The sequence below is a fragment of the Lichenostomus cassidix genome, chromosome Z (genome assembly GCF_008360975.1).
Source record: "Lichenostomus cassidix isolate B80296 chromosome Z, HeHo_3.0, whole genome shotgun sequence".
Taxonomy (NCBI): domain Eukaryota; kingdom Metazoa; phylum Chordata; class Aves; order Passeriformes; family Meliphagidae; genus Lichenostomus; species Lichenostomus cassidix.
The window spans coordinates 30703855-30828434 of record NC_139511.1 but is presented as its reverse complement, the minus strand read 5'-3'; the positions used below and the strand labels follow the sequence as shown (position 1 = coordinate 30828434).

General features: G+C 42.0%; 3 protein-coding genes and 1 long non-coding RNA gene across 11 annotated transcripts; 2 read left to right on the top strand and 2 right to left on the bottom strand.

Moving 5' to 3' along the window:
• Positions 1-44454: 44454 nt before the first annotated feature.
• POFUT3 (protein O-fucosyltransferase 3) lies at positions 44455-57957 on the bottom strand. 6 transcript variants are annotated; one of them, XM_085041822.1, is made up of 6 exons: positions 57094-57957; positions 56637-56815; positions 54945-55151; positions 53950-54235; positions 47830-48665; positions 44455-46526 (listed from the first exon to the last, which is right to left on the bottom strand). In XM_085041822.1, the coding sequence occupies exons 3-6, from the start codon at positions 55023-55025 to the stop codon at positions 46302-46304; spliced, it is 1428 nt and encodes a 475-aa protein (XP_084897948.1). In that variant the 5' UTR covers positions 55026-55151; positions 56637-56815; positions 57094-57957; the 3' UTR covers positions 44455-46301. The 6 variants fall into 6 exon arrangements, with proteins under 6 accessions (XP_084897948.1, XP_084897947.1, XP_084897946.1 ...); XM_085041821.1 differs by having other exon boundaries at positions 54945-55148; XM_085041820.1 differs by having other exon boundaries at positions 56657-56815.
• Positions 57958-60938: 2981 nt separating this feature from the next.
• On the top strand, positions 60939-69955 carry FNTA (farnesyltransferase, CAAX box, subunit alpha). The gene is made up of 9 exons (XM_085042011.1): positions 60939-61111; positions 61822-61907; positions 62468-62582; positions 63422-63526; positions 64241-64367; positions 64780-64928; positions 66582-66644; positions 67145-67316; positions 68810-69955. The coding sequence occupies exons 1-9, from the start codon at positions 60969-60971 to the stop codon at positions 68939-68941; spliced, it is 1092 nt and encodes a 363-aa protein (XP_084898137.1). The 5' UTR covers positions 60939-60968; the 3' UTR covers positions 68942-69955.
• A 2083-nt stretch (positions 69956-72038) lies between these two features.
• LOC146424646 (uncharacterized) lies at positions 72039-81346 on the bottom strand. Of its 3 annotated transcripts, XR_014847018.1 has the most exons (5): positions 81210-81346; positions 79419-79621; positions 73574-73766; positions 73240-73483; positions 72039-72205 (listed from the first exon to the last, which is right to left on the bottom strand). It is a non-coding gene; the product is annotated as an uncharacterized LOC146424646 (long non-coding RNA). The 3 variants fall into 3 exon arrangements; XR_014847017.1 differs by having other exon boundaries at positions 72039-73483; XR_014847019.1 differs by having other exon boundaries at positions 72039-73483; positions 73574-73947; positions 79432-79621.
• LOC146424645 (E3 ubiquitin-protein ligase KCMF1) lies at positions 81154-120562 on the top strand. Its single transcript, XM_085043299.1, has 7 exons — positions 81154-81724; positions 103174-103341; positions 106289-106428; positions 112790-112891; positions 116689-116863; positions 118725-119007; positions 119930-120562. The coding sequence occupies exons 1-7, from the start codon at positions 81169-81171 to the stop codon at positions 120189-120191; spliced, it is 1686 nt and encodes a 561-aa protein (XP_084899425.1). The 5' UTR covers positions 81154-81168; the 3' UTR covers positions 120192-120562.
• Positions 120563-124580: the final 4018 nt, after the last annotated feature.

Sequence of the window (124580 nt, the reverse complement as noted above, 5' to 3'; positions counted from 1 at the left end):
CTGCAGTGGTGGTGGATTCTCCCCACAGTGACCGCAGCCTGTCTCCCCTCTGATGCTGAGAGTACAAGAGAGAGCTGGGGCCTGGGCCCAGCCCCTTCCCCCAGCCCAAATCCCTCGGTATCTCTGCTTCTCCAAGAGAAAACCCCCAGAGAAGGGAGTAGCCAGCTGCACCCTTCCCCCAGAGTTTAACTACTTCTTTTGTCTTTTCTTAAGTACCATTCATTATTATCTTTTAGCTACAAATGGGACAAAATTCCCTAAGAGGAAAAAAGAACAAAAGGGAAAATCCTAACCTCCAACAAATATCATCTGACATCTGTGAAATCTGTGTACCATGAGCTGGAGAGGAAGGTGCAGAGGGTGCAGTGATAAATGAGCCTCCAATGTATCTTATGCCACTGGAAGGGAATGATACATATTTTGTCCCTGTCTGGCTTTATCTGTACTCCTTTTGCTGCTGTTTCCTTTCCATTTGTTTTCACAGGATGAAGTAACTCCAGTGTGAAAAAATGCTGAAATGGTAGGTGCAGATCAGAGCCCTGACCTCACATGCTCTGTCTCCAAAATCAGGGCTCAGAAATAAGTTGCTGTGGTCCACTTTGTCCAGCTCCTCCTTACACAGAGAGCATCCTCTCCACCTTCCCCAGGCTGGGCAACTCTGCTCTGCACTCTGAGCCATGGCACGTGCAGAATACCATTCAGAATACGTTTTCTGAAGTCACTGCTGCTAAATGGGAATTTAGCAAGGCAGGGTGTTATCATGGTCCACTGAGCAGCCACATGGAGCCACATCAGACACAAGCTGGAGGGCAAAACCAGGGGACACCTTGTTCATGCACCTGGAATTCCATCCCCTGTCAAAAAAACTTCCTCAGAATTTCAGAAATCTTACCAGTGTTTCTAATAAAACTGTCACCTATGACTTCAGTAAGTTTGCTTACTGCTTTCATCCAAACATGAAAACAATTGTTTTTATGGCAGCTGTAAAGCACCATAAGCAGCAGATATGTGAGGGCAGAACTTTTGCTGTAGCAAAGTGTGCCATGGGAGCAGGCACATATTAGGGAGTGGGACTCCTCACAAAGTCAGGGAACAAGGAAACCAGAGGTGCCATACAAGTATGAACTTGAAGAGAAGTAGTAATTCAACACAAATTGGGGACAGTCAGTGGAAAATTGAAAAATGTGCACTCAATTGCAGCATTGGCTAGCTGCTGTGGAGACAGCTTTTTAATTTGCAAGTCTCTTCCCTTCAATTCCAGCAGCTACATTTCTAATGGAAGCTAGGAGATATTTTTTTCAGTATTAATCAATACATGCCATAATTTCCCAGCCATGTTGCCTTTTCAGGTTCACATGTAACAAGTTCCACTGCTATGCAGTCATTTTAAAAGGACTTACAACAGTGGCTACTGGGAAATATATTGAAGAATGTCTAGTAGCAACTTAATTGAATTATTGACAGCCTTCCTCTTCATCTCATAAATTTGTCATCGGAGTAATCCAGCATTCCCACAATCTTCATGAAGGATGTTATGCAAATCATAATCCTGATCATAAATTTGCAGAGAACATGACTGCATACCATATGGACCTAAGATCAAGAGGAAGACACAGTTTGATGAAAGCAGCTCAAAATCATACCTTTCTCAGGTCTGTATGCAAGTAGTGTATTAATTCTCACAAGTATCTGCAGTCTGATATCTAAAAGTATCAGAGATGCACTAATTTGGCTAAAGCCAACATAAGGTAATTGTAATACTGAAGAGAACTTAGGGAAAAAAGCAGAATAATTTATGTCCAGTTCAATTCCACATGGTATGGATTCACTCACTGGTGTTTGATTTAGAGTCTGTTGAGTTGCCCATTGAGAAAACTAACCTTTAACTCCTTCTGTAATAGCTATTCTGGGGTCTTATGTTCCCAGCAGCAAAATTTATTTCCCACTCTCATGCCAAAGAAAATCATTCCAAAGAATGTAGCTGAGACATGCTGATGTCTGCATTCTCTGTATGTGCACACATGCGTATCTGTGCATGCATGTGTATGCATGTTCATGTTCCCTGTTAAGGATACACCTTTGGTAGCATGACAGTGATGCTATAATCTTAAATTAATGCCATCATAAACCTCAACTTATTCCCTCCTAAAAGGAGCAGAATTTCACCCACGTCCTTGACTGATTAGAAATGTCATTAATCCTGATGTCATACCTAGTCTATGTTCACAGTCCCTGAGCTATACAAATTCATCCCACATCATTTTCAGATTGAGAGTTTTTTGTTAATTTAATTAACATTAGTTTTCTTAAATTTAATGGAGAATGAGTTTTTTTGTTGGATTTTTTTAGACCTGTATGTATACCCTTAAAAATATTTAAATCAAACTGTTACTGGTAAAACTGATTTTTGTAAAACAATCTATTATATATACATATTCTACCATAAAAAATTGACTGTCAACATTTTGATTGAAACTGTTTTTAAGATATACGAGTTCTGTTCCACTACATCTGTTAAAATTCTGTCTTTTTTCTTTTTTTTAATTGCTTTTATGAATAAAGGAGCTTATTTATATGTCTAGTTATGTATACAGTATTTCCTGGTAAAATGCCCTTGCAAATGCATTGATCTAAAAAGGAATTTCTTTTCCTCCTTAGGGACTTAATTCTCCAAAGCAAAACTGCTTGCTTCAGTTACCCAAGAACAGGTCCTGTTCTTTAGATCCTCACTGTCAAGCAAAAATAAGTTTTACTTGAGTTCAGCATGAGCTTAAATAAATGAAATACAGGAAATTACTTTAGAAAAGCAGTGCAGCACCCTCTAGTGTGGACACATTTGCATTAGTAAATAACACAGCCTTATGAATACCTGATTAACTTGATGCTGACGCAGTAGTCAGGCCAGTGATTGATTCAGACTCTGTTACTAAAGTTCTGATTGGTCTTGTATTATTTGGTTCACTTTGTCTCTTTTCTTTTCACCTGTGAAAAAAACAGAGAGTAATTACCCTTTTTAAAACATCTTACACTGTTCTAATGGCAAGTTCTTCCTGTACAAAAGGTGAACTGGTATCATAATTATAGCCAAATGATGATGACTAGATTTTCCTCTCCACCTCCAGAAAATTACTGTGCAATACCAGGGCTAGGTGAGCTCTCTTGTGTGGTGATGTACATCATCTATCAGGTTTTTCACAGTATGATCTGTACCACCAAAGCCATGCTTTATGTAATGAGATCATAAATGTCAGATTTTCAGAACTCATCAATAGTGGACTTCTATCTCTTGAAATGTCTGCTGCACGTTGGTTCATGTAGACCGGGATACTGCTCTCTCACATTAATAAATTCCGTTATCTTGCGGCTTGTTTTGGGATTTAGTGAAAGGGCAGAACTTGCTTAGGGAAACTGAGTGAGAAAGAAGGACAGAGATTTTGTTCTGTGTGATCTTCTAATGAGGTAAATAGATCTTTGAAATGCCTGAGCTCTATACAGAGGCAACACTTAGCTATAAAAGAGACCATCTGAGGAGCTGGTCTTTCTACTTTGTATTGTACTTTGTCATTCTCCACCATTCCTGTTGGTGATCACTGAGCATAGTTATTGCTAAAAGCTGAAGATTGTCATACGTGCCAGAGGGGCATCTTTTCAACAGCTTTAGTACACTGAAAATGTTGGGGAGGGGTAGGAAAGAAGATTAGTGTGCAGAACTTTTTACTTAGAGTGATCTTCTGCCTGGAGTTTTTCTGAAGACTGTGCTCATCATGCACACATATGTGATAGGCTCATACATGAGTATATATTCTTTTCAAGCTGTATTGCCATTCCAGTGCATAACCAGATACATAAATCCCAGGTGGAGTTAGATAGGATATCTCCTTGTTGACCCTGCATTGAGGGGACTGTGTTGCAGGACTGGATCTGCAATGTAATGACAGTGCGTGCTGGGTACAAACCACCAAATCTTGAATGTCTCTGACTCAAGCATGAAGTGACAAAATAATAAAGGTGATTAAGGACCTGTCTAGGTTGGACAAATATGGAGCAGACAAGGAAATAAGTGCTAATGTGCTCAGATAGTTCAGATGCACTGTTGCCATCTCTGTATCTGGTTTTCCCATTGCTGAAGCACATGCAAGAATATGAGGTCCAGGCCAATTTCTTTCTGGTTAAGCAAGTATTTTATTATTTTGAGAGGTGCTATAAACCTGTCTTCCTGTATCTCAGCCAGGTTCTTCTCTCCTTGCAGACAGTGGTCATGTCAGTCACAAGGCCCTTTCCTTCTTCAGTTCTTTTTAGACCCTATGAGGAAAAAAAAATAAAAACAAACCCCAAAAAACTATCAAAACTAGACCAGGGGAGATGACAGCCTTTTTTTGTTTTCCCTCTGCAATAAGATCCATGGCATAAAGTAAGCAGAGAGAAGTCTCTTCACCTGTGAAAGACAAGAACTGGGACATACAAAATCTCCAGGTTTTTCTTAGCACTCTCTCCTTCTTTTGAGTCTGCAGTGATCATACTTCAAATCAGAAATCTGTGATTTCAAAAAGAGATGGGGAAAGATATTTTCTCTGTCTTGTAATCAGCAGTCTTCAAAGCCAAAATTCAGATTTTCAGCAGGATTAAGTTAACACATGCTGATCTCCAACAGGCAGAGAGGAGAGAAAAAAATGTGAAAAGTAGTAAGATTAGAGATGTGCTGTAAGGAGACAGAACAGTGTAGAGGAGCACAAACAATATATGACTGGATTTGATACCAGTTAAATCTTCCTTCTTTCATTTTAAATTGTGTTCTTGGAGCATCAGTTTATACTGGGATCAAATCTCTTACTGATGGGACCAGGATTTTGAACATCTCTGCACTACTGGCAGGAGGACTTACACAACTTCCTTATGCACAGTCACAAAAACCAGCAACACAAAAGTGACAACCAGAGATTAGGAACAATCTTTGACCTGGTTGTCCCATCTCTCCACTGTCTTTAAACTTTGTTTGTTCTGTTTCAAGCAGAATTGATAATTTCTGATCCTGCAAGTATGTAACATGCGAATTATCCATGGCCCTGCTTTGGACCAGTTGCAGAGTCAGGGTAGGACTGTGTGTACAGAAAAGTAGCCAAAATGGCTTATGCATGTGGCATAAGAGGATACTTTTCTGAATATACTGCAAGACTTCCCTTAATAAATTTTTAGGTGTTTAAGTGTTTTAGTTAAATTTTTAGGTATTATCAGCTCTGTCTTCCAGTATTATTCTACCAGTATAGCTGCACTTAGTCTGTGGATCAGGTCTCCTGATCGGCAGTGTGTCCTGAACAAAGCAGATGTATATACTCCCCAGCTATCATAAAGCTGAATACTATTATTTTTCTGTTTATGTCCAGCAGCTGGGATCAAGCCCTTTCTGAGCAACATAAGGCTAAGGCCACATATAGTCTAGGATTTTGCCACAGGTTTTTATCTTGTTCAAGATAATTGACGTATTTCATGATGCTAGATGAAGCAAACTACTTGGACCTGAGCTTGTGCTTATTTCAGCTTAAACATAGCACCTTGGCAAGTCCAAGTGATTCCTAGTCAGAACTGTAGGAGGCTCTTACTGATCTGAACTATGTGAACTGTGGCTTTTTAAAGCCAAGGCCAAGCATCTAATAGGATGGAAAACAGTTTTTGTTTCTAGTGTAATGGTGGGGACAATACAGCAGCAGTTAAATGCTGCTCTGTGTGTGCACTGGGGCGGGGGGTTGTGGAAAGAATATTCAGAGACTCTGAAATTAAACCAACAAAATACACATTGGGGAGTTGGTTGTTCACTTGGGTATTTTTCCTGTATGAAGCAAGTGAATTATTTCTATGCTTGCTTTGTGATATGCCTAACACAAAGGAAAATACCAGACAGGGATGTGTGTGTGTTTCTGTTCCCTTGTTGCACAGAACTGAACCACAGACAAGTCTAGGTCAATCAAGTCCAGCAAGTGTTGGTTCTTTTGCTGATGCAAGTATAATAACCTGTTGGCTTGGATGCTGCTTGCAAAAAGTTTTCTTCCAGTTTGTGCCCATCTGCTTCTCATGCAGCTGTGCCCACATCAGCCCACAGCTGTCTCCCTCTGTGGAGCCAGAGGACCTCAACCAAAACTGAGAACTGTGCAGGAGCATCCCAAAGGAGGATGGAGCATATAAACCCTGACACAATGTTGTACATCACCCCCCTGAAGGGAAAAAATACCTACTCTGATGGATGCAAGACAAGGAAATGTCAGAAATTTCATCATCTATGCTAGCAGGATTTTTGTGTCTTTGTAGCACTGAGCCACATTTTGGGGAGGTTGACCAGATAGCACTGAGGACAGGAAACGCACACAAGGCAGATGCTTTCAACAGCTCTGATCCTCGTTATGCTCTCTGAGCAGATCTCAGAATGATTTTATGTACTGCTGTTACTCAGAGCAAGGGCTGGAACAGTAATGCACCAGCTGCACCTCTTTTCTAGGTATTCTCCACATTTGGGCTCTTCCACCATCACTTCCATCTTGTATGAGCCAGATTCAGAAGGAAATTTCACAATCTTCTGATAGCTATGTGCTTACTGAACAGTACTGTGTTAGCAGTCTTAAAAAAAAAAGAAAATAAAAAGAAAAGAAAAAATAAGTGTTATTTCTGATTGTGAGAAACTGAGAAAGTTTCTCAGAAACGTCTCTTTGGAATGCTGTCAAATCATTTCTGTAGCAAGGTTTATCAAATCACCTAGACTGGCAAAACAATGTGCCTCATAGTGCTCCTTCAGTGATGGACATTTGCAGCAAGCTATCTTTCACTGCCCTCCCCAGTCAGATTAAACAGAAAATGCAGAATGATCAGATGTAAGGGCATTACTACTTTTAAAACACTTACAGTGGCAGATGAGGATGAGACCTGGTAAACACAAAATACCCACGGTGGAAACTAAATGAAATTTCAGGAACAAACTTCATTCAATGCAGTACCTCTGCAATGCCCATTATGCAGGAGTAATGTGGGAGACAAAGAAGATACCATTATTAAATCACATGTGCAAGCACTAACTCATGGTGAAACCATGAAGCTCATGGGCTCTTTCCAGTAATACAGGTGTATCAAGATATTACTGCAAAGCTTTTTCATTGTGATAAACTTATGTAGGCAAATCCTGTGTTATTTGTTTGTATATTTACATTATAGGTGAACTGGTGCAGGATTGTCTTGATTCTTTCATATGTCTAAAATTTCTTCTTCTTAAATTGAAAACAAAAATGAAAGCCAGAACAGAATAGTTATCATAAAATGATAAAATGTTCTGCTCTGTGCTCACTCTAGATTTTCTCACATACCCATTGAATTTCTTCAATGTATCTTAGTACTCTGCAGGTAGCAATTAACCTTTATTCAACAAGCTCATTTATCACATTAGGTTTCCCAGGAAAGCAGCCAAGACACAGAAGAGTCCATTCTGCTGCTCATTATTTCCTCACTGAGGCAGGACTGAGACTTTGAAAGGGTTTAAGAATTTGCTTATACTTCATTAACAGCAAGGAGAAAGTTCTGTTACACCATAAATATCTACCAGCAGCAGAAAATAATGTAACACTGACGATAAGAATTTCATAATTAATGCTTCTTTCTAGTTATAGGTGCATTTTGTCAGTTCCATCACCACGTCTATTTGTTCCCTCTCCTTCTCTGACCCCAGAACCAGGTTGTTTTGTGGGATTGGAGTCCCTGTGTCTCACTTGAAACATCTGTAGCCTTAGGTCTAACAGAGCCAGGACATCTGACGCTTGTCTACATTATGGGACACCTCCAGCTCCAATTTATCCAAAAGAAAGCTGACTAAGATGAGTGGACTGTGTTGGAGCTGTCTCCTCAACTGTGCAGGCTGTTTGGACACAGCACTCAGAGTTCAATTTATATTTTGGTTGTTATTGTGAAGAGAGAGAGCCCTATGCCTCCGTGAGGTTCCTGCTGCAGCATCTGTTTATGCAGTACACTGCAGCAATGCTGTGGGATCCCTGCTGGAACTGTGGTCCCAAAGTGGCACGCACCCTGCAGACAGACAGATCTGAACCTTTCCTAGAGAGACAGATGAAGTGATTGGACAAAACAAAAGCACATAGAGGCAAAGCAGTTCTCTGAGATCATATGGTAAGTGGCAAAGTATGGAAAAAATCAAGACACCTTTACTCCCTAGTGAATACCACCCCCATCAAATTGCACATTACTTCACATTAAACGTCTTATGTTTATCTGTCCTTTGGATCAGAAAGGTCACTCTGTCTTTCTCCAGCTGGAATGTCAACCAAGCAAAGTGAAGTCAAGTTTGACAAAATTAAATAGGGGGGAAAACACAATTCCTTCTTCTTGGGTGAAAAATAGTGTATGGACCACATTTTTGCTGAAGCTGCGGCTGATTCAGATAGGTTTCTGAAGACTGTTCAGTTAGCATGGAATTTGTTTTTCTGAACATCACAACCTTTGACTGAGTTATAGTAAAGGGAGACAGAAAAAATTATCTAGACAGTGTGCAAGAGAAGGGAGAGGGTGTATTCTCCATTAAAATATATCAGTGGAGTCCTAGCCAAGTGAATGGTTTCTTCTTCAGAGTTACTGAGAGAGAATTTCTTTGGCCAGGTCATCCTTTTTGTTTGTTCTCGTACTGGGTGTTTTCTGATGGACTTACTTTAGATTAATTCCTCAATTTCTCCCTGTTTCTCACCTTCAGAGGCATGAAGATTTTTATTTTTTAAAATGTCCCAGAAACACACTAAACTTGCTGCATGGTGTTTCCCAGTCTGCTAAGCACTGAAGACAAGCCAAAGAAAAATCGCTGTGCATTAAAATGCCAGCCTTTGTTCAACTGCATAGAGACTGGCTAATGCACTGTCAGACAAAGTCTGTATACTAATGATGTCAGCTGTGAAAATTCAGTGCCCACATGCAAAAGCACTTCCTTTCCATGGGGCTATATGAGTTCAAACCTCAGCATTTCTGCCCTGGTTTGTGACCATCTCCCTAAAAGAAGAGATGATTGCTAGGCAAAGAGCCAGACTTCCCCACACAGCAAGATATCTGTGCATGTCTTCCTACACATTCTGGAGATGGGAACTTGGGATCCTGCACCCACACAACCCATGCCTCCTGCATAATGAGGCGTCTTTGTGCTCTGCCCTCGCCTTGGTGCAGCCTAGTCTACAGAAAACTCCCTGCAGTTGGCAAAATAGTTAACACAATGGCTGTCATCCCACTTCTCCACTGCTCACATTGGGAGAGGGGAGAAAGAACAAGGCTGGGTCTCATATTCTGAGTTATTGTTTTACCACCCTTGGTTGCTATGGCATCCCAGTGACACCTGTCCATACAGCGACAACTATCTGGGGCCATTACCTCCTGGCTTAACTCAATTTTGAGCAGAAACTGATCAAGAACAAAGGAGTCTAGATGAAGTACTGTACTAAAAGAGAAAGGTATAAAGTAGGCAATGTTTGAGGTAAGAAGACTGAAATTCTGCCAGGCACCAAAGCAGAGCTGTTGCCAAGCACTCAAACCTCCCCATCACCTTACTGCTCTGTTCTTCACAGCCACAAGCCACCCACCTGTATGTGGAGGACAAGGTGCAGTCATTCACTGTTGCAGTGAAAAACTCTGTGTGTGCGGAGCTGTCTGACTGCTGGGCACTTCTGGGTACTGGTGAGCTTGGCTTTTCCCCACCTTGCCCTGGCAACCTGACTTGCTACAGTGCATGCTGAAGGAAATGCAGGCTAATACCCTGAACGGGTGCAAAATGCTGCCTCATCACAGACCTTTGATCTCAACCTGTATTTTATTCACCTCAAAGCTATTTCCAGATTAGATGTGGGCACTGAAGCCTCACTTTTTAGATTAAACATTCTTCTTTCTCTCTCTTTTTTTTTTTTTAAGGAGATAGGCATTTAATTTCTTATATTAATTTCTCCAATAAAGCACACAGTACTTGTCAGATAATTAAAGGCTGTACTGATCTTTGGCAGACAGCACTGTTCTGTAATTCCAACCTATTCACATCCCTCAGCTCTCCTCTGAAAATGCCAAGATTTGCCTCGCTTGCCAAATTATGAAAGGGATCTGCCAGCTGAGAGGGGGTTTTAAAATAATTGCAAGTACAAAAATGGCAAGTAGAAAATAGTTGTTAGGCACAAAAAAGTACTTGTGACTAGTGCAGCACCAAATATACTCCAGAGGAGCCCTTGCTGGTTTCGAGCCTGTTTTGATGGATTCACCTGGTGACTTCTAATGTTCACCTGTGAAACAATGAAATCACCACAGTGTTTCAGCTCTCAGACCTGCACAAAACAGAGCTTTTTGCAACAGAATTTGGATAAGAGAGGGGTGATGGCTTTCTGGATGATACATGCTGTATATCCATCCTGTAAAGCTCCACACTAGCGCTGCTCCTCTCAAGGGAGCTAACAGGTGGCATAGTACAGACAACAGTCATGTCAAAGTCAAGGAGTGACAGAAGTTTCCTATGGAACACAAAGTTTTGCAGTCCCTGTCTGAAGGAGGAAAAAGCGTGTCATTTGTCTTATGCTTACCTCCGTGGGCTCTGGACTAGCTTTGTCTACATATTATTAAACTTCATTGCTAGTTTGCTTCCCAAACATAGCAAGTTTTCTGATGACCTTCCTGGCTTCAGGCTTTCCTCCATAAACAGAGAAATACAGCAGAAGCCAGGTATGAAGGGCTGTCTCTTCAACAGCCCTCTCTGTGGCATGAATTGAACACAAAAGGATACATATATTGTGGACAAAATAGAAAGAGTTGCTGGGACACCTCACTCACCCTGACACAGAACACCAGGACTTTCTGCTGAAAAGCAAAGACAGTGGAAGAAGCCCACAGACCAGTGCTGTGCCAGTGGAGATAACCACCTGATTATCCAGACCTTTCTCCAAGGATCACACTGTGTGTATCCGGACATCCATGCAACATCCAGCCCAGATTCCTTTTCCTGCTCCAGCTTTCATAGGAGAGGTTGAAAATGAGAGAATCTCATCTGAGTTCCCTTGTAGTGCAGATGGTGAGGAAATGGACTTTCCCCTCCACAACACCAGTAACAGGGCACTCTGAGGAGAAAAAAGAAGTCTCCCAAAAAATCTAAAGTAGGGATCACTACATTCCACATCTCCCTGAGAGACTTGATTACTTTTGACTCTCATGGCAGGTGGCAGTGGAGACCTGACCTTACCCATAAGTAGAAACACAGCTCAGTATAAATCCTATGCTTGGTTTATCAGCATTAAAGTGCATCCAGATCATCAACCACATGACTGAGGGCAGCCTAAATAATGGCATTGACAGGGTCCAAAGCTGTCTTTTAATTTCTACAATGTAATATCTGTTTTGTGATAAAATGTTTCAATATAATCTCCCTGGTTTCACACCCTGTTATTACTCTTGTGTGTTTAAATGGTATTTAACTTCAAGGACAGTCTCAGTTATGTGATCCAAATCAGTTTACATACAAGTAAATATCAAGCAATAATGCCACTGTCAACCAAAAAACAAAGTATATCCCTGTAGTCTGACAGTTTTTATTTTCTATAGAAAAAAGAATCAGAGAAAAAGAGGAATATATTTGCAAGTTCGGGATGATAGTCCACAATGAACATCAATAATCTACCAGCAGCCATAACAAAAAGATACCAAGTGCTTTTTTCTTTATTTCCTCCTCCAGCCCACCCTCCAAAAGGCTACATTAAAATAGGCATTTTCTATCAAATGTTTGGGTTTTTCCAGCACACTGGGATCAATACTTCCTCTCCAAATACTTGGAAAATGAGTCACTGATCAAATGTCAGCCACAATTTATTCATTGTGTAATGTTCTGATCTCAGTGCAAGGCCTGCACTGTGAATATTCCTAGACTTACTAAGAGCCTATTCTGGTATTTCTCCCTCGCTAAATTGCTTTTGTTCTTGAATGTCACCAGAGCATCTTAGTGGACACATGCAGTCAAAGCAGTTTTCTTAAGACAGCCAGTTGTTTACTAAATAATTCATCAGCTACACAAAAGCCAAAAAGGAGTAGAAAAGCTCCAGAATGAAACAGCACTTTACGCAAATCTGTGTTGCTCATACCCTTCAGTTTCTGGAGGCAAGTGGTGCTTTGCACAGAGCTTGCAGAGCACAGTGAGCTCAGCAGCTTGGTCTGGGCATGCAAGGCAGGCTGGAGGGACAGATTGGTGTTTGCAGCCCAGTGAGTGACATGGCTGGTAGTGGGCAAGCTGCAGACCTCTTTGCCGTGGGATATCAGTTCCTAAATGTGGATGTGCCTTCCACATCCCTGGTGGCTCTGTACAGCATCCCTTCCCCTTGACACAGTGTGCAGAGCTCTCACCCCACTGTCTCACCCCACTGTCCCACCCCAACCTGTTGCTACCACAGCACAGCATTTTGAAGCTCTGAGGGCAAGGAATAATTTTCTCTCCTGGGGACAGTAAAATGCAAATTTTCTGCAGATGTCAAGTGCTTTGGTTCCTTGGCCTTGGCCAACCTCTTTTTTCCAGGATGGAAGAAGTGGAATGAGCTATGCCAGGAAAAGAGCTGATATCCTCCCAAGGTGGAGACTGACTGGACACCCTCACTGACTGACAGTACTTTCATGTTCTCTCATAATCTGGACAAATCTGGGAACAACTGGTTGTCTGCTTCTGGAAAACCAAGCCATTTCTTGAGCAGTGGAAAGCACATTTTCCAGTGTGTCTCCTGTGTGGGCTCAGTTACACTTAACATAAGCTCTCTCCTCAGCAGGAAAGTGAGAGGAGTCTTCTGCACCTTCCTCCTAGGACTGGGTAATGTCATTATCACTGAGATATCTCCTCCTCTGTCAAACTCAGTTGTAGCTGGCCAACATATTCAAAACATGTTGGAACTGCTGGGACACACACATTGTTACTGCATAACATTTATTTTCTGAAGAAATTGATCTGAAAATATCTCTGTGCTCCTAAGCAAGCAAAATGTGCCCATCTCTCTCCCTTCACCTTCATGGTCATATCTGGCTGTGCAATTTTTCATTCTGTTTGTTTAGTTTACTACTCTGGATTTAATTTAAAGAATTAGTGTTGCTAAAATTACACACACATTGGTATTTGCAGCTGTAATTTCATTAAAAGGAATGTGCAATTTTCTGTCACAAGAAATGAGGGTGTGGGAGTGAGAGAAAGAGCAAGGCCACTCCAAAGATTATTAGTAATAGAAGTAAACCTGGCTTTGATTTAGCCAGCATCAGCCTGATGTATTTATAGATTTTCAATTACATATATCATAGTCTGCAGTACATTCCTAATACTACTTTGGAACTTAAATCACTGCCCTATTTTTTTTTCTTATCTGTTTCAAGTCTGAGCACTTAAAAAAATAAAAGAGAGAGAAAGCCAGACTAGGTAATGGTGTGGCTAGAAGAAGGAGATATCAGTTTTCTGTGCTATTGAATTGCAGAGGTAACAAAGAACTGCCGTTCAACACATTAAGGAATTAAATTTGGACTGGCAGTTTCGAATGGATTTTTCTGCAGCACTCAGCATTTTCCTATACCAGGATTTGTTCTGGAACAGCTACCCCTGATGGTCCACTCTGTGACAACACTTGCTTCAGAGCAGATTAGATTAAATTAGTATACTTAGGCCAGCATGAGAATGGCTCATGCACAGGGAGTGAATCACAAATCACTCTTTTTTTTTATGTTAATCCCATAACATTAACCAAATTAATGTCCCTTTGCAGACAAACATTTGTTCTTTGTCGGCACAGGAACATTTGAGGAAATTAATTCAAAATAACTTTGAAAAAGGATTTGTTAAATTCCTCTAAAGCCCTATGACCTCAGTTTAGTTTAATTGGGCATTAATTCATTTAACTCAATTCTTGTCCTAAGTCAATTAAACTCACCAGAATTGTGACCGTTTCAGCTCCGGAAGAGAATGCCCACAGTGTGCACTCAGCAGTTCAATTACTGCAGTGGAAATTTACACCTTCTGTTTAATTTGGATCATTTTTCTTCAGTGTCCTGAAGTCATCTGTGATGCCCCAACAAGACCAAAGTACCCTTGATTTACAAAAACCATAAGGATTGGTTCTCAGGTCTTTGGCTCCTACCCTTGCTATTTGCTACCCACTGTTCCATCCTTCCTCTCAGTACTGTGCTTAATACCACAGTGCATTTGGCAATGGAGTCCATAGTCCTTTTTGTTTGTATGGACATTAAATCACACTGAGCCTATATAGGACTATACCAAAAAGATCAGTAGGGTTATTTTTGCCCTGTATACATGGTATTGCTGGTGTCATCAGCAGACCACTTTTCCTCAGAAAGCCCTTTTCTACTGTTGAATGGCTCATTGGGTACTTGGCACAGGAAAGGTCTTGGTGGTCTCTTTGTGCATCCTTGTTATAGTTGCATGGCTAATTTTACTAGCAAACCAGTCCTATGAAACACTGCACCGAAAGCCACGATGTTTCTGTCATCTAAAATCTGGAGATACTCTCCACATGTGGCAGGTCACACAAGCAGAATCTTGGCTTAGAGAGCCTCTATGAGATGGGGCCATAACAACACAATACGTGGGAGCCCAAGAGACAGTAGCATAAAGAATGAAAGAGAGATATTATAAAAGTGTCTCTCTCTTAGGAATGCTCAAGAGAAGATACCTTTTTTGTAAGGTGCATTTCAGCCCATTAAAATGCCTAGGAAACGTGGACTTGAGATAGAGCATTTTTACAGCTGTGCTGTACTTCGCCTTTGAGACGTTTTTGGTTTCCATAAATGCACATACTTGCCAGATAAAGCTGTACTATTGTATTGGGTTTGCACAGTAAGGTTTTGCTAGTGGAGGAGCTACAGAAGTGGCTTCTGTGAGATGATGCTAAATGCTTCCTCTTTGTTCGACAGAGCCAGTGCCAGCTGGCTCCAGGATGGAGCCACCACTGGCCAAGGCTGAGCCCATCAGCAACAGTGGTAGTGCCTCAGGGATAATGTATTTAAGAAGGAAGGGAGGTGGGGGAGTGAAACAACAGGGCAACAGCAGTTGCAGATGGAGAGAGGAGTGAGAGTATGTGAGGGAAACAGCCTTGCAGACATCAAGGCCAGTGGAGAAGCGGGAGGTGCTGCACGCACCAGAGCAGACATTCCCCTGCCGCCCAAAGTAGAGACCATGGTGAGGCAGCTGTTCCCCTGCAGCCCACGGGGGTCCACAGCGGAGTAGAGATCACCTGCAGCCTGTGGAGGACCCCATACTGGAGCAGATGGAGAAGGAAGCTGTGAGCCCCCAGGCTGTGACTCCACAGTGGAGCAACTTTGCTGGCACAATTTGTGACCCCATGGGGCATCCATGCTGGAGCAATTAATGAAGAACTGCAGGCTGAGAGAAAGGCCTACATTGAAGAAGTTTGTGGAGGACTGTCTCCCATGGGAGAGACCCTATGCTGGAGCAGGCAAGGAGTGGGAGGAGTTCTTCCTCTGAGAAGGAAAGAGCAGCAGAAACAACACGTGATGAATTGATCACAGCCACCATTCCCTGTCCCTCTGCAGCACTGGCGAGGTGTGGAAGAGATAGAGAATTTGTGAGTAAAGTTGAGCCTGGGAAAAAGGGAGGGGTGGAGGGAAGGAGTTTTGGATTCGGTTTTATTTCTCATTACCCTACTCTGATATGATTGGTAATAAATTAACCTAATTTCCTCATGTCTGTTCTGCCCATGACAGTAATTGATGAATGATCTCTCCCTGTCCTTATCTTGACCCCTAAGCTTTTCATTATATTTTCTCTCCCCTGTCCAGTTGAGGAGGGGGATAGAGCTTCTGACAGAACAGCTTTGGTGGGCACCTGGCATCCAGCCAAGATAAACTCAGCACCACCCCACTAGAAAAAGCAGTCCCACAGATGTGGAGACACACAAAGCACACAAGCTACACAGAAGAGCTGAGCCGTACAAGGAGTCAGCAGTTAGAATAACTCAAATTCTATCTGTTCCCAATACTGTTTTTCCTCCAGCACTTTGTGGAAGTTTGGCAGCTTTGCAGCAGAACTAGGAAAACTAGAAAACAAAAGGCAGCATAGACATTTTGTTAAGAGCTTCTTACAAAATTCTCATTTATCATCCAGCAATACTGCATTTTAAAGTCATCCAGCAAAATGTCTGCCTCTTTTTCTTTTTGTCTGAAGATGAGACAATATTCTTTCTTCTTTCCAGAAAGGAAATGGGAGGAGGGTCAGCATAGATGCATGCAAGAGGACAGTGGCTGGTGGAGCATGTGACAGTGTCCTTCATATGTGTAAAAAAAGGTCATTTTTCTGCTGGCTGTCAAAGAGACTAACCAGATCAGCAGTTGTATTGCTAAGCACAGATCTAAAGAGGGCAAGGTATTGCATTAACTGGTGGCACTCTGTTTTGCTTGCCTGGCAGTTTCAAGGCTTGCTTAATTAAAGGGAAAAATACTCTAATGAATATACAACAATTGTAACAACATCCTGGCTGTACAATGCACTTTCTGCGCACACAAGACAGAGTTTCGCACAACCAGTTACCTCTTCAGGCTGTCCTGTAGGAATGTCCCTGTCCCTCATGCTTGCAGCTATACACAATTACCTTTCTCCATCAGCCTGGCCTCACATTGCCTTTCAACCTCATCAGCATATACACAGCAACTATGTCTGGCTTGTTGATTTACTGCAAGGTGGAGGGTGCAACAGAATTGGATGGTTGGAAGTCAATAGAGGGTAGCACCAGAAGTCTGGGTATGAATTAGCCTGACAGCAATGGATTTTGAGTAGAAAGGATTAAAATTGGGGGCTGCACTTGGGTACTTCAGAAGAGGCAAGCTGGATCTCTGCAGTCTCTTGAAAGAGGTGAAATGTCCTAACTCAGGTTAGCTGCAATCTGCTTAGGTCTTTGGAAAACTTAGCTCTGCCTGCTTGTGATACTGCATGGTGTGAAGTGAGCAGGTAACATCTGAGGCAACAAGATGGGAGAAGCCAGTCATTGATTATACCACTACCTATCACATGTGGTTGTCCTGCTAGACTCACCTGTGTTTTTGAGACCACTTCCTCACTCCTTCCTTGCCTCTGCTGCTTCTCCAGGGTCTTGGCTGTTGTTTGCTTTCCTTCTTATAATTTGGTCTTCTCATGCAATTGCATATGGTTTTCCTTCTACCATAAAAGATGTTGCCACTTGCATCACTGAGAATGTCTGAGGAGCAGAAGGAGCCAATAAGTAGCAGAGTGCAAAGGTGCCCTTTGCTTGAACTGACAGCTCAGAAATTTGAGCTGAAGTGAGTTTCTGCCAGATGTACAAGCAGAGCAATCAGTCCAAGTACAGTAATTGTTTTAGATGTATATCCACAAAGAACAGCAATCCCAAATAAGGAATTACTCCTCTGACAGAGCATGTAAACCCAGTAGTCTATAACATCAAGCTAGTTGAGATTCAAGTTGTAGTAAGCCTAGTTTCCTCAGTTTGACTTTCTTCCAGCATTTTGCTACTGCAGATAAATTTCTTCTTCTCAATCAGTGATGACTTTCCCAAGAGCAGACTCAAAATCTCATGGAAAGCCACGAGCATACTTTGAAAATCTAGCCCTCATCAAGTTTATCCTACCAACATATGTTCACATGGTTACCTTTGGTGAAAAGTCAACCTGCTGGTGCTAACTCTGAAGATTCAGGGCATATTTTCAGCAGTACACCTCTCTGAATTCTCCATCTTCTGGCACCAGGAAGTCAAGACCACAGACAGTAGCAACTGAAGTCCTCAATGTGATTTCTGAGTTTGGTCCTTCCAACATGTGTCATTGAAGGAGTACACTTGCACATGTCTGTGTGTCTCAGGGCATATCGAAGGCTGTCTCATCTTGCAGCAAATCTTCTTGACTCTGGGTGTGTTCAAGCCCATACCAGTAAATGTACTCTTTAGTTATTAGCACATCACACAAGGAGCTGTGTTCAAATTACCTGTTTGCCTGGAGGCACCTGAATGTGCAACCTGCCCTGTCCAAGGAGCATATTTTCCCAGCAGAGAATGAGGGAGGTTGAAAAGGATCTCCCTGATCATTGAGTCCAACCTTTGACTGAATGCCTTGAGGTCAACTAAACTGTACTACTAAGTGCCACACCCAGTTGTTTCTTGAACACTTCCAGGGATGGTGACTCCTCTACTTTTTTGGGCAGTACATTCCAGTGCTTAACCACACTTCCACTGAAGAAATTCAGTGATGCTTCTGATGTCCAACCTGAGCCTCCCCTGGTGCAGCTTGAGGCCATTTCCTCTTGTCTTGTCACTAGAAGAGACTGACCTCTAGCTAGCTACAACCTCCTTTCAGGTAGTTGTAGAGAGTGATAACTCTCCCTTTTCTCCAAGCTAAACAACCCCAGCTCCCTCAGCCATTCATCAAATTACTGACATCATGGGTTAGCATGTTTCAGGACCATCTCAAGACCTTAAACCTTCTGTCTGCCTACCTTCTTGCGGTTTACATAGTGAGTGATATGAGAAGACCGTGTTCTAACCAGTGAGAAAGTGAACAGGAAATGGTACACCATGCTCAGTCTCCGTCCTTCTTACTATGCAATGTCCTCCTTTCCCCAGTTATCCCTTTTCTTCTGAAGGAAAGGGCTCACCTGATTGCAAGGCATAGCATAAGAACAACATTTATGACTCCTCAGGAGCACTGCACCTTCCCTGAAGACTTCATGGCATCTCTTACCAACTGATTTCAGCACTCTGTATGCAAGTGTGATGGATTTCATGAGTAATAATTTAACGACCTACCTATCCTTATGCATCAGAGGGAGTTTCACCATAGCATATCCAAAGGAGAGACAAATTCTCTCCATTTTCCTCTCTCTCCTGCCATTACACAGCAGCTACTGTAATGGCCATTCTTCTGCTCTGCACAAAAATGCAAATTTTCAGACTTCTGAAGTCATCAGCCCCAAGGAATTCTCCTGGCTTGCAGATTTCCTGTTCTCACCACATGTGCTTCAAAAAGAGCTGCCTTGAACTTGTTTTGAACATTCACTCAGCATATTTGCAATGGAAAGATACATTGCAGATAATATGTATAATGTAAATTATACATAATAGTTTTATCAGTTGATAGATATGCATATTAGCATTATATAGAATTATGTAGATAAATATGCATTCTTCAGTATCCTCTTGCCCTTGCACTGAAAGCTGATGGTTATTTTCTGGCAAACCACTGATTATATTTTTCTCATCTAAATTTTGCCTTCCTAGTTGAAATCTGCATCAATCTCTGAAGATTAATAAAACAAAAAGGCACTACTGGAGGCTGCTGGAGGACATTATTCTTTTAAATTCTGATAAACTTAAGTGCTGGTCATTAATTTTTGTGTCCCAGAGGAGTGCCTGGAGCCTGCAGAATAATTTCATTCCAACAACTTGCATAAAATTTTGCACTGCACTTTGTATCCAAGCCAGGCTGTCAGGATTGTTATTTATTGCAACTAGTAAAAATGATTCTCAGCTGCTGTAATTTGGAGACATTCGAATGACTTTGGTGGAGCGCTGCTCATTTGGCTTGGCAGCCCAGCAAATACCCTGTAATAAGAACTAACACTAACATATCACCTACTGTCACAGCAGTTACCAGTGGATTTTTAATTACTCAGGGGAGGAAAGGCAAAAAGAAAAGGGCAGCTTTCGTATGAAGACACTGAATTAACTGCCTGGCTAAAGGCTCCAATGTTGTGAGCCTCCATTTTCAAGCATTTTCACACTCACACACTCCCTTTTTTTTCAGTTTTTCGTGTAATCCATTAAGCAAGCCATGGCCACCAGTAGTGATTAAACCCATCTTCTTTCACTGTAGGGACCTAATGCCCTCCTTGGGTCTTGGCAAACAAGAATTAAAGCAAAGCCAAGAGACAGTTATCCAAGAGAGAAGATGCAGTCAATGAAAGGGAAAAGGATACAGTTGGTGATGCTAACAAGCCCCATCAACCACTACTGTTAAGAATGGTCAGTGGTTTGAGGCCAAGAAGAAACCTGCAGAGGCAAGCTACCATGTTCTGCTGTGCTAATGCTTCAGCCCATCTTAGAGGTGACTGTTGTCTGACATGTGAATTCATGAAAATTCAATCTCTTCAAGAAGAAGGTATCTGCTCTGCTATAAAACTGCCAAAGGGAAGCAGAAACCTCTGAAAAATGTTGAAAATGTGTCCAGGTTCTTCCTAATCCAACTGATTCTTCATCTCAGCCACTGTCTGATTATAGAAGCAGAACTTAATATTCATGCTGTGAGTGGAGAAACACGAGCTAAGGGTTGACCTAAGCTATGACCTTCATCTCTTTGCTGCATGGAGCCTTTGCTTTTAGGATGTTGGCTGGCTGGCAGACCCTGAGCCCTACCAGTCAACCTACACCTGAGCTGCACAAGCGTGAGAGATCAAACTTGTCTTCTTCCTGTGTGCACTTAACTCCTGGTTTAAGTGAAGACAAGCTGACAACTGTCTTTCTGATACAGGCTAGGTAGCTGACTCCATGATTTTTCTGTAAAGAGCTCTCCTCACATAAAACCTTTCTATCTGACATAGCTAGACAATGATGTCATTCTTCCCCTCAAATAAAGAGTTCCAAGCTCTTAAAGGCTATCTCTTCTCATATTCCCCCTGGGCTAGGTGTCTTTTCAGTCTGCATATTTGTGCCCCCTGTTATTTTTGCTCAGTTGTTTATGTGTTGAGTTTGATTTTATGTTTCCCCATTCATCCTGGCCACCCAATCAATGTGTTAAATAATCACAGAATCACAGAATCACAGAATCACAGAATCACAGAATCACAGAATCACAGAATCACAGAATCACAGAATCACAGAATATGCTGAGTTTGAAGGGACCCATAAGGATCATTGAGTCCAACTCCTGGCTCCATCTCCTAGAGTGGCACCATCTCACAGCATGTGTCTGAGAGCATTTTCCAAATGCTTCTTGAGCTCTGTCAGGCTTGGTGCTGTGACCACTTCCCTGGGAGCCTGTTCCAGTGCCAGACTGCCCTCTGGGTGAAGAATCTCTAATATCCAACCTAAACATCTCCTGACACAACTTCAGGCCATTCCCCTGGGTCTGTCACTGGTCATCAGAGAGATCAGATCCGTGTCTGCCCCTCCTCTTCCTGTCAGGAGGAAGTTGTACACTGCAGTAAGGTCTCCTCTCAGTCCCCTCCAGGCTGAACAGACCAAGTGACTTCAGCCACTCCTCCATACAGCTTTCCCTTAATGCCCTTCGCCATCGTTGTTGCCCTCCTTTGGACACTAAGATATTAATATCTTATATTGAGGAGCTCAAAACTGCACACGGTATTCAAGGTGAGGCCACACCAGTGCAGAGCTGCAGAAAACTTGAGTTGACAAACTCCAGCAGAAAGTCAGACCTCTTAATATGATAAAGTTTTTTGTGCTCTGCAGTTTCTGACACCAAGATTCTTTGCAGTGGCTGTAAGTTTTGGCAGTCTTTTGGGCCATTTATTGCTTTTGAGGTCTCTGCAGCCATTATGGATCAAAGCTTGATTGGGATAGTTCAGTGTGGCTCCATTGACTTCAGTTAAACAATACAGATTTCTGCTTACTGAAATTCTGGTCCTGCATGTTTTTCTCTTTCTCTTCTGCCATCTCCTCAGAATCTCTGTAAGGATCAAGGAGGATGAGATCTTCAAACCTGCTGAAGTGCAGGGGGTGATGACCTCTCACTGACATTAATGGAAGAAAGACAACAAAATGTCTTATTTGTGTTGCAGATTTAAACTTTAATGTTTAGTAAGTGAAATGGTTCAATTCCCCCAGTGCAGTGTCAGGGAGTGATCCAAGACAGTCTGAAGTCAAGACAGTTTTGCATTGATCAGGCAAGTTTCATGACCATCATGATGAGCTCATCCCAGCCTAATGACTTCTGCAGGTCTTTGTGCAGCACCTAAAGGACTGCCTGACTTCTCACTTACTCTCTCTTTAGTATGAATCTGACATGCTGGGTGCTATAGACCTGACTCAGCACCTATCAAGCATTTTATTCTCTTTCCTTTTTCTAATGTTAAAAAAATAAACAATTGATTGTAGCTCATGTTTCCACCTTTTATTCCCCTCCTTGAGGTCAATAGCACTCTTACTGGAAGAGCACATTGCAGAGCCTGCTATTCTCTCCTGGTGTTATTTTTATATACCACTTTTGGTCTCAGGGAATGTTTTCATCCTTGCTTCACCGATGTTTAGTAACATTTTAACTGAATGTACTTCAGTGAATATGTCACCACTCTACTCTTAAGCACATGCTGTCCTTGTGGAAAGAAGGGAGTGTAGTAAGGGTGGAGAGGCCACAGGTCATGGCAGAAATCAGGATTTGAGGTGGATCTTACATGTGCATTGGCAGAATCACAGGCAGATGAGGATAAATATAAAAAGCTGGAGCATAAAACCATCAGGCTTACAGAGCTTCAGTTGGATAGCACGGAAATGAACTCCCAAAACCCTCCTGGCTGAGGTTTACCTATGTTGGCTGAACAGGTAGAGACGGAGTGGATCCAGAGATTCCTGTGGGCTTGTGTTTGTGATCACACATGAGATTTTGAGCAAGGTGCTTTCTACATTACTACATAAGTTCAGAATTATGCAGCTTCTTTCCATACCTTTAGGATTTAAGCAGGCAAATAGTAAGAAGGGAAATAAAGTGACAGACCCAGAAAAATGTGGAAAATGGGCTCAGAAATACCTGCTGTTGCTCTTGTACATTCCTGCTAGAGAAAAATTATCCATTCCTCATCAGATTCAAGAGCACTCAGACATCTGCCGATGTCTCCTCTCTACTGGGCAATGGTGACATTAACCCTAAAGGGAAAGAAACATTCCTTCAAAGGGACATGGTCAGGTTTACTATTCATGTGAAGCAAAATAGATGACACTGCTGTTGGTCTCTGAACTCAATGCATTGCTTCCGAGGGCATCTCCAAGCTGCACAGCTGTCTGCCATGTGGGCCTGTCAAACACAGGCATAAACTGTGCCACCTTGGCTGGAACTATGGACGCGATGTGGTTGGATATGCACGGGAGAGGGACAAAGGCCCTCTCTGCTTCCACTCCAGCAGTCTCAGGGAGGGGAAGCAATTCCTCCCTTCTACCTGGTGCTGGTGGAGGGATGCGAAAGGCTGTAGCAACATGAGGCAGCTAGCTAGCTTGCTGAAGGGATGTTAATCTTGTGAAGCTTGGCTCAGCTTTGAGTAGCAAGAAGAAACAGTGTCACCATTTCCCAGAAGTTTAGCTGACAATTGCAGTGATTGCAAATGCTTAGCAAAGTGCTTTTTGTCACATTTTGCTAACAAAGCAGGGGTCAGGTCCTTTCTGCCTGTTAAGATATAAATATCTTAATTAGATCTTTGAAAAAGAAAAAGAAGAAAATCTAAAAGCCTGGAAGGTATTTTATTATATCTTTTTTATTTTTAGTATTAAAAGTATAACTCAAGTAGTGCTGGCACCAGGATGCATAATCCACTTACCAGGGCAGAGAGGGCTCTGAAGCTGCACCACAAATGCATCATTTGATAACAGTAATGAAAAAGACACCAATCTATATCTGCAAATAGCATTAGAGCTGACTTGGTTTGAAGACCAAAGGAAGCTGATGCTGAATTTATGAGGCTGACATCTCAAACATTTGAGACCAGTGCCTTCTTCCTCCTATGTTTTCTTTCATCCTCCCTTACTTTTTTATTTTTAATAACTTGACCCTCTTTTCAGGTCAGCTCTTAGCCCCATAATGAAAACAATTTAGTCAGGAAAGGTCACAGAGTGAAGTGGGCCTGCCCTGTCCCATGGGCTGAGTGGGACCAGCCAGCGCATGCTCGTGCACCCTGCCCCACAGGTCTTGTTCTGGCACTGTGTGGTGCACATGCTTTGGGATGCCCACACCACACCTATCTGTGCCTGCAGTGCCCACTGCTAAGCCAGGGCTGGAAAAGCTACAGAGCCACATGGGAGACACCCTATCCAGCTAGGTGCCAGACAGGATCTTTCCCAACACAGGTGTCTCTCTCCATCCTATCTCACACTGTCCATCACATCTCACACTGTCCATCACACAGCTCCCCAGAGAAGTCTCCTAAAGGAGGAGTGAACATGTTGGAGAAAATATGAAGGATTGGGAGTGAACAGAGATGGTTAAGAGAGCAAACAAATACTGCTGCTGCAGAGTAGTCCTCTTGGCTAGTACCATGTCTCCAGATGTGTCACTAGGAAATGCTGCATTGGCAAAAGGCACAAGCCCATTCCCTTACATGAGTTTCTCCAGTTCTTTGTGAGACAGTCTGCTGTCACAATCTCTTATGCCAGCAAGTTCCAAAAATTCCCTTCCCCTCTGTATAGAAGCAGTTTCTTTCTTTTCTGTTTCAAACCATCCTGCTTGGATCCAGTGTTGCAGGATTTGATGAGCTATGATTCCATTTTAAGCTTGTGCTCCTCTTTACTGATTTTGCATGTGCCTATCTCATACCTTTCAGTTCAGTCCCAGACTAATAGCCCCTACCTTTTAAGTGCCCTTTGAAAGTAACTTTTTCATCTCCACAGACATTTTAATTGCCCTTTTTTTTCCATTCTCTGTATTCAGCATCCTTTCTCGGAGACAAAAGAGAAGACGTGCATTCTCTGCTCAAAATGCAGATGTATTAAATTTTCCCTTTCACATCATTTTCCAGCATTTTGATGGGCATGCTGCATAAACTGGTGCCAGCACTGGTTTCTGGAAGACCTTCCACAAAGACCCTTCAGGCAAATGGGGCAGCACACAGCTTTACAAAACCTTGCCTGTTATTTCTCAATACACTGTGTTTTGCCATGTGCTCTGTGATTTTATTCTTGACCATGGACTTTTATCATCCTCTCAGGACTGTAAGACATCTGTTATTTGGTAGTTTCAGCAGCCACCTGGCACCCTTGCTGTTTGCAATAACAGTTTACACACCTCAGGCAGCAGACCGTGGGTTTACACCTGAGCTCCCACTCAGTTCTCCAGTGACTGCCATCTGGTCGTAAGAACTTGCTAGTATCTTATTAACCACAGGGCCCAACACTTCTCAGGCTTTCAGACTCCTGGCATTGATGCAGGCTGGCACATGTAAAATTTGCCCTTGCTCTGTCTCCTGGTGCACACCAAGCACCTGGAATTGAAGGTGACCTATTTTTCAGGTGATTGAGCTCGCTGTTTCTCTACCAACACTTAGACACAGCAAGGGTTAGTCAAATCCACCTTGTAGGCCATGCCAGTCTGGCCAAAGTGCTTTCCCCTAGCTCAGAGCTGACGTACTCCTCTACAACTTTTCTCATTCCATGTGCCAGCAGAAAAGTTTCATTATGATGAGGGATAGCCAATCCTTTCTGCATGGGTTCCTCTTCTCCCGAAAGGTATCCTGGATCCTTACCACTTCTTATACCATCACCTACCAAAATTTGACTGTCTGAATTTCTCCCCTGGTTCCTTAGCCTCACACAAGACAGGACTTCAGACATTGCTACAAGAGATGTCACAGCTTCCAGTCTCCAGTTTCAGCACTGAAGTAGTAAAGTTCACCTCCCAAGGCAGAAGTAGCTTAGAGAAACGATGCTTCACAAGTGAGGCCCACTGCAGTGCTGCAGAGGGGTCTACCTTATGATCAGTGGGTGTTAGTGATGGCCCAGGAGCCCAGGAACCTCCTGATTATTCTTGATGTGATCCTGACAATGGAGGTCTGTCCTCAAAGATACTTTCTTCATTCAGTACTTTGCATGTCCAAGCAGATTTTCTGGATTTCTTCAAGCATGCTGTAAGCCATGTTGTTTGATATCTTTGTGACAGCAGCTTGAAGGGCACTTTGAGCTTTTTCACACTGTGCAAAAGCTCCCAGAAAAATGACTGCTGGCCTCTTTAGCTCCATTGCTCTTAACATCATGGATCATTTTAACAGGATTTCTAGCAAACATTAGGACAACACTGTGCTCTGAATGGGGTCAGAGAGTGGAGCAGGGCCTAGTTCAATCTGTTGTTTTTTAAGAACACAGGGTGCTGGCAGGACCCTCAAGGCTCCTGAAAAGTACAGGGATTGAGCAGAGATAGTTTAAAAAAAACACACCTAAATACCAAGCCTGTCACTTGCATTTATTTCTGTGAGTTCTTCCTTATACTCTCACAATAAGCTACAGGAGGAAACTGTAACTCCAGAAAGTTGGCTGAGCTGCACATGCTGCACAGTGTAGGTAAGGAGCACCAGGGGTTACGGAGAAAAAGTCCCTTAGCAGGGTAGTGATGTAAGGACACAGGAGAGCTGGCAGAAGAAGGGGCAATCCTGGATAAACAGCGAAAAAGACTACTCCCAGGGAAGCAAGGCAACTGCATCAATATTTCTGATTTGCTGATGAAATTGATCTGCTTTATGCTTGCACTTTGTTAAGGTACTGGCACAAGAAAAGAGTAGAGACTTTTCTGCTTAACACAATCTAAAGCTGGGTTGCTTTTTCTCTATTTCTGCTGTTTTGATTTTTTCCTGTTTTTTTGCGGGAAAGCTTATGTAGTCCTTTTCTTTTACTAAATTTAAACCAGGTTTTCCTCCTAGGCAGCTGCAGGCTCTCTTATATATAGGAAGACTGCCCCTGGTTCTACATGGTCTTGCAAATGGCACAGACTGACCCAACACTGACTGTAGAGCTACAGAGCTACAAGCTAGAAGTCATCAGAGAGGGAGAGGAGAGCTGGAGCTCCTAACAGAAACAGCTAGATAAGTGTAAATCAGCTAGAGCAAGCAGCAGCATTTACTTGCAAGTCCTCAGGTATTACTGCTGAAAAATAAGTAACCTAGTAGTTTACTGGTTTTGCTACAAAATATGTGTCCGTATACCCTGGAAAAGGAATGACTGGTCTCCACAGTACCTGGTTTGCAGCAGTTTATTTGGTTCTCTAAGGTCTCAAGAGTCTCAGCTGGTGTCCATCTTTCTCTTAGGAGGAAGTCAATAATGGTGTCCACTCATGAAAATAATGGTGTACGCTCACGAAATAGGATGTAGTGACCCAGACAGAGCTCCCAAACAAACACTCAGTTGTACAGGCTTCAGGCTGTAGGGAATGCCTAAGCTCTTCACTGAATTGTAGCAGAGATAGCAGTTGTGTCAGATGTGATCAGGTGAACAACCTGCTCAGCCTGGTAGCAGAGCTGCAGGATGAAGGAGAAAGGTTAAGGAGTATTTATTGCCCAAAAAGGGCAATAAACTGATGGACCCAAGCTCTGGCCTCCACAAGACAGGAGCAGCCACGAGAAATAATGCAAGATCAAGGGAATTGCATATCCATCCTGCAACAAGAAAGTAGTAGTTGTAAAGAAAGGAGCAAATGGAAGATAGTCCATGGTTGGGGTGCAAGTAAAATCATTCTTCACCCACCTCACTCCCCCAGTGAGGTGCCTCTGCACAAAAAGTATGAGCCTTTGGCTTGGAAGACCAGCCAAAGGATGAAGAGGATGAAAGTTTGGTAACACCAGAGGTGTCACCACAATTAGAAATGTGTACTTCCCCATATTACAAAAACTTTCAAGCGGAAGAAAAGATGGGTTATGGTTGTAGGAAGTTCCCTTCTGACGGAAACAGAGGTCCCAATATGCTGACTGGGCCCAATCCCTAGGGGGTGTCTGATGACTCTCTGGGGCCTGGCTTAACAACATAAGCAAGAAACTTCTTAGCCTGGTGAGGCCCCAGACTGGAGCAGGGCATCTCATCCCCCACAAGAGCTTATCTGCTGTTTGTTTACCGGTCATGTAACTCAAACAGGGCAAGCTGTCTTGTAGTGAGTTATTTTAGTGCCATGAGGTTAACTAACACTGGTCTGGCATCTCCTAACTGCCAATAAACATCTTACTGGCAAAGTGAGATCAGGAAGATAAGCTGGATTTCTGACAGATAGACACCTCCTTTTATGACTATAAAGGCAACACCAAACTTCCATGAGGCAGAAATCTTCTATACATTTCCCTGGAAATGTGTGGAGTTTCTGCCCTGAGTAGGGATGATTACTTCAGAATTACTCCCCAGAGGTTAAGTGAAAGGAGTCTGTGTACATTATTGTCATTACAGTGGTAAGTTACATTTTACTCCTAATCAATACTATTTCTTTTGCTGGCTTTAATATAGGTACCTTGATATAGTACACTGTTTTATGTCTTGCTGTAATCCACCGGTAGTTCTTTTTAATTTTCTATTATGTAGCAAGGAACTCTGATTAAGGTCTTTCATCTGTTATCTCTTGTCTGTTTAATAAATAATTCATTTTAAAATAAACCTGATCTGCCTGCCTTAGAACTTGAGGGCCAGAGTAATTTCATATGTTTAGGGTAAGAAAATCTGAGGCAGGGCTTGTCTGAAGCTCCCACTTGTCCCGTGACAACTACCCAATACTGATCTTCCTCATTGGAAGTGATGAAGGGGCAACATATAGTTTCAGGGCAATCAAAAAGATCTTCAGGATCTTGGGACATTTAGTAAGGAAATATGGGACACAAGTTATATTCTTCTTAATACTTACAGTTGAAGGCAGCAGCATTAGGTGTGTCTATTAATACAGGGGGCGCTCTGTGGCTAATGTCACTACCAAAATTTTGGTGGTTCTGACAATCAAAGGTCTGTGCAGCACTAGGCATCCTGCCATCAGATGGGACTCACCTTTGTCAATGAAAAAGTTTGCTAGGGAACTAGTGGGGTTCATTTGTCCCTGGCAAGCTGTGGGACAAGATGCAAAGGTTAGAGGGACAGGGTGCTAGTGAGAGTGGTCTGCCAGTGACTCTGAACTGTGTAAGCCACATCAGAGCACACTTGCAGTCTTACAGAGACAAGCCAGAGACCCCTGAAGTAACAGAAGCCAACAGGGAAACACCAGAGAAGTATTTCAAAGAAATTAAGGGCTGTTCCTCTAGGAAGGCAACGTGGGTGACAGCCATGCTGAAGTGCCTCTACGCCAATGCACACAGCATGGGCAACAAACCAGAGATGGAATCCACCATGCTGCTGGAAAGTTATGACCTTATTGCCATCACTGAAATTTGGTGGCATGAATCTCATTACTGGATTGGAACTATAAATGACTACAGGCTGCTCAGAAGAGACAGGGAAGGAAGGAGAGGTGGAAGGGTTGCTCTCTACATCAAGAGCTGGAATGAGTGTGAAAAGCTGTCTCTCAAGAACAGCCATGAGTTTATTGAAAGCTGATCGGTCAGGATCAGAGACCAAGGCAACAAAGGGAGCCTCATGGAGGCAACAAAGGGAGCCTACAGGCTGCCTGATCAAAGTGGAATTTGCAGTCCTGAGAAATATGGGTAAAGTGAGGAGTAAAGTTATGCCATTGAACTTCTGGAAAGCAAACTTCCAACTCTTTGAGGATATGGGATCGCCTGGGAGACTGCCTCCCAGGAAAAAGAGAGCAAAACAGAGCTGGCAGATCTTTAAGGACAGCTTCCATAGAGTACAAGGAGGGGCAAGAAATTCAGCAAGGAAGGCAAGAGACTGGAACTGAGACAGCTGATTAAACTAAAGGGAAAGAAGGCAATCCACAGACAATAGACACAAGGACAGGTAACCTTGGAAGACTGTAGAGATGACTTTTTGTTGTGTTGGGATTAGGTGAGGAAGGCCAAGGCAAAGCTGGAACTGAGCCTGGCAAAGGATGCAAAAAATAACAGGAAGGACTTCTAAAGGTATGTTAACCAGAAAACGAAAGTCAAAGAAAGTGAACTCCCCTGATGAACGATGCTGGAAAACTGGTAATAAGGGATGAAGAGAAGGCTGAGGTACTCAATAACATTTTTGTCTCAGTCTTCAATGGCAACCGCTCTTCCCACATCTCTCAAGTGGATGAACTGCAGGAGGGGAACTGGGTAAGTAAAGCGCTTCTCACGGTAAGTAAAGACCTGGTTCATGATTCCCTGAGGAACCTGAATGTACATAAGTCTGTGGGACCCAATGAAATACATCCCAGAGTTCTGAGAGAATTGGCTGATGGAGTTGCCAAGCCACTCTCCGTGGTATTTGTAAAGTCATGGCAGTCAGGGAAAGTTCCAGGTTACTGGAAAAGGGGAAACATTGTACCCAACTGGTGAACCCTGGCAACCACCGACCTCTCCGCCTCACCTCTGTTGCCTGGGAATTTCATGGAACAGATTCTCGCAGAAGCTGTGCTAAGGCACATGGAGGACAGGGAGGTGATTCTAGACAGCCAGCACAGCTTCATCAAGGGCAAGTTGTGCCTGACCAACCCTGTGGCCTTGAATGATGGAGTGACCAGATTAGTGGATAAGGGAAGGGCTACAGATTTATCTGGACTTCTGTAAAGCCTTTGCCACACTCCCCCACAACTCTAAATAGCAGAGAGATGGATTTGATCCATCAGCGTGGACTCTTCAGTGGATGAGAAATTGGTGGGATTGTCACATCTAGAGGCTCAGTGTCCTGATGGACATCGATGATAAGTGGCCCCTCAGAGGTGTGGGGACCAGTGTTTTTTAATATCTTCATTAATTACACAGATGAAGGGTCAAGTGCACCCTAAGCAAATTTGAAGATGACACCAAAGCTGAGTGCTGTTGTTAACAAATCTGAAGGATATGGGATGCCATCCAGAGAGACCTGGATAAGATAGAAAAAGGGACCCATGGGAATCTCATGATGTTTAACACAGCCAAGTGCAAGGTGCTGCACCGGGCCTATGGCAATCCTGGTATCAGCATAGGCTCGGGATGAAAAGAGCAGAGCAGCCTTGTGAGAAGGACTTGGGGTGCTGGTGGGTGAGAGGCTGGACATGACCCAGCCATGTGCACTGCCAGCCCAGAGAGCCAAACGTGTCCTGGGCTGCATCCAGAGCAGTGTGGGCAGCAGGGAAGGGAGGGGATTCTGCCCCTCTGCTCTGCTCTGCTCTGGTGAGACCCACCTGGAACTCTGCATCAGCTCTGGGGTCCCCAGCATGGGGAAGGGAAACTGTTGGAGAGAGTTCAGAGGATGTCACAAAGATGATTAGGCAGATGGAGCACCTCTGCTGTGAGGAAAGGCTGAGAGAATTGGGATTGTTCAGCCTGGAAAAGAGAAGGCTTAAGGGTGAACTAATTGTGGCATTTCAGTAAGTCAAGGGAGCCTATAAAAAAGATGGAAAGAGACTATTTACAAAGACATGCAGTGACAGGACACGGGGGAATGGCATTAAACTGAAAGACAGTACACTTAGATTAGAAATTAGGAAGAAATTCATTACTCTAAGGGTGGTGAGGCACTGGAACAGGTTGCCCAGAAAAGTTGTGGATATCTCATCCCTGGAAGTGTCTCAAGGCCAGGCTGGATGGTGATGTCAGCAGCCTGGTCTAGTGAAAGGTGTCTGTGCCCACAGCAGAGGCGTTGGAGCTAGATGGTCTTTAAGGTCCCTTCCAAACCAAGTCATTCTCTGATTCCATGACTTTCTGTACTATCTTACTCTTTCTTCTTTTCAATAAACTCATGTTTCATAATCCACACTTTTAAAAGGGAAAAGTTAGGTCATTGAGCACCAGATAAACACTTCTTGTTCCAGTCTGACATTCTTTTAATATGACCACTAAAATTTAAAAGCAATTAGTGCTGCTACAGTGAAGTACTGGTGAAAAGCTTCCTATGTGTTATACACATGACCCTCAGCTGAAGTTAAGCTACGCATTGCTGTTAAAGGAAGCGGAGAAATTATTTTTTTTTAGCCTCAGATGCTGAAAATAACTCATTGCTTTTCTCAAAATGCAGTGCATGTGTTCTCTCTGCCTGGGAGAAGGAAAGACCATACCACAGGGGAGGTCAGGTTTCCCCTCCAACTGGATGTTCTCAAAACCTTCACTTAAAAAGAAAAATAAACAGAGGAAGACTTGGTGTTATACTTTTACCTTGTGACTCCGGGACCTGGGACACTGGCTCACATCCTGTGGGAGTACTGAGCTGGATTATGAACTCCTCATCCATCAGCCCAAAAATAGGTCCTGGTAGGCAGTCAGTACCACATCACATTTCACCTTAAGGTTTCATAATTTAATTAAGGTTTGGGCCAGGAGCATGAAGGTTTCTGCCAGAAAAGCATAGAGAGACATATTACTTGTGGCCAATACAAAAAATGCCAGGGTTTCAGAGGAACATTGCCACTGTCCTCACCATGCTGCTGCTGCTAAGTCTGCTGTGAAAATCACTTGTCCTGCAGCAGTTCTCAAGTCCAGTACATACAGTCAGAGGATTTTGATGACTTGAAGCATATCTTTTAGCTTTGCCATACATCACGATTGCTTCACCTGACGCATGTCCAGCACTGTCAAGGGTGACAACACAGAGGGGTCCTAATGGCTGGGCTGCTTCCATGCTATGTGCCACCATCACTGCCTCAGGCTGCTTCCCCTCTGCCATGGGGCAGCACCTGGGTATCACTCAGGTCTCACAAGGGCTCAAAGGAAAAACATATCTGCCTCTCTGGAAGAGATCAGTTGCAGGGAACACCGGTCCTTCCTTCTTTTTACCAAAATGTAGAAAATATATTGACTTACCTTTTTTTCATTTAGGTACATGAAAATATAAGTCATATTTTTATATCAAATTATGTGAGTCTGGTTGAAAAAAATGGTGCTGATGTTTGATGAGAAAAGACAAACCTGAGCCAGTGAAAATCTTTAACTGTGCCCTGGGGAAGATAGTGTTTTGAAAAGGTGAAGGCAGTTTGGGAGAGCAATCACTTCCAAAAGTGCAAGGAGAATATTTTCCTCATTCAGGATCATTTACTTGGCTGTTCAGAGCTATGAACTGGAAGGTAAAAGGAAGGCAAGAAAAGATTAATTTTCCTCCTCTAATCTATCAATGTAAACAAGACATAAAACAAGATTTATTACTGTTAAAATATTGAAGGTCACTCTGACCAGGAGCTAAATTCAAATAACTGGCTATGGATCATATTACTTTTGTTTAATAAATCACTTAGTTTTCAGTGTTGGACATGTTATGATAAACCTTCCCTTTTGCATTATTCACTCTATGAAAGTGTGAAAGTAAAAAGAAGAACTTAGATACCTTTCTTCACACATACAAGACCCCAGCTAAAATGCTGTTTGGAAGCTAACTGAATCCCAGTTCTCTTCAGTTTAATCTGAACTGAATCTCAGTTCTCTTCTCTTGAAGTTTAATCAAGTTCACAGGAACCACTAACTAGGAAAAGAAAATGGGTGTTCATCAGCCTCCAGAATCATAAAGTAAAAATTATTCATCTGAATGAACATGTTAAACCTTGCAAATGAGTGAAGAATAGCTGTGGGTCCTGAGTGTATCCCTAGCTCAGCCAAAAGATAAGCAAGACTTTCTCTGCAAATAATAATCAGACTTCCTTTGTGACAAAAAAAAAGAAACCTGAAAGCCCACACATAGCAAAATGTAAGCAATAATTTAAATGGAAACTCTCTGCTTTTTGATATAAATCATGATTAAACACAATGCTTTAAATCTTCATGATAAATTAATTTCCCCTGTTATCAGGACTGACACATCTAAATTCTCAGTCAGAAAGGCTCAGCTATTAGTCAACACAGGTCCCCTTGAAGAAGGGGGGCAGGGTGGAAAGTTTAATTCTGCTTCCCTATTCTTCTTTTTTCCATTTAATTCTGTTTTCCTCTATTCCTTCTCTTACTGTCATAGATTTGTAGTTTCTTTGTCGTAAGGAGTGCCACCTGCAGTTAAAATCATGGCAAGCAGAATAGATATTGCCCAGAGTATGTGGTAAAGATGTTTATTAAGCAAATGCAGATGAAGATCGTATTTTGTCTAGTTTTCTTTTAGGATCTGTGTCCATGTGAAGTTTCCTCCCACTCAGACTTGCTTTTCAGGTTGCTGTTTGGTGCTCAGACCAAACAAGACCCAGTGTATCTGTCCAGCTAGACCTGTGGCAGAAGATTCCCTGTGCAGCCTGCTTCCTTCCAGAGTGACCCAGCAGGCTCCTGGTGTAGTGGGAGAGAACAACAGCATCTCACTTCATGCTATCACTGCTTCTCACGCCCTTTGTTTCAGCAAATGCTCTGTCAGTTCCTTGTTAGCTGGGAGGAAAGCAGACTTGCTTTCTCCAACAGCCACTTCAGCAGTCAAGCTTATCTTGACCCTCTCTGTCTGATTTTGAGCACCACAACCCCTGGACACAGAGAGTCATCTTACAGCACAACACAATCTGTCCATCTGGGGACCCAGGCCCAGCTGCATGGCAGGAACAAAGCCTGCCTGTTTGTGGAAGTGGGAATGGCTGCAGAGGCACTGCCATGCCCACACACTGCCTATGTCTCTAGGCATGTTGCCAAACCTACAGAATTTTTATCTTAGTGCAATATTGCCTGGGTCCTTGAGGGACTATTGCAGGATGCCCTCTCCTCCCCAGCCCCGTTTATCTGAATACAGTGCTCTCCTGAGAAGATGTTCATTAACCCTGTAAAGTGTGCTTCAGTCATCTTAGGTAATTCTTTTGAATGATTTTATATATGCCTGTCAGAAACCAAATGAGGAGGGAAGGTGCCAATTTTTTACTAAAACACCTTTTCATTTATTAATCCCTAATGGTCCATTTGTTAGTTGTGTTTTATCATGCAGCTTCTGGCACATTCTATTATTTGTGGAATATTATACTATTATACTCTTTTAGGTAACAAGTTAAAAAAAACATATGAAGAATCCCTGATACATAGCAGGCTTCATCACATGCATGGGGACAGACACACAGTGGTGGGGCAGATGGGTGATTGCCAGTGAGAACTGCACAGGTGACAATGTCAGAAAAGCGACTCCCAGACTTGATGACTGAATTGAGTGTGGAAGCACAAAACCAAGGGTTTTGTCACCAACCAGAGCACCGTGCAGAAAGAGAACTCCCTGCAGAGGTCAGGGAAGATGGGCCAGACCTTACTGATTTAATGGCAAAATCCTATCTGCTGCTCAAGGAAGTGCTTTCACTGCAAATTAGACTTTGGAAATGCTGAATAAGGGTTAGTCACATTTCAGTTTGGTCCTGGGTGGAGTAACAATCTCGATACGAGAACACTAATAATGGCTTGTGGATTCTACTTGTGAAAAGAGAAGAAAAGTCACATAACATTACATGCTTGCAAAACAGCACTTCCCATTTTCTTAATTTGTGTAAATAAACTGTATCATTATATACAGATTGATATTAATTTAGTATTGTGTGGCTAGCACAGGTCTTTCCCACGAGAACTTCTTCTGTGTTTTATAAACAAAGATAAAGTTTGGATGTTGTTAGAACAGTGTCTCGAGATTTGGACGGTTCGGGCCTGGCCAATCAGGCCTAGGGGGAGGTTTCTGACTGACCAATCTGGGTGACCTCTGAAAAGCCTATATAGGTTGGATTCAAAATAATAAATCTCTTTTTTCTATGCTACGCTGAGAATCTGGGTTTTTCTTCTGTGCTAGTGGCTCAACAGCGACAGTATTGCAGTATTATTAATGTAAAGATACTGATGGAGTATTAATAAAATGATCAACAAACTGCAGATAACTACTGCACAGGAGTAAGCCCAGATGTTTGTCAATATTGCCTCTCACAATGGGACATGTTATAGTGTGGTATGGATTTAATGTTTTCATTTTCCTCCTTTTGGGCTTCATTGCTGTTCCTGATACTGTCATTTTGCAGCCAGCTTACTATGCTTGAATCCCAAAGTCCTGCAGTGGACTGAAAGGGAGCATTTCCATTAGCTGCTATTTCTTGGAGCATAATGCTTTTAAGGATGGTAAGGGGAGGGCCACATTCATAGGATTTTGCGTGCCACAAGTGCTGTTGAAATCAGTCCTCTGTTGTGCTAGGCAGTGCAGAGTAGGTGTACACCACAGACGGGACAGTAGACTGCCTATGGCACGTACCCTCCATGTGCCTCAAAAACACAGCCTAAATGCCATATGGGCTATTTATACAGTCACTGAGTACTGCCCTGGATCCGAGAGATCAGATCCTGATGCAGGGCAGCATCAGGTGATCACAAAAGCTGATCACACACTTCATTGTACAGAGAAGAGCAGAAAGAACATCAGCATCTCTCCACAAATCTGTCCGGAAGGCAGAACTGTCTTCTGAACCCAGTCTAAAGTTTTGTGTTAGGTCTGACTGTGTTGTGCCAGATGCATCCACATGAACGTAAGGCTCATCTTGTCATGACTATGGTCAGTTACAGGAGTGTTGTTGTGGAACAGTAATATTCTTCACATCTGTCTTTCCAATAATATTTAAATAACACCCAGTTGATTGTGAATTAGTAAAGAAAACATGAAATGGCTCATGAGCTAGCAATTCATGCTTTCTTGAATCTAATACAATGGCACTTTTTGCCTTTGTTGTTCAAAGAGGATTGTGAAGAGACAGCAGCCCATAGACGCAGCATACTAAAAACCACTCACGCATGCTCACCTTTGCCTGGGCTTGCTTCTTCTAGAAGTCTGAACACTTAACTCACCTCTTGTCCTCACAAGTATTCGGGCACATCCCATGACTACATGTCACAGGAAAATAAATAGCACTCTGAGTGCCTCCTTCAAAATATACTGGAGAACACTTGTGTTTTATGCAAGCAAACATGGAGGACTCCCCATGCTGACAGGGCAGGAACCTGTGACTATGTCAGAAGATGTTTCCCATATGAAGGACTATGTATTTTAACTTTCCTGCACTACTTCTCAGCTGAGATACCGCCCAAGCGAGGGCTGGTTCCTCTCTCGTTGCAGGTGAATAAGATGCAGAGCTCACACGTTGCTTTAAGGGATGTTCTCTCTTTTCGAGAAGGGTGCGAGCTACCAAAGCGGCCAACAGCAGCGACAGGAAGAACGGCGGAGCAGCAGCGGGACAGCAGCGGGACAGCCGCAGGACAGCAGCGGGACAGCGGTGTCTGCCCGGCGCTGTGACAGCGGTGCCCTGCGGAGGGACAGTGCCTGCCCTGCAGTGGCACCTGGTGGCCCCGCGGGACACCTGCACCCGCGCCAGCCGCACGGGTGGGTGCGCTCCTCACCCGCGGGGATTTGCCGGGATGTTTTTTTGCTGCTCAGGCAGCCGGGGGAAGGCGGGGAGGGGGCAGCGGGGGATGGGTGTTGTTAAATATTGATATTGATTCTGAGGATGTGGTTGGCTGAGGCATCATGGATGTGAATTCAGGCTAATCGACACAGGATGTATTGACCGTGAAATGCATCCGCAGGGCTGAGTCAGTCCCGTCATCTCTCAAGGTTATCTTGCCCCATCTGCTACCGCGTGTCTGGGACAACTTTACAGTCAGCCCCGCTGCTGTCTGGGACATTGGGATATTGATGCACAGTATAGCATTTTGGTTACCCACAGCTGTCCCTGGTACCTGGTACCAAATTAGGCAATCTCCATCCATCCCCCCTGGACACCCTTCATGCACTGCAGCTGCCTCAGGGCTCACTCTGAGCACAGGAGGTCTGTCATGTATCAGGGGACACATCTGCAGGTGAAATGTAATGTTTGGTCCCCTTACACAAGAAGTCAATTTCTCAAAACTGGACTTTTAAAGCAGCAGAGTATTCAGATGCTTCCATTTCAGGTGTTGAATTAATTAGGCTCTTTTGAAAAGATGTCCCTAGCAAAGGATACTCCAGCAGGACAACTGCCTGAGTCTGCAAAGAGCCTGGAAAGAAAGGCTGACAAGAAAAATGTCCTCTGGCATTTTAGCAGTACAGTTGGTCATAGGCAGACAAAAAGCCACCAAGAAGCTGACGGCCTCCATAGAAAGGAGAAACATCTTTCTGATGGCTTTTGCCCAGAGCACAGGTAGGAGTACTTTCAAATAGCAGCTTGAGAAAAGGTACAGAGCAGGCACAATACAGCCTCTGGCTGCTCTCCACTGATGTTGGAGTGGACTTCAAAGGCAAAACATGGCCTAGAAGGCTGCAGAGACAAGGGGTCACACACATACACTTTAGTGTGGCTTTAGAGGAGCTGTATCAGATTCTCCATAAGTAGAAATATTTCTATAGCCTTGCAACTTTCCATAGCATCTAAATCACTGCTGCTGCTGCTCCTATAGTGCTCACCAGCACCTCCTGAGCTGGTTTCTGGCCCAGAAAACTAATTTTTTGCTCTAGAGAAAAGCCCTGATGTCAGGTTGGAGGCATGCCTTTTGGACAGGTGGGAAAGGGGATGCTGGAACAGCTGCAGCATGGGGTCACAGATACACCCCAGTAATCCTGCCAAACAAAAGCAGTTGGCTCTGTAGTCATCACCATTCTCCCATGATGCCACCCAGCTTTTGCATTATGTACATCTTCTGTGCCCTGGTGCTCTCACCAGCTCCCACTCTGTGGGCTGGTGTTTCAGGAGATAAGCCTACTCTGGATTTACATTTATACTGTTCCAATGACGTACAGCAACTCCTCAGTAGGATTACATTACATTACACTTAGTATAAGCCCCTTTGCTATGCCCTAGCAGTTTAAAGAGGATCCACTAACTCGTTTTCTTCAGGGCTGGTTCTCTGCCACCAGGTTATTGGACAAATTTGCTGTTGGATGAAGCTTTAATCAGTTTTGGTTAGCAATCCTAGAACAGATGACACAACCTGGGTCACAACAGCAAAACTTAGTTTTGTATTTGTGTGAATAAAGTAACACTATATACAGAGGTGGGGATGGTGTGCATATCCCAATCAGTGTGGGGATGGGGTAGCAGCAATTTCAACCATATCTGGTGAGTTTTGAGAGTTCTTCCTACAGCAGCTGGAAAACTCTGATCATCTTCTTGTTAAAAGGACTCTTAAAATCCCAGTAATAATAGCAAATCATGTAGACATCATCTTCCATTATCTCTGAGTTGGGCGAGCCTCTAAAAGGTAATGTTTTGTTCTAAAGTACTTCCATTTATTTGCTTCCTTCACACCCTAAACTTAGGTTTAAGTCATCTATATCCCGGCATTTCCTATCCACCAAAAGTAGTGCCCTGTTGGACACATTGCTTTTCCACAGGAGGCTGAGGAGGGGCCACGAGTGGGGCCTACCAATTAGAATGTTCCACAGCAAGGGGGCAGAGACTCCCTTTCCTTTGGCCCTGTCCTGATTACCCCAGGTGATATTTCAAGCCTTTGCTTCCTGCTTTGAAAGAGTGGAGCCCAGTGTCCAAGAAGCACTCCTGAGTCCTGAGAATGGAGAGGAACCCTCCCTCAGTGACAATGGTCCATCTTGCACACTTGCTCCCTGTGCCTCAAGGGTATGGGACCAGATCCTCTGTGGCAGAGATTCATTTGAAACTGGAGCAAGGCTGTTCAACCAAACTAAGGTTTGGAGACACAACCTCAAGCTGCACCAGGAAAGCCTCAGGTTGGACATTAGGAGGAATTTCTTCACAGGAAGGATAAGTAGACATTGGAATGGGTTGCCCAGGATGGTGGACCCTGGAGGTTTTTAAGAAAAGACTGGATGTGGCACTTGGTGCCACATCTTATTGATAGGGTGATGTTCAGTCATAGGTCAGACTTTTTGAACTCAGGTGTCTTTTCAACCTAATTGATTCTGTGATTCTGTAAAACTGCAGTCCCTCTGTCACACAACCCTCTGAGTGACTCACAGCCAGCAGCGACAGTCAAGGTGTCCCTGTGGCCACTGCCTACTGCCTGGATTCCTGGTCACATTTTGACTGTGGGCTTTGATTTTAGTCATCAGACCAGACAGTCCAATTCTGACCCCTCATACAGGAGAAAAATTTTTCTTTCATTCTAAGATTAAGTATTTTGGGGCAATGAAGGGGTCTAGAGTCTAAATCTAATTCCATTATTACCTGGTTTTTGTGTGTACTGCTCTCATGCCCAGAATTAATCATCTTGGGTTTCTGTGGTCTTTGTACAAAATACACAGCATGGAGAGAAAGGATGTATTTTTGCTGACTCTGGGAGAATGGTTAACAACCAAATGTATCTGTCAGGAACAGAGAGTAATAGCTTCAAATACAAACAACTGTTAGCAGCACATTTTAGTGCATTAATAATTTACATTCCATGGAAAGTTTAATTTATGCAAAGTGAGAGTTTGGAGGCATAGTTACTAAAGGCACACATGATTCAGGGGATAACAAATCTATAGCGAGTCTATGACTGCCAAGACTCCTGGTTTCATCACAATTTTTGCATACAGTTTGTACAGTGTCTTTCTCAAGATACCAATGTCTCTTACTGGAATCCAGTACAAGAACATTTATTTCCTCATCCAAATACAAAAAAAAGGTCTTCTGAGGCCTACCCGGGCTAAATAAATACCCAGAACAGCAAAATGTGCACAGCAAAAAATTTAGAAAGGTTGCCAACAAAAGGGAAAAATTACTATCCAAGCCTCATGACCCTGAACCAGTAGGAACTCATGCAATGTCTCTCCAGCTGTGGCATATCAAACTGCTTTAGATCCAGCCCTGCTCCAAGGATTGCCACAGCCTTGGCAGTATACCTCTTGGTATCCACCATGGGCCTGAGGACACCCCACCATCCAGCAGACACATACTGGTGGCCCAGAAGGAGATGGCTTCTCTGCTGACAACACAGCATTGAAAATTAAACTGAAAAAGTTCCCAAGCTCTCCTGGAGTTTGCAGCAAAATCCATCAAATACACATGGCTTTCTTTAGGCTTCCCCAAACCTGCTGTATGCTGCATACCAAGCATGTTTCAGTCCTCTGAGCCTACTGCCCCACTCACTCCTCCCAGGCCAGGGAGCCATGCAACCAACATTTCTGCATGCCCAGGAGACCCAGAGCCCAGAAAGGTTGTTCTGCGTTGAAAACCATCAGAAAGGAATATGCAGCCTCTTACCACTTTATGTGGCTCTTTGTGTATACAAGACTAACAGACTGACAAGTCAAATGGCCCACAGGTTAGAGATGCCAGGTGCTTACACTGCACCCGGGCAGAAGGATAAGACTTCTGGCTAAGTCTCTTTTGATGGTGTTTTTCCCAGAGTCTCACCTCACTCCAGGTTCAGGACAGACAGCAAATGAAAGGAAGCTGAAGGAGAAGGTAACTAACTTGGCGTGTGTGGGTGGGTGTAGTTTTGGAGTAGAACTGGGAAAGCAAAATGAATCTAATATTTCAGGGGAAAAATCTTGGGTTTAAAAGGACCATTTACACAAATGTTCTTCATTTTGCTTTGCTCTGCAATCTTAAGCAATCTTCAGGTCAGTTTTTCCCCGCAGAATATATGTACATATATTAAAAAAGATTGATTACAAGACATTCGATTGATCAGATGCAAAACATCTCAACACCCTGTCTTCTTCCAAGGCCAGAGAGTAAAGAGATCAGCAAATGGCTGTAGGTTTCTAATAATTAATTCATTAACCCTGAGTTTAGAAGACTAACTAAAAACAAGGTCTGCACATGAGGATTTAGTAATAGTGGTTTAAAAACACTTAGGGGGAATGTCAGCTAGCAGGAGACAGCAGCATATGTCCATACCACCCCACACTACCCAGCCTTCCAACCCCTGTGCTCTGCAGAAAGTGCACCTGTGAAGGGTAGTTCACATACTCTCTCTTTGCTTTCATTACAGAGAGAGAGCCTGGTTTTAACGCTAGCCTAGTTTGTGAAGACTCCCCACAGAGCAGTGCAGCATGGCTCTACAGTGTCAGTCATATGAGACCTCCACACCATCACCTCATGCATACACAGCAGCGACACACTTTCCTACAGAAGCACACAGCCACCCTCATTGTATTTCATGTCAGGCTAACGCTGTGCTGCTGACAAAACAGCATCACGTGCTCTGTAAACGTGCGCTACCAGCATCAAGATCTTTGCTTTTCTTTAATGCCTGCCACAAGCAAGCATTCGGCTTTGTTTCTCTGAAAGTGCTGCATGAGGGAGGAAAGCTGGGATCTGACCTCTGAAGACCACAATGCGCTGTTGTGCGCCCACAGCATAAGATTGAGGTTTGTCTTGCATTGAAATGAACACAGTTAAAGTCCTCCTTATGTTTTTTAATCACTTCTTCAGTCTTCAGCTTGCTGTTCATTTTCTAGGGCAAATACTCCATTGTGCCTTTAATGTATTCTGAGCACAGCAATCTCATATGATCTGTTAACACCCCCACCCCACCAGGCCTTTCCAAAGTGTTAGCTAGCATCAGTGTTAAGGGGATTTTTAAAGAGCAAACAAATATGCAAAAATTAACCAATACGGGAAAAGCTGATCAAGTGACCACAGCTCAGAAGAAGAGAGAAATTTTAAACTTCAGCTCTGTGCACACTTGGGATCAAAACAATGTGGCAGGAGTGCCCCATCACTAAAGTGCTGTGGGAAGGCAAGGAGGAGGCAGAGCACTGTAGGTAGTGGACAGTCCAGCTGCACAGCACGCTGCCATGAGACATGGAATGCAGTTATGAGCTCATGGATAATGGCCAAGGGGTGGCCCAACACAAGGGGTGGCATGGGGGCATCTGCTGTGGACAACCTCACCAAAAGCTGAAGCAACTCTTAGGAAATTGGAGGAAGCTTCACAATGGCAGGACCAGCTGTTCCAAAGGACTTTCCCCACTATTGGTAGAGTCTGGAAGGGGCCCAGGGTGGGGCACAAAAAATCCACTGGGTGTGGAGCCAAATGGGCAGCATTTCCACTGGGGTGCAGGGCATGCTGCACCAACGGCAGGACAGGGTGGAGGGCACCATCAATGACAGCCCAGCAAACACTCAGCAGGTCCACGGGAACACAACAGATGAAGATTCAGAAAGAACTGGGAATAGGCACAGCATGGCACAGCTCGGACAGGAACTTGGGACCTCAAAAAGTGTGACAGGGGAGGCCCCAAGTGAGGCTTCTCCCAGCTCCTTCTCATGCTCACCTCAGCCGTTTCCCTGCAGCCTGATTCCAGATATCATTGTACCAAGCCAGAGCTTGCCTCAAGCACAGGCAGCCGTAACAAGAAGGACAAGCTGGAGGCTTAGGCCTGTGACACAGTGAAAATGAAGTGGAGAAATGTGAGCAAATGTTTTCAGTGAAAAAACTCATGTTTTGTTTCCCTATACAACCTGATGTCACAGAGGACAGGAGGTACAGGTATATCAGAGCTGGCAGAAGACACAGGCTGGATGTATAGAGGACAAGAGAGAGTACTAGGAAGGTTAAAAGCAATCTCAACTCCCATTTGTCTCTGCCCCCATCCTAATTTTCATCAGGGAGGACCATTACAAGACTGACATCCAGGGTCACCTCCTTCCTCAGACTTTCCCAGTCCCACCAGGGAGATATTTCAGATTTCTGAAACACCTCCAAGCTGAATGCAGGCATCTTCTGAAGGGGCACTCTGGTCTTGAAGTTTTGTACTTCAGATGCAAACGTCTCTGCAGGCTCAGAGGCCACAAATATTTACAACTCCACGAGTAACTGATGGGTATAAGTTCAATGGAATAAATGCAAGCCCAGTAAGAACTGTTTTTGTTTCTTATATGCCATGTTAGGGGAAATCAGGACAGCTTGTACCACTGTGTAAGAAGCTGGGAAGCATGCACTCGTTCATCCAGAATCAGCTCTTGTTGTTGGAAATACAGAGTTTTTCTCAACTGTTCTGCTATTGTTTTTCTAAGGCAAAAAGGAACCAAAAAAGAAAGGACTGTATCTGTGTCTGTCAAACAAACTGGATCCCTCTGTTGGACAGAATTACAAATCTGTACATGGCTGGAAGGCTAGCAAATCTGCTAAAAAAAATTCTGCTTATTCCATCTCACAGCAGTAGGGGGAGAGATCAACTTAGAATTCACAATGGTCAGTCTTTCTTACACTTGATGAGCCTGCACAAATTCTCGCCACAAACGTCCCAAGGTGATGTTCACAAACCCTCTATCCAGCACAGGAAAAAAGACTCTAGAAGGTCATTAAGAAATGAAGAGGCCAAACTGAGGTTGCTCTGAATTAGCTTGTGGGACCCAAGAGTGTAAAAAAGAATGCACTGTGAGAGGACTGACAATTAAACCACAGTATACCTTTAGGCAACTGCTCTGAAGACTCATCTTTCTACTGTGTATAGCAGTGGATGAACATGTTACCTCTTCTGAAACATGGGATGCTGACCACTTGAAATTTCAGAATGTGGGTCGCAAACCAGTTACTTCAGTTCTTCTTTCCCTAACACTCCACCAAAATAAAATGAAGAATAACAAAACACTAAAAACTGAGATAAATATGTCTTATATCTTTGGATAGTATCTATCTACCAGACTGGTCAGGATGCTCAGGATCTGACATATTCCACCATGAAAACAAAGAAAAAACATTCAGTTGTGCAGTTCCTGAGGTCTTTAAACAACATGGCTTGAGATTTTTGGCAAAGGAGACAGCAGAACATCACAAAACAAAAAAATAAAACAATAACAACAAAAAGCAGTCAGTCCTTCATGTTTCAAATATTCCTTGTCATCCTGGGAGGTGAAAGAGAGATTCATGGTGACAGACAGGGATTCAGCAGTGCCCTTTGCAAATGTTTTGTGGTTTATGTCTAGCTTTCAGACCTGATCTAGGGAAACCTGTAAGTCCAGTGTTAATGTCACTTTCCTGAAGAGCTTCATTCGTGGAGTCTTGTCATCATTTGCACTGCAGACCACTGGGGAAAGCATTTAAGATATGCTCAACAGAGGCTGTGTGTCACACTGGCAAAACACTAGTGGTGAGAAATTTCAGCCAGAATATTTTGCTTAATCAAAACTAAATATATTCTCATAGAAACAATGACTGATACTAATGACCAATGGTATACTGTTCATGGCCATAAAACTGATCTTTCCTTTACAGATTTAAAAGTAATAAAAAATTCACCAGCTATTCATCGAGGAAATTTCCAGCAAGGAAACTTTTCCAAGGTAAATAAATTTTGCAGCTGAATTTCTTGGTGTAAATGCTATTCACATCCTTCCCCATTGCCACTATGTGGCTACCCCTTCACAAAACAGCCAGGTGTTTGACAGAAATTTTAAAACAGCCTGGTGCAATGAACAATTGCATGGCAATTATCACACAGGTGAACATCTGGCTCTCCAGAAATGTGAAGAACTCTGTATTAGTAGTTCCATTTGTCTGTGTCATCATATGTGGCCATATGTACGACTGACTGTCCCTCATCTAAATGGCTCCATCCAGGTAGTGCCATTTTGCAGATCCTGTGGAAGTTGACTCCTTCACAGGCAGAGGCTGAAACAACTTGGGATGAAAACTACAACAGTCTGAATATTAGGCAAAGGTGTGTCCTTTGGCAAGTTATGACCAACATCACTAAGTTTTATTCTTTGTCAGATTAAGTAACTTGAGGTTTTCTGTGTTAAAATAGGAAGGCTGTTTGCCTACTTCTCCCCGGGCCTACTGAAGACTTCTCAGCACCAATGGACTCTGTATTATTCCTGCCCTTCTAACCACATAGTTTCATGTTTATACACAATATAAATACTATCATCAGAACACAAATACATCATCAGAAAGGCAAGAAGGTAAGTCACATCAAAGCCAACCCTATTTCTGAGGAGTAGAGATACTCATGTGCTCTGCTTATTTTTAGCAAAAGATGGTTGGTAAGCCTGAGCCAGTACGTTTTTCATTCAATCTGTCCCTGGACACTAACAGATGGTGCTTCCTCGTGCCAGCCACTAATGTACTTTACATTGGCACTCAGAGTCAGGACACAAAGTCCGCCAAGTCCCTGCTAAATCTGCTGATGCCAGGAAAATTGATAATAAACAGTTAGCCAGGGACACAGTCCCAAGTCTTCAGCCTACCTCCAAAGCAGCACAGAAGCTGTACCAGTGCAATGGTGTCAGCCGCTCTGCACCTTCTGGTTATCAATATAGCACAGGAGGGCCCCAGACTGGGGAAAAAGGGGTCTTGAGAACAAGCAGGTATGTGTCTAAAGATGGAGAGAGAGCCACCTGCTTCAGGGTAGTTAGCTGTGTGCTTAAATCTGGGCTTTGAGAACCCTGGCAAACAGGGCCTTCACGTTCAAACACTTGAACCAATGACAATTAATATAAATCATTCTAAATATAAATGTATACATATATATGTGCATATATTACCTGGCAGAATGATTTTATTGCTTAGCATTTCTTAGTGCCCCTTGAGCACTGAACATACTAACTTCAGTCTTACGGGTCCACTTCCCAAGGTTACTAGTCCTAAATTACAAGGTCATCTACAAAAGAAAATTCCACAGAACTCTTCTAAGGATCTCATTCTGTTTTACAGGCTGTTGTGTTTATTCTTTGAATACAAGCATCCAAAATTCTTCCGTTGTAAAATTCTTGTTCCTTTCTATCAGGTGCCTCAGTGCCCAGGCTTCTTTCTTGGATTGCTCAAAGCTTGGTATCCACATCTTTTGGAGAGAAGTCCAGCCAGGGTTTGAGGATGAGAACCGGAATGCTTCTGGTTTGGGACAGCTCAGGTGATTAACCTGAGCCTCCCACCTCTGGGGCAGCCATCCCTGGCAATGGAGACAAATAAAAGTGGTTATTCAGGGCAAACAGAGAAGAAAACAAAGAAGAGTACTATGCCATTAGTAAACTGCCAAATCACGTCAGTTACACTTTCCTTCCTGCTGCAGGCTCTACCCATGTCCCTGTGGAAGGCCTCCCCTAACTATGGGATAGGATCGGCTGACGAGAGCCACGTTGCATCTCAGATAAGGTTTGGCTGCAAATGAGCAGCACCAGCCCACACAAAATGAAATTACAAGGCAAGGAGTTATATTTTCATCATTATATTCTGTTTTCATCTTAAATATGTTTTCATCTTAAATATTCTGTTTTCATCTTAAATATGAGATTTTCTTTCTAAGGGAAAAAAGCAAGCTATTAATCTCGCCAGGAGAGCAAACTGGTCTTCATAATCTTATTGACTAGAGAGCTGCAAAAGCATGGGGAAGGAATATCTGTACCTAACCTATTCTATACCTTTCCTTGCATTCCTGACTTAAAGAGAGGACATAAGTCCAGATTTGTACCAGATTCAAACAGCAAATTCTGGTTAAGTGTAATACTTGCCAGTTTGTAATTCTCATCACTTCAGCTTACCTTAATAACTTCAAAGGTTTTCTCCATCTCCCTTCTACTGGCTGACCATTTAGTGTATTGCTCAGACTGATCAGCTAAAATACAGCCTCTCACACACAAAACCTGGCTTAAACATTGTTTCAGTGGTTACTCACCAAATCTGGTTGCAGACAACAGCATGTTGTCACTACAGGTTTGAATGTACCCACATATATACAGAAACTGACAGCACAGAGTGCTTAAGACAGATCTGAAGGCAGGGATCTCTAACCCAGTTTCCTCTTCCAAACAGGTGTAAGCATATCTAATTGCCCAGAACAAAACTGAGTTGAGTCTTAAAACACCTCCAAGGACAGAGATCCCACAATCTTTCTGGGCAAACTGTTTCCAAATGTTTCAGGTCATCTACAGAGGGTTAACAAGTTAGGCTACTTTCTGCAGCCTGAAAAAAGCCTCCTCCCTGAACAACCCAACCCAACCCTGGCTGAAAATGACCACCAGAGCAGTGGTCAACATCGTGTGCTCACACACTGCGGCACTGCAAGGAACACGTGCTCTGGTTGTGCACCACAGCTTCTGCCAAAGCCTGTTTACATGAGGATGTACAAACCAATGGCACTGGAATATGGTGGCTGTCAGTTGGCCAAAAATCTGATAACTAGAGTTCCTGGGACAAACCTGACCCTAGTGCCATTTTAAAGCCCCTCTGAGACACAAACACAAATTCACACATACCTTCTCTTTCCGTCGGATGTTTTCCCACACTCTGTTACACACCATGCACTCAAAGGTGTCAATGTAATTGTCCTGGGTGATATCTTGTACTCCCCACTTGCGTTCCTTCATTGCTGTAAGCAGTCTTGGGTTGGAAATGTCCCCTTTCAGTTTCCATTGTAGGTAGGACTCATACTCTTCATCATTTGTATCCAGTGTTTTGATATAGCGGGCCAGGTCCCGAGGGTGTGAAAAACTGGACACCAGGATTGCACTCTTGTTACTAGGAAGCCAGTCTACAATACTGGGAGACCCAAAGTACACTGGCACCACTCCCAACTTCAGTGGCCGCCAGAGTTTTTCAGTGATGTAATCTTCACAAACAGCATTTTCAAAAGCAAGAATGAACTTGTACTGTGCCAGTATTTTTAAAAAGCTCCCATCATCCATGGCAGCTGGATTTCTTAGATGCTGAGGAAGGTCTCTGTTATGCAAACATTCCCCGTAAGAGTCTACTTCAATGTGGCACATGAGCTCACGCACATAGCTGTCCCGGTCAGAAGGTGGGTTGCAGTCAGACTGCACATACACAAGTGGTGCAAGCCTTTTCCTCAGGCTGTTTTTCAACTGCAGTGGGATCATGAACCTCGATGACTTCAGCACCTCTACACCCTCAAGGTACTGAGTGGTCAGTGGCAGGTGAGAGTGGCGGCTAAATGTTGCAGTGTGGTTGAACAAGGTGATGGTGGCTTCATGGAAGAGTTTGTAGTTGTTTTTTGGCGACTCTTCATGAAAAAGGGCCCAGTCATGATAGTCTTTACGAGGAAGGGGTAAGCTGTCTATACTGAAGTCAGTACCTAGACAAAAGCAAACAGTGCTCGTTCTGCTCTTATCTGTCATGTGACACTAACTACAATGACACAGAAATCTGGTTTTAATTTAGTACCAGCCCTACAACCGTCACATTTCTGACACTATAAGGCAGTTATTTCAAAGAGTGTAATTCATGCGAAGGCACAAGAGCATAATGACAGATAAAACTGAATTTCACAGCAGAAGAACCTAGAGAAGTGAGATCAGTAGTTAATATTAGAAGTAGTTTCCTTTCATGTCATATTAGTTTAAAGGCTTCTCATTTCAAAGGATCACTAGGAATTTTATATTTTAATACACTGAAATGAGACTAGTGAGATGTTTAATAATCTCCTGGTTCTCTAAATAGGGGAACAGATGGTATTTCCTCTGTGATGTGAGGAAGATGGTTACTGCAGAACTCAATTTAGTTCTAGTAATAAAAGAACTAAAGGGATGTTGAAATACTGGACAGGATTAAGGAGAAAAAGTAGAAGAATTACTTGAAGTCTTGAAAAGACATTGTACTATGGAGACTTAGGAAGCCAAACTATTAATTTATCAAAGAGAAAATTAAGAGGTATCACAGCTGCCTACCAGATACATAAATAAGTAGCTTCTGGAAAAAGACAGCTCCTCAGAATAATGCCAGTAGTAGAAGAATAACCATGTCTAAAATCTAAAAACAATCAACTGCAGAACTTGGGAAAACTGTGGTAGAAGCCTTAGAACAAACCTAGAAGGCTTTTCTCAAAGGTTGGTCTGTGCAAAACTAAGCTGAAAATACGAGCTCATTAATCTGACCCTTGCTCTCCCTTCCATACTGCTGCACTAGTCATACAACCAGCAGATTAAATGCAAAGTTGCCCAATTTCTAAGATACTTCCTCCCTGTCTTATAATTGTATCTGTTTTCCATTTAAGCAAAGGGCTGAACATACAAAACTTTTGCCAATATTTGTCAAGCAAGAGAGGTTCAAAAACTGAAGTGCTGGTTTAGAAAAGATCAAAAATCCTTTATCTTTAGACCAGCTACCATCTGTGGCAACCTAAGCTTTGTTTGGCAAACTCCATGGCTGCTTGCATCTAGGACAATTGGGAACATACTGTCTTAAACAAACTGTTCAAACCAACTAAGGGGAATGGCCGGTAAGAAGAAGATTTGGTGGAGTTAGAGTAATGCTATCTTGGTGCCAACTTCACCTTTTCACCATAAGACCCTGATGCAAAGTCACAAGAAGCAGGGTCAAACAGTGGGCACATCTCTACAGGGGGCTATGGACCACAGACAACCCCAAAGCACCCCAACTCTTACCAGGAATTCTCCATCAGAAGACTGCACATGCCTCATACTGTTGTATCAGACACAAAGAATTCCCACCTTGGGAATGGATACAGGTGTTCCCATGCCAATTTAAATGTATATAATCCAGCACACTCTCTGTTTTTCAGGCCCTGCCCCCGACGAATCAAGACTGCAACCATCACTCCTATAATGGACATTGAAACTGCAATGATTGAGTCTCATCTCTGGATTCATCAGAGGTGGTATCTTTCCTCTCCACTGTCTACTGTTATCCCTTCCTTCTCTTTCTCTCTTTCTTTCTTTTCCTTACATATTTTCTTTGTGAGATTTTTATACTTTCATAGGAAAGAATCAAAAGAGCCACTTATCTCCTTTCCACTGCAATAAATGGTTTTAAAATAAACCTGGCTCATATATACACACACTGATCATCCAGTGCTGTTTCACTCTCATTTACCCAAGGGATCTATTAACAGGAAATTCAGTTACCCTCACTCAGAGGTGGATCATAAAACCATCTCAGTCACACTTACAACTATTCACTCTCCATTCTATTCCTGACCCCAAAACATTCATGGCAAAAAAAAAAAAAAGGGGGTAGTAGCAAAAGCCTTACACAGAATACTGATCTAAAAACTAAAATATAAAGAAGATTTAAAAAATGCCTAGTGGTCCTTGCAGCTGCACGAGCCTGCCAAGATAACTCTAAGGATCACTTTATAACACTGTTGTTGTGGACACAGAAGTTAGCTGTCAGAAATATAAAAATCTCCTATAGAGCAAGATCCTTCAGGAGCATCAGGTGGGGGTTTTTAAAGCCACTAAGCACTTGGCCTTCAGTTTTCCACTCAGGTCCTAAGTCCTCGACACTAAAAGGCTGGAGGGCTGTGGCATTCAATGAATTTCTTCTGGTTTTGATGTGTTGTCTTGTTTTTGATGTGTTATCTTGTGAGAGAAGAAGTTGATGAAAACTGGAAGTTAATCAAATTCTCACTGAGAAACTCATAAAGTCTATGTGGCTTCGAAAACACTTTGTTCTAAGTGATGCCAAGAAGAGAAGTAACAGTGAGTACCAACAATAATGAAACTGTGGATTGAAACCACAGCACTGCAGCTCAGTCTCTTCCAAGGATGCTCCCTCTTTCAGGTAGTATTGCAGGGAGAAGGGGGTGGAAACACAGGCAAGAATGAGAAAAAGACAAAAAGGCAATATGTAAAACTTGCCAAACTAGGAGACAGTTAGGTGAGGCAAAGAGAAACTTAGAGAAAAATGCACTCTAAAATCACAGAATCTCAGAATCATTTAGGTTGGAAAAGACCGCCGAGATCATCAAGTCCAACCTTTGCCCAATCACCACACTGTCAACTAGACCACGGCACTTAGTGCCATGACCAGACGTTTCTTCAACACCTCCAAGGATGGTGACTCCACTATGTCCCTAGGCAATCCATTCCAGTGGGTTTAACAACCCTTTCCATGAAAAAAATTTCTCCTGATGTCCAACCTGAACCATCCCTGGTGCAGCTTGAGGCTGTGTACTCTCATTCTGTCACTGGTTGCCTGGGAGAAGGGACTGACCCCCACCTGGCTAAAACCTCCTTTCAGGGAGTTATCAAAGTGATAAGGTCATCCCTGAGCCTCCTTTTCTCCAGGCCAAGCAACCCCAGCTGCCTCTGCTGCTCCTCATTGGACTTCTTCTCCGGATCTTTCCCCAGCTTCAATGCCCTTCTCTGGACATGCTCCAGTACCTCAATGTCTTTCATGAAATGAGGGGCCCAAAACCGGACACAGTACAAATCAGAGTGCATCAGAGTGACTGACTTTAATATAACACTTAATCCATCCCGCTCCAGCAAGAAGACAAAAAGGATTAAAGGAAAGATAACATCAGCATTCCCCCTACCCCTTGAGATTAAGGAAGCAAATGATGGAATAAAAAAAGCAGCACCAGATTAGAATTATGAGTAATTTCACCTCCTAACTATTAATCTGGAAATCTTAGATATGCAGAAGAGAAAGATATATGCTGTTAGGAGAAGTTATGCATTTTAGAAGACATCTTTCTGTCAGAAGTCATACTCCAAGGACTCAGTGCTCCAGTACAGAACAGCTGGACATCCTCCTCTCCTAGGAACAACACCCCTGGGGCTCTGACAGATCCAGCTCATGCTGACTGAGTCACACTGGCAGCTCATGCTAACCACTACAGTCTATTAATTATGTGACACTGTAAAAGTGGAGCTGGGAATCCCTCCCAAAAGCAGAGACAAAGTCTAGCAAGTGGATGCCACATCTCATTTCTAAACAGGAGAGAGCAACACTTGACAAAGTCATCACCTACACCAAGGGGCTCCCCAGGCCAGGACTGTGAGTCAGGACAAGCTGTAGAAAATTTGTGTTCCTAACAAAGCAGTTGTGCTGGAAAACATCTGCACCCCATATTCTTCCACAGTACTTTTCTTAAATCTTTGGATCCTTCTGCTCTTGACTAGCTTACTGACCAAGTACTAGGGGAAAATTAATGCATTTTCTTTGGAAGGTGAAACTGTGCTCTGATCCAGCCTTAGCATGGAAAGTCAGATATTCAAGTTTTCACTCAGCAGGCTGTTTAGAGGGAAATTCTATAAAAATAAAACATACCTTTTTGCAGACTCTTTTTGCATAGCTTAGTGCATCAACACAGGGGGGAGAGAGGGAGAGAGAGAATGAGAGGAAAACTCTCTATCTCTCTGTTTTAGCATTGGGAGATCATTTACTGTGGTTTAAAAATAAGTAACAATTTTGCATATTTTGACACCCGCCTTTACAAAGTTCATAGCCAGCATCACTAGAAAAAGAAAAAAATAAACACTACAGGGAGAGTCTTATACCCAGTATAAATAATCTTTTAAAAATATGAACGCAAACTGTGTCCACAAGCCTGCTAAAAATGAAACAGACTTTCTAGTGCTGAAACAGACAAACAAAATTACTACCAGAATCAAAATCACCACACTTTACAGCTTTCCTGTAATGCAATCCAGCTTTCTTTGTCTTTAATTGGGTCAGCTTCTCATTCCTTTGCTGTTATTCCTTTGCTTTCATGCTTAACCACTATATTACCAATTGACAAAGCCGACCTACTTGGAGATCTAAAAAGATTACTGATGAGAAGTTTTTGGTTCACTGCTAGAAGCAAGCTAAAGGCCCATCTTTCCTATATTTCCAGTTCACATGTATTCAGATTGAGTGAATGAGATTCAGATACTGGTTAATTTTATTTCCAGACAAAAGATTTGATCCCACCAGTCAGAGAAAAGCATTTTAATTTATTTTTCCACTTAAAACTCAATTTTTCATTTAAAAACAACTGTTTGGGTAAAAAGAACAAAGTTAATGAAGTAAGGTCTACTTTTAAAAGTTGCATCTTTCATGTTTTCTATGGTGTAAGTAATGGGAAGTTTCCGGCAGAGCCAGAGCAGCTCAGAAGGTTGCACTAGCTACTGCTCCCTGTGCAGAATCAATAGGTTTCTTTCACTACATTCCATTTAGAGCCTGCTAGTAATTTCTTGGCACATGAGGCAGGGGAGTTGCCGTGTTACTAGAGAGGGCATTATTTTTAGACAAAAGACATGCACAAGTGCAACAAAGGCCTTGCAGAACCTCTGCTAGGGGTGACAAGCCAGAAGACTGGAAAAAGTTGGCTTGATCTCAGACTGTCTTTAAATGCCTTGGCAATGACATGAAATTGTCTTTTCTCCCATGAACAGGGAGAACGTGTGATTGGAAAGCAGCATGAGACAAGGCATCAGTCATACCACAGACGTGCACGGTCACTTTTCAGAGTACTTTTACAGAGCACTCTGAATGGTATTCAGCACCAAAGTTTAGCCCAATGAGCTGCATAAATTTCCTGTTCTAAGTCATTGCCATCTAGAATATTTAATCTCTATAGGGAAAGAGCTAAGCAGGAGGAAAAGATACTTCTTTAAAAAGATTCTTACCATAGAACAGAAATGCTCTTGTCATCTGATTGTGCTGGTAGGTCTTGTTGATAGTAAAGAAGCAAACATCCTCTCCACACTGATTAAATCTCCCTGTCTCTCCAGTCAGGGGAGACCACCAGAGCAGGACAGGATAGAGATTTACATCAGACTCTGTCTTGAAGCTGCTGTGAAGTTCCTGCTTCTTAAACTGAAAAGCATGTCTCTCCCCAGGCTTTAATGGGCTGCTATGTAAACTGGAGATTACTGACACCTTATTCTCCGAATTGCCCAGTTCAGTGATGACCTTCAGGGAAATAAACACACATATCACAATTTGTCACTGCCATTAGCTAGGACATCTGCTTGACAAACCAGAATTTAAGCATCGAGCACTAAGTCTGTGTGTTAAGTTTCTGTCAATCAAATTGGGTGCATTTCACTGACTGCAGACATCAGGTCATCTCATGTCAGAACAGCAAAAGCTTTAATTTGAAATTGTAAGGAAGAGGCAGGAAATACATTTTTATACTGAGATATGGCCACATCATTCATGACTTAACAACACAACTTCTGCTTTCTTCCTGGAAAATGCATAGGACAGAGAACAGCCCTTCAGTAGCCAGGTTTCGTCTGAAAATTAGCTGTTAAAAAACCCATAAAGTCCTCATGTCTCTATGGGACCAGCCTTGCCTCCGTGCCTAATGAGTTCAAGCACAAGAACAGAGGAGGCAGTGCTGGATAAAGGCAATGCAACATGGCACGGTATGTTGCAACATTCCTGAGAAACTCCTCCAGGGGCCAAGGAGGTATACAAGACAGGTATTCTCTGTGTTATGTCACTTGCAGAGTCAGCTATCACCACAAGGCCAACGCTGCTAACAGTTTCTGTAAACACTCCTGGTAAAGCACAGACTAGTATGGAAAATATACTTTCAATGTTCTCTCTCATCTGACAGAATTGTATCCTGCTTTGACAGCACTATCATGCATACCCCACCGCCTTGCCCCTGTACCTGGAGTGTCACCACAAGGAAAAAGACAGCTGCAAAGCAGAAGCAAGATGCCCACAGTATCTTCCTCCTCATCCTAATCATGCTGCACTACCAGGCCGGACAGAGCAGTCACATCTAGGCATTGGGAAGGTCAGCTTGTCTAAAGTCTTCACCCTTTGCTGCTGGGCTTTCCCACTTTATCCGTATTGCTCTGCATGGTGATTGCTGCTGAAAAAGAGTAGAACGTCAATGCAGACTGCTCCTTCAAAGCTCAGTGGTTAGCTCCACTTCTGTAGGTGCCAGAGCTACATTTTGAGGCAGGTATCCAGAAACCAGCCTGCACAAAACAGCACTCTCCCTCACAAAGCCCCATGCACCTACTCTCCTGTGGTCATCCCGGACATTCTCTCACCCTTACAGTCAGTGAAAGGAATGCTGATAGCCCTGGCTCAGTACTGTGTGGGGATGGCAGCCGTTTTCATGAGTTGTGGATGTCAGGCTGTGCTGCTTTTCAGCAGACTCACAAACAGGGGAGCAATGAAAGATTTTCCTGCCCTGGGCAATTTCTGAAAATGCTCCTGGAGAAGGCACACAACTACCTGGCCTTGGGACTTACTACCCTTCAGTATTCTGGGACTTCTCTTCATGAGCATAAAGAATGCTCATGGAATGTGCTCTGTGTCTAGTGCATAGAGAAAGTAACCATACAACACACACACAAACTCTCTCCACATCTAAACCCAGTTAAATTTAACAAGTCCCCCTTTCCGAGTAATCTGCACCTGTGCTGGTCTGCCTCTCTTCAAATAACTTTCCCTTCCCTAATGCTTTTTTTAGCTTTCACAGAGCCCTACTGTTTTCTTGCATGATGGATGTTTCTGTATAAAAATCTCAACTCCTGGCAACAGGAGAAGTTGTAAAATTTGAGCTACATATTGAAAAATAAAAATAAAGGATGGTAGAAAGATAGAACTGTAGCACTCCATACAGAGTAGTAAAGTTTGAAAATGTGGGTGTTCTGAAAGCTCAGAAAGCAGAAACACATGCACAAAATGTTTAATAAATCACTATTTTAGAGCTCCTCTCTTTCAGAGATATGACTGAAATTTATGCTGTTTTTTCTGCCAGCTTTCGCCCCATCTTAATTCTAATCACAAAGTTCTAAAACCCTGACAAAGAAGGATGGCTCCCAAACCTACTGCCTGCTGTAGTACTATCATGGTGGTGCTGACAGCTAAAGGAAAAAAATTATCCTGTTTCTACTCCCACTGACACATGAGTTCATCCCTTCCCTCTCAAACATCAAAAAGGCCTCTTTAGCAAAAGCTGACATGAAATCATGCTGTGCAATTCTGCTCTGCACAGACCAGCTGCATTTGAAGGTCTGTGTGGGTGCTAAAGTGCATGTCTGCCAGTTAAATCAGGTAGGATTTTCTACAAAGCCTCTGTGCCTTCTGTGCCTCCTGCAGTACAGCCAAAAAGGGGCACCAGCAGGGGAAGAGGATGAATTCTGCCAACTGCTATATTAGCACACCCTAGAGATGGACAGTATCTTTACCACCACATCTTACCAGGCCAGTGCATGGCAAAAAGACTCTGCTGATCCTCTGAATACCACCCTACCCCCCGCCCTGGTGAAAGAGTAGCAGCAATCGTCACATTTTTAGGTATAGCTCTGGAAGGGGAACTGCCCACAGCATGGGTGTGCTGTACCTAGTGACCCAGGGTATCACCTTCGCATCTGCGGCGCGCAACATGCAGTACTTGTGCCCAGCACTGCGCTCCGTACTCGCACTGGGCCACGCGAGGCTCTGTCCCGTCCCAGCTCCACTGCCAAGGATGACCCTGCAGCGCTTCGCCACCTCTGTCCGGCTGAGCGGAGGCCCTGAGGACTTGGGGGAAAAAAGATAAATCACCAACCCAGACTGCCCTGCTGGAGCAGCAGCTCCCTGCAAATCCTTCCAAACTTCCTGCCAGCTCTCCCCGCCGCCTCTCCTTCCAGCTCTGTCTCGCCGCAATTCTCCGGGCTCAGCAGCCCAGCCAGGACGCTCCCCGAAACGCTGCCCCTTCCCTTCCCTTCCTCTGCCGAGGCTCTGCCCGCCCCGCAGCCCCGGCCCTGCTCCCGCCGCGGGTCGGGCAGCCGCCGCCCAGCGCCCGCCGCCCTACTCACCCGAGAAAGTCGCTCCTGCCCTCACCGCCGCCGGCCCCCTCCGGCCGGGTCGGAGGGCTTTGGGGTGTTTTGCTGCTTTTTTTTAACTTTCAGTCAGTGCCCCACTCGGAGCGCGGAGGGGGCGGTGCGGTCGCGGCTCCCTCCGCCCAGCCGCGGGGCGGGGAAGGGGTCGGCTCTGCCCGGGTCCCCAGGGCCCTGCACGGGGAACGCGGCGGGTAATCGGCCTGACTGACCCATCGCTCCCACCCCACCGAACTGCTCTTCCGCAGACCCGCACCGCAAGACCTCACCCAGTTCCCAAAAATAAATCCGCCCCTGACACTGATTCCTATAGCCGCTTGCATAATCGCGCTCTTTGCGGTTTCATGCTTTCTTTACAACAGTGCTGGTGCTATCCTGACGGAGACTTTAGATTGACTGCGTGAAGCCAACGGGCAGCCAGAAAAAGAAATGCGTCACGGCAGCTGGAAAGCGCCGAGGAGCTGGGAGAGCCGGGCCGGCCCGCCGAGGGGACCCTGCATCCCTGTCCGTGGGCGCGGAGCTGCGGCAGGCATCCCGCGGCTGAGACCGTGCCGTGCTTCCAGCCCTGACGGGGCACCCCGGGGCCGTGTGTACCGACCAGAGAACCAGCCCGTCTGCCCCTCGGGGCTTCCTGAAGCTGGGAGCCGCTTTGTGCATCTCTTGCTCTCTGTAGGTGTTTACTCGGAAAGGCTGGTTCTGCTACGTCGGAGCAGAGCAGAGCCTGTGCTTACCCACCTGACACAGACTTACGAACCACACATTCTTGTATATGTAATTCGCTTGTCCCATACACACATCTGTATTAACGCAGAAATACCTGATGCCTATACCCTTCTTCAGAGGTACTTACATTTATACACAAACACTTGAAAGTGAGGTATCTGCTGTTTCTAACCCAGGTGTGGCAGGCAGGGGTGGTTGCAAGGGAGTGGAGGGAGGAAGAACTCCAGAGAAGGCAGAGGGGACAGCTGTGCCTCAGCTGAAATGCACGACTGATAAAAAAGATGGAAATGTTATGCACACAGCTCATCTCCTTAATCTGAGTGTGTAATGCCTGCAGCCTTCCTGAGAGGATCAGAAGGGTACCCAGCAGGCAGCCTGAATCCAGCCCTCTGCAGCAGTGTGTGTGACCCTTGCCATGCTGGCTCTGTCCCCTTCCCACCACAGCTATTCTTGCCAGTAGCCCCTTTGGAGCAGCACCCACCTCTTGCTGCACATACTGCACCAGAGAGCTCTGATTTCTTTCTGAACTACCAGGCTCTTCCTAAGATGAAAGCTAGCAACTGACTCTGTAATGCTGGGACATGCAGATGTACTTATCCTCCAGTCTTTGTTTAGTGATTAATCCCAGCTCTTGTCCTATTTGTTGCTTCCTCACAAAGGTTCTAGCTGCTGGAGTTGTATTTTTAGGTAGCAGCTTTCAGGCGGGGTTTTAAATATTATCTTTGAAGTGTATTTACAGATATTTGACCTGGAACATGAAGGATCTCCACTCACTTTAAGTCATGAGGCATGCAGCAAGAATCTCCAAGTATTGTTTTGCAAAACAGATTAATGCAGAGGCAGAATCCTACATTTGCAGGCCTAACACTTTCAGAGTGCCTAGAGGCTGCAAGTACTGAAGTTAGCATGGCACAATTAGTGTGTTGTTCAGTAAATTAAATCGAGTGGTTGGTAGTTTACGGAAGGATTTCCTGTGATCCCACTGGGTTTTGATATGGTCTGTAATGTTAAACTGAGTTATATTCCTGGCTTTCACATTTCCTCCATTGGCAGACTCCTAAGTTGCTCTCATGAGGACAAAACTTATTTGTGAAATGCTTCAGCTTCCTTCAACAGGCTTGACTTTCTCAGTTACTGTCCCTTAGACCTTTAGAAGCAGTTCACAGACCCAACCACCCACAGTTTCAGACTGAAAATGCAGAAGCTACTCCTGAGGGCAGTGGGATGGCTGTTCTATCCGTCCCACGCCATAAGCAAGCTATTCTTGGACAAGCTCAATCCAGTGTCTGGCATCAGAGAGGCTCACTTTTTTTTCTTATCCTGTTATGCCACTCTGAGGAAATAAGCACTTATTGCAGGATCTGGCCTGTCTGTAATCCTTGTTAAATAGCTGGTAAAGATGATAGCACCATAAGCAATGGCAGGGCCAGGTCATCACATATGAATTCTGGACAAAGACAACCCAAAAACACCCAAGTGTTGCTCAAACAGTAGAGCTAATAAACCAGATTTCTTAAAGATCTGTGTCTCAAGCACCCTCTGTCCATGGAGACCTGTCGGTATCTAACAAACTCTTAATGCAGCTTTTCTCTTCATGGGTCAGGAACAGCAGCTTTTTTTTCTACTCAGTTTCTTACAAAACAAGATATACTGCCTTTGAGGTTTCTCTCATACATATGTACACATTTCCTCTGATCTGTTTTTAATACAATTTTTTCCTTTTTATGCCTTTGTTCTTTGTTTAGTATTCTGCATTTTAAACGTTTTTCTTTCAATTAGGTCCTGCTGGGTATCCTCTCTGTCTCTAGATATGCCCATTTCCTTTCTGTTGTATTCAGTCCTGTTATTCAAAGGAAATTTTCAGTAGATTTCTCTGATTTTTATCCTCCGTTGTGTTAGTATAGTCTATATTACTGTAACACCCAAAAGCAGCAACCACATTATGCACTCCAAAGAGCCACTGTATGAACTTCCTGGCAGGAACAAATGAAGTCCTCAGAATAAAATAGGACAGAAAAAAAGGCAGAGAGACAAGCAAAGCACAGAGTTCAAGAGGCTTCCCAAAGGAAACAAAGATGCTCAGTGACCCAAGAACCACCTGTGGGCATGATTCTTCCTTGTCCTGGATCTTGTATTTCAATTTGCAGCCGTACATTTATACTCCCTCACTGTTGCTGTGGCACTGTTCTTCTTTCCATAAAATCACTGTAAAACATGTGACACACACGACAGCCCTTTCAGCTTGACCAGCTCAGAATTAAAGAATTTAACCATATCCACCACATACGGAATGATTTCCTACCTCCTTGAGAATACAGTAGAGATGCAGATATGTGTTCAGCCCTTGCTACTGCACATGCTCTGCCTGTCTTTGATCCTCTCCATGCTAATACATCTCAAAATGCCCCAGATAACAAACCCATAACACTGGATCAGCTCTGTTCTAATGACTGTCTTCAGTTCGGCTGTTCTGTCCTGCTGACCAACAGCACATCAGGGGATCACAGAATCACTGAGGCTGGAAAAGACCTCTGAGGTCATCGAGTCCAACCTATGACCGAACACCACCTTGTCAACCAGACCACGGCACCGAATGCCACATCCAGTCAATCCTGGATGCTCCATTTCCATGTCTAATCACCTTTCCTGTGAAGAAATGCCTCCTAATGTCCAACCCTGAACCTGTCCTAGTGCAGTTGGAGACTGTGTGCTGTCACTGGTTGCCGATTCCCACGTGGATACAACCTTTTTTCAGACAGTTGAGGAGAGTGGTAAGGTCACCCTGAGCCTCCTTTTCTCCAGCCTGAACAATCCCAGCTCCTGCTGGATCTGCTGCCTTCTCCAAGTTCACATGCTCGTGAGAAGCGGCCGTTTAAAAACCTCCGCCGGTTTCACCTTTTGCCGAGGCCAGATTCCTCTGCCTTGCCCTGTTAGATCGTTAGAACCTGCGATGTGGCCCTGTGTGTTTTCTCTCGCTGTGCAAACTGCCGGCGCGGAAACACGGCGGGAGGCTCCCTGGCGGAGGCCGCAGCCCCGGCACACCGCCCTCCGCGCCAGGGGCGGCGCTGTGGAGCCGCGCCGCTCCGCTCCGCCACTGAGTGCAGCGGCGCCCCGGAAGCGGCGGCGGAGCGATGGCGGCGGATGGCAGGGTGGCGACAGCGGAGCTGCAGCCGGAGGAGAACGCGGAGGGCGGCGGCAGCGAGCCGGAGGGCGGCTTCGGGCAGCTGCTGGAGGAGGAGGAGGACGGGGAGGATGCCGGCTACGTGCTGTACAGGTATGGCCGCGGCGGCGCGGTGCCCCGGGGCCGGGACGGACCGTCGCGTCACGCCGCGTCACAGGGTGGAGGGCGCGGAGTGGCAGAGCTGGGCAGGAGGGGTGGGGAGCTTGTGGGAGGGGCAGGGGCACCAGGTTAGACCAGGTTGCTCAAGGCCCTGCGCAGCATGGCCTTGAACACTGACAGAGTTGGTGCATCCACAGCTTCTCTGGGCAGCCTGGGCTAGTGTCTCACCACCCTCACAGTAAAATAATTCCTTCCCAATGTCTGACCTAAATTTCCCGTCTTTCAGTTTGTACCCATTGCCCTTTGTCTTATTACTACAGTTTCTGACGAAAAATCCCTCTCTAGCTTCCCTGTAGGCCCCCTTTAGATACTGGAAGGCTGCTATGAGGTCTTTACACAGCTTTCTGTTCCCAGGCTGGACAGCCCCAGCTTTCTCATTCTGCCTTTGTACGGGACTTGTTCCAGTCCTCTTACCAACTTTGTGGCCTCCTCTGGACTTGCCCCAACAGTTCCATGTCCTTCTTAGGTTGGGGACACATTCACCTGTTCAAATGCTGGTCTGCGTTACAGACAATAATGTAGCTACGATAGTAGTGACTTGGGAACAAGGATGTGCTATTGGGCATAGGTTTGTGCTTGTCATCGTTTGAGTAGCATTTTGTGCTTTCTAGAAGCATTGCAAAGACAAAAACATGTATTTACAGGGACAGGAAGGAATGGGCAGATATTGAACCTGTTCCTCAAAACGATGGGCCAAATCCTGTTGTTCAGATCATCTACAGTGAAAAATGTAAGTCTTAAATATGTTCTGCACCGAAAACTTCTGCCATTACCATTGTTGAAACAACACTGACTGTTTTGGATAACATTTTCTGGAGTGATGCTGTGCAGAAATTGACTTAATGAATTGTGTTGTGGTGGTTGTGTGTGGGTTTTCACCAAGCATCTGTGAACTTGAATCTTCACCTGAGATGTTAATAGTCATGGTTCTCCTTTAAAATCTCGTGGCTTAAGAGGTAATATAACAGTGTTGTTCATATCATAAGGCATTTTTAGCCCACAAGTGGAAGCAAAACATGAAGCTCCTGCAGCTGGTGAAAGTGTGAGTAAGCAGCACAGGAATTTTTGGGTTTTTTATATTGTTCTGATGGTGTTTTTCTGACATACGTGTGCAGCTTATTGGTGTGCTAATATCATGCAGAAGTCTTAGCTGAAATTCCAGTCAGAGCAATAGGTGGCTATCATTTTAAAGAGGTGTATTTAGAGTGCAGAAAATACGAAGTTATTTCAAAGGATTATTAACCTTACCCCCTATTCAGGCCATTGGTTAAGATGCTGTTATGTATTTAGTTCGAGATGTCTATGATTACTTCCGGGCTGTTCTGCAGCGGGATGAGAGAAGCGAAAGAGCTTTCAAGTTAACAGCAGATGCCATTGAGTTAAATGCTGCAAACTACACAGTATGGTATGTAATAATCTTGGGATTGTTTCTGTGGTCATTTGAATGCCTGCCCCTTAAGTCTAATATTTTGTTAGTTGAATCAGGGCATTTCTAGTTGAATTTACACAGAGGACATATGTAGATTTCCAGTGAGCTTCCAAAGAAAGCCTTTGTTCAGTATTTCCCAGGCCTCACTTTGATTCAGTGATTTTCATTTGTTTGGCTGTAAGGATATTATCAGTCAAGGTCAGGGTTAACCACAAAAAGAGCTTTTCTGTTTAAAATTAGATCACTTATGTGATAATGTAGCCATGGCAAAATGCTGAAGATACGCCTCAGTTGACTTCAAGAAGAGGCATAAAAGCATGACAGCAAATAATTTGTATATTTACTAAATAGTGCATTTTTAAATATCTGTTTGGTAAGGTAATATATAAATAGTGAATTTCTGATATTCAGAGTAGGGTCTTTTAACTCACAAATGCTAGCAAGTACCTCTTGTATGTTTTTATTCTACTAATTACCATAAAAACAGAAAGTTTGCATTATTTCAAGCACAGAAGTAGTAATTTCTGTGACGAAAAGGCTAGCATGGGTACAGATTAATTTGAACAGGATTGCTACAATCTTAGATAATGTGCTTTTGTAACCAGTCGTATTCCAGTTCTCCGCTGTTCAATAACTGAAATGCCCTTTAACAGACCCAGATATGTGGTTGAGGATTTTGCATTAGTTTTAGTTTTTTGCACTATATTTAGCTCAATATCATTTAGAGGAACTGTGAACAAAGGTGATTCTATGTTCTTCTCTGTGAATTTTAGGAAAGTCCTTTTGCAGTGTTCAAATGCTTGACTTTTATACAGGCATTTCCGGAGAGTCCTCCTGCAGTCTTTGGGAAAAGATCTCCATGAGGAACTTAAGTACATTACAGCTATCATTGAAGATCAGCCAAAGAACTACCAAGTCTGGTAAAATCATGCTTTCTTTTCAGTTCTTAATGAAGAATTATTATCAAATTATTATCAAATTATTTTGCAGATAATTTTTTTTTTGTAAATTGCCATCAGTTGTGATGGAGGAGTTAAATGGAGTTACATCATGTCAAAGTTCCCTTCAGATATTTGTTCTAGTCATATGATTAGGACATGCTAAGCAGGTCTTGTTTGCTTGCTAATTTCAATTTTTAAACTGCCAAAATAAGTCTAAAATACAGGTAAAATAAAAAGAATAATTACTTGTGAAAAGGCAACCAAGAAGACAAATAGAAAATAGTATTTTTTCTTTTATTGTATCATGGTGTCTGCCTGCCTCTTGTTGGGTTTTTTCTGAAATGAATGGGAGTAGGCAAAAGAGCAATATTGTTGTTGTTAGAGCAATTATGTAATACTAGAAGACTTAATTTTGCTGAAGGCATTGACATGCATGTTGAAGTATGTTATTTCAGGTGAACATTACTTGACTAAAATGAGATGAGTGGCCAATGTGTATGTGTGGTTAAAATTTTTTTATAATATAAATATGCATCATACATTTCTCAGAGCCAAGCAAAATGTTCTGGTATGCTTAATTTGAAGTATTTAACTAATGGGCTTTTTTCCTAAGTGGTACAGTTGCTGTAAGCCACTTTAATGCAGACCACAAGCTCACAAAAATAATTTAGGCTTTGTTCCTCTTGTCATTAGGCATCACAGGCGGGTGCTGGTTGAGTGGCTGCAGGATCCATCCCGAGAGCTTGAGTTCATAGCTGACATTCTTAACCAAGATGCCAAAAATTACCATGCCTGGCAACACAGACAATGGGTTATTCAGGTATTGTATCCACAGAACTCTTGAGTCTTTAAAAAACCTGCTTAGGTTGTTTTCACTTCTTAAATACAATCTGAATTGCATTTGGCACTTATTTTCTTGAGGCTGAAGGGGGAAGAATAACTGCATTTTAATGTGTGGCAGAGGCTGGCTATGAACTTGCCTTTTAGGAAGTGAGTTCAAAAAATTGGATTGTTGTCTACTTACTGTTATCTGTGTGAATTTAATTATGAGCTAATACCATTGTGTACCACTGAATAACATAGCATGTTCCTAGTGCACCTGTACTATTTTTTTTTTTAACTTTGTGTTGGTTTCTCCAAAAGAGACTCTATCTGATGTTCAGGCAACTTAGCAGCAAGGAGAATGTATTAAAAAAAAACCTTGATTATGATACTCTCTTCCCTTTTTACAGGAGTTCAAATTATGGGACAACGAACTGGACTACGTAGACCAGCTTTTGAGAGAAGATGTGAGAAACAACTCTGTTTGGAACCAGCGACACTTTGTCATTTGCAACACCACTGGCTATGATGACCCAGCAGTCCTAGACAGAGAAGTCCGGTTAGTAATGCTATTCAGGCTCCCATTAAACATCCTCCATTACATTACATTACAGAGGCGTTACCATAACTTCTAATTGGCCCAGACTTGGCCAGTGGCTTGTCCATCTTTGGAGCCACCAGGGATTTGCTCTGATGGACATGGAAGAAACTTCTGGCAACTTCTCACAGAAGCCAGCCCTGTAGCCTCCCTGCTGCCAAAAACCAGGTCACGCAAAACCAATACAGTAACATGGACATGGATTGTAGGAAGAGGAGTTGCCTTTTGTGAGGAATTTGATGCAACTGGAAAAAGAAAGGAGCTTTCAGGAATATGTGGTTGGCACAAGAACTGCCTCTGTGAGATAGCTAGTTTTGAGGAAAAAGAGCTTTGTGTTCACTGTTTCTAAGCTGCATGTTTGTAACTGAAGACAAACTGGGCTTCTAGATGTATTTTACTACTAATGGTGGTAAGAGACGCTTCATGTGGTTTTCACATCTCAGAGTTATCAATTAGGGTTGATGATTATGAGAAGGTATTTGTCAAAAGTGAAGAAACAATTAAAATAAGGTACTGCAATTTTTTATATTTTCAGAAGGAAAACTGAATCTCTGAAAAGGTCCTTTGGCACATTATTCACAGCAGATCCTAGCCCTCACCATCTTCCATGGTTGCCCTTGCAACCTTCTAGAAGTTGTACTTCTCTTCCAGTTTATAAACATCCTGTAGTTCAATGAATCTGAACCATTTCCATGACTGAGACTCTGACATTTTCAACTTCTTCTCTCCAGAGTTTAGATTGGACATCCTCCCTGGATCTTCTCAAGATAATTGAATACCATCTTAAGAACCAGACTAGCTAAGGTTAAGACTTCCCAGATGTCATTACAGAACTGCTTACTGGTTGATAAACTCAGTCTTTGTCATAGTGATTGCAGAATGTAAAAAAAGAGTTTGGATTGTGGGTACTTTTTTAGTACTCCTGATACAACTTTTTATCAGTATCTGCAGCCTCTGAAAATTACCAGAATGCCTCGTAATGCTGGGAAAGGCCAGAAGATAAAGTCTGTTTTGTGAAGATGAAATGTGGCTTTGTGACTATATGGGAGGTGCCTTTTGTTGCTTTGCTTTTGGAGCAGTTGCCTCAATGCTGCTTGCACAGAAGTGCTGCAGAAGGCTGTGTGAGCAGAAAGCTCAAGGTCTGCCTTTCTGTGGGGTTTGCTTGAGTGCAGCCTCATGAAAAAAGTTCTGCAGATAGGTACAGAACATACCACTTGCAGTCATATTAACATAGCTCAGTTACTCTGGCTGTTTTTAGCGCCTTGCCATTTTTGAGCATCCAGATAAAAGTTACTGCTTTAGTGAATCAGGAGAGCATATTACGTTGTTTCTCAGTGTTACTGCTAATAATTTTGAGAACTGGCTTGTTACTGTATAAAGTCAAAAAAATTTAACACTTCAGTTCTTAAAACAGTTTTCATAGTATCTGCCTCTTTGAGACTCCTGGTGATTATATTGTGAATAATTTTTGATCTACCCAGCTGAGATGATCCGCAAAAAGAGTGAAGTGTAGATTAGAGGGATGTATTTGGAATCTTCTGAGCACATTCGGGTAATTTCTAACTGCATTGTTTTATTGGTTGCATTCATGACCTCTTTATCTTTTTCTTGCAGGTACACTCTTGAGATGATCACAGCAGTGCCACATAATGAGAGTGCTTGGAACTATTTGAAAGGGTGAGGTGTATTTCTCTATGAGGGAAAGAGAATCTCTGTAGAAGGTGTCTGATGCTTACTCCTTAATTGAGAAGAACTTGCTGCTGTTCATTCTAGTGTAGTATGCTTAATCAGGCAAGCAAATACTGTAACAAGGTGTTAGTATATTATAACCTCATTTCTCTGTAATTTTTCACCAAGCTTCTGGCCCTGTAGTTCTTGTGGGAGGATTACAGGTACTTCTCATGCTTTTAAAAACTTGACCTGTAATGTGTTCAAAAGCATAGATAGGAAATAACGAACATGCTTTCAGTCTAATTTCAATTCAGTTGAACAAAAACTTTGCCAGCTTACCACAACATGAGGCTGTACTATGCTGCATGCTGCTTACTTTGTGATTTACTTGTATTTGCACCCTGATTTCAAAACGAATCTCCAAGTAAAGGAATCATAACAAAAATGCAGTTATTCACATGAGATTTCCCATCATTATGTCTCAAGCCTATTGACCTCTCTTCTAGGATTCTACAGGATCGTGGTCTTTCTAAGTATCCGAATCTGTTAGAGGAACTCTTGAATTTACAGCCCAGTCACAGTTCACCCTATCTGATTGCCTTTCTTGTGGACATATATGAAGATATGCTAGAAAACCAGTGTGATAACAAGGAAGAAACACTGAACAAGGCACTGGAGGTATGTTTTGAGAGCTTGGTTTTGCTGCTCAGGGATGCTATCTATTCCTGTCTGGTTTTATAGCCTCACAAAATGGGATTGATTTTCATATATAGAGCAGGTTACATGTTAATCACAGGAGGTCTGTGAAGAGTTTAACACAAAGGTGAGATAATCACAAGGGTCTCATGAGTTTAAACATAAATAGTAACTTGCCAGTTATGAAATTACTCTTTAAGTTTTCTTCACCTGGTAGTGAAGAAAGGTTTCTAATACCACCTGCAGAAAAAAGATGATGTTTGAACAACTGAAGAGTTTTCAATAATAACTTTGTAGCATGAACTCACTCTGTTCTCTGTAGGTTAATGAATTTTTCTCAGAATATCCATTTCCAAACAACCTCAGTTGAGCTCTTTTGGCCCTTCTCAGCTCTTTCTAAGAAAGCTGGCAGAATTTGCTTATGGCCAACAGTCACTGGGAGTATCAGTACGAAATGTCAGGCATCACTTCTACAGAGAATAAATTCTGGTAATGTTGTATACGTCCCAGTGATTCATGTTTGGGTGCTCATTGGTGCAGTTTTTAATGCAGTTTTTTAAGAAAACTTTCCATTCACTGTGGGACAGACTGGAATATGATGTAATTAGAGCTGCAGTTTTGCTTGGAGTCTTTGTGTTCCAACGTTGTTCTTTCGCAGGACCAGACTACAAGTAAGCGCAGTTGTACCTCTTAGATTCATGTCCCCTTTATACTATTTCACTGATTTTGACTTCTCTATTTAGGCATCAAAGCTCCTAATTTCTCATCTCCAATTCACTGATTTCACTGATGTCATCTGCATAATAAAAGGGAATTTACTAAAACATTTGTAGACAGTGTTCATACTATGTAAAATTTACACAGCCTGTCCTGTAAGTAGGATTGATTTCTGCTGTACTGCTTACCCAGACCAAAATTTAAAAAGCCCCAAACATGTAGAAGTATCTGCACCAACTCTTAATGTATCATGAGAGAAGATTACTGACTTGCATGGGGACCCCTTTTGGAACAGTCTGCTGAAGAAAAACAGGAATAAAATATCTCTTGTCAGACCATCAAGAGTAGTGAAGATTCAAGAGAAGGATGATCCTCCAGTGTTTGGAAGTGGTTTACATCCTGTTGCATGACTAAAATTGACGTTCAAGGTTCTCAGGAAGTACACTGTGCTCTACCCGAGGCTGAATAGGGCTGGTATGGATGATGAGTGGTAGGCATGGAAATAGTTAAAGAGAAACTCTTAAAGCTGAAATGGGACTGGAGGGATTTTTATGCGGTGTCAGATTGATTGGCTACCGATTGGGGTTGTCATCAGTTTGATGTCACTGAACAGTTGCAAGTCCCCTGAATAAAACAAATGTTGCGGAGAAAGGTGTTTCTAATACTGTCTGAAACATAAGTTGTATGCATTTATAGTTAAGGCTTCTGTAAGCTTTTTGGTATTACACTCCAATCTTTTTTTTTTTTTTTTTTAACAGCTGTGTGAAATTCTGGCTAAAGAAAAAGACACCATCCGAAAGGAATACTGGAGATACATTGGAAGGTCCCTTAAGAGCAAGCACAGTTCAGGCACTGAACAGAGCAGCACACTGACAGATAAACAGCAGTAACTGAAGATGGAAGAAAACAGTGTTAAGCTCTCAAGCTGTTCTAAAGCTGTACTAAAGTAGGGTCATCAATTAGTTTAAAATCCAGCAGTAGGTATTGCAATGAAAGAGGAGTGCAGACTGCTGTATAGTCCTGGATTGCTGCTGCTACTGGTGACAGCTCTAGGTACAGTCAAGAAATATATTGAGGCTTAATTATTGAAATGTACCAAGTAAAGGTTTTAGTTCCTAACTAAAAATACATAAAGTTATACCTACTACATTGGCAGTGCTCAGTTAACGGTTGGCCTTTATCTTAGAGATTTTTTCCAACATAAGTTACTCTTACGATTCTGTGAAGCACTAAAACCATTTCCCATATCCTGGTTAACCCACTTGTGGTTCCTAACACTGTCTCATCAGTTGCTGCAGTAAGGACTGCAGGTAACTTAGCTATAGGGGATATAAAGTAACCTGGTTAGTGCAAGCAGGCTGTTGCCTTATGTGAGAGCAGCTGTGCAATACAGTCAGCCTATGCTGTTGTATGCAACTAACACCAAGTGTAATTTTGTAATAAAAATAGATAACGTAGAGCATTTGTCTAAATTTTTTTAGTGTGTTTCTTTTGGTCCTTTTAAGTGCATAGTTTGTTCTTTTCAGATGCTAATAGCGATAAAATACTCCCTTGTACAAGTACTGGATTCTATTGCATTGAGATGTCTTTTGCACTGGAGTATTCTTACCCAGAAGCTTTCAGTACACTTGATACATTCAGTGGAGCCCTGAATTCTTAGCTGCACAGACAGGAAAAATACTTTGAGGATCCTGGGGGATGTGTATATGTGCAACAGAAAAGTGCATCTACCCTGTTTTCAGTAAATGGCTATTGTAAACTGTGTTCTTACAGAGTGCTTGTCTGATATGAAATCTTTTATTGGAAATTATCATAAGGGGAACAAACAAATGCTGGTATTTATTTCATGATATGATGAGTCTTTCTGATACTAAACATTAAAAGGTGTTACTGTGATTAAACAATAGTGGAGATTATTTTTTAACACTTGAAATACTTTAATTCAATGCATTCTTGAAATTCAAAAACAACTCACAGGGAGTGGAATTAATATGAAGGCTGTGTAGTTTTGTAGTGGTTTTGCTGCTTTCTCAGCAGTAGAGAAAACATTTTTGTATTGACACATGAACATTCAAAACAGACATGGACTTCAAATTTCTGGATATTTGTTACCTATTTTTGGTGGGTGTTTTTTTGTTTGTTTTTGGTGGGGGTGTTTTTTTGTTTGGTTTGGGGGTTTTTGTTGGTTTTTTTGTTTGGTTTGGTCTTAGCTTTTTGTTTGTTTAGGTTTTTTGGTAGGTTTTGTTGTTTGTTTTTGTTTGGGGTTTTTTAATCACATTTGAAACTCCAGTACAAAGCAAAGGTTTACTCCTATGAGTTGTTCCTAATTGAAACTGTACTACATATGCAGTACTGAACAGCTGGGGTGTTCAAGGTTTTCAGGACTAAGTAATGTATTTGCCGCTATTAGTCCAGAAAGATACAATAGTCAAATGCAATTCTTAAAATAAACATCATCAATGAAGAGGGAACAGAATTTTTCCTCTGCATATGGTGTTAATACATTCCTGTATCTTTTCGAAAATTCAGAGGACACTTGGAATAAAGCAGAGTATTCTTTATAGACACTAGCATAAATTTCTGCAAGAATAAGTCATCCTGAGGTAAGATTGATGAAGAGTGTCCACAGGGACAGTGTATTTTGGGATGTGATCTCACTCACTTGTGGGCTGAGGGAAGAGCTTAGATTAGGCCATATATACTTCTTAGTGGCTAGAATAAAAACCCTTTTCTTTCGTATGGTGAACCTATGGCCATACTTTCTCATTCTTGAAAATGATGTGTAGAAGGAATCAGTGAGATTCTAACAAGGTTGGTAGGGTTTTATACTGGTTATGCAAGCATAATGGTACATGGACAGATAATGCAGCTTCCAAGCTCCATTTACCAATAAATAACCAGATACATATTCTTAACGAAAAAAATGCCTTGTCTTACGTAGAACAAATGTGTAACTGAACAAATAACGCAAATCCTAAGAAAAAATGTGTTGGACACTGGAGTTCAGCTTAAACACAACAGCAATAAAAAAAAGTACTTCTGTTTTAACAGAAATGTTCCTTCTTTGAAATGTTTATATCTTCTGTCATTTGGATTGCATGGAAGTTTTCAAATTCTCTTTTGAAGGCATCTCAGTTTTGTGTTAGTCAGCCATACAAAAATACTGAGGTGTCAGAGCTGGAAAAATGATGGCTGCCCAGCCAGGTTGCAAATGCAGCTACCAGACCTTGAATTTTAATGTGTCTGAGACAAAATCTTTCTTGTGGAAGAAGGAGCTTGGCAAAATGTATGATCTGGAGAGAGAAGGGTCCTAGAGTAGGAAGTTAGGGATGACTTTAACCTGTATGCATTGGTACTGACTCCCTTTCATTAGGGTAAACATCACAGTGATTTGTCCCAATAGGTTCATCTGTACAAGAAAACTTACTGTTTTTACTGATTGTGTGTAGTGATGTGACTCTTGTGTACAATTTTATTACTGAAGAGCTGTGCCTAAATGGGAAACTACTGATACAACTGTCCCTTATAAATCAGTGTTAACTGGAACGCTCTGTCGAGTATGGAGCATTATTAAAGCATGTGAAATCATATCCTATGCCTGCTTTCATCTGAAGCTGATGTTCTTGCCTTGGCCTAGCTGTCTGTCTTCCTAAGCCATTATTGACTTCCACCTTATTGTCTTTGCAACTCAGCTGGCAAAACAGCGTGCAAGTCCTTCCTAATCTATTCTGTACAAAACCACCTCTGCTAGCATAAAGTGCTTCTATCAGATGCTGTCTGGTTGTGCTGAGGCAGATTAGGAGCATGCCATTCAGCTGGGCCTTCTGCAGGAGCAGTATTCTCCAGTAAGGAAGCAGGGAGGTTTCTAATCACTTGCACCACGTGAAACACCTGCATCCAAGTGCTAGCAGCCAATTCATGCAGTGCTGTGGTGATGAGAGACTTACACAGAGATGGGACAAGTCTGCCAAAACTGAGGGTGCACACATTTATTTAGGTTTCTCTAAGTATGTGCCATGATGAGCTACTAGAAGCTCCGCTACATTTAGCTAGAGACCCCACCTCAGGATGCCTAGATGCCAACATCAGCTGTCTGATGAAACCTCCTTGGGGCTAGGACTGTGCTCCATGAGGTGCATCACCCATCACTGTCCCTGAAGGAGAAGTGACATACAAACCTACATAAGATTTCAGCCTTGGGGAATTAGAATCGTTTCTGTATCCTGCTGCTGCTTCTGCCGCCCAACAGAGAAGGTCGACACCGGCCACTAGATGACAGTGTGACACGCACCCTCAGCCCACTGGCGCCTCTGATGAGCAGGAAAAGCAGGGACGTCACCTCCTTCTCCGTGCAACATCACTAATACCACACCTGCTAATTAAACACGGAAGAGCAGCTGCTTGGTAATTCAATACATAGCGCCACACAGACATCAAGCGTAAGTATTCTGGAAGGGGCTAAATGGTCCTCCTCCTGTTGGTGTTAATTGGAGAGTAATTCCTCGTTAACAGTAATGATGTCTCCTCTGACACTGGAGACCTTGTACAGATTTGGACTCTGTTTAGTCCTGGTATTCTAAAAATAACCTTGTGACTAAACCCCTCTGCTCAGAACTTGGGGTTTGTGGCCCTTTTACACCTTTTGGAGGCAGGCCTCCAATCAGAGGAGTGCTACACTCATACACCTTCACAAGCTGGAAAGTTTCAGTCCCCTAGAGCCAGCCTTGTTATGATAAATTTCTCTAGTCCCTCTGTAATGAAATGCTGGCCATTGCTGGCTGTTTCTGGGAATACAGATTGAAGGACAAGATGACCTACTCCCGCTTCTTGGAACTCAGGGGAGGACTTGGGCCAAACTGAGGAAGTCAAGCACACTGTTACAGATCTGAAAACAGTTTACTCGCTTTCTGGTAAGCAGGACCGAAAACTTTGCTAAAGAAGGTCAAAGACAGACTTCTCTTTCTCATCTACCAGTTTGTCAAAACTGAGTCTTGCAGGTTGTCACCATAGTGCAGGGATTTAAAGTGAATGAAAAGATGCCCTGTGTGACTTCAGCCAAGCCAATCTGAGTACTCAGAGTGACTCAGGTGCAGCTGCTTGCTGTGTGTGTATGCAGCGAACTCCCAGGACATGCTACCATGACCCCCTCCCACGGGCATTATCCTGCCTCTGCTACCTCTGTCCACACCTGAAACAGCTGGGTGACAGACGTAGCGCTGCCATCTCAGTATTGCTCATGAGCAATGAATTTGACACTGCAGAAGAGTTCTTGCTGTATTTGGGCTTCTCATTCTTTTCAGTTCAGGTTGCTATGGGTAGGTCTATTTGGTTATTTACTTCATTGGTTTTCTGATGTGCCCTGACTGTTGTCCAAGTAATCTCTCCAACAGATCCAAAACTGGCTGAGTAAGTGCTTGTGCTGCCATGGGAAGCTTCAGAAGGAGAAAAAGGAAAAAAGGAACTGTGTATTGTATTCCTGATGTACATTCCCTGTCCTCCCCCTTCTGCCAAAGCCTGCTTACCAGAAAAAGAAGGTGGCAGGTAGATCACCATCTTTCTTTCCCGTGTGCTTGCACACATTTGTCCCTGTGCTAGCTTGCAGACACACCTGGAGTATGAGTTTTATTCCCAGTTCTACTAGAGGACAGTGAGAACACACTCTCCCTGTACATCATGGCATATGGTGTTCACTGGCTTTGCTGGCTGCCTCTTGCACTGTTTCTCTGCTGCAAAATGAGTCAAAATTACTATTTGCAGGTACCTACAGACCAGGTGTATGGTTAGTGTAGAGGGCTCCTGAGGGTTCCAGCACCCTGATACCAGCTGAGTGGTACTGTCAATCACCTTGCTAATTTGTTGAGGTGTAACCTGCAAAGGTCCTGCATTGAGCTGAAGGCTACAATAAAAGGAGAGAGTGTTGAGTCTTTTACATGGCGAACTGAAAACCAGAAACATCTCATTTTAGAAACACATTTTCAAATTATCAATTTTCAAATGATTCTTTAACTGAAAAATTTAAAACTTGTAAAGTGAGAATAGAAAACTGCTTGGCTTCTGACATTCAGAGGGAAAATATGTGAGGAGACTTGCCTTAGGCAAAATCTAGTTTACTGCTAGAAGGCATGTCTAGATAAAAACCCAAAAGCTGGATGAGATCTGTTTGTCATTTGCAGTGTCCCAGGCATAGCTAGGTCCCTCTTGGAGCTCAAATTTTCTCTTATTTCATTGCAGGTGGAAGGGGAAAATGAGGGATGACTGGGACAGGACACACCAAAATCACTAGTCATGCATCACTAACAACAGCTAAGAATACTACAGATATGATTTCAGGATAAGTGCTAAGAATATTACAGATATGATTTCAGGATAAGTGCCTGCTGCAGAACCAGACAGAGCCACCTGGAAGACACAGCAGTTTTGTGCATTTCAAGTAACAGCAGTGTTTTCCCTCCAGGTTAACTGTATTAACTTCTTCATTTCTTTTTTTAACTGCAAATACACTGTCAGATCCATGCTTGTCTGAGCTATGCAGGCTAAAATTTGTAGTGCGAGATCAAGAGAAAGATGAGATATAACCCATTTTACTGCAGGATTGCTACTCAGCAGCCATGGCCAAGACATGACCCACATAAACCTGCGTTTTGTATCTCATGATCCCAGCTTTCATCTGTCACTTTACAGTGTGGGATTTTTACAGCAGAAATTACATGTCCTTATATGTTTGAAAAATCCTGATGTACACAGACATACCCTCTCACTCCAACAAGTGCTAGCAGTCTCTTTGACTCTGTAGGAGTTTCACCTGCTTTCTGTTCCTCAGCACTGCACCTGCAAAGCAGACACAAGCAGCACAGAACTACATTTCCCCAGGCATTGCCATGCTTCACTTAGCCTGGGTAGTGCTGGAATCGATGAGATTTTGCAGCGACTTGTAGAGCACCCCTTTGCTCACAAGGGTCCTCATGGAAAAGGAGCCAGACAATAAGGCCTTTTGCAACCTCCTTAAGTCTTCGATCAATTTGGGAGACTGGCATTGTATCACCTCATCACAGCATCCCACCTGTCACATTATTCCAGCAGGTGAGTTGAGAACTCTAGGTATAAGGTACCAAACAGCTTGAATTATACCGAAATAGAGGTGTACAGTTCCAAAGATTAACCACCATGTTTTGCAAAGAGTAGCTTGTCTCCTGTATGTGAGTATCTAGTGCCTATAAGAACAGGCATGGAGCAGCACTCAAAAAGGTCAAATAGGATCACTTGATGATTTGAATTCCCTTTGAACAAGGGAATTCCTTATGAATAAGTGCAGGTGTTGTTTTGAAAGAGAGAGGGGATAGGAAGAGAAGGGCAGAAAAAACCCAGAGGGTAACGAAAACTTAGCTCATAGCCTGAACCAGTATTGCAGCATGGCTCTGAGAAACATGTGCAGAAAACACATCTGGGCAGCAGAGGAGTGTTTATGGTGATGAGCAGATAATGTTTTAATTGCTTCCTCTGGTTCACAGAAAACAGGCTTTGTAAGTACACAGGATACATTCCTGATAACTCCTCCTTGCGGGAACAGTGCTTGGGACACTGTGTTTCTGATTCATTAACACGGACTGGAGTCAAAACGGCAACATTTGTGGTTATCAAGTAGAGGATTATTGTTTTGTTCTGCATTGACCTCCAAAGGAACAGTAAAAATCATTTCAAGAAAGGATAAATTATTTTTTTCTTTGTCTTCTTCTAACAGAGAGCAGGGCTGGAATCTGGAGAATTTTTTAAAGCTGATTCTATTTCCTAGTGTGCTGTGACTTTATGTCCTGTAAGAACAGTGTGCCTACTGGAACCATGCCATTACAAGGGTATGTGGTCAGCCTGGATTATTTTTGTAAGAGGACATAATGATTTGATGAATTTTCAGTGTTTGTTTTGGCTCAAATTCTTCATAAAGGTTTGGCCAGAAAAGTCAAAGAGGAGTTAGCTGGGGCACTTTAAACTTTGTATCAACATCTGGTATCTTAAACGGCACCAAAAACTGCGGAGAAGATGAAAGCTCTCAGTAGTGAAGGACTGATCTGGGATAACCTCTGAATCCAGACTCCAAAATGGAGGAAATAAACAAGACAATTCCTGATTTTGCTGAAGTCCAGATACATTTTCTGTCTGAAAGAAAAGAGCAGTAGTATATTAGAATTCCGTGGAGTGCCTGCACGTATATGACTGTGTACAATGCCTAAAAGCAGGCTACCTGAAACAGAGGCCAAGACAAATTAGGAGTATAAAAAGCACACTAATTCATTCAAGGCCTTCAAGGTACATTGGGGCAAGCAAAGTCCCCCTCAAGGGACTACACCCAAAATGGACACTGGGTCATGAGCCCTTCACCTTTTATAAGTTCTTTCCTATTAGCATATTGGTCCCTAATTCTCCAGTCACACCCTTAAGCAATGCTGTTAACTATCCCAGGCCTGCTCCCCCCATATCACCATTGTTTACATATTTTCAGGCCCTAGGGCAACTAATGTGTCCTTGGATTTTCTATTCAGAGGGATTGTTTTGGCTAAAGGTGTTGGGAACAGAGGTTTTTAACACTTTATAAGAAGCACAGAACTACACCAAGTTACAGATACATGAAGAGTAAAAAACTAGATATTATTAAGGCATCATGCACAAGTACCCGTCAGCTTAACCTCTTCATGCCACCTGTCCGACTTGCAAAAAGATTCTGGGATCATCTAAAATCTGTTACATAGGGTTTGGGAGTGGCGGTGATTTCAGGGTATGTGCAGGTGAATATGAGGATGCCACTGCTCAGGAAAGAGGACAAATGTGACATTTTACTCCTGGACTGCATGTCTGAAAAAATGGAACAGGTTTTGCAACTGCTGGTTGCCAGTAAAGCATGGGCATAACAGCATAGCATTTCCATTGCACATCCTAGTGGTGTCCAACATTCAAAAGGAGTATTTCTGATAAAAGTTTAAGCCGACAATGCACATTTTATAGCATATTTAGTTGTGCTTAGCCCAGTATAGCTCTAAGGCCAAATACGGTTTCCATACGAGGAAAAGAAAATCTGCAAAAAATTCCAGTCCACTCTCATCCAGTGAGATGCCTGTGTTCCATTGCAAAAGCTCCAAATGGGACTCACTAAGCAAAGCCATCTGATGTTCCTGATTTCTACAATTTCACTTGTGCAGTTCCTGAGTGCTTTGGACAATTCAAGCTGGATTGTGAGACACCATAAGCTGGCCAGGGAACATGAAAGAATTCAGTTCACAAGAAGTATTTATGTAGAAATACCATTTCCTATCTAGCATCCAGACACAGGAATCCCAAGGTCTTTGTGTTTTCTGGTCCGTTATCATGGCAAACCAGACATCCTTGGCAGAGAAGGCAAAACAGAACAGAAGACGGTAAGAAGAACTTATTTTGTGTCCTTCCTCATAAATTAAAAAGCAGCAAGACTATCTTTCTCTGTTTGATTTTAAAAGCATTATTTACATATCATTGTGAACAGAGCCAGTAAACAACTCTGTATCACACTGAACCACTACTGAGCAAGAAAATGCAGAAAAACAGCAGATAGAAAAGAAAGTGTAGTGGAAGGCCCTGACATGTACCAGTGTACAAATTTAATGTTTGAGTATGTATGCATCACAGTTCTATATGTGGTACTTCCAAGTGTGCAGCTGAACCACCAAACCTGGAAGGAGCTAGTGTTGCATGTAGTGGGTTACCCAGCCTTGGTAAGCACACATTCAAGCAAAGTAAAGCATTCCTCAGATGGATGAAGCGTGTTAGGAATAGCACTGAAACAAGTTAAAAACAGTCTCAGCAGGCTTTCAGTAGCTCACAAAGGGGTTAAAAAATTTTGAGGTGATTAATGGATTAAGTGTCTCCTAATGTAACAGTTTTAACACTCAGGAGTTCTGTTCTAGGATGTCACTGTTCAGTTTAGTGGTCAAACTTCTCCTTCTCTGTTCCAGACACTGACCCTTTTTACAGTGGCAGGGAAAGGAACCACATGAGGCCACACAACCATCCCTTTCCTATTTCACAGGATTTTATGACTTCCAGACACAATTTTTATCATATTGTTATTTCATGTTGGAAAAATTCATCAGTTTCTCTGTTTATCAGTGTGGCTTATTCAATGGCCTAATTAGCTGTGAGAACTGGGTCTCTAATCCCTTGTCTGGCTCTGACCTTGAACGACTTTGGGTAAGAAAATTTTTATTTCTCATCTAGATTTTATTCATCAGGAATATACTAATGCTGGATTTTTATCCTCGTGGCTTTATAAGAAGTATCACTTATGAATTCTTCTGCTGTATGGGAGAGAAAGAATAAGAAACCCAGTTATAGCAGGCTCCTTCCTTAGAAACAGAAAGATGCATCCACTCCAGAACCTTATAAACCTAACCAAAATCTTTCTTTCTCATTCTGACCTGTGGAATAACAGCAGCTGGGTTTGAGAAACAGTATTGTTTCTCAGGATAGTATAGATTATTAATTGTCAAGATAATGCTAAGAAAATAGTATTTTCTACTGGTGGCCATGACCTTGTAAAGGACATTCAAGTTCTATTATGCAGCTCTTTGCACATACGGACAGAGTTGCCACATCCTCATCACTGAGAGCCCGGTCATCTTAGCAGTATTTGCTATATTTGCAGAGGAGACAATCAGCAAAATTCCCACTGAAGGATATAATGCAGGTGTCTTTTACATGCTACTGCACGTGCAGGCATATTCTAACATAATTCCAAAAGTACCAAGGCTTTCATATATACTGTCTCCTTGGGTATAGGTACTGGTCCTAAGGTAAGAAAAAAGGAAATAATAAGAGGATTACAGTTTTAATTTTGGACTCAAGCCTACAGACATGGAGAAGAGGCCACAGAACAGGCACCATGTGCACTCAAGGGATATCTGTCTGAATAACGCTTGACAGAGGAATGTTTACTGAACTTTTTTTTAAATGAAGTGTGGAGAAACAAGATGATTAGATCAGGGACTTCCATGACTAAGGACAGAATCTTCCAGGTCCCACTGAAATAACTGGCATACAGTCTGTATTTCACCAGATGCATGGGGAAAAGCTGGAAAGTGGGAGGTCACTCTTCTGGAACAGGATAAAACCAAGCACAGCCCAACACAGCATCATAGTGCTCAAGAGTGAGGCAAGGTACCTTCAGGAGGAGTCACAGTCTCCCACAGAAATGAAATATCTCTAGCCAGCTGAGTTACCAGCTTGCAAATTATCTTGCTCTTCTAGGGACTGAAAGGGAGTAACTGATGGCCTGTATGTTGCATCTGGGTAAAACAATTGCCATTTACATTTAAAAATGTTGGTGACAAAATAAAGTAAGAAGACACACGTTACTCACTGCTCCAGTCTGTGCACTGTTGGTGTGAAATGCTGACAAGATAGGTACAGCTTCATCACCAGAACTATCTTGGAGACACTGCTTTCATAGTCTGGTAGTGAGTATTATGACAGCTGCAAGTTGCTCTTCAGTTTCTTGTCACCTGTGCTATACTTCTTGCAACCTCCTTGCATGGTCATTGACTCTTTGCCTGCTTTCAGAAGCAGTGAAATCATTGGCTCCCATCAATCAAAATGACCCCTAGTTTCCCTTACAGCTTATCCAATTCATAGGTACTGCTTGCAGCCACTGAAAATGCCCACAACCCACTGGACTTTTAGACTTTTATATCCAGTAGTATCTTCTCAGTAGGCACTGTTCATGAAACTGCATGTAGCTAAAGGAAAGCTGGGAGTGAACCAGGTAGTCAGAGCACCAGGAACAAAGGGTGCACGCACATGCAAGCATGTGAAGCAGAGGCTATATAATAGAATTGACATGGGAGAGAGGTGGTGCAAGGAATGAGGCTGGCACTTCCTCCTTTCAACGCTTACTGGTTCGCTCCTGCCTTTCCCAGCATCTTGGTACTTAGGCTGCTCTTGTGTGGACCCTCATGGCCTTTGAAATAAACTGAGAAGGTATTTCACCAACATAAATGTGTAAGAATTGTGGGGCTGGGGCAGACATATGGGGCCTGTGGTGTAAGACAGTGGAGAAGATGGAGGTGTTGGACTGGCAGGGGGAAAAGATGAAGGAATGCCATGAGCACAGTAGATGGAAAACTTAAGAAGAAAACAAAAGCAGGTGGGAGAAGGTGAGAAAGGCAGTGCCATTATCATGGATGCAATCTAGGGAAAGGCCAGGAAGTCATAGGAAGAAAAGCAGAACAGCATCAAAATATGCAATGTATGTGCCCCATGCATCTCAACCAGAAGGAACATGGCCATGTTGCAAGCCTTTCACTTATTTCAAGGCTGGCCTGTTTCCATGAAGTGGCAGGAAGCCAACGATCATGGGATGAAAAGTCCTTGTGGTGTGGACAGACCAAGAAGCTTTTATGGAGTACAGGGCCTTGAGGGGAAGCTGTATGAGACGTGGCTGAGGCCCCAGGGACTGTTCAGCCTGGAGGAGACTGAGGGGAAACCTCACTGCAGTCTGCAACTTCCCTGTGAGAGGAAGTGGACAGGCAGACACTGACTTCTTTATCTCGGATGCCCAGTGACAAGACCCAAAGGAACTGCATGAAGTTTTCTCAGAAGTTTAGGTTGGACTTTAGAAACAGGTTCTTCACCCAGAGGGTGGCTGGGCAGTGGAACAGGCGCCCCAGGGCAGTGGCCACAGCACCAAGCCCGACAGAGTTCAAGAAGCCCTAGAAAATGCTCTCAAGCACATGCTGTCATTCATGGGGCTGTCCTGTGCAAGGCCAGGAGTTTTACTTGATCCCTGTGGGTCCCTTCCAACTCAAGCTATTCTGTGGGTCTGTGAGTGTGACAACACACGGCACTCGGTGGGCAGCCTCCTTAAAGAGCTGGAGCCTAACACTTCTGGCAGTCCTCTGCAGGCCTGACAACGACGGAATCGGGGGCGGGGGGGGGGGGGGGGAACCGAAGGAAAGACTTCAGCCCTGTGTCTGGAGTCGCAGCTCCCCAAATCCGGCAGAACGAGAAACGCGATCAGTGACGGAACGTCGGCTCAGGGCATGCGCCCAGCTGCTCTCTGCCTTTCTTTCCCCGCTCCTTTAACATAAAAAGCTGATTGATGCGTGTCCTTCGGGTCAAGCCGGTGCTGGGTCCCGTTACCTCGGCCGCTTCCTTTCCCCGGGCGGAGCCCGCCTTGGCCCGGCAGCCCGCGCGGGAGGGCCGCCGCCCTGCCGAGGAGTTTCCTCTTCCTCCAGCAGCGCGGCCGGGGCGGGAGAAGGAGGAGGAAGGGGAAGGGGCAGGGGCCGAGGCCGGGAAGGCTCCAGCGCGGCCGCTGCCGTCGCTGGTGCGGCAGGGGCGGAGCGGCGCGGGAGGCGGCGCCAACGGCCGGCGGGGCCCGGAGTCACCGTGTCACGGCGCCCGGGAAGCCGTTGCCGCCGGATCCGCCCCCCGCAGGGCGAGCGAGGAGGCAGGAGGAGGAGGAGAAGGAGGAGGAGGGAGGCCGGCTTCTCGCCGCCTCTTGTATTTTCTCCCCCTTCCCGGCCCAGCCCCGGCCCCTCTCCTCTCGCACCGGGGCGGCGGCGGGGGGCGAGGCCGCAGCGGCGCCCGAGCTGCCTGCGGGAGCCCCGGGACGGGCCTGGGCCGCCGCCTCCGGACTAGGATGTCCCGACATGAAGGTGAGCGGCGCGGGGCGCCCAGGCCGCTCCCGGCGGCGGCGGCGGGGCCCGGCCCGGCGGCCTCGGGGGCCGATCATCATCATGGCGCCGCCGGGAGCGGGGCCCGGGGCCCGGCGGCGGAAGGAAGGAGAGGCCCCGTCGGGCGGGCCGCGCTCTGCAGTGTCATAGCGGGGGAGGCCGGTACGGCCCGTTCGCCGCGCGGCCTCCGCCGGGCGGGGCCGGGGCCGCAGGTACGGCCGGCGGGGGCGCCGAGCCGCCCCGCTCCTCCGCCCGAAGGACGGGCGGAGGGAGGTGCGGCGGGCCCGGCCGCCGTGGGTGGGCGGTGGCGCGGGGCCGCCCTGCCGACGTGTCGGCCGCCGCCGCGGCGGGTCCGGCCGGGCTCCGCGCCCCGGGGCCCCGCTAGGTGCCGGAGGAGCCGGGCCCGGGACAGAGGTGTGGAGCAGCCTGCCTGGCCCTGCTGAGAGGTGGCTTGTGTGCTGGTGGCCCCGGGGTCTGCCCGTTTGCCGTCGGTTTTGCTTTGCGGCAGAGGAGGCCGGTGCTGGTGTAGTAGTGGCATGTTTTGAGGCCGCCGGAGAAACGTGTTCTGTGTGCTGCGTGCCTCTGGTCCCGTTGTGTTTACCGCCGTGGAGAAGTTCGGTGGGTAGTTAGTCAGAAGGAGCAGGGTGGAGGAAGACATGGAAGCTAAGAAAGGAATTTCTGCAGGAAGAAGATGGGAGTGTGAAACCAGGAGAGAAAGTAGCTCGGTTTTTCTGTGTTTGTTTACCAGTGGGTAAAGTGTTTGGACTAGTGTTCTGTGAAACCGGGGGTTGTCTTCTGCAAAGGTAACTTTCTGCCATGTTAGGAACTTAATTCAGTACTGTCTCCATTTTCTCTTATCTAATTTCTCGTTTCCCTCTCTGTTTTATCTAATCTTAAAGCATGTTGACAGAAACATTATATGAGAGTCCAGTATTTGTGGCTCATACTGCTGGCTTCTAGTTAATAGCTTGATTTTAGGCTGTGTTTTATATGTGATAGATTTTTGGTGTGTGTCACGCTATTTTGCAGACTTCTTGTTTGTGCAAGTACATGTGCATCTGTATCCAAGAATTGTCTTCCCTGAATCGAGTAGCTTTTTTTTGTCTTTGCTTGTTAAAGTTAAAACTTAGTAGGAGTGCTACATTTTCCTTTCTCCCTGCCACCCTCATGTTTTCCCAAGAGGGCAGAGATTTCTTTATGGTTAAAGATGCAATTTTTAACTTAAATGATATGATCATTGATCACAAAGTTATTGTTGGTGGTGATGTAGTAGGATTATACAGTCTGTAATTGTCTACTGTGATGCATGTATCCATAATACCCTCTTTTAAAGTACAGCAGTAGAGTACAGGCTTTTCTAGCTTGAGCGGGTCAAAATTATGGATGTGTTATCACAGTGATAAATGATATCATGTGTTCTTCTTTAGTGCTTCTCAGTGATAAGTGTGTGGACTATTAAAAGAAGTGGTGATGTGTGTTAAAAAGATATTCCAGCCCTGTCTTCTTGTTAAAATAGAATTGGAAAGTAGGTTTTCTTGTGTGTTTCTTATGGAGACTATAGGATGAATTTTCCTTTTAGTTTTTAGATTGTTTGTAGCAGGGAAAATCACATTTCCTGTCTTATGTATTTTTTGGTATTTTTAGGAGTGACTGTTAATGAAACGGGGCTTAATATTCTCTTTCCAAAGCAGATTCATCAGTGATTGTTCTATTTAGACACACCTAGTTAGAAAAAAGGAGATAATTGCCTAATTACTTACCTAATTGGTAAGTGAGTATGAGTCTTGGTAATTTTGGATCCTGGATATAGACTTCTCAGGTGTGTGTGTGAGAAAAACAATGCATTCCTGAAACCATGAGAACACTGTCAGATTAAAAATGACATCTACCACTGTATCCTTGTGATTTTTTAAAAATTTTTTTAAGCTAGTCTGTCTCTTATTTTCTCTATGATTCTCCTCTTAGTTCACCCTTCAGATGTGTTCTTTTAGGCAACTTTAGTTACAGGAATGGAATAACATATACTAGTATGGGAGGCATGGTTTTCCAACTTTATGGAGAAGAGGTTTGTACATTTTATTTGATTTTGGTAGAAATCTGTACATCCATACAAACTATATACTCAAAAAGAAAGGTAGTTCTTGCTTCAGATCTGTGTAAGGTTATTCACAGCTGACAGTTTTTGATCCAATATGACTAGTTTGAGGATGGCTGTCTTGGAAGAATATGGTATAGGGAAAAAGAAATCTCTAATGATGCTTATGTGAATTTTTTTTCCTGTGTATTTCCTTTAAAATGGTCCACCCACAACGTTACAAACAAGATTTATTGATATTTCTTGACAGAATCTGGATGCTGTACTAGTTTTATGGTGGAAAATTATGAATCTGGATGTGTAAATGCTGGAGAAGTTAGAATTCTAAAGGCTTGGGACTTTAAGTAGGCTGTAAAGCATCTGATGGAGATTAACTCTTACTTTCCATTGAGGTTTCTTGACTGTTTCATTGGTGTAATAATCAGTACAAAACAAATGTTTGGGGTTTTTTAGTTAGTTGGTTTTGTTGTTTTTTATTTTCAAGGGAGATTTTGTTATCCTTCAGAAAAAGTTTCACCACAGCCTGACTTTTCACTGTCCTCTCATTTCACACAAGAGCTCCAGACTCCTGTTTCTTCCAAATCTAGGAAAATGGACACCAACTAGAATTTGAATTAGTGCTGTACTTTTGATGTGTTCATTCAGTGTTCAACAGATTTCCTTGGTAATGCTGTCAAGGGTTAAGTATCTCTTGCTATTGCCAGGCTCTTCTACTTTTTCAAAACCATTTTTATTCTATTATTTGGTGTTAGCTGTTCTTTGCCTTTGCTTTTGTAGAATGCAACATGAGGTCATTCCCTGGTCTTGGATTTCATGTTGTTCCCTTTATAGGAGCAATACACTGTGTTTCTCTGGGTTAGTCCCTCTGTGGAGGAATATGTGGTGGTGTAATATTTGGCAGGCTACAAGGAACAGGTAGGTAATCTTTCTAATTCTCTGGAAAATTCACCAGAAAGTATTTTGCTTATAACAGATTGTGTCTTTTTGTGGACATGGATCTGGCAATGATTCTGTCATTTGGTGGTAGACACCACTCAGGACAGCAGAAAAGTTGAGAATTGCAGCTTCCAGTAATATCATTACAAGATCATTTTTGCAACTTGTTTTGTGGAGCTAGGTTGCAACAGCATTACTGGCCTGGCTTTGGATTCCCTACACCTGGAATCTCCAGAGGGCTCCCAGTTTCATATCACCTGCATCACTTGGTTCTCCATCTCTCACACTCTGCGCCCCACTCCCAGACTCAGCTCCATCCTTTTGTTCTTATTTGCACTAAGGGATCTAGTCTTTAAGCGTCAAAGAGCTGTCAGCAATGCAAGTTGTGGTTTTTGCTGGTGCCCATTTGTCAGCATTTCTTATGAATCAGCAAAGGTCTGCAGTTAATCCTAGTCTCACATAAAGTAAATTGTGAATGGATAGGGGTAACACAGCTAGGAAGGGAGAGCAGTGACTGTCAGGACTGTATGGCCTTTCCAAATATTCTTTACTGGCTTAAAGCTCCTTTTACCTGGGGGAACCAGTGTCTCTGTGCTCCTCTTCTTTGTGTGTGTACATAAATGTGTTGCATAGAGATACTGAAACCAAGTGCTTATTTGTAGTAGAAGGGTAAATAAGTAAATCTTAAAAAAGAAATGCACGTAACTTGGTCTTTGAAATTCAAGAAATCATAGTTACAGTTGAATACATACCAACCTCTTGAAAACCATTAGTATAAGGGTAATGTTAGCTCCAGTCCTCTAGCTGTACCACAAAAAGACTGGGACTCTGGGCTGATGGCATTTTCTGTATGGTCACAATACAAAACATAAAACTTAATCTGAAACAAACTTTTTGTAAACATTAAAAGCAGGAGTAATATGTGCTCTTTGTAATTATGGAACAGCTGTGTCATACTTGAGCTTCAGAGGGGTACTACAAACTTCTGTCATGACAAATAACACTCAGCAGTTGATGCACAGCAATGCTTTTTGTAGTGTCAGTTACAAAATTGCCATGAAATGCAGAGTTAATATAATTTTGCATGTAAAACTTTTAATTCACGTAACAAACCTACATATTTTTCATGGAAAGTACTCAAGACACGGTGTTGGTGAAGTGTGGCTTGTAATAATGAAGTGTGCATCTGTAAGACCAGTCACAACTTGCTGCCTTCTGATGCTTTGCTTTTATCTTCTCCAAACAAGTAGTTTGCTATTTCATAATACAGAATAATAAATTCTTTCATATGTTGCTGATATTTAAATCTATTTTGTAGAAAGTAAATCCAGACTAAGTTGTACCTGTAACATAAAACAGTGAGGTTCTTTATATTTACGCTGGTATTTGAGTCTGACAAAGCATTTTCTAACTGTATGTGCAAAGTGTATTGTACTCTTTTTAGTTTTACTCTATGGTAGCATATTAATGCATCTAATTACAGATGTAGTGTAGTATCTGAAAATGATTTAGTGTGACAATTTCACTAGCGAGAGCTGTGTTTAGACACAAAAAATGTTAATGTTAAATGTAAACAGCTGCAAATGTGATTAGAAATATTTGAACACAGTAATTTGCTTTTTTATTAAGCTGTTGTTTGATTTCAGTAGGAAACCGAGTCATCATTTAATAATAAAAATAGCTGGAAACATAATTAATACTTTAACTGGCAAGATATTGGCGTTGTGGAAACTTGGTTTTAGCTTTAAAAAAAGGGTTGTGACTCTGGTTTAGGAAACTGTGAACCAAGATGCTGCTGTTTGCAGAGTCTGAACAGGTTCCTCCAAAAATGTTTGTTAAAAAGACTGTTTTTTCTCTCAGATCTTTATAGAAAGTAATGACACTGATCTTGGGAAATGGGAGAAAAATATTAGATTCAAGTTATCAATGTTGAAAGGCTGATAGCCTATATCTTAAGCAGGAAAACTGGGACAGAACAGTGATACTTTTAACATTGGGTGGTGGTGAAGAGAGAAAAAAGAAGTGGAAATGCTCTTTCCAAATGATGATTTGAACAAGATGGGATTCAGGGGAAGTCGACAGAGCTGTGAAAATTGCATGAGCAATACTGGACAAATAAAATTTGTACATGTTAAATAAAAAGAAGAAAACTTCAATAACTTTCACGTGTTTACTGGTAATATTTGAGGGAGAATTGTTGGTGTCACTGTTCATTGTTTTATCTTCATTGTTTTGTTACTTCTGTGTTTGTTAAATACAAAACCAAAGCAGTGACTAATACAAAAAGTGTTAATACATTCAAGAAGCTGCTGGACACAGCAGCATATTTGAGGAATGTTGCTCAGGAATTGGGATGTACCAGAATTTGGTTGCAGGGACAGCAGTAAATCAACCTTGTTTGAGTATCTTTAATTTGTACACAGCTGCATATTATTTACTCCATATCACCATGCATCCTTCAGAGTGTGCCAGGAGGGTTCTCTGTGTTAGACTGCTGCTCAGTGTTTGAGTGTGTGCAGCAAATGAGCAGATAGAGATGTTACAGAAAGAAAGGATTGTCAAGGTGTTGACAGTAGAGCTTTGTTGTGGAAAGCTGGATCAACTATTCTGTCCTCTGTTGCAGAGCTCGTGTGGACTGCTAGGTAAGTAAGTTTGTCAAAAGTTCACAGCTTGCTGTTAGTTCCTAAGAAGACCTGGTTTAGGATTTTGGGATCTGAGCATTCACACCTACAACTGTAGTAACTGAGCAGTGAGCTTTGAAAAAACACACAGTTGTAGAAAATCAAGGATTCTTAAAAGTCCATCCTTTGGCATCTCCCATAGGGTGGCTGTGTTCAGTGGAGTTGAGTTTTATTCTGCACATGTGTGGTTTCCTCCTTTTTCAAGAGAAGGGAGATACTGCTTAGAAGTGTTAATTCATTTATGTTTGTGCTGCACTGAAATGCTATCGTGAAAATGCGTGCAGTGAGAAAATCCACAGTCAGTGCAAATCTCTTTGAATTGTGTGATAACTAAGGGCTCAGAGTGACCAAGAAGGACAAAACAAGCAGGGGCTTCCCTGTTTAAATACTGAACATCATACATGCTGGTAAAATGAGTAAGGTGATTTTTTTAAAGAAAGGAATGTAATTGCATTAGATAAAATTTCTGGTAGATTCTGACCACAGATTGATACTAGGGATACATATATTTAATGTGAATGAGGTAGTGAGCTTTCATGGTTTTTGTTCCTGGAATCATTTGGACTAAATCGTCCACATCCAATGTGTTCTTCTCTTCAGGACTCACAACAAGTGAACGGATTTGGTAGCTGTAGGCTCTGAAAATAGAGGCATAATGGAGAAGGGATATACAAAACTTAAATCTAGGCAGAAATGTTCCTCACTCATACAGAAACTTTATTAACATTATTAAGGTGCTATGAGCAGTTTAGAAAACTCAGCCAGTGTGCTGTTAGCGACTTAGGATGTAAGGATGTGCAAGAAAGAATTACTGCATGGACAGTAATTGAAAAGGTGTTTGCCTCAGAAAGACTGATAGAGAATCTGAAATAAAGGCATCACTGCATAAAATATAATCTGTAATCTGCCTTTTGAAATTCAAGAAGAAATCCCATGAATTCATGAGGTGGAATAAAATGAAATTTTATGTGTGATGTGTGATGAGATTGTAGAGAATTTTTTATTGAATTGGTTATTGAAGGTTATCTCATATCCAGATTTAACAATTAAAGCTTTGAATTTTATCTTAAACTTTTGACTCCAGGTATTTTAACTACTTCAGATTTGAATGTGGTTGTCAAGGACCTTAAATCTTAGGTCCCTTTCCATGAAGCATCATTTGAGTGCCTGGTTTGAACTTCTACAGTTTTCTGTATATTTAGTCCTAATGGTTATTCACATTTTTATCTAAGTGTAGCATTTTGACAATTTTGACACAGTGAAGTAAGAGCATTTTGAATTCAGTGTGGAACATAGACTCGAGCTTATTAGTTTCACTTTCAGAAAATATGTGTAAACCCAGCATTTCAGTTCAGATCTACTTGAAAAGTGTTGCGTGGCTTATTGTCATTTACTAAGTTTAGAAGTGAGATCTGTGCCAAGTAAAAATTGTGAGGCAGCATCACAGAAACCTCGGAATTGTCTGTAGGGGTGTGTTCACGTAATGGCTTGGTTTCTACCACCTGAAATTATTTGTTCTAGTTTGGAATTAATTTTTAAGTATGAATAGAAGAAGTCTCTATTCACTGGAGCCTCTGACATATTAGGAAAAAACTATTCCAACCCACCTGCCAGGTTTGTTCTGATAATGTAGCTTGAATGAGTTGATAGGTGAAGGATGGATTTACTATACAGAATTTTTATCTCTGTTTTGGTTCTAATGTTTAAATATTTTTTTATAAATTAGGCTTAGTCTGTGATTTGCTTTTATATGAGAATTCCTCTTTTTATTGCCCATTTCTCACCCTGCAGTGAATTTCATGTTTGTGTTCTTTCTGTTGTGATTGCTTTATTTGGAGCTTCTAGGAGACTATTTCTAAAAGTTGCCCCATTTTCAGTTGCAGACCTGGGTACAACTTTTTTACTGCTATTTAACTTGGAACTTGGATACAAGAGACTGTGATGTTTCTCCCATTTGCACATGGGATATCAGGTGTAGATTTTGTCTTGCCAAGAGGCAGTCAGGAAAGTCTCCAGCAGGTAGAATTTAGTGGTTTTGAACTCCATTACGGTGAGTTTTAAAGATGCAAGTGCATTCTTCCAAATTTTTTACTCATCGGGACATTTCACTAGTATATATTGTTTGCAGCTATCACTTCATATGATGTCCCCCTACTAGCTAAAATTTGTCTTTAATTTCACATTTTTATCAAAATACTATTGATCCTGTTCCGCATTCGATTTGTATCATCCCAATATCATCACTGACAAAATTCAGCTGAAGAAAAATACTAGTTTTCATTAAAGAGGTTTTTAAAAATATATTGCAAAAGTAAAATGAAACAACAGACAAAGTTCTAAAAAAAAAAAAAAAATTATAACTGCATTTTTTTTTCTTACCTCAGGTCAGATTTGGTCTTCCCCCATCACTTCTGCCACTTCCTGGTGCCAGATTCTTTTTGGGAGGCAATGTTTCTTGTCTTGACTGACAAGAGGTGCTGTCTCTGGTAGGATAAATTATCTTCTTTGCTTTCTTTCTTTTTGTCTTTGATCTCTTATCCTTTACCCTCTTACTTTGTTGTCGCTATTCTTTCTTCCCCTTTCTGTGCTCTTCCTCTCCTACTTTCCTCCTTTGAGTGCTCTGGGGTGGGATTTTCAACAGCCCCTTGGGAAGCTGTAAACCCATGTTGGGTTCAAGTGCAGTAGAAATTTAATGCCTGCCTCTGTAAGCCTCTTTGAAAAGCAAAGCTATGGTGTTTCTTGGTGCACAACTTGCTCTTGCTTATTTCAGAAAACAGCTGTTGCTGAAAAGGTTTTTAGGCAACCAGTTACAGAGATGGATTTATGTTTCAGTTTTGTTTGTTAGCTGATGAGATGAGGTGCCTTTAGTAGTGAAAGTTTTACTAGGTTATGACAGATGTATTCTTTATTTCTTGAGCACAGTCATTGTTTACAACACTCTTCAGTAACAGTTGATTCTAAGTGTAAATGCTATTTACTGTTAGCTTATTGATACTAAAGAAGCCAATATTCTTGGCTGAAGGTGATTTCTAATGGCTCGTTCTATGCGATTGTGTTTACTCTAAAAAATTGAAAGGTTGAGGTGAAATCTATGTATAAACAGTGTAGAAATCAGCATAAATTAATGTGACAGATAGAGATACCAATATTCATATTAGGGTTGTAATTTTACACCAATTTCCAAACCAATTTTCAGACCAACAGAGTTGCTTTCTGGATGCTGATAGTATAGGAGGAACTTCATGGCAGCTTCTGGAAATAAACACCTGGGTTTGTGCCTAGAACAGCATTATAATTACTTGGCAGATGAATAGTGTTATCCTGGAGGTGCCTGGTTGGAGAGCAGTGCTGTGAGCTGTTAAACAGGTGATACTCTGGGTACTTGATAGGTATCTCAAGTATCCTAGCTCCAGCAGCAATAGATCATACACTGTTTTCAAGGTCAGAAATGTGTTAGGATATAGTCATGTCAGGACCTCTTATGTGTTTGTAACTTCTGTCTTTATCTGCAAATAAGTGATTCTGGTAAGAATCAACATTCAGTTTTACTGGAAATATGTTTTTGCATATTTACTTCTCTGTGTGTGTGAGTGTGTGTGTGTGTTTATTAGTTGTGCGTGCTCAGAAGTCATTGTTCACCGAGAATGAATTTTAAACTGCAGTAAGTCTTGACTATAAACCATTCTCAGTTGGACTTTCATGATAGAATGAAATTAGCTCTGAAGAAAGCTGTGGTTTGGGCACAAAGGCTTGTCTGTGCTCAGGATACCATCATGCCACTTTTACTCAAAAAACAAATGTTTGAATTATTGCAAATATTTGCATATGCTTTTAATGTGGGCAGTTATGCTGAGATGGGCCTAGCACAAATGGTTTTTAGTGTACAGCTGCTATGGGTATATCAGCATGCCAGCTGAAGTGTAGGTTATCTCTGCAGGTGGAAAATCTCTGTAGTGAAAAGCAGCTTGTGATCCACTGATGAATTGGGTTTCTGAGAGCAACTTCACCAAGAGTAATAGTGGTGGAACAAAGGTCACATCTGGACTGACACAGTTGTGCCATTGCAGCTTCCAAAGTTTCTTCTGACTTTCTTTACTTTCAGAGCATAAATAAAGTCACTAACTTCAGCTCCTGAATTACTGTTAGTATTACTTTTTACATGTGCAGAGTAGACTCTCTAAACCTAGTTGCGGAATAGGAGGTAAGTTGGAAAGAGATTTCAGGATGCCCTTGAACAAAGACATCTAAGCTTTGCAAAATAAACTGTAGAAAATGCAGAGCTTTCTGTGTCATGACTAAGCTTTTTTCAGTCTAGATATGCATAAGACAGCTCAGGTAATCTTAATTCCATACCTGTTTCCTGCTATCATTTGTACTGTTCTGATAAGATGAAAATGTCAGTAAGTGTAGTTTGATCTCTGACTGCAGATGGAATTCACTTGTTTCTGCTGTTAACCATGACCTGTTGATCACATTAATGAGATACCTTGCAGATTTAAGAAGATGGAGTAGAAACTGAAGAGTGTCTTGACTTGGGAGTAGGTCACATTTCCCAGCTCTCTTCTCCCTTGTTTATGTTCAATTTTATAAAACTCCAAAAATGGATAAAAGCCTATTTGCCTTCCTAAATTCAGAAGGAATGGATACTGTGATCTGCAGCTATCACTTCCGAGGTTGTTTGCTATAAGGCCTGTGTTCCTTATTCTGAAAGACTTTTGCAATGAGCAGAGAATACAGCTTGAGAATTTGCTGTAGAAGAATGGCTTTGTAAATGAAGATATACAAGTAAAGATTCATTAAGATATAAACTTACCATTATAGTGTAGATGATTGTATAATTGATATTAGTCAAATTTGTGCTGGTAGAGGTTTCTATTGATAACATTCTGGTGCTGTTACAGATTGCTGTCTGAAGTTTATTTAGAAACAGGGGATCTGCAAGATGTAAACTCTCAAGTTTAACTTATATCACATTAAATATAAAAGTATAAATGGAGTGTATTAATAGGTTTTGGGTTATCTTAGAATTTGTTAGAATATTATTCAGCTCTTAAGTATTGGAGCCAGTTAGTGGGAGGTGTCATTCTTACTGTGCCTCAAAGCTCAGTTAATATTTAGTTCCTGGAAGCATTAGGAATTGAAGGAAAATGACCAGAAGTAAAGGAATGGGTTGTTGGGAATTGCATGCCAGAATACATTTATTTAGCCAAGAGTGAAGTCCTTCAAAGAGATAATTGAATGAGGTGCAGAACTCCAGGCTCTGACTTAGAGAAATACTATGATGTATCTCTTCAGAGCAAGTATTTCAAGTCACCTGCTGATGAACACTCTTGTCATACTTGCATTAAATGTTGTGTTGAGCTCCTTCCAAACCTATTATTCCTTTCTTGTGATGTTCTTCTTAAAAAATTACTGCTTTTCAAGAAAGCAGACACTTTCTTAGCTTGTGTAATAGGGCATTGTATTAAAGGTCTCTAATTGGTAAGATGACATTGCCTGCATGTTCTTTCACAGTGCTGAGCATTTGGAGATCTTGGCAGTGCATGGCAAATTTACAAGTCCATACTGTAGTTTGTTCCAGTTAACTGAAAAACTCTAGAGAAGCTTTTTTAACTCAGGAATGCCTCAGAAATTAGAAACTGCTGAGGAAGTCTGATGACCTGTATTCAGGATGGAGCAAGTCTTAGAGTTAAAGAAGATGAAAGAAGTTGTGTGTAAATAATAGGGTCCTTTTGTTTTCCTCCTGTAACAATTGTAGGCATCTTCTAATTGTGCTCAAAAAAAATGGACTCACTCTTGGCTGTAACAAGGCTGTAACTTAGAACATTAGGGTTTGTTACATGAAAGATGTCTGGAAATCAAAAAAAACCCTTACAAACCTCTTAGCTGTGAAATATATTTTATGTAGACAGTATTTCAGGTGCATTGGTTTGCCTCTTTCATCCTGAAAATTTTGTAGTCTGATGGAACTGTAAAATTTGGGAAGGTAAGAAGTGTTGAGTTGTTTCAGAATGTGACTGCCCTGCTGAGAGAGGTGTGTCGGTGAAGTAAGGTACCTGCCAACTCTAGCACATTCAGAAGAGCCTGGAAGGAAAGTAGCTAATACTACTGTGTCTTGTAATAACTGGTGTTTTAAATAGTCGATAGAGAGATCAGAAAATCTGTTAAGATAACAGCTGTCCTGAAGCTGTACCAGGACTGTGGACATCCTGTTCAGCTGAATGAGCTGAAGATGTCTCTTCATCCGTGCATCCCAGTGACATCACCTAGAAGACTGCCAAGGGAAATGGAAGGAGTATCAGGCTCATACCCATCTCAGTTTACAGGTATCTGTAGGCTAGAAGACCTATATTTGTGGTTGCATGTTTGACACACATCAAACTTCAGAATCTAACACGGTGTGCAGGGAGGTAAAAACCAGTTTACATGTTTAAAGAAGGTGCTCACTGCAGAAGATGCAAGTTTGAGGATAAGTAATTTTGCTCATAAACATTTGAGAACTCGAAAAAGCTCAGCACTTCAGTGGGTGAAAAGCACTGTTCCTTGTGGAATTCAAGCAGAGTTCTCTGCTCCACTCTAGTGACACCCTACCTGGAACACTGCATCCAGCTCTGGGGTCCCAGCGCAGGAAGGGCATGGATGTGTTGGAGTGAGTGCAGGGGAGGGACACCAAGTTGATTAGAGCGATGGAGCATCTCTCCCTTGAGGAAGGCCTGAGAACTGGGATTGTTCAGCTTGGAAAAGAGAAGGCTGTAGGGATACCCTAATTGTGGCCCTCCGGTATCTGAAGGGAGCCTACAAGAATGTTGGAGACGGACTTTTTACAAGGGCATATAGTGAGGGCAAGGATGATTGGCTTCAAACTGAAAGAGGGCAGGTTTAGATTAGATATTTTAAAAAAATCCTTTTGAAGGTGAGGCACAGGAACAGGTTGCCAAGAAAAGCTGTGGAACTATCCCTGGAACTGTTCAAGGCCAGTATGGATGGGACTTGGAGCAACATGGTCTAATGAAAGGTCCCTGCCCACAGCAGGGAAGTTGCATCTAGATGATATTTAAGGTCCCTTCCAACCCAGACCATTCTATGATTCTTTGAATTAAGAAAGAAGTCTACACCATAAAGAATTGGAAAGAAGAGGAGGGAGGAATGGAACAAATTCAAAGGCTGATTGAACTAGATGTGGAACCTTTTTTGCTTTAGGTTACTGTATTTCCCACAGTGCTCTTCTGGTATAGCCTTCCCATCATAAGCAATTGTAGTTTCTGGAGGCATGTTACCAGCCTGAGAGGCAGTTATAGGTACCGAAAAGTAGGAGGAAGAGTTGCCAAGGCACTCTGTTTATGTTCAGAGTAAGAAAAACGCTATGAGAAAGCGCAGGATAGAATGTTGCTACTTCTTAAATGAATATGTTGTAGCATTTTAACCTCCTATTGCTATGTTGTGTTCAGAGAAACTTAATTATTTTCACAGGTTGCTAGACCTCTTGTGGTGTTAAGCAAAGATAAATTCCTTTTATGATATTGTGATACCATTCAAAATAGTGATTTTGAAGGTAGTCTTTAAGTTTTGAAGGTGTTTTTGTTCTCTCTGTGACCTGAGTTGGTTGTGAGTAGTCTAGGTGTGACTGCCTTGTATTAGGCATGGCCACTTTGTTTCATGAAGAACCACTTGCTTTTATTTCCCTCCCTCTTCCAGCTCCTTTCTGTGTTTTCCTGACCTGACAAGTGTGTATTTCCAGACCACTGTGCAAGTCTTTAAGTCTGAGCTATTGTAAGACATGTAATCACAAAGCATTAGTACTAGAGCTGGAGTACTTGCTGCATGAAAACTTTCTTTGTCTCTCACTTCCACCTCTTTGGTTTCCCCGCCAGTATTGGCTACTTTTTACATTGTTACCTGTGATAAATCTTTCCCTTTCCCCGGGTGAGAAAAGCTTGCCATGTTTGCCTGTTTGGGTAATGTTTAAAAATTTGTGGAGTGACTTTAATAGTGCAAAAGGAGGTAAAGCTGAGTGTGTATTCCTTACACCAGAGCTATGTCTAAGGTGTACCTATACAGTTAATTTCTGCTAAGCTTCTCTTAGCCTTTGCCAGGTGGGGTTCGTACCTGCCTGGAACAGTGGCTCATAGAAAAAGCATTCTTCAAGCATGATTTTTCTCTGTTCAACTCATCTGTACTCTTCAGCTGTCTCCCATGCCTGATGGGACATGTGTCTTATTCTCCTTGTGCATTTTTCCCTTTTTATGCCACTCTCCCTAAACAACACTAATCCAAAATGTACAAAGGTTTATTTTCTGAGAAAACTGTATCTTCATTCTTTTAGGGCTCAATAGAGTAGTACCAGTTTCTTTAATTTCTTTTTAGGATTTTAGTGTTTCTTCATGTGTCTTACACCTGTAGAACTCATTTGTGTGTGATGTACTTTCCCCCAGCCCAGTTCTCTTTTAGCTGGTGTTTTCCTGAGCAGTGTATTTCTGTTGTTTCTCTCATCCAGAAACAAACTCAGGAATGCAGTCCTGTCCTGTTCAATGAGAAACTTTATCATTGATATTACTAGACAGAGCATGCAGCTTAATGCTGTTGCTGTTATTTTCTTGCCCTGGAGCTGTTTGTAGCTTTCTCAGTTTAAGTATTTTTCTGTTAATAGAATACACATGCTGTTTGCCATTTTCCAGATTAACAGAGTTGTTAAATAAAGTCATGTCTGGTGTCAGTTCCTTTGCTGCCACACTACAAACTTCTTGTGCTCAATTTCAATCTGTTTATTTTTGATGTATTTACAATACTGTAGCAAGCTTTTGTGTTGTGATGGTTTTGATGGTCAAATTAAATTATATTAATTAAATGATAAGAGACATGTGAGACAGTATCAAATACTAAATTGGAAATCTAAGTTGGCTCGATCAGAAATCCTGCATGATTCCTGCATAGAGTTAGGTGTGTTTTGCAAGTGCATACTAATCACTTTTTCCTTATGACCTAGATGACTGAAATTGTGTGTGTATAACTTCCATAAGCTGGGATGTGAAAGTGAAAATGGAAAAATTTATTTTTGCAGCAGGCTGGGTGATGCTCATGGACCAAGGCTGAAACTTGGTGGGTCAGCTGTACTGCTCAATTCTTTGTTTTTACACTAGGGAAATTATCATGCCTCAAATACTGTGTTCAGTTGTCTTCTCACTTTAGAAAGGACATTGAGGTGGTGGTGTGTGTCCAGAGGAGGACACACAAAGCCTATCAAAGGTCCAGAAAATATGGAGTGGGTGAAGGAACTGGGTTTGTTTAGTCTTGAGAAGAGGAGGCTCAGAGGGAGCCTCATCACTGCAGCTCCCTGAAAGGAGGTTGTACTGAGGGGGATCAGTCTCTTCCAATGGGTCTGCAGTGAGAGGACAGGAGGAAATGGCTGGCTGCTGCGACAGGGGAGATCCAGATTATTAGAAAAATTTCTTTAAGGTAGTGAGGAATTGGAATCGTTTGCCTGGGGGGTGGCATGGCCAGGTATGGAGGAGGGAGCTAGATCTGGTGCTGGGTGATACGATTTAGTTGTTAGGGGATTACAGTGGTAGTGCTGGGTAGACAGTTGGACTTGAAGATCTTAAAGGTCGTTTCCCGCCTTGATGATTCTGTGATTCTTAAGTATCAGGAAGTGTGCAAGTGGGCTTCTTGGAAATTGTTGACAACATGGAGGTGAGCAGATTCAGGTGTCTGTTTCTACTCCAGACTCCAGAGAGGACTGAGGAATGCAGTGAAGAAAACAAAAGCCTTTTGTAGGCCCGATTCCCTCCCTCTCCTCCTACCTTTTATTTTCTGTTTCCAAGTCAACAACATCTCTTGCCTGCAACTTAAATTCTACTAGCTGTTTTTGCAGATAAGCTTGTCTTGATGCCTAAAAGCAGGCTACCTGAAACAGAGGCCAAGACAAATTAGGAGTATAAAAAGCACACTAATTCATTCAAGGCCTTCAAGGTACGTAGGGGCAAGCAAAGTCCCCCTCAAGGGACTACACCCAAAATGGACACTGGGTCATGAGCCCTTCACCTTTTATAAGTTCTTTCCTATTAGCATATTGGTCCCTAATTCTCCAGTCACACCCTTAAGCAATGCTGTTAACTATCCCAGGCCTGCTCCCCCCATATCACCATTGTTTACATATTTTCAGGCCCTAGGGCAACTAATGTGTCCTTGGATTTTCTATTCAGAGGGATTGTTTTGGCTAAAGGTATTGGGAACAGAGGTTTTTAGCACTTTATAAGAAGCACAGGACTACACCAAGTTACAGATACATGAAGAGTAAAAAACTAGAAATTTTTAAGGCATCAGTCTGGTTGCTTCTTTTTCCACTTTGCTGTGAAGGAGCACAGCAAAGGCTCCTTTGAGGGGACAGGCTGTGTGAGGGGACAAAGTGGTTTTAGTTACTTTAGGGGTATGGAGTGTGAATTTTCTGTTCAGTAGTTGGAGCTGCAAGGGTGATGAAGTAGGTTCTGTGTTGTAGGTGTCTTTAATATTTGTTGTCACAGTCTGCTTTAGTAAACATGAGGAATAGTAAACAAAAATTAATATTCTATGCTTTGGTTGATTTTCTGGTTAAATGTTCACAGAAACAGCAGAAGCTCATAGAATTTAACCTCTCAAACTAGGCAGTAGTCTGCATTAAAAAATGAATCTATTAAAGTAAGAAAAAATTGGCATGTCTGCTTTTTTAAGTATGATCAATCAAATATATTTTCCTATCTTCAGTCTTGGAAACAATTGAACTGCTTAAGTAGAATGTCTTATGGTTTGGACTTGCTGTGTGGCATGTAGACTACAGATGAGATAGTTAATGTCAAGCAAATTTATTTAACACCGAAAAAACAGAAAACAACGCTGTGAAAGCATCTTACACTAAAATGTATCAGATACATTTTAAAAGTAGTGTTACTTACGATCTGCAGAATACATTAATAAAATTCAATATACAGGTTGAAACCTTTTGTACCACAAAAGAGGCAGCATGACTTTTTAATTTTCGCTTGCATGCTTAAGTTGGGGTTTTTGAAAGATAGAAACCTTAAAATTTGTCCAGTCCCTTGAAATTCAGTGGTACTCTTGCATGTAGTAATTTTAGTCTTTAAGAAGGGTGAACCCTTTCAAAACTTCATGTAAATTAGGAAGAAATTAATAAGTAACTGGCATTTTCTTTCTGGAGAAGAAACTATTGACAGGCTAATTCTGTATTTGTGTTGTACATTAAAGAAATAGAATGATCCTCACTCTGAGCACTGATAAACTAATAACAGTACCTGAATTGGCTGGAAGGTTGGTTTTTTGATATTGAGCTGCTGTCAGGAATGCTAAATGCTGAAAACTGCCCATGAAACTAGTGTCTTCCAATGTATTGCTAAGAGAATGGAATTTAATTCTCAGGCACAGTAGAATGACTAGATACTCTTCTCTGGAGCTAATTGGTTTTTTCACTGTTTGCGTACTTCAGATGTTGGCTTTGTATATGTTTAGAATGTTTTCTAATGACTAGTGAATGGTATTTTCTTTGAAATTTCTAAAAATTAAACAGAACATCCAAAGTATTGGTAAAGTTTAAGTGCTCATGTTGTTTAGGCTGGAACCTATTTTACCATTTCAGTATAACTCATCTTTGATCATAGGCTCTTTGTAGGACAAAAAATGCTGAGTTTTCTACAGTTTCTCAGGTCATGTTTTGTCTGGGTCAGATTATTGGGCTTTTAATATCATTATGATTCTGATTGCCCCTAGTTTCTGAGGAGACCAAGAAGGGGAAAAATAATCTTTGCTTTTTTTTACAAATGGTTGTCTATCTAAGGTAGCTAATGACTTGGGACATTAAAGACAACTTTCATTGATGTTATCTCATAGCTTTGCTTGGAATTGTAAATACAAATTAATCCTGATGGATATAGTATTTGAACCACATGGTTTTTTCAGTATTATTTTCTCCATTGTGAATTCACATTATGTGCTTCCTTTGGTGTATCTATTAAACCCAGGACCAATTGCATTCATTTTAGTTGATTTCTAGAAAAAACAGTTCAATGTCATAAAATCAAATTATGTTTGGCTGTCAGGATCAAAATATGAAAGGTATTGCGGAAGGGGATTGTTTTGGCTTTTTTTTTTTCTAGGAACACTCAACAAATCATTCAAATCATACAACATGCTACATGTAAAATGCTGAAGTAATTGACATGGATTAAAAGAAGATTTGGGCTTGACATAAATGTAGTAAGACATTTGTATTGAAGGGGTAAAACGTACTTTATTAATGGGACTGTTAGGTATGTCTTGATTCACTTCACTCAAAGTGTGAAGCTAGAGACACTGAGAGTTGATGCTGTAAGGGAATAATGCTGAAGAAACTTTCAGAACCTGACGTTTGATGGTTAAAGGTGAACCAAAGCTCCTGAGGCTTTTAGCACAATGCTGTCCTCTGGTGGAACAGTATAGCATTAAAAGAGCATTTTTACACTGAACATAAAGGTTTTAGTAAGACCTAGTCTGTGCTATGCAGTATATGTTAGTACTTGTATAGCAGTAACAAAGTAGAACAAAATTGGAGGACACCTCCAGTATCATCTATGATGTAATGTAATCTGAAACTAAAATGTATATTTGTTATTCTTCCATTCCAAGTTGCTATTTTCTATGAGGTGAATCAGAAGTTTTCATTGAACAGCAAGTTGCTTGAGGTTAATAGGATTTCATTCTGTGATTCTTTTAGAAGTCAATAACAGTTCTATTAAGTCAGAAGTGTATCTAAATATTTGTCAAACGTTGTTCACACTCTTCTTTTAGTTGGTTCTTTGTTTTTGTTCCCTACTTTTAAGTGAACCTCTCCAGACTATGGGATTTTCTTTTTCTCAAAACCAGTGATTTATATGGATGCATCCTGTTTAATCTGACAGTGTTGGATCTGTAACATACCTGCTATACTTAGAAATGTGAGGTAAATGCAGGGAAATATTGGATAGACATCGACCGAAAGACATGCTGTGCTAAATAAAATATGTTACCTTTGGGTGTTTGAGGTTTGTGCAGAATGAGTTTTTGGAATTTCAGTTGATGTAAAGTGTGAAGGATTAAAATCAAAAGCTTTTATTATAGTAGAAAGGATATGGTGGGAGGAAATTATTTGGTTATTTCAGTTTCTAGATTGCATGTTGGATAGGTAGTTGAGATTGCAGCCACGTGCTAGGCTTGAAGAGGAACAGGAAGTGTCAGGCCTGACTTTGCTCAGACGGTTACAAAAAGGGTAAAATAAGTGATATAATTTGTGGAAAAGAGATCCTGCTGGATTCAAGGGGAGGTCTGGGGATTTATGCATGTGTTCAACTCCTAAATTTCAATATAATAATTTCTCTTTTGCAGTTTTCATTCTCTGCTACAGATAAGGATGTAAGAGTAACCTGGTGGCTAAATACCAACTTTGAGAGATGGAGAAGGAACACTGTCTCTAGGACATTGCTATTCTCTTGGTCTGACTTCACCAGCTGTAGTGATGTGTTATGCTAATGTTAGGTGCTAATGTTAGGTTTTCTGTTCAAATCAGAATGCAGATATACTAATAATTGAACATAAGTAGCAAAGTGCATCTGTTATTTGAAGACCTGGTAGATTCTCACTGCAAATGCTCTAAATTTTAAAATACAAACATTGTTGTGATTTGTGTTTATGGCAGAATTTCCCTGAAGTGAATGTCACATTGTGTATGGAGGTGGCAGTTTGGAATAAAGTGGAGAAGTACTGACTTGAAGAAAATGTGTAAATGAGAGCATCTTAAAAATGTCTGTCTTCAAGTAAGAATGATGTACGTGTTTGAGGGAACATGTGACAGGAGCAGTTTGTTGCAAAGAGACATCTGCATTAAATCAGTTGTTCTGAGCTTAAGCAAAAAGTGGGAAAAATAATACTTCGTGAAGAAGCATGAATTAGTACTTCATTTGGAAAGCTGCTAGTGTCTGACATAGATTCTAGATTAAACAAGTTGTTTATTTCAGTGTGACATCTAATTCGCTGATCAGCTGTTTTCTAGAAAGTTTAGTTGGCAACAAAAAGACTTGCAGTGCTGCCAGTGGCTGCTAAGTGTTGTGTGTACAGCATGCATTGTTGGGGAGATCTGCATGCTGCATAGGTAGAATTTTGTGGGTCTCTATGTGGGAGGAAAAAAGCAAACCGACTCAAGCAGTGAAATTCAGTCTACAGAGTTAGCGAGCAAGTGCTCTCAGACATTAGGTCGTTCTCAGTGCCCAAATCATCAGATTGTTAAAAATCCTTCAGAGTTTATGGATGAAACTTTAGAGAAAAGAAAGTTAAGGGTGAAAGTTTTTTTTTAATTTTTATTTTCTTTTTTAAGCCAACCAAACCAACTTTGAACATGGTAGCATAGTCATCCTTAAAATATAGTTCTTTGAGGCTATTAATTAAGATTCTGGAAATATTTTATTCTAATATACTGTTCCATGTAGACTGATGCTTGCAGAATAGATATGCAGTGAGGTGAATTAAAAAGACAGGTTCAGTATTGACATAAGCACCATGCTTAGACATTAGAAGCTGTTAGTGCCTTAAGCTGTCCCGGTAGGTGAAGAAACTAAAGGCAAAAGTGATAAAATAATTCTGCTCATTGTTCATCTAAATGTAATGATGCAATTTTTTTAACAAATAGGAGAGATTCAGAAGAAATTGCTGATTGATGTGTTTCTGAATTACTTGTGGTAAAGCTTCTGTTCAGATGCTATAGAGTGGAGTAGTAAAAAAAAACCACAAAAAAAATCTGTAATTCACACCAGTCCTCTGACAACTAGGCTTGAAAAAATAGAGATAAGTATTTTGTTCTTGCAGTTTGCTTCAAAATTTTCTGTGCTAGTACCAAAGTATGAAGAAGAAATCTTAACTGATGCTGAAAGAGGATGTTGATCAAAGTCCTACCTTGGTTGTACATGCTCGTTTTTCATGAAGGCACTTAATTTGCAGCTGCAGTTGAAAGAAGTTTATGTTAGCCTTCACAGAAGACAATGTCACTTCTGCACTTAACTAGGCAACCCAGAGAGAACTGAAACCACACAGGGAAAAATGAAAACTTTTTGAAGCTGTAAAGCCTTTCTCAGACACACATGCGTTGCAAAGAATGAGCTTAAGGAAGAAATAGAATGGAGAGAACTGATGCAGCCTAAATTTAAAAAAAAACATGGAAAAAGGTCTTCATTTCTACCCCACACAAAATTTCAGGAATGGCTATGGTTTTACTTAGAATTAAAATGTTAGGAAGTGTTGAAGTAAAGGCTGGAAAGCTAGTACATTTTTGTCGGTGGTTAATTTGGTTGTTGGTTTTCTTTCCACTTGATCAGCCATTATACAATTTACTTTTTAAAAGTGGCATGATTCCTGACTGAACAGTCAAAATACCAGTCAAACCTAAGAGGTGAAGGTGTCTGTAGGAAGGTGCAGCCAGAGAGCTTTTGTAACTTAACCTGTTACTATTTCAGGTGCATGAGTTTGCTTTACTTCAAGAATTCAAGATTCTAATTTTGGGAGAGTGGTGTCTTTTAAACACACAAATGCTAAAAAAAATCAAGTGTTGTGTCAGCTGCACATGTCAGATATGGTTGGCTCTTTCTAGTTACTGAGACGCAGTAGCCACAAATCTTCCTTATAAAAAATGTGTGCATTTGTTGCTGTCTTAAAGCAATTTTATTTGTTTACAGGTGTCAGCTGTGATGCATGTTTAAAAGGAAATTTTCGAGGTCGCCGATACAAGTGTTTAATTTGCTACGATTACGATCTGTGTGCAACTTGTTATGAAAGTGGTGCAACAACAACAAGGCATACAACTGACCATCCAATGCAGTGCATACTAACAAGAGTAGATTTTGGTAAGTGATAATTTCAAACTCCAGTAATTTGTTGTGATATTGTGTCTACAGACATAATGCTGATTTTCATGTTTCTACTTACTAATCATTTCAGTGAGAGCACTGAAAACAAGTAAAAAGCCCTAGTGTTTTCTGTGTGTGCATGTTCCCTGTTGCACCATCTGGTTGCCATATTGGACTTTCAGGAGTCAGCATATGACCTAGTATTAATTTTGAAGCAAGATGGGATCCAGAACAATGGCAGTGCTGTTATTCCTCACCGCCCCCCCCACAAGAGATACTGGAAAAAATGCTTTAACATGCACTGAGAGTGGTATGCTACTGTAAGAGGGACAGAGCTTGAAGTATGAAGTCTCACAAGTAATGAGAAGTGGCCTTTAAAGCACAAATCCAATTAGTTTATTTCAGAGGGGTCAAAGAGTAGAATTGTAATAGGCCTGTGTAAAGAACAGGAATGTGCTTACCAGGCAGTCATTATGCTTTTGTGCTCTTTGTGGGACAATTTGTCAGGACAATGGAGAAGTTCAGAGCAAATTTCCTACTTTTCTTTTTCCTAAAAATGCATTGTAAGCTGTTAGGATGCGTTAGGGTCTAAGCATGTGGCTTGCCCATTACTACATAATTTTAAAATGGTTACACTGACAAAGAAGGTAATAAAATTTAGTAGAATTCTCTGCCAAAATCATACTGTGTTACTTTCATCAAAGTACAGAGTCTACCTTGGATCAGAAGTGCCTTCACTTGTCAGCTATGGTGCTTGTGTGATAAAAGATCCTGCAACCTTTTGTGCCCAATTCCTAGGCAGAGGGAGCTGATTAAATAATGGGTGCCTTGATAATGTGTGGTGTGGGATTGATTTGATTCACCAGAATTCAGCTTGAGGCTTTCAGGTTTTTTTGGTTTGGTTTCTTTTTTTTTTTTTTTTTTCACCACTAGAACAAGGTATGTTTGTTGAATGTGTATCATGCTAAGTTTGAGCATCATAGATTGTTTGGAGCAGGACTCTGGAGCAGCTTTGAGAGTAATGCTGTGTTGAATAATACAGCTGCTTGATAAGTGATAAAAGAATATAAATACTTTTTGTTAAGTGGTGTGTTCCCACCATTTAGTTTCTTCAAACCTTGAAAAAAAATCAAATAAATACACTACAACTTGTGTCATACCAGCATTTTTATCTATATGTATATACCCCATTGAAACTACATTACTTATGTGAAGTGAAACTAAAATTCCTTACTGCTATGTACCCTTGTGAAGAATTACGATGTCTTAACAAAAAGTACAAGCTGGTAGAAAATGTAGTCCTGAATCAGGTATCTGTTTGAAAGATTGATTTTTATCTAAGGAATTCTGTGAAACTTTTTTTTTATCTAGCCTTCTACCAATTTTAAGAATATGCTAGTTAGATTTAAATATTAAGTATACATTTAACTTTTGTACTGTAGAGGGATAAAAAAAGCAAAACCGCTCGTATTTTTGGTTGTATTTTCACTTGTAATTTGAGTTGTTTCTTGGAGTTTTTTTTCCCCACCTAAGAAAAACATATAATGTCTAAAGACTGTTGTGCTTGAAAACTAACTTTCATTACTACCATTAGGTCCTCATCAGACAGTGTTATGATTCTTCTACTCCTTTGTATTCTTTCCCTAGCTGATAAGGAATATGGGTTACGAATCTTATCCTAGAGGGATGTGATTTGTGATTGAGTCTGGTTTTTCTTTTTCACTGAATAACTTTGTCATCGTAGACATTTTGAACAGAGGTCTTTAGGGTCCAGAGGTGTTTGAAGAATTATGGACTCCTGCTTTTGTCTTTGAAATGAACCAAAATTTTAGTATCCAAAAGATTTCTTTGTGGTCAGAAGGGATGATTCTTTGGTCATGGGCACACTGCATTCTAAACTGATAGATTTGTAAATTAAAACAGTAACACAATTGTAGATTGCATCACTTCTGCAGCCGTGGAGGCATGGTGTTTTCATTTCTTCGCATGTTACATCTAATTCATAGTAACTTCATTAACAAAGGAACCCTTGGTAGTCAAGAACATGACTGTTCATAAATGTTACGATTTTTATGTGCTCGTGAAAACAAAACAGATGATAAATATCCATTCAGTACCTTCAGTGCTAAAAACAGACACAGAGTCATGATATCACTTGATTACCAACCTCTTTTTGTTTTAACTGGGCATTAATTTAAAGGAAAATTTAGCTGGTGATCTGTATTTTACATTAGAAAGGAGATTTTGATCGTAAGAGGTGGAGAGAGATTGAAGTTGAGGAGGAAAAAAGAAGGGAGGTATAAACTTATAGAGGAAAAGTATCTGGATTTGCCAGCTTTAATTTCTATGTTAGCAACTTAAAAGTGCCTAGTTTTCATCAGTGGTGCAAAAGTGCTCACATTCAACACACCTGAAAGTTGCAGCCAGTGTGTAACAGATAAGCAGATTAATTTTTCACTATGAGACTTTCATGTTACATATTTGAGACGTTTCCAAAACTACTTACTGCAAAGCAGTGGTTCAGGTGTGGCACAAATACTGACATTTGGTGTCACTGAGGACTTCTAAATTTTTATCTGAATTTGAGGTATTGTCAAGAGTTGAAAAATACAGTAGTTTGATTAATCTGTTACAGGATAAGAACAGTGGTGGAAAAGTGGAAGTTTGCCAGTATCAGCAGCATGATGATAGAAGTCTCTGTTCCTAGTGAATATTAGAAAACTAAGTTCTAATTAGAAAACTAAGTGCTAATGAAAATTAAATGTAGTCTCTGGTTATTTTCATCAGTAACTGAACCGCTCTGAATACAGTAATTTGAATGAAAAAGCAGATTAATTTAGCAGGGATTACAATGAAGTACATTTATAATTAGAGGCTGATGTAAATAAAAATTAATGATAATACTGCTTTGAAGTAACCTCTATTTAAACTCTCTCTGTTTCAGATTTGTACTATGGTGGAGAAGCCTTCTCTGTAGAGCAGCCACAGTCTTTCACTTGTCCTTATTGTGGGAAAATGGGTTATACGGAAACATCTCTTCAAGAACATGTTACTTCTGAGCATGCAGAAACATCAACAGAAGTGGTAAGAAGATTGAGAACTGGCTTTCATGGTGGAAATATGTTTTAAATAGTATCATTTCTGAAAAATTGTCTTTCTGTTCCTTCTTGAGGCATGTATTCATTTAAATGCTTTGTCAGAAGATGATCATACATTTGAACATGATGTCAAAATTCTTCTGTGTTTTATGAGTGTCATAATGAGCTTGCCTCCTTTTAGGGTTTTTGTTTCTCGTGCTGATATAAAGGCTGCCAGGCTTAGGAGATTATTATACCGTAAGACAAAATTTGGGAAGTTCTCGAGGTTATTCTGTCTAGCTGTGTCTCCTTTTTCACAGCTAGTATGTAATTGTTCTGTGAGCTTATAGCTATGCCAGTCTTTTGTAATTGTGAGAGGAAGACATGCAGATAGTTTGTTGTGTTTTTCCTGTAGCGTTTTTAATGGGCCTGGTATTTTTATGCAGTGGGATTTTATAATTGTGTAAAAACTATTCTTGTCAAAGCAGGGAGTTTTCCCCCATCCCTAACCATTAGGACACTAAATGTGGTTTAAAATGCACTTCTTTAAAAAGTGTCAACATAAATACTTTATTGGAAATGTTAACTCTCCCTGTCTTGTTTGACCTTGGGAATAGGAGAAACTGGGTTAGCAGAATGACATGGAGGGTACTGTTCTCTGGTCAACTGTTTCACCACAGACTTCTAGGAAAAAAGTGATGCTTGAAATGGATTGCTCATCACACTCACATTGTGAAGAAATTGGTTATAAATAGGTTCTCTAATCTTCTAGTTTTTTTAACTTTCAAAGAATTCTGTGGAAGAAAATGAATGGCTCTTCAAGCCTAATAAGGAACTTGGGTGAAGGGGTGATATGGTATCATTATTTAACTCAGTAACACACTGCAATTTTTAGAATCTCTCTGAGTTTTCTTTAACTTTGCAGCTTTCAAACGTAGCATCAGCCATTAAAAGTTCTGCATTTGGGTAACTTTATTTAGTTTGGTGGCTTGGTGTTGCAATTCCAATGTGCACCACTTGATGTCAGTGATGTGTTCCTGACACAGAGTGTTCACAGATCCCACGTTTTTAAACTTGACATGGCCTTGTTTGCAGTCACGACTTCTAGAACCCCACACATAAAGCCTAAATCTGTGGCTCTTGATACCTGCTACTCTAGTGAATCCTGAAAGAGTTATATGTAAAAAAAAACCCCGAAAAAACCCACAAACCTTTTCTTTTTGTGCATCAGTCTGCAACACTGCTATATCTTTGTTCCAAACAATGTTAAAGGACAATATTTTCATCCTTGAATATGATAGTTTATCATGCTAAGTTTTGAATCTGGGTTTTAAGATAAATGTTTAGTGTGCATGCACATAAAATTATTTGGGTACTGTAGCCTTATTGCGATAGTGAAGGACCACAAGATTAGTAAAGAGGAAAATACTATAAATTTTGAATGTTTGTGGTTATAGGCTTTCAAACAATTATTTGTGTTTAGATACTGTGCTTGTAGTCATTGGAGTATCTCTTTCCAAAGATGTGTTTTATTTTAGATACTTATTTTTAGGGATATAAGGAAATTCACAGGGACAATGTATATTTTTAAGGCCTTTTGCCCCTAGTTTTTCAAAGAATAAGCCAAACAATTTTTGGTCCATTAAATTGTGCCGTTTTTCTATTCAGAATGATGCAGATAAGTTTACTTTCTGCTGATTTTTCTCAGTATAGGCATTGTTAAGTACAACAATGTTAGGTATCTGCAGGCAGGAATCAGGGACTGACTGAGGTTGAAGGGGACCTCTCGAGGTCATATTGAGCAGGGCCATCTATAGCTGGTTGCTCAGGACCATGTCCAGGCAGTTCTTTAATAGTGACTCCACAGCTTCTCTGGTTAACTTGTGCCAGTGCATGGTGATCCTCACAGTGAAAAATGTTTTAGTGTTTCCTGATGTTTATGAGGAAGCTCCTCTGTTTGAATTAGTGCCCACTATCTCTGGTCCTTTCGCTGCATCACTCCATCATCCTTTCAGCTTCCCTTCAGGTACTCATGTACATTCTTAAGATTTCTCCCCCACCCCCGCTTAGTCTGCCCTTCTCCAGGCTGAACAGTTCCATCTTTCTCAGCTTTCCCTCCATTCCTGGAATCATCTTTGTAACCCTTTACTGAGCTCTTCTCAGTGCGTCCGTGTCTCTCATACATGTGGAGCTGAGAACTGGGCATTGGTGCTGGACAAGGGCAAAGGATCACAGTTGCTGGCAACAGTCTGATTAATGTAGCCCAGGACAGCACTGGCTTTCTTTGCCACACGAGCAGACTGTTGGCCCATGGTCCACCAGGACCCCAGGTCCTTCGCTACCAAGCTGTGTTCCAAATGGTCTCTAGCATGTGCTGGTTCCTGGAGCTGTTCCTGCCCAGGTGCAGGACTTTGTACTTGCCCTTTATCAGCTTCCTGTTGTCCCATTTCTTTGGTTTTTTAAGGTGACCCTAAATGGCAGCACAGCTCCCTGGCATATCAGCCACTCCTCCCAGTTTGGTGAAATTAGCAGAACTTCCACTGATCATCCCCCTCTGAGCCCAGCCATGGAGACAGTTTTCACTGCACTGCACTCTCTGCTTATGCAGCCTGTGAATCAACAGCTTCCATTTGAGCATGCTGTGAGGTGTCAGAGGTCCCTCTTGTAGTCCAGGTAGGCAATGTCCCCTGCTCTTCAGTCATCTACCAGGCCATATACTTCAGCATTGAAGTTGATGAAGTTGGTCAAGCATGCCTTCCCCTTCATGAAGCCAATGCTGACTGCTGTTGATGATTTTCTTGTCTTTAACGTGCCTGAAAATGGTTTACAATAGCTTTGTCACCTTCCCAGGGATCAAGGCAAGATGACCAGTCTGTAATTCCCTAGGTCCTCCTCCTACTTGTCCTTCTTTAAGATAGCAGTGAAATTTGCTTTACTCAGTCCTCAGGCACATCTCCCAGTCACCATGATTGTTCAGAGTTTGAGAGAAGCCTCACAATGGCATCTGCCAGCTCCCTTGGCACCTCATGGTGCATCACACCCATCACAGCCTGTGGACCTAAGTGTTCCTGTACACATAAGTATTCTGCAGAGTAATCATCTTCCAGCAGGGGAATGTCTTCACTGCTCCAGACTTTCCCCCTGGGAAAGGGGCCTGGAGTTGCTAAAGACCAACCTTGATGGTAAAGACGATGGCAGAGGAGGCATTCAGTACTTCATCTGTGTCCTGTATAACCAGGCTTCACATCTTTTGAGCAAGGAGCCTACATTTTCCCTAGCTGTCTTTTTATTTCCTATGCACTTCTAGGTCTTCTTGTTGCCTTGGACATTGCTTGCCCAATTCAGTTCCATTTGGGCATTAGCTTTTCTTCCATTGCCTTGTGATGCTCAGGTAATGCTTATGTATTCCTCCAGGGTTACCCTAGAAGGGTAACCTCTGTATGTCTTCTTTTTGTGTTTGAATTTATCATGGGGTGTCTTGATCATCCATGTAGGCATTTTTGCCTGACTTTGTGTTCACTGGGATGGAGAGCTCTTGAGTTTGGATGGGAGTGATCTTCCAGTATTAACAGGCTTTCTTGGGGCCCTTTTACTCTCCAGGTTCTTACACCATGGGACTCCTTCAAGCACGTATTTTAAGAGGCTGAAGTATGCTTTGCTGAGGTCCAGGTTTATGAGCTTGTTTTCATCTTCTTCCCTACCCTCAGGGTCTTGAACTTCACCATGTCAAGGTCACTGTAGCCGAGGCTTTCTTTGACATTCACATCCCAAATGAGCCCCTCCTTGATGGTAATTATGAAGTCCCATATTGCACCTCTCCTCATGTGCTCCTCTGTCACTGGGAGGAGGAGGTTACTGTGAGTGCACTCCAGGAGCCTTTTGGATTGCAGTCATGCTGTGTTGTCCTTCCAGCAGATATTGGGGTAGTTAAAGACCTCCATGAGGATCAGGTCCTGCAAGTGTGAGGCAGCTGCTCTGTGTCTCTAGAGGGCCTGATCTGTTTGTCCCTGCTGATGGGGTGGCCTGTAGTAGTCAACCCCTATGACATCACCTTTGCCTGTTCTCTTTTTAATTCCAGCATGTAAGATCTCCATGAGGTCATCTTCCATCCCAGACAGTCTTTCTAATGCACCCCAGCTGCTCTCTCACTTCAAAGGGCAAGCCCCCCTTTCTGTTCAAAGAGCCCTCTTCCTCTTCTAAAGTACCAGTGTTTCTTCACCCAAAAAATGTCCAGGGACAATGGTTAGAGTTATAAGGCAGAGAAATACGGGAATTAGTATGATGATTGGTTTTGTTGGTGTTGGGGTTTCAGGTTAGTTGGACCAGATAAAATGCAGTGTTCAACTTGAAGTCTACTAGCATTGTCAATAAAATAGATATAGGAAACTTGATCTAATATCATCTCTTGACTCTTGTTTCAGAACAAAGATGCAAATTTTCTGCTATTACATTGCACTGCAGCAGCTTTCTCACCTTTGGGAAGCCAGTAACTAGGCCTATTGTACATGAATTTTAAGCACTAGGTTGTTGATACTTTGCTGATAAAACTAGGGAGAACTTTATCTTGCAGTAATGAAATGGACAGTCTGAGGCAGTCTCAATGTCCCTATTTATCCTCAAAGATTCCAATGACTCTTGTTGAGGTTACAGAAGTACTGTCACTTAAAGAGGTTACCTTGTATGTAAATGGGGAAGTAGTGGTAATAAAGCACAGTTCCTGAAAATGGGAGGTGTTCTGTGAGTGAGAGTGACTTAGGTCTTTGAAGTCATCATTCAGGGTTGCATGGTGATTTACAAATGCTCATAAATTCAAGAGAAACTTCTGGCAACATTTGCCTTTCATCTGCACCATTTGTTCATGCATGTTCTAGTTAACAATTTTTAGCTGTGTCACTCTTAATTGGTGATGCAGCAGTCTTTGTTGTGACGCTGTCAGAGCTGGTGCTTAATTGTAGTTTGTGTGTAGCTTGAGTAACTTTTCCTAGTCAGAGTTCTTGAGCATTTAGTTGATATTTGCAATTAGGGTTGGATACTTTGATGCCTTCTTTCTCAATGTTCATTATAACTTTTTTTAACCAATGTTTTTCTGAGGACTGAGTATATTCACAGATAGGTGCTGTTCATAACACCTTTGTCATCTTAGCCAAGAACTTCCTGGTGCTTTGCTGCTTTTAGGAGTGGGTTGTTCTTCTTATGTTGGGTTTCTGCTTCCTCACAGTAGGTTAAATAAAAAAGATTGTTTTGAAAGTGTTGGATTCTCGTGTTATGAAACACATTCTTGAAGATTGAGAAACTATAATGAAGTTTGAGAAATCTGTCCAATACACATTCCTATACCCTTACAGGGAAGCTATATGCTGTGTTGGCATAGTTGAGTATTTGTTATATTATACTGTGATGAGATGTGCCATGTAGTGCACTTTTATGGCTTCTGTAGTGGTGAAAAATCTGTGGAGAGAAATGCTGAATGTTGAAACTAACAAGGGTGGAGCTATAGCAAAAAGCTTTTAAAATTGCTGATTTTCTTTACAGAACTGGCCACTGAAATTAAAGTGGCATTAGATGCAGCAGTTCCTGTCAAAATCAGCTGAGATTTTTCAGTAAACTTATTTCAAGGCTCTGTTCTCATCTCCATGTGCGTACAACAGATGTGTGCACTGTTATACAGGTGTTCTTGATGCCCATGGTCTTTTGAGATCAACATTCAACAGCTTAACTATGTGCATGAAAAATGAAAGAAAAATGGAAGATGCCATTCGGGGAGTCATTCAGAGAGCAAGTCATAATTATGGCAATAGCTGTGGTAATGGTTGCTTGCTCTAGTTAACTGTATTTTGGTTTAAAAAACAAACAAAAAGCCCCCAACCAACCAAAAACTGCAAACTGGGGTAAGAAAACCCCAAAACCAAAGAGACCTTGTCCCAAAATACTGTTGTGAAGTGGTGTGGAGATCAGCCCTTGTCTGCCAAACCTGCACTGCCTGGGTAGGATCATCTCCGCTTGGCACTTAGCAAATACAGAGAGTTTCATTCTGATTCCTCTGCTGGGATGAGTGTCAAGCAGGCAGATAGCATTCCCTGTCTGTGGCAGAATTGGCATACAAATACTAATTTTCAAGACATTGCAAATTGAATTTGAGAATCCTAGCTCTGGTTTTCACAATATTCTGCAAGTCATAAAGTAGAATAAATTAATGTCTGCACTTCAGTAAATTTTCTGAGTTTTTTGAATATTTTGATGTCTGGGTGTTTGTGAATACCAAAATGTGATTTTAAAGCATAAGAGCCAATGTCTTGAATGACTCGATACAGGTTCTATTTCTTGTAGTATTTATAAAGTTGGTTTTTTATCTTGCTTTGTCATTTCAGATTTGTCCAATATGTGCAGCATTACCTGGAGGGGATCCGAATCATGTAACAGATGACTTTGCAGCTCATCTTACACTGGAACACAGAGCTCCTAGAGATTTAATATCCTTTCCAATTTGAGGCAAAGAGGCTAGACTGTTTCACCTAGTAGTCATGGTGACTTGGTTTGTCAGAGGGTCATATTCTAGATATCCTCAAACTTAAATTGCTAAAGATATGTATGTCAAAAATAAAAAGGTTCATCTGCTAGTCTAAAAAAGTGTAGTTGTCAGACTGTGCACAGACTTGTAGGTGTACTTGAGTGTGGTTTTTGTGCTGACAGCAGAAACCTTTAAATGACTTTGACACAGAGAAGTTTTTTCTAATTGCACTGTGTTTTATCTTGCCTGATAAGACTCTTGATCTGTTTTGGGTATGAAGATTCAGTGCTCTATGTATTTATGACGTAAAGATGATTCAAGCTTAGCTGATTGTAACAAAAGATTGTAAACTTGCTTAACTACTTTTAACACAATCTTTTAATAATGTGATTTTGTAGCGTTACTGGCATTTTGTAATACAACTCAGAAGACCTTCAGATTTTCTGGGAAATAGGATGTTCTTCGGTTACCTTAGCAGCCAGTTATGGGCATCTCTCTATGCTTGATGGCTGAAGAGCCGGAACTGTTGGGGTTTTTCATCCTTGTTCTAGGAATATTTGTCTCCTTTTTATAATTTTTTTTTTATCCCTAGGGTTAACTGATAAAATATATTTTGGTTTGGGATTTTATTTAATGTCATGCAGGCTATGTAACATCCCTACAGTAAGTAATCTCTGAATTATTTCTTTGTGTCTCATTTAAACAAACAGAAAATAAGACTACATTATAACTTTGAACAGTGGCTTTTTTGTTCAGCTGTTTTTAAAAAGGGAAAAATAATAATGTAAACTCAAGCAATTGGAGTACAAAAAAAATCCAAGCTGTATCAGACAGAGTTAATTACACTAATAGAAGGGAAACAGCATTTGAGGTGATTGCTCCACTTCAGGTATGATTGTGTTTGATTGCCTTTAAGTTTGTTAGTATTAACATAGTTTAGGGTCAGGACAGACTAAAGTGCAGCTTAATTACTATACAATAATTGGATCAGTGTGAAGGAGTTTGTGTGTGGATTGGCTCTGGGAAAGAGTAATGAATGATGCAAAAATTGGTACAAAGTCAGATGAAAGCAATTACCTGTACTTCACCTTTCTCAAAGACAGGAGTGGAGCTCTCAGCATTCAGGGTGCTGAATGTGGTGGTTCTGGCTATGAGAGCTTGGTTCGAGGCATCCCTGTGGTCTTCACTGGCCAGGAGTCAAGCTATCCTCCTTTTCTGGAGGAGGTGGGAGGAGATTGATGAGGGGAGAGTATCTTTCAGACCAGTGGATCTTTCCTGGCCTTTGGGCAGCTCTGAGGTGTTGCTTGATGGCTGATGTTTGAGCGGTTTTTCTTGTATCGTTTTAGTTCTGCTCACTGTACTAACTGTGAGATTTTCATAGCACCCGCCTAATTAGGCTTTTTGTAAGAAGAATTACGTACCTGCATAGCAGCATACCAAAGGTCAGACTGTGGACTTCCAATGTTGGCTTATCTGTTCTGTAAGCCAGGAAGTTTATAAATTTTCCAAGCTACAGAAATTAATTTCCTGAAATGCACAAGATATTTGATTAGAATTCCGGCTTCTGCTGCGTTTTCTTCCCCCTAGTACTAGAGATGCCACCAGGTGACTTCTAATTAGGGAATGTATGAGCTAGAAAAAACAAAGTAATTTGTCAAACACAGAGTAAGGTGTCAGTATCAGTCATCCCAGAATGGATACATTTTGGGAATACAATGCCCGTGCTTAAAGATGATGCATATAGAATTTTCTGCTTTCTCTATCTTGAAGTGACTGTTTGACATTGGGCTCTACATCATATCTAGCAACAGGCAGGTCTAAAGCAGGAAAAAAAGAATGGAGGATGCCCCTTTTCACTCAGGGTCTGGCATTGTAGGCAATAAGAACCATCAAACTCTACCAGGAAGCTATTAGAAAGCTACTCTTATACACCATTATATTGCTGAATATGAAAATGAAGCTGTACAGAGCAACTGTCCGTGCCCTGTAATTGCCTTCATGTACAGAAAGGAGATACAGAGAAGGCTCTTGGCTTGCACTTCTTCTAGAGTGAAAATTTCTTTTGCAGTTTGAGGTAAGCTTTTAGATTTGGATCTGCTACAGTTCTGAGAGGTGGCCTGTTCCACCAGCTATTCATTAGATATGTTTGGTTAATTGTGATTTTTGGGGTTTTTATCCTAAAGTTGTCCCAAAAGGCTTCATGGGTTTCTTACTACAAACCTTGTGCAGCTATTGCAAGGTGTGTCATTTATTCCTACAGTCCGCGGAACACTGTTTAAAAACCCAGTTTCTTTCTTCAGCAGGAAAACACTTGAAAATTTATTAAATACAGCTTTTCAGCATTAATCATACAAATAGTTCTCACACAGCTATGCAGTTTCAATGTTTGTCACAAGGTAAGGCTTGCAAAGTCTTTTCTTGCTTTGGCATAGCTGGTAAGACTCTGCCTGCTTAGCTGGTATTTGAAGAATGACGTTTATCTCACAACACGTTAAAAGCTATGGTTAGGAAAGTTACCCCAGACTCCTTTGTCTGCTTGAAAAATACCCAGATAGTGGCTTGTTCTAGCATGCTTAGTTATGAAAAGTTTGCCAAACTACAAGGGGTCTGTAGTCCACCTGATTTATTGACTCATCTCCAGCAGCATCCAAAACTGGCACACTCAGAGGTGCAAGATGCTCTGTACTAAGCGAAGTGTTCTGTGCTGGGGAGGTTTTCCTCTCAGTACCCTGGATATTAAGTTTTACACTGTAGCATAATTTACAGTTTTGAAAGAAGCAAACGTTCTGTAAAGTGTTCTTGTAATGGCCAGAAGCTCTCTCTTGCCATGAGAAGTCGAGTCATTCCTTTCAGACTTAACTTCTTAACTTCCATGACATCATGAGGTTCTGCCTCGTAAATGTGATTTATGAAAAATACATGGGACACTACCCTTACACAGAAATTGATACCATGTGAGTGGTAAGCATGCTATTACAAAAATAAAAAACATGGGAGATGGAGATCTAAGCTAAAATTCTGGGAACACTAAAAATATTAAAGCCTATGCTATTGCATTTTTCACCAGTGAATTTTACTAGTGATTTTTAAAAAGCCTTATCTGGACTGTCTTGGAGGAATGAATGTTGACAACTTTATGAGAAAAATAATCTTTAAGTATTGATTACTTCCAGATTTATAAGAGAACCTATAAAAAGTGTGACACAAAGTGTAAGCATCTGATAGGGAGAAGTAGGAGAAAACGGGAAAACAAAAAGTGTCGTTGTAGCTGAAATTAGTGTTACTTCTTTGGCTAAAAGAAGAATGGTGAAACAAAGGGGTGTAATGGATGTGCTCAATACTCCAGAAACCTGCAGTTTCCTAAGGATTCCTAAGTGATGAAATTGCGTGGATAAAAGCATGAAGTACAGAAGTCAAAAGGATTATGGTAATTATTCTGATATGAGTTGCAATCAACGTTTTTATTATTTTTGATACTTAATGTAAGAATTGGGAAGGGAGAATGAAATCTCTGTCTTGGTAGTAAGCTTGGCTGTACATGCATTTGTGTGGGTTTTCACAGAAAAGTTTGATTTAAAAAAAAGTTGGCAGATCAGTAAGTTTGACTTGCAGCATAGCTACAGTGTACCTTAGCTTTGCCTCAGAAGTTCAGCCATTACTTTCTGAATCAAGACCTGAATATGTCACCCATCAGATGTCATTTAGTGGTTGTTTAACACTCATTGCCAAACAGTTCTGTTTTCTTAACTTCTTGGCTACGATGAATCCAGTGGCGTTCGGCATGTACGTAGGATGTTCCACCCAGGCCGGGGTTTGGGAGGCCCCCGTGCTCGTAGATCAAACATGCACTTTACTACCAGTTCCCCTGGTGGGCTTTCGTCTTCTCAGAGTTCATATTCTCCAAGCAATAGAGAAGCCATGGATCCTATAGCTGGTAAGAGCCATAACCACAAGTTCTACCCTGCTGTTGACCTTCCACAGAGGAAGGAAAATGCAAGATTTCAGTAGTTGCCCTGCTCTGTGTTTCTGTGAAGCTGCGTGCATAGGCACATCCCAGAGTGTGGGTGAAGAGGGGAAGGGTGTTCTTGTTGTCAACATCAGAAAATTAGGCTGTGTCTTCAGGATTCCCAGAAATAACTTGATTGTTCTATTTTTAGCTTTGATATGAAAATAATTTTTTACAAGAAAAAAATAGAGAGTGAAGACAATTCTGAAAACAAATATAGTTTTGCCTATTGGGAAATCTAAACATTTTCATCTAATCTAAACATTGGGAAATCTAAACATGCTACGGTCTTTTACCACACCAACATGTCAGGGAAATCTCAGAATGTCTGCCACAAATCCACCTTTGCTTCAGAAGCAAAGGAGACATAATGCTCAAACTGGAGCTTGCTGCTGTCAGGCTGTGACTTCTTCACGGGGAGGTAGCCAGCCAGCTGGCTAATGAGGCATTGCCCCTGAAAGGGGAGCTGTGGATCCACTGCCTTCCTTAATCATGGGCCCTCTGCCGGCCTTCTGCTGGCTCTGGTGTTCTGCTGGCCTAGTGTGACCTGATGTAGCTCATTAAATTAGCTGTGAAGTAGCCCATCAAGAGAGGAAAACAAGTTCAGTGAGGTCACAGGTGAATTTGTTCAGAGAAAGGGCATGTTCTTGAAGCTTCCAGTGCAAGATGTCCTCTTGCAATGGCAGCTACTTCAGCTCAGTTATATGTGAAGTGACTGCTGAAGTTTGTTTTCAGCCTCACAGGACCTTCCCACTTAGCAGCATTAAATTTGGGATCAAATGTCATTCTTCTGCATCTTTTCTCTTTTGGTGAGAGCTGTGTTTCTGAATTTGGAACTCAGAAAATTTAGCTGGGTGTCCGTCTTGTTCCAGGACTGTCTTGAGTTCAATCCTCCATCCAAAATACTGCGGTGCTATACTCTAAGCTTTAGCTTCCAGTAGGAATAAATATGTCTAAATCTGGCCTGTGAGTTTAATGTGTCTGTCATTTTGCTGGAGTAAGGACCACAGTAATTTTTAAAGTTTAGATTAATTTTAATTAATTTAATTAATTTTAAATTAATTTTAATTTGTTTAAAGTTTGTAGCATCAGTTACTTTTCTTAAACATTTTCTTTCCTCCCTGTGGCATTCTCTAGTAATTAAAATTTATTTCATTTTGGTGCTGCTGTTGGTGAAAATTACTCAAGCACTCGAGTTCATATTTTGCTGTATTCCTTCAAAAACAGCTTGCTTCAGAATGATTATATTTTGTTAATGCAATGGAAGAAAAACTGTCATGACCTATTACAGGAACTTCATAATGTAGGGGAGAGGGGCAGGAGTAGGATTGTCCCCTGCTTCCTCTGCCATTGCATCAACTGCACAAGTGTCTGAGATACGAAGTACCTTCTGCACAGGGTGTAGAAGAGAGCACTGAGGAGTAATTTGCTGCTAATATTTATGTATGAAAAGCCTTTGTGGATAAAACTTGCAATGAGGCCAAAATAAAGAAGTTTCTTAGTGGCTCCTTTGACTTGAAGTTTCAGAGAGTTGCTGCAGAGAATATCATTCATCAGCCATTACCTGTGGATGGGCTCCCGGTCATTGTTAAGACATTAAACTTTGAGTTGTTATTTGGACTAAATCTGGATGAATTAGTCTAAATCTTCATGGGCTCTCTGAGCATTTTTGGCTTTTGATGTTGATTGAAAAAATGGAATTGATGCGCTGGAATTTAGGGGGTATTTATTCTGCTGTGTAATGCTAATTTAAGATCTTAAGTCATAGAAGTTTTCTCTTCTCTGGCAGAGCTTTTATCCCAGCTATCAGGTGTGAGGCGTTCCGCAGGAGGACAGCTCAACTCCTCTGGCCCTTCTGCTTCTCAGTTACAGCAGCTGCAGATGCAACTGCAGTTGGAACGACAACATGCACAGGCAGCAAGACAGCAACTGGAGACTGCACGCAATGCAACCAGACGCACCAACACGATCAATGTCAACACCACTATGACACAATCTACAACAACAACCAACACATCTAACACAGAAAACAGTCAGCAGACTATCCAGAATTCCCAGTTCCTTCTGACAAGGTAACTTGTTCCATGTATTTACTTGTATTTACCTCTTATAATTTCCATTTACTTTAGTTCTAGTAGAGATGCAGACCTTGATGAAGCTTATATGTTTGGAGTCAGGCACATGCCTACTATGGCAGTAATTAACTGAATACTTACATAGCGTAGAAATTATTCTTAGACCTGGGGGTTATTTATAAGAGGATCCACCTCCTGTGTCATTCCAGTTCTTCTATAGCACTGACTATTGACCTGAAATAAACTTGTTTTCCACGTTTCCCCTGGCACACTCTACACAAGCATACATTTCTTTGTCTGGTATTGTGAAATCGTGTGGTAATTTTAACAGCTACTGTGCCTGAATTTGAGTCAAATGGACTTTAATCTTAAGTTCTGAATAATGCCATGTGACATCTTTCCATAAGAAGCTCACTTGAGAACTGTAATCAAAGCACCCCCAAGTATCACAGACTGACTTTCAGAGTTGGAGTGAGCAATTTCCTTGCTGCTATCAGGGCAAGCACTGTACCTTAGGAGAAGTGGAATTACGTTCAGTAATCCATACATAGGCTCTACATGTGTGGTGGTATGTTTTGCAGCCAATGTGAACTTAGAAATTGATGTGGAAACAAAGGAGGCATGTAATTGCATGTCCAGGAAATGGCACCAGCCCTCCATAAAATACTCCTTGAATATCAGGAAACCTCACAAATAGCTTTTGATGTTGCTCTAGCTCTGGGCTCCACTGTGAATGCTGTTGCAGCAGCAGGGAAGGGGTGGGTTGTTAAATGCATGCCTGTTGTACTGTACGTGTTGAAGGGCAGGCAGGACTGTCCTGAAGGAGCAGTTTCTGAGCACATCTCAGCCTGTCGGTGGTGTCATCAGTGAAATGAGCTTTCAGCAACTGCCTATTTTCTCTCCCCCTGCTGCTGCATAGGTTGAATGATCCGAAGATGTCAGAAGCAGAGCGTCAGTCAATGGAGAGCGAGCGGGCAGACTGCAGCCTGTTTGTTCAGGAGCTTCTACTGTCCACCTTGATGCAGGAAGAAAGTTCCTCCTCAGATGAGGATGAGCGGGGGGAGATTGCAGATTTTGGTGCTATGGGCTGTGTAGATATTATGCCTCTAGATGTTGCTTTAGAAAACCTAAATTTAAAAGAGAGTAATAAAGGAAATGAGCCTCCTCCACCTCCTCTTTGATGACATCCCACTTTGCAGACAATGTCCTCTGTGCTGTATTTGCCAATGAAAGTGGACAACAACTATCTTGGGTTTGTTTTGGTGATTGTAATTTCAGGTCTGTCACTCTTGTTACATTGTGTACATTCAAAAGAGAGAGAAAAGATATATATGATAATCATTTCCACTTAACTAATTTTTACTTCTAGCAGGTAAATGTAGGTTGCAGTGCAGAGCAGAAGGCTCTGTGTCCTGTACCTTGACATGCAAAAGGCTCTCCTAATACTCCACATTCAAACTGAAGAGGAAAAAAAATGAAAAATCTCTAATGAAGCTGCTGTGTGTATTTATGAATATTAATGAATAAAAACTGCTTGGATGGTTTACCTTAACTACTGCATGACGTTTTTTGCAGCGTGCATGAGTTTTAGTGACCTTGTCATTTAAAAACTTAAATACAAGGAGTAAAACTATAAAACACAAAGCTTTCCCATTATTCAAAGGTTACGTGATGAAAAAGGTTAGCGCTGAGTAGCAGTTTGTGGCCACAAAGTAGCTTTTTAATAATATGTGACAGAATGTCATCTTCATGTGCTGTTCCTGCACAGGATGGAAACTGCAGTGGGATACATTGTCGTGACCAGGGTGTGACATTTTGCTGTATGTGACCATTATGTTGCCCTCTCAGCTGTCACCTCAATGTGGAGTTAAACTTCATTTTATGCATCTGTAGGAGACACAACAGTAAGGCCACTGCTGGAAGCTACTGCAAGGGGCTTTTGTGTGCCCTGAAATCAAATGATGTTCACTTTTGTTTAAAAGTTTTTCTTTGTTGTGGTTGTTAAAATTTTTTAATTGTTAAATATGTTTTATTCGGGTGTAGACAATTCATATATTCACTGTGTTTCTGAAAAAAAAGTTAACCCGAATCCTATTGTCTTAGTCTAAAAGCCTTTCACAGCCTCAATCATACTTTGAGTTATTTATGTATTTGCTTCATAGTTTGCAGAGACCTGACAGTATCAGGAGAGATTGAGGATTTGGATTCCCAGACTGTCAGTATATTACAAGAAATTCTTAATGCTAAATTTAGCACCTTTTATTTATTGGTTCTTTTGGTCATTTTTGCTGGTATACAAGAAGTTGGAAAAAAGCCTTTTAGTTGAATCATGCCACCTACATGCCTACTGTTTTGGAAAAAAAAATAGTATGGTGTTATTGTGCAAAGAAACTTATAATCGCCCCAAGGCAAGGACAGAAGGGGTATGTTTGCTTTTGGTTTTCTTTCTTTTTTCTTTCTCTTTTTTCTTTTTTTGGTGGGTTTTTTTGAATGTAAAGTTAGATTATAAAAACAAAAGTGCACACAGCTTCTGATGAAAATTCAAACTAGGCTTATATCATAATGATGTCTTTCCAGATCTTTCACCTCACCCCCTCTCTCTTTCTCTGTATCCTCTCATCTCAGCAGCATTGTAGAATAAACGTACAGACTTGGACACCAGCTGGTGTTCTCAGCAGAACTGTGACATGTATGCTAATCCAAAATAACAGCAGGAAAAGAAACAACCCCATAGACTGAAGTTTAAGTTCCTTCCTCTATTTTCTTTTCTTTAATCATCAAATCTTGATTGTTTTCATGTAGAACAGCACTAGCCTTGGTTGTTTTTTTCTTTTTTTTTAGTCTCTGCAACAGAAAACTTTACATGCAGCCTCTGGTTATCCTGAGAGTTACCCCCAGTAGGGACTTTTTTTATTGATTGTTGAAGACTTTCAAAAATTTTTCAAGCTGTAGTTTTTCAAACACATCTTCTGCACATTACAATAAGACACACGGTTCAATAAAGCATTTTCAAGACTGTTGTTCAGTTGATTTTCTTTGGTTTTAATGTATTTTCCAGTTAGTTTTCCAGAAATTTCTGCATCTGCCTTTAATTCTAACTGTATATTCCAGCACAAAATCAGTTCATGTAGACATCCTGGGCGGTTTACATAACATTTTACAACCAACTGCTTTGGCAGGTGATGAAGTATGTAATCCTAAACTACACAGGTAGGTGAATTGAAGGCTACATACACCAAGACGTGTTTAAAACAGGCTCTTCACAGTGCAGTGTTCTGTATCGGTGCAGAGCTGGCCTCTTGCATTGCCCAAATTGCAGACACCACCACACTTGCTCTGGAGGGGATGCAAGCCAGTGCTACCCATGTTTGTTTAGAGGCTGAATACATGCTGATTTGGATTTAAAAGTCTCCTTGGATGTCACATTAACTTGTACAAGTCTTCAGTTGTTTGGGGGGCTGTTTGATTTTTTTTTTCCCCCTCTTTTTCTTTCTTTTTTATTTAGGTTTAAAAGTAATGAAGTGGCTACTAGAAGGGTATTCTGGTAGTCTGTCGATTCCTAATTGCAAGGAAGTGTTTTTCCTTCTTGGAGTAAGCTTTGCCAAGGTAGTATTTTTGGGGTATTTCCAAAACATTTCACAGCCATGTGTGCTGTGCTGTGAGGGCTTTGGGCTGCAGTGACTACAGCCTCTGTCAGCTTTGAGGGGGAATCCCAAAGAGGGTTATTGCCTTTTCCATGCAAGAGGGGGAAGAGAAACTAGAAAAAAACCCCACCCCAAGATGACATCCCAATGTGCACCATGGATAATCCCCTTCCAGAAAAGGGGGCCGTAGTGCTCTCTGCTTGCACAGCTCCTGCAGTGCTGTGCCTGGGTGGTCAAGGTCACATGAAAAGTCACTGTCAAAGGTATCAGCAAAAGCAATTTTATAACGAATCTGCGGAAGCACAACAAAGTTGTAAGGCAAGGTTCACTCTGTTACCACACAGATAAAGCACACAAAGCAGAGCTGGATTAGAGTCAGCCTGGAATGATGCACAACAGCGACTGGGGATGCAGAAGGGTGAGGATGGAGAATGTGAGGGTGCAGAGGGGGAACAGAGACCTTCCCACTGAGTCACAAGGTTCACAATCGAGCCTCTTGCCAAACAGCCTTGGAAATGCTCCATGCTTTGTGTCTGAAGGATTTGGCAGCACTTAATCATTGACTAATTTAACTCTTACGGAAGGATTCCATGGGATTTATTATAACCACAACGGTAACCTAATTTTGAATCCAAGATGGCAACATTGATGCTACACTTGCTATAAAGTATTGAAGTCAGTTTTCACACACACACACTTACATATTCAAATGTCTGTGTGTGTGTGCATGTGTACAAAGCACCTGTGGAAAACTCCCCAAGTTCAGTGAAATGCACACTTTGGATGCCTTTGCATCTCTCAGTGGGCAAAGGCTTGAGCCTCAAGGAGGGGATACCAGCTCAGGGCCCACTGTCAGTTTTCAGTGAAGTTCTTTCAGGTTCTCAAACCTGTGGGTTGATGAGCACCCAGAGGCACATTCTGCTCCAAGAGAGGGGCTGCACAGCCTCTGGGGCCAAGAGACCTCACGTGGAATCCCCGTTCACAGGTTGTGAGAGGCTTGGCTTTAGTCTTCCATCAATTTCTATCCTGGATTCAGTCCAGGTCAGTAATTTTCCTCAAAAGTCCAGTAACAATAATACTCCAGCTGTGATTCAGATAAAAACAAGTTTCCAAGGCTATTCATTGAAAAACAAGTTTCCAAGGCTATTCATTAGAAAACAAGTTTGTTGAGCAATGCATGCTTGGGAACAGAGAGTGTTAGTGATAAGCTCAAGGAGAGTTTAATTGTGCAGGTGCAGGGGAAGGACGTGCCCTGTGTGCCAGGCTGTGTGTGCCATGCTCTGTGTGCTCTGTGTGTGCTCTGTGTGCTGTGCTGTGCTCTGTGTGCTGTGCTGTGCTGTGCTGTGCTATGCTGTGTGTGTGGGCTGGGCTGGGCTCTGTGTGTTGTGTGTGCTGTGCTAAGTGTGTTGTGTGTGTGCTGTGTGTGCTATGTGTGCTGTGTGTTGTGTGTGCTATGCTGTGTGTGCTCTGTGTGTGTTCTGTGTGCTGCTTGTGCTGTGTGTGCTCTGTGTGTTGTGTGTGCTGTGCTGTGTGTGCCATGTGTGCTGTGTCATATGTGCTGTGCTGTGTGTGCTGTGTGTTGTGTGTGCTGTATGTGCCATGTGTGCTGTGTGTGCTGAGCTGTGCTGCATGTGCTCTGCCGTGTGTGCTGTGTGTGCTGTGTCTTATGTGCTGTGTGGTGTGTGCTGTGCCATGCGTGCTGTGTGTGTGTGTTGTGCTGTGTGTGCTCTGTGTGCTGTGCTGTGCGTGTTGTGTGTGTGTGTTGTGCTGTGTGTGCTCTGTGTGCTGTGCTGTGCATGTTGTGTGTGCTGTGTGGTCTGTGCTGGCAGGCAGCAAGCCCCGTATCGCTGATGGTCTCCAGAGCCCATGGTGTCCTTTCCTGCCCTGTCAGCGTGCAGAGTGCCAGCTTCATTCTGGTGATGCTGC

Bases quoted from the DNA above. Each gene is read 5' to 3' on its own strand.
- POFUT3 (XM_085041822.1), bottom strand. From the start codon at position 55,025: ATGATTAGGATGAGGAGGAAGATACTGTGGGCATCTTGCTTCTGCTTT. The intron at 48,666-53,949 runs GTAAGAATCTTT...GCTTTTGTCTAG, and splicing joins AAGAGCATTTCTGTTCTATG to GTACTGACTTCAGTATAGAC. The intron at 46,527-47,829 runs GTATGTGTGAAT...CTCCATTGCCAG, and splicing joins ACATCCGACGGAAAGAGAAG to GGATGGCTGCCCCAGAGGTG.
- FNTA (XM_085042011.1), top strand. From the start codon at position 60,969: ATGGCGGCGGATGGCAGGGTGGCGACAGCGGAGCTGCAGCCGGAGGAG. The intron at 61,908-62,467 runs GTAAGTCTTAAA...TTATGTATTTAG, and splicing joins GATCATCTACAGTGAAAAAT to TTCGAGATGTCTATGATTAC. The intron at 64,929-66,581 runs GTTAGTAATGCT...TTTTTCTTGCAG, and splicing joins GTCCTAGACAGAGAAGTCCG to GTACACTCTTGAGATGATCA.
- LOC146424645 (XM_085043299.1), top strand. From the start codon at position 81,169: ATGCGTGTCCTTCGGGTCAAGCCGGTGCTGGGTCCCGTTACCTCGGCC. The intron at 106,429-112,789 runs GTAAGAAGATTG...TTGTCATTTCAG, and splicing joins CAGAAACATCAACAGAAGTG to ATTTGTCCAATATGTGCAGC. The intron at 116,864-118,724 runs GTAAGAGCCATA...CTTCTCTGGCAG, and splicing joins AGCCATGGATCCTATAGCTG to AGCTTTTATCCCAGCTATCA.